The 141,564-nt window shown below is 39.3% G+C and overlaps 7 protein-coding genes and 1 long non-coding RNA gene across 16 annotated transcripts in view; 3 read left to right on the forward strand and 5 right to left on the reverse strand.

Moving 5' to 3' along the window:
* The window catches only part of LOC102227277 (tetraspanin-11-like), a 14,358-nt gene extending 12,758 nt beyond the window's left edge, over window positions 1–1,600 (reverse strand). For both annotated transcript variants that reach the window (XM_005805899.2, XM_023349723.1), the window contains exon 1: window positions 1,464–1,600. The gene's annotated coding sequence lies outside the window, so the exon portion shown is untranslated. The remainder of the gene's footprint in view (window positions 1–1,463) is intronic.
* Window positions 1,601–9,791: 8,191 nt separating this feature from the next.
* LOC102226671 (protein arginine N-methyltransferase 8-B) lies at window positions 9,792–25,333 on the forward strand. The gene is made up of 10 exons (XM_005805897.3): window positions 9,792–10,457; window positions 11,736–11,960; window positions 13,304–13,459; window positions 15,563–15,626; window positions 16,354–16,496; window positions 16,804–16,891; window positions 20,066–20,181; window positions 22,506–22,656; window positions 23,520–23,641; window positions 24,187–25,333. Exons 1-10 carry the CDS (start codon window positions 10,389–10,391, stop codon window positions 24,268–24,270), a joined length of 1,218 nt encoding a protein of 405 aa, XP_005805954.2. The 5' UTR covers window positions 9,792–10,388; the 3' UTR covers window positions 24,271–25,333.
* On the reverse strand, window positions 25,331–36,587 carry LOC102231598 (ras and EF-hand domain-containing protein-like). Of its 3 annotated transcripts, none has more exons than XM_023349803.1 (18): window positions 36,357–36,554; window positions 35,360–35,713; window positions 34,284–34,395; window positions 33,307–33,496; window positions 33,067–33,231; window positions 32,318–32,408; window positions 31,890–31,985; window positions 31,051–31,238; window positions 30,886–30,957; window positions 30,764–30,812; window positions 30,594–30,670; window positions 29,336–29,900; window positions 29,102–29,240; window positions 27,933–28,014; window positions 27,612–27,726; window positions 26,800–26,901; window positions 26,570–26,646; window positions 25,331–26,397 (listed from the first exon to the last, which is right to left on the reverse strand). In XM_023349803.1, exons 2-18 carry the CDS (start codon window positions 35,501–35,503, stop codon window positions 26,310–26,312), a joined length of 2,352 nt encoding a protein of 783 aa, XP_023205571.1. In that variant the 5' UTR covers window positions 35,504–35,713; window positions 36,357–36,554; the 3' UTR covers window positions 25,331–26,309. The 3 variants fall into 3 exon arrangements, 2 of the variants coding, with proteins under 2 accessions (XP_023205571.1, XP_023205570.1); XM_023349802.1 differs by having other exon boundaries at window positions 29,336–29,960; XR_002754227.1 differs by lacking the exons at window positions 25,331–26,397; window positions 26,570–26,646; window positions 26,800–26,901 and having other exon boundaries at window positions 27,634–27,726; window positions 29,106–29,240; window positions 29,336–29,960; window positions 36,357–36,587.
* Window positions 36,588–36,624: 37 nt separating this feature from the next.
* On the reverse strand, window positions 36,625–38,666 carry ccdc59 (coiled-coil domain containing 59). Its single transcript, XM_005805915.3, has 4 exons — window positions 38,500–38,666; window positions 37,710–38,040; window positions 37,256–37,364; window positions 36,625–37,174 (listed from the first exon to the last, which is right to left on the reverse strand). The coding sequence occupies exons 1-4, from the start codon at window positions 38,645–38,647 to the stop codon at window positions 37,010–37,012; spliced, it is 753 nt and encodes a 250-aa protein (XP_005805972.1). The 5' UTR covers window positions 38,648–38,666; the 3' UTR covers window positions 36,625–37,009.
* A 303-nt stretch (window positions 38,667–38,969) lies between these two features.
* mettl25 (methyltransferase like 25) lies at window positions 38,970–52,682 on the forward strand. Of its 5 annotated transcripts, none has more exons than XM_023349804.1 (12): window positions 38,970–39,271; window positions 39,949–40,122; window positions 40,249–40,352; window positions 40,482–41,036; window positions 41,289–41,436; window positions 45,443–45,540; window positions 46,487–46,516; window positions 47,028–47,101; window positions 48,556–48,649; window positions 49,005–49,079; window positions 49,657–49,728; window positions 51,991–52,682. In XM_023349804.1, exons 1-12 carry the CDS (start codon window positions 39,055–39,057, stop codon window positions 52,096–52,098), a joined length of 1,749 nt encoding a protein of 582 aa, XP_023205572.1. In that variant the 5' UTR covers window positions 38,970–39,054; the 3' UTR covers window positions 52,099–52,682. The 5 variants fall into 5 exon arrangements, 2 of the variants coding, with proteins under 2 accessions (XP_023205572.1, XP_014326835.1); XM_014471349.2 differs by having other exon boundaries at window positions 39,035–39,271; window positions 39,952–40,122; XR_002754230.1 differs by lacking the exon at window positions 48,556–48,649 and having other exon boundaries at window positions 39,035–39,271; window positions 51,991–52,006.
* Window positions 52,683–59,239: 6,557 nt separating this feature from the next.
* Window positions 59,240–112,224, forward strand: tmtc2 (transmembrane and tetratricopeptide repeat containing 2). Of its 2 annotated transcripts, none has more exons than XM_023350152.1 (12): window positions 59,240–59,644; window positions 83,170–83,785; window positions 94,751–95,579; window positions 96,145–96,259; window positions 96,883–96,968; window positions 97,844–98,028; window positions 98,171–98,249; window positions 99,311–99,432; window positions 101,328–101,409; window positions 104,203–104,317; window positions 107,733–107,796; window positions 110,873–112,224. In XM_023350152.1, exons 1-12 carry the CDS (start codon window positions 59,562–59,564, stop codon window positions 111,059–111,061), a joined length of 2,565 nt encoding a protein of 854 aa, XP_023205920.1. In that variant the 5' UTR covers window positions 59,240–59,561; the 3' UTR covers window positions 111,062–112,224. The 2 variants fall into 2 exon arrangements, with proteins under 2 accessions (XP_023205920.1, XP_023205921.1); XM_023350153.1 differs by lacking the exon at window positions 59,240–59,644 and adding an exon at window positions 75,159–75,290.
* Window positions 112,225–116,046: 3,822 nt separating this feature from the next.
* Window positions 116,047–117,626, reverse strand: LOC102228406 (poly [ADP-ribose] polymerase 11). The gene is made up of 6 exons (XM_023349765.1): window positions 117,581–117,626; window positions 117,424–117,493; window positions 117,254–117,335; window positions 116,938–117,071; window positions 116,690–116,841; window positions 116,047–116,318 (listed from the first exon to the last, which is right to left on the reverse strand). Exons 1-6 carry the CDS (start codon window positions 117,624–117,626, stop codon window positions 116,047–116,049), a joined length of 756 nt encoding a protein of 251 aa, XP_023205533.1.
* Window positions 117,627–134,744: 17,118 nt separating this feature from the next.
* On the reverse strand, window positions 134,745–136,998 carry LOC111611864. The gene is made up of 3 exons (XR_002754281.1): window positions 136,855–136,998; window positions 136,241–136,462; window positions 134,745–135,069 (listed from the first exon to the last, which is right to left on the reverse strand). It is a non-coding gene; the product is annotated as an uncharacterized LOC111611864 (long non-coding RNA).
* Window positions 136,999–141,564: the final 4,566 nt, after the last annotated feature.

Consider the following 141,564-nt stretch of genomic DNA (forward strand, 5'->3'; position numbering starts at 1 on the left):
ATTCACAGCACGGAACAAGCCGTATCCTTTTGAATGATTAATAGAGAAGAGTGTGTGGTCTTGTGTCTGTAAATAAAATGTCAGGGAGTGGAAAGCACTTAGATCCATTAAACTGATCTATAGTGTTTCCTTCAAATCGACAGCAGGGGGGGGGGGGGGGGGGGGGGAAAGAAAAGATAAGAAAAACATTGTAAGTTCAATAAGCCATCTAACAAATTCTAAAACAAGGTCTGGATCAGTCAATGGAAGCTTCAAAATAGAAGGTGTTCATACACTTATTTTTTCTTACTCATAATCTTTATTATATTGTGCTTCCACCACAAATTTCAATGCAGTTTAATGAAAAAACAAGAGTGCACCTTTGTGCATCCATGACATAAATCTAAAGAAATTACAATGGTTGTGGTAATAATGCAAGTGGAAATCTTCAAAAACCGATTATCTGACCCATAAGTATTTTTATACAAATACCTTTTACCAAGTTACAGTTAGGGGAATATAATTAGTAATACTAGATAAAAGGTTAGCATGGTGGCCCTTTGGCAAGGAAGGTCCTGGGTTTGAATCTCAGTCCGCCTGCATGGAGTTTGCATGTGTGGGTTTTCTCCAGGTGTTCAGGCTTCTATAGTCCAAAAGCATAACTGTTAGGTCAATTAGTTATTCCAAATTGTCATTAAGTATTAAGTATGAGTGCGTGTGTTTATGGTCGTTATGCATCTCTTTGTCATGTTATCTTCTGACCGATTTATTAACTTGAGTAACTTTTGTAGTCATTTAAAAAGTTACAATTTTGGTTACTTTTCAACAAAAAAAATTATATTGTATCGTTATTTCTCTTCAAAGTTACAAAATGCATTTGTTGTTTAAGAATTTCAATGTTTACCTTCATAACAAAGACATGTTGTTGTTTTTTTTACCTTTTACATTTTATTAGTTTGAATTTTTCTCATGATTATTTTTGTGCATTCTTGACCCTTTGTTTTAAGCACTTTGTGTTACATTTGACTTTATACAAAGTGCTCTATAAATCAAGTCAGACTGATTAAATAAAAAATTATCTAATAAGTTATAGTATCATATCCTAAACCTTTATTCTTTTTAAGCAAAAAGCTTTTATCACAAGGCCTCCCAGTCAGTGCTCTGTTCAAGTCTTCTGCATACAAACGCTTCGAACCTATTTTTCTACGAAAGAAAAAGCCTTGCCCCCTCACGTTTTAGAACTTTGACCACCCCTGTTGTGTCTATCGCCGTCATAAAAGGCGGAAACATTAAGAAAATATCCATTTTGTTTTACGGCACACGACAAACTTTCTTAGGCACTTCCTCGGACACGGGACATACGCAGTCGAGCATCCTGGAAAAAACACACCTGCGTTGGTGATACGCAGGATAAAGTTTAACAACATTACCACACACTGCTCGAAAAACAAACGTCACATTCTCACAACATGGACAATACTCACAGTTTTAGCGCTGGAAGAAGGGCTTCGGGTTCCTGCTGTTCCCTCCGGAGCTTAGAGGACACCGCTGCAGCGGTGGGCGTTTTGTCCGGTCAAGTTTGTTGCTTTCACGGTAATCCAATGTTTGCTGTAGTGGTGCGTTCGAGTGCAGCTCGAATTTTTAAATACTATATCCTTTAGACGGACGTGACAGCAGCGGAGCTGACGCACGTCCTACAAGGCAACTTTTTTTTTCTTTCAACAAAGAATTATGTATTTTTATTAAATGTATGTACTTGTTTTGAGAACCACATGCATGTTTAATGTTTTATTCTAAACAAACGTGCTCTAATTAAAGTTCAAGATATCAGATCCGTGATCCTAACTTCCTCTCATTCCACTCTTTGTTGCCATTTTTTAAAAACTGTCTCCAACATTCGTTGACATAAATCTGAATAAAACTAAATTTGGAGTAACATAACACTGACATACACATACATAGTTCTACTAATTGGAAGACTGGTCTGTAAATTGCATGCTGAGAATCTAATGCAGAATGTAGTCGGAGCCACCATGAGGAAGACAAAACTTGGGCTTTCACTGTTTACAGGATCACTCTGTTTTCACTGGGAGATGAAAAGAAATGAGTGAAACAAATCTAATCATATGAATGTGCGTCCTCTGTCCCCAGAGGATTGTTGTTAATCTGATTTATCCACTTGCAGTCCAGTTTTGACATGGGCATGGGGTCATTGGCGTGAAGGACCATCTAGTTTTGTCCAGGCTGTTGTTTTGAGGTAAATTTAAAGAATTTAAAGATACTATTTGTTTTCCATTTCTCCATCCACTTTCTGCAAAGCACCAGTTCTACCTGCAGTGAAACAGACTCTAAGCATGATGCTGTCACCACCTTGCTTGACAGTTGGAACAATGCCAATGTGCTTATTATACTTTACATAGGTGAAGCTACAAGTTAACTATTTTTTGGTGAGCTGGTGAACACAGACAGAAATTTCTTATACTTGTTTTCACCTTTATTGTGACTCAGATTTTTTAATACGGAGGTGTAACTGAAACACAGCCAGACTGGCAATACTGTGCGAAATATATTTTAAAATGAGAAGATAAGGCAGAGCTATATAAAGCAATATTTAAAGACATAAAAATGAAAAAATGCCTCTATACGAACACCCGGATGATCACTGATTATCTTTAACACAATAATCTTCGTTATAAGCAGACTTCCTCTTCTGCCGAAACAGACCCTATGGTAAGTATGTTTTTGCCTCATCTTCCCAGAGAGTAATTCAATATGTAAACTGTTACGAGTAAATGATGGCCAAAAGCATTTGTGGTACCTTAACTGGCGACAATCAGTCTGCCAAAACAACATTAGTTGGTAAGAATTGCAATCCATCAGGCTTAAATATTGTTTTCCCCTCAACAAAACCTCATTCAGGCACAGTGAGAAAACAGAAACACAAGATTATTAGGGTTCATTGCTTGGAATTTAGAGCATGTTGGTTTTCAGTCTCCATAAATGTGATACAATGTAGCAGAGGGAGTTTCCACTGACGCTAGCTCATTTCTATGAGCAGTCTGTTTCTGCAGGGGTTCGTTAATCACCTCCAGGGCTTTTCGTATCTTGCTGATTCTCTAATTCTCTCTCCCAAAAAGCAGGAGAGTTAGAGATAGGGCATGACTGAGCATGCATGTAAAGCACCAAGTGGTTGAGATCAAAGCAAACATAACATCCTTCAATTTGAGCAGGCAAAACTCTAAGACAAGAGAACATAGAACAGAAAATACAACGCACAAAATGAGGTTTAACTGTGGAATTTTTTTTTGTTTGTTGGCCTGACTACCTACAGTAGAAACTGCTGCTGTTAAATTCTTTTCTCTTCTTTGGGTTTACTTGCTTCTTGAAGCAGGATTTGTTTTTTAAAACTGTCCAGTTTGCTTAATGTTTTGCAGTGGCTGACCTCTTGTGGTCAAAATCTCCTGGAAGCAACAGAACATGTCAACCTGACCTAGTTAAAACCTGAGCCCCTTTATTTACAAGGGATTATCAAGGCAATTATTTACGCAACACGATCCCAAAGACAAGAAATCCTCAACTGGGAAAACTGACATCGTAAAGAGTTTCTACTGTGCATCCTCTTTGCTACTTTTAATTGACAGAAGAGGAAGAACCAATCCTGAATGAAAATCACGGAATTCCCCCGAGGCTGTTGAAAGTAAATTAGAAAAACCATCTCTGTGAAAGCTTAGAGCAATGTTTCCATCTCAAAGCTCAGCAAAACATACTAAGTACCAAAGAAAGATGTGAACTAAAAGCAATCTGTGTATGGGAATCCACTGTCAGCAGATGGAACAGAGAAACATGGCACTGCACCAGACAATTTCTCACAAGAAATGAGAGGTGAGATGAACTGATGCCAGATTTACCATCAGGATTCATAATTGTTCTTTTGGGAGATTGATTTTTAAGTGCTTCACAAGCAAAAATGTGCAAAATTTCTATCGTCCTCTGAGGACGAAGGGGTTGCTGTGACGTCCCACCTTCTTCTAAAACCTGTGAAGACAGTCATTTTATGTGAACATCTGTTTAGTGGGGTCCCATAAAATCTATCGCCAACACATGTGTGCTCGACCGCCTGAGATTAATTATGACAATATGATTCACTTTATCTTGTGGAAGAGAAAGTCAACATTTTTACTTCTTCAACTCGAACATCCAATCAAACATTCCCATCACTAATCAAGTTGCCATTTGCATCTGCTAATGGTAGTATGAAAAAAGAAAAAGAAGCACTGATGAGGTGACAACTCGTGCCAAGGTTGAATAAAGCCCCAAACAGAATCTGATTTTAGGGCGCACTTACAGCTAAGCCCATCCCAATTATACAGAAAAGGGAAACTCGTTAGGAAAAACGGCAACATCATATTTCCTCAAAGTATAAAACAGCATTGTCAATTTAACAGGCTTCGATTTGGAGGTTTATATAGTCCATTTTTTTTAATGCTAAGCTGATTTTTTTCAATGAACTGTCAAATGCAAGAGCTTGTTTGTAATTGATTTCCCATGCATCTCTCGGATAAGCTGTAAACAATAAATAACTGAACAAATTGTGTAAAGTAGTGGCTGGAGTATTGATTTTCTTAGATTTAATGGTAACCGAAGTATCTTAATAAATTTGATACATTTTTGGGAGCATGGGAAAGAGTTTGTTGCTTGCTTGGCTTTTCAAACTGATCAGACATTCAAGAAACATTTAGTAATTTAGGACTTCCGGTTTCCTCATCTCTATCTACATGCCAGGGGAAAGCTTTATCGAATTATGTAACTCTACCGAGACATTAACTGGGACCATGTTTTGGTCAGATGATATTATTTAACTTCTGAAGCAACAAACACTCTTCAGGTTAAAGATAAATAAGTGAAAAACCCTCACATGCCCAGCATTAAGTACAGTAGAGGATCTGTTATGCTGTGGGGAGATTTCCCTTCCAAAGGAAGGAAAGCTACTTACACTTAATGTCATTAGAAACTCATTGAAACATTCCTAGCACAAATCATTCAGCCCTTGCCAGAAAACTGAAAATAGTTCCAACTGGGTCTTTTAAAGACATATTGATCCAAAAATGCAAATCAATGCTTTATTAAATGATAGTATTATATTTTAAAGTTGTCTACACCAGTAAATACATTTAGTTAAATATGAAAATGTCTAAAAGATCCTCTTATCCAGTGGCCAGTTCCAACATCTTCTATTGTGCATGAGTGAGCTCACCATACTTACAGTTTTTGTTCTTAATGGTTTAAAATAAAGCCTGACAGATTATATGTACACTGCCTTTGTCATGTTAACAGCTTTATTAAGCTTGCAAACCAGTCAATAGTAGTGTGCCCACTGCTTTCACTCCTGTGTGCTCCTGCCTCCACACTGATTTGTGCGTGTTTGTGTGTGTGCTGTGAGTGTGAATGTAACGCGTGGGCTGATGTTCTTAAGCTTTGCTGGTAATGAGGCTCACCAATAAGTATGACTAAAACCTGGTTTGATATTGGGTCTTATTTTTCATTACCAGGATATGAGGCTATTTTTAAGACAACATTTCTTTTTTTTCCAAGTTGGGTTTCTAACAGAATCTTTGGATGTTATATTAAATGTGTGAGATGAACAGTGTGAATATAAAGACAAAAAACATGTCTCTAAATCACTCTTATAAGTGTACCTGACCACTTTAGAAAGTTTTTGTGATGTAAAGAAACAAACTACAAGAAATCCTTACAAAAATGTTTCAATTTCAGAGACGTATTGACCTGGTTATCTAGGTGTGTACATCCTAACACCTAAAACTTTGTTAAAGCACATTTTGATTTAGTTTCAACAGCGTCTCTGACAGCGGTCTATCAGTATCTTGTTTTAACTAAAATAATTGATCAAAATGTTATTTTCTTCACTGCACAAAAACCTGAGAGATTAATAGGGAGGTGTACGCTTTTGAACGCCTTCGTGCTTTCAACAAAGCCTTTATTAGACAAATGCGACTGATAAAAATGTAAAAACTTTCACAAGGTATAAATGGTGTGAGAAAAGTTTAATAAAAGTGCCTCACTGAACCTTGGTGTTTCATGGATGTCTTGGAGGGCCACACAATGCGCTTAATGAGGTGGAAAATTGAATTAGAATGATTCAGTCAGTCGAACATGAGGTCGATGGACGTTGTAAGAGAATATGCTCTGAGATGCAGCGATAGGAGGAATGTGACCTAAAACAGTAACAGTGTAAGGCGGAGGGGAAAAAAATAATTACAGTGAATCACAGTGCTTGAAACAAACTCAAAGCCTGCTGCACTTGAAGTCAAAATGTGTTTTGACGGTGTACATCTAAGTGTTGCTCCTGAAAGTTACCTAATGCAGCTCAACTGGAGGCAAAAAGTAGCACAAATATTTCAAATTTTAGCAGGAATGGGATTTTTTTTTTTTATGTATCAGAAAAATGCTTTCTTGCTTACAGATTAATAAATGCTTTGTGAGGCAGAGCAACGGTTGTTTATGCGGAGAACCATGTCATATTTCGTACTAAACAGCCTGAGGAGTGATTTTCTTTAATATTCCCTTTATTTTGTAGTCTAAACAACAACATAATGTTCCTTTAGGTGACATTCTTAGAACAGATTTTATAAAAGATATTAAATCACTGTCATTATATTTTCTGTAAACTACTTTTTTTCTTAGTCTGCATATGCAAAATCACAACTATGCCAACCCATTAAGTGCTGCAAAAAATATTTGCCCTTGTATATAAACAGGTTTATTAAAAGATGAACTAAAAGAATAATGACATAAAAAGGAAAGAAATGTCCTAAAAAGAGTCCAACTCCCTCGACATCGAGGTAGTGAGACCCATATCCTTACTGGCTTGTGACTGATATTGTGACTCCCCAGAAATAAAAGTTGAAACTTAGGACCAGTCCACCCTTCTTTTTGAATTTTTGCAATTGTATCGTAAAGCTCTGGCAGTTTGCCCTAAAATTGTTATATGAAACCATGGAAATTGACAATTCGCTCACATTGTTTCACAATATTCTATGTATTTTCAAAGGACCAACCTTTTGGAGTTTAGTAATAATTGCAAATTGTGAATATTTGTGTTTTTTATGCACTGATATGATATTTTCTTCATAGTTCTGTGGTACATAAGGTTTAAAAATAACAGTGAAATTAAGTCAACCACCTACCTTTCACACCTCCTCAAAAACAATGGTGCTACTGTCTTTGCATGAATTCCTATTATTCATACTCTTGGTCTGTGCATGATCATAACAAAGGGTAGAAGTTTGTGTTTTTGTTGGGTCAGTAGAGAAAAAAAAGAAAATCTCTGATAAAATCACATATTTCACACTGCCTGGAGAGCGTTAGAGAAGGCCTTGGTGGTAGCTGTTAGAACTAACCCAAACTGTCAGCACAAACAAAGCATTAATTACTAGAGCTAAAATAAAGGAGTTAGGGCATAACAGTGATTATCTAAAATTAGAGGGAGGGAAGAAAAACAGTCATTTTAGGTTGACTTCTTGGCTCGCAGGCACTCAAGATCTGAGATGAATTTAAAAACAAGCGGGGAAATAAATCAAGATAATTCTCACAAGGTGGAGGATAGTGGGAGAAAGAATAAGGCTGATCCATTTAAATGATAATGGAATTAAAAACACACTTTATATGTTACTGGTCAATATAGTGAGGAGGACAGAAACCTCGCAAATCTCAGCACCCAAAAGCGGCAACAGCCAGGTAGCTTCGGACAAGAGACATGTGACCGAACCGCCGTATCCAACATCGCGGCCACATCCCCCCAGCACAGGCCAAGCCAGGAGCCCGGTCATCCTGGAGCTGAAGCTACGGGCAGCAAAGGCTCCCAACAGTGAGGAGAAGGAGGAGGAAAAAAAATTTGGACTTGAGTTTGAGACTTTGACTTGAGACCCAGAAGTCGCACAAATGAAAGACCTCAGACAGAACACACTTGTACCAGTGTTGAGAGTTGAATCTGAGACTTGAGTCTGAGTAACAGTTCTTATCTCATGTAGTAAAGGACAAAGGTAGCCTGTAGCAGATTAAATAGTTAAATGATAACTGGTAATAAATATGAAAATATTGAAAGATAGTAACTTAATATTTATCTGGTAATTTAGGTCTTAGGATAAACAGTACATGATTGTACACCAACACAGAGTAAGAGGTGGACTAGATGCCATGGATTGGATGAGAAAATGTTTACTTCAGTCATTACAGACTTGATTCTGATTTGAGGCAAAAGATTTGTGACTTTTGCCCCAAAGACTTTGCACTTGTAAAAAATTAGACTTGGGAAGATCTCTGGGGAAACCCCCAAAGAGCCCTTAACCTGCTGGGCGCCCATCAGTTCAACTAGAAGTGACTGGAACTTAGAAGCACCAAGGGAGGAAGGCCATAACACCAACCTGTTTGATGAGATGACCCCTTGAGGGCAAAGAGGTCCTCACCAGAACCCAGCGCAGCTCCCCTGACCCACAGTTGGCACAATGCATCCTCAAGAGCAACAGATCACCAGTAATAAATCCATCACTCCATGAAGTGACCCAAGCCTTAACACAATCAACACCACACCATTGGGTTCCCCTGTGACACAGCTATGACTCTCAAGGTCATCTATGTCATCAGTCAGTACAAATCCAGCACAGAAACAGAATTGTGTGAAATGTTGAAATGCTGCTATGAATACATACATACATCTATTTATAAAGTGCATCAAAACTGGGGTTGCAATCAGGGCGTTGGAGACCCTGCTGGTTGCTATCAGCAGTCTACATAACCCCCCGCACCGGTTTGAGTCTGGTGTTTCTGTAACATCACTTTATATATAGTTTGTCACCTCTGGAAAAACATGTCAGTCAGTTTTGCTTAGCTAGTTGTGCTTTAAATTGTTATTTAATAAAGATAAAATCTTCGCTCCCCTAAATCAGCTTCCATGGACACACGCCTCTAGAGTGTTCACAATACACATAGGCAACTGTTCTTTTGAGGAAGAAACAACATATTCTTTTTTTAGTTCTGACTATATAGACACCAAGTCCTCCCACACTGAGTCCTCCCTCTTTCCTTCTTTATTTACATATTTTTAGGCTTATTTATCTAGTAAATACCTTTGCTTATATCCTTTATGGCTGAAACAAAACCTTTTAGTTGCCATCAACTTTAGGGTGGGGTCTGCAATCCTGAAAATAGGTTATTTAAGTGGTTATGTTTTGTACATTTGATGTAAATTTATAACACTGAACATTTTTCTTAGCAGGGTTTAAGTCTTTATTAGTAGGGTCAGTCTTCAATTCCAGCTAATCAGCTCGAGTCTTGTGCCTTTTGTGATGTTATCAACACAAATACACTAAAAGCAGAATTCTATTCTCCAGATTGACTAAAACTTAGTATTTTAAAATCCGAACGTCATAACTAAACTGTGATTTTATCGTCAGTACTATTTTTGTTGTGGGGAATAATCTCACTGGGTACTATCTTTAATCTATCTTCTAAAAAAGAAAGAAAGAAAGAAAGAAAGAAAGAAAGAAAGAAAGAAAGAAAGAAAGAAAGAAAGAAAGAAAGAAAGAAAGAAAGAAAGAAAGAAAGAAAGAAAGAAAGAAAGAAAGAAAGAAAGAAAGAAAGAAAGAAAGAAAGAAAGAAAGAAAGAAAGAAAGAAAGACTGAGCGAGCGACTCAGAGTCACAGAGACCTTTAGTTTTCAGAGTGCGTAGGAAGTCTGGCACCGTTTCTTGTTTTGGCATCTTTTTTTTTCTTTCTTTCTTGTCATATCGCACTTCAAAGCGGTTTGAGGTTCCCCAGACGGATAAATACACTTAAACAGGACTTCCCTCTGCGAAAAAAGATGGAAATAGCGCGACTTTCATTATAGGAGTTCCAGTTTCTTCGAGGTGCCGTATACATCGTTAGGAGAGCAGGAGACGTTGAAGGAGTTTTGTTTCTGGGACGTTGCTGGATTTTAGGTTGTGGGGTGACATTCTGCATCTTGTCTTCCAGCTCGCACGGAGCTATGATGATGATGATGATGATGATGATGAGTCTCCTGCTGGCATCAAACCTACAACCTTCCAGTCGCAACACGGTGTCTCCAGCCAATAGACACCGAGTCCTCCCACACTGAGTCCTCCCTCTAAAACAACCTGTTTTCACATTCACACTATGGATAAAAGAACATTTCACCACGCGTGAATTCATCGTATAACTTCATAACTTTTGTACCGATGACGACAGGTTAACCCTGTACGATTAGTGTCATGACTTTATTCATCTTTAAAAGCCCTCCGTTTATATGTTCCGAGGCTTTTCGTCCTTTTTGACAAGTCTTTACTAGGATTTAAGGCACTTAAAAGAGTTTAAGCCTAAATCTCGCCGGCTCTCATGGGACTGAGGCATTCGTCGCGGTGTTTGCTGCTACGGCGGAAGATGGCGGAGGCGGACAGCTCGGAGGTAGGGGACATTGTGGTGTCCTGTACCCGGTTTCTCTCAGATTGCTCTTTTTTTTGTATATATTCATGTAGTGACCAAATTTTCAGAACGATGTGCATTTTTAGTTTCGGCATTCAGCAACGTACGGCTACATCACTGGATCTGGGGTGATTTTTTTCAGTGTCCTGCAGATGTTGGCTGAGTCTGCAAGTCTATCCGTAGACTCGCGTAATAGCAACGGTAGTGAGCGATATAGTGTGTAGAGAATCTTTTGAGGCGACGATCCGGATGCATGTCCGCTGTCCGTGGTGCTGAAACGGTACCTGCGTCTTTTACCGGCTTGCCCTAGCAGTGTGCAGAATTAGATCGCAGCCATTGCACTTTCATACACGAGTTATTGCTAGAGGGGGGGAATCATATTTTAACATGCATTTTTAAAAGAGTGTTTAATGTGTACAAGACTGTCTACATGTAGCACAGGTGGAACAAAATAATAGTATATAAGGAGTCAAAACTGTGTACAACAAAATAATGCTAGAAAACTGATGTGGGCACATATACTTGTGCTAAAAATGAACATTTTTATCTCGGACTTCCCAGCTTGTATTCTGTTTCATTCATCCCTCATATCGACTTTTTTAAAATCTCCCCCTGCAGTATACAGTAGTACTAAATGTTTCCAGAAATAAACGAGACATATATTGTACATAACAGTAAAATAAAAAAAATAAAAAAAGGAAAATAATCATGAGTGAAAATAATGATAGGCAAACCCAAACACAACAACCTACAGCTAAGCAAGATTGTTATTTTAGTCTTTTGTCCTTTTTTGTCCCATTTCACTTTTGTCCTTGAGCTCTGTCTGGTGGGAAATCCCAATCCACAGCAGCTTTAGGATCTTCTACTATTCTGGCATCTTTTGCCACTTTCAGTACGTTTAGTCCATTTTCTGAGAGACTTCCATATGCTGAGCTTATCTTAGTATAATGCAATATGAAAACATATTTGTAAATATTTTAGTTAACGAGAATTGGTCAAATAATTAAATAAAACTAAAACGTCAGCTAAATTATTTGCCAGTGATCCAAGAGAAAAGCTCCAAGATAGCTGTCCACAGTAAGCCACCACTGCTACAGTTCATGGTGCTGAGTTTACTTCAGAGCCTTCATTATATCTATATATTTACAGAACCTCTCTGCTCACTCTCATGCTCCTGCAGCTGTCCACTTGATCTATCTGATATCTAAATTCTGATAGAAACCTAACCAAGCTCATTTCATTCTATTTCTTCACTCACAGCGGCAACAGCCTGTCAGGTCCCCGCTTTCCCAGTCTGCACAGCCCTCCCCTCTGCCGAAACCAGTGCCTACAACCCATCATGTGCCCTGCATTCCTCACACGCCTCATGTAGCAGCGCTCGCCACCTGTCCTGGACGAGGCAAGATTGCCAAGTTCATAAGCCCGGAGGAAATGACATCAAGGGACTACTACTTTGACTCCTATGCCCACTTTGGCATCCACGAGGTACGCAGACCAGGCCGACAGCAGGAAGCACGGTGTGATTAGAGTAGAAGAATGACACCAAATGCTTCCTGTTAAACTTTGCCAATGAGTTTCATCGCTTAGAATTGGACTCTGACAGCAGGATATGTAAAAAAAGAAAAAGAAAAAGGCTGTTATTTTAATACTTCTACTTCCACGAAAAAACGGGCTTTACTTCATGTCTTCCACAGAGTCTTGCAAAAAATTTGTTTGTAAACATAAATCAGGGCATAATTGCAAAGTGGAGGGAAAGTAAAACATATTTGCATCTTTTTCTTTTACAGATACAAATCTGAAAAGGGTGCAAAACTAACATTACCTTAAAACAATCACCCCTATCTGGAAGCAAGGTAGTGGCAGCGTCATCCTGTGGGACTGCAACAAATACTCCTGCAAGAGTATATATATTCTGTGTCTAGAAAGCAAACGACTGCATTTTGTCTGCAGAAAACTTTAGGTTTGGCAGTTACCAAATTACACTGGGAGTTCAAACTTAAATGACTGCTTTTATGATTTCTGTAAGCAGAAAATCAAACATCAACTGCCTGATTCTACCCATAAAAATGCACTTCATAATCTTATAATCCAAAACGTTATCTTAAATTCGACAGAAATCTACAACAATGCACTTGTCCATCTACCAACTACCGAGGTATATACATTAGCAGTGACATGATGAAGAAAATGGAGGGCTGTTGAAATATCTGTCTTGATGGAGCATGTCTCGGCTCACAAAAGAAAGGGCTTTTTCATTATTAACTAGCACGAAAGACCCCCAGAGGCTGCATAATAGTCCATTATCAGCACTCCATAAGTGAAAACTATCTCTGCCTGTCTATCTGCAGTGCACTACAGGGGAAGTAGCCTAACTAATGACCTTGATGTGTGAGGGAAATATGGTGAGAAAGTTTGGGGACGTATAGACCCCCACTTCCCTTATATTTTAAATTGTGTCCTTATTTAGCATATGGGTCAGCTTTTTCGTGTGCTTGCAGACAAAGAGTGTGTCCTGATTAAAGAGTTCAAAGCAAGATAGGAAAGAAAGTGGGATCTGTGAATGAGCTTAGGGAGATAGACATCAGGCAGTCCCCAAAGGCTTTGTGTTGTACTCCTGTCTATTTCAAGACGCCGTGACTGTCACCAAGGCTTCTGGCCTGGATTCTGTTTGTCTGTCTCCACACACAGAAGCAAATAATGTGCTTACATGCAAACTTGTGTCTGTATTTGTATGAATCAAGCTATTCCTTGACCGTGTCATTGGTTCGGTGTTGTACAGGCTGTTTGGGTCGCATATGTTATTGTTAATATTATTATCTCCATCACAGGAGATGCTGAAAGACGAGGTGCGGACGCTGACCTACCGCAACGCCATGTACCACAACAAGCATGTGTTCAAGGATAAGATCGTCCTGGATGTTGGCAGCGGCACAGGGATCCTCTCCATGTTTGCTGCCAACGCTGGCGCCAAACACGTGTACGGGGTGAGGCGAATAGATCCACCTACAGTCCACAAACAGATGCCGCAATCCAACACTTACTGGGTTTTTGGTAAATCCCAACAAGGAAGCACAAAACTCAAACAGCTTCTAAAACTGTTATTGGCCATGATTCAAAGATCAGTCGTCCACATCACTATATAGACCCCCATACTGTACTAAATTAGAAGTATACACAATATCGTATAAAAAACACAATATACTAGAATACTTTATACATTGTACAGTATCTGTTCAATTGCAGTTATTTAAATTAAGCTTTTCATTCAGATTTATCAATCAAATTTATTTGTATAGCACATGCCAGCAACAAGGCAGTTCAAAGTGCTGTATATCACAAAAACAGAAAAATACAAAGTTATAACACATTTAAATAGCATGTGACATCTTATATATATATATATATATATATATATATATATATATATATATATATATATATATATCTGTATATATAAATATAAAAGAACTGACACCCATTGAATGTTGACCACCAAAATTGATGATTTGCATAGTTCCTCGATGTGCACAGTTGGATTTTATGTGATGTACCAACACAATGTAGAGGTTAAATATTAAGGGGAAGGTAAATGACAAATTCTCATCTAAATCTAAAAACGAGAATGCGAGAAAAAGTGTGCCATGCATTTTGGAGTCGTCTTAGAATGATCTAGTGCAACAAACTGCCTTTAATTCTTCCGCAGTGAGCCATGCAGTACTCAATGTGATTTTCAAAGCTTGGTTTTTTAACTTAACCAAGTTTTAAACATTTCTACAACTTAATCGCTGACCTGTCTCCTGTGTTCCTGTGTTCCTCTGTCTCCTGTGAACAACGCTTTTAGTTCACAGAGTACCAACAGGTAGACGTTATTTAGTAATTATGTGACTTCTGGAGGAAATTGTTGGTGCTGAATTTGATTTTGGGTTATCAATAGTAAAAGGTCATGTGGAATCCCATTTAATTCTGTAATATGACAAAATGGAAAAAAGGCAGCAATATTTCTATGAGACACTTTAGACATATTTGCTAAAAATGCAAAAATGATTGGAAAACAAAAAACATCAGCTTTAGAGAAAATAAACTTAATATTGGAACATCAACGTAAGAGTTTGTTTTCCGATGAATTGCTTTGCCGTTTTGAGAGTGAATCTTTCCTAATACGAAGCACTGACTAAATGATCGCAGATGTTTATTATGAAGGGATTCTATCTGAGGCAGACGGTTAGGTACATTTTGTCAGACGCTGCAGGTTTGATTTATAAACTTCATTACACTTAATGACGGTCATGTCTTGTAGCAGACAGAATATTAGTTTTTAGATGGATTAGAGAAGTTTGATTAAATTCTCGCTTTCAGTATTACCGCAAGAGGTACATGTAAGCATCACTGTGCTGCTCTGACGTGAAGAAATGTGGCGTCCTTCCTGGTGTTTCTTTGGATGGATGCTGCCCAAATAAGAAGCAAGAACCATTCATATAAATGACAAAATATTAATGTAACTTAACTCACTTTAAAAAAAAAATCTATGGTGAATTGCTAAACTAAACAATTTTATTTTATTTTTTTCTCCAGATTGAAGTCAAAATTTTCTAGAAGTTTTAAGTTTCAGACACAATATGGTAAACAACAGTGAAGTTGAAGAAAATCTATAAATCCACTTCAATACATGTCTATTTTTTTTATACTAAAGAAGAAAATGGAGGAGTGCATTGCTTCTTTATATTGAGATCCCTTTAATCAGGCAACCCTAAATAAAATCCTCTGCAACTAGTTTGTCAGAAGTGATTTGACAGATAAAATTTGTCTCAATTGGTATGAAAACGCACAAGTTTCTTCGATTGTGTATCAATTCATACTTTATCAACCACTTCAAATTTGAATAAATAAACCGAAGTTTGTGGTTGCAATGTCGACAGAATGCGACAAATCTAGAGGGCTTCTGCAGAGAGCTCGGCGTCTCCCACTTGTGCATGACTGATTAAAATATATACCCACGCATTGTGTAGACACTTCAAGAAACATTTGACAGCTTCACGAACAGACTGTTATTTTATGCCCGGTGTGTGATCTCGCACTTGTTCCTGCAGATCGAATGCTCAAGCATATCTGAATATTCAGAGAAGATTATCAAGTCCAATCACCTACACAACGGTGAGTCAAAGGTGATTTTCCATTTTCCAGTGCTTAGATACCCATCTGTTTGGACTGTGGGACTGTGCAATGGCATTGGGGTTAGAAGGAGCGTGGAAAATCGTTTGCATATTTCCATCATTGCGGTCACGCTCCACAGTATTAGTCACCGTTCTTGATGGTTAACTGGCAGTTTGTCTCCGTTGTCAAATAATTATGGTCTTTGGCATCAATCTTGGCTCCCTCAGAGGGGTTTATTTCCATTGTTAGCCCACCCTGTGCAACGCAGATGGTGGACTGGCAGCAGAAAGTGCAGTTTTGCACCTGAAATATTCAGTTGTTACTGTTTAATTGTGACATGTCAACTATTTTGCTTGCGGGATAAGAATATTATTTTGAAAAATTCTGAGAAAAACAGTACAAACTCCTCTATTGCTCAGATTTGATAGCTATTTTATTACATAATAAAAATTGAAAAAAATCAAAGATAGATAGATCTATCTATCATATATATATATATATATATATATATATATATATATATATATATATATATATATATATACTGTATATATACATGGTTTTATAAATATGTAACGCAGGAATCACAGGCATGAGAAAACAAGACATTAAACTATTTTACCCCAGGCTACAAAATCAGCAAGAATCTCTCTTAATTTGCATTACGGGAATGAAGAAATTTGGAAGTAATTTGTCTCCTGCTGCCTTGTTTCTGTTCACGGTACAGTCATTACCATCTTCAAGGGCAAGGTGGAGGAGGTGGAGCTCCCCGTGGAGAAGGTGGACATCATCGTCTCCGAGTGGATGGGTTACTGTCTCTTCTACGAGTCTATGCTCAACACCGTCATTTTCGCCAGGGACAAGTGGCTGGTAAGACCGCAATCGTGGCGCTGCTTGACGCAAGGCTTTGCATGTTCGCCTGGCCGAATGGACAAATGAGGACGTTGACACATAAAGAGACAAGACGGTGATGAAGTAGAGGGCTTACTGTGTGGCGTGCATGCCCAGATGCTGAGGTTATGCGTGAGTGGTTTTGTTGCTGGCCTCGGTAACAGCTGGAGGCCTTTAAAGCCAGCACATGTGATCCTAGATTACATGCCAGGTGTGCGAACAATGAAAATGATGGATGACCTTTTGTGTTTCTTCTCTGGATACCTGAAGTCTGTCTTTTGTGCAGAAGCCCGGAGGCCTGATGTTCCCAGACCGAGCAGCTCTCTATGTGGTGGCCATTGAAGACAGGCAGTATAAGGATTTCAAGATTCATTGTAAGTAATAATTCAGGGTTTGCCACCATCTGATAGCTACATGATTAATTCTCCCCATTGCTTTGCGAATGAATGACTGTGATGGAGGTGAAGTCACTGTAAGAGGGAATTGTCTTTGCTTTAGGACTCTCAGACTCAATAAAGAAAAAAATATTGGTCTGTTGGGGCCCAACTCGAGCTTAATCTTTGTCAATATTACTTACATATTCTGTAATATCGTCTGACAATCAATCAAAACTAAACTTCTCCTATTTAAAGTCTGTTGAGACTACCAAAACAATTTCTGTTGGCTAAATACCAGAATACGATTTTACATGCAGTAAAATCATTTATTTAAATTCATAAGAGAGAAAAACAATGCATTGGGAACAGAACTGTGAACGTAGTTGAGGTCATCCTGTGGTCAAGTGTCACACTCATCTGTTCAAACAAATATGCAAAAATACAATTAAAGTCAGAATACCAGCAGCCTGAGAAAGTCACACAAAACCTTTGATATTTTCATGGAAATGACCATGATAAAAGCTGATTCATACTTGCATGTATGCAAGTTTTGACTTAGAAAAATATAATAATAATAATAATTTAAAAGATCAAATTTTTCTTTAGATCTTGGAAAAAAGCTGAAGCTTTGGCATTCGTAAAATTAAGGTCGAATATTTTATCCTTTTAAAAATATAAATACGCGTTCATGACAAAAGTGAAAACTTAAAAATAAACAAAATAGAAAACCATGTTAATTAGTATTTGAATCAGTTGAAGTGGTTTTCACTTGGTCTTTGTTGCATACATAACTTCTAATATTACATGGCATTCATGTTCTAATCCGCATTTAAAACATTTTCTGTCAAGTGTGAACAGGTCCCAAGGTGCGCAGTAATTAGCGAGGCTCAGTGTAACGAGTACATTTATATTTTAGTCATTGGTGGAGTGTTTCATAGTGAAACTATGAGAAAATATGATGTTGGCGCTCCAGGTTAACTCGTCCCTTTGCTAGTTACTACCTCCATTTTTTGTGTTGAAGTATCGCTCCTTCATACTATAGTTTTGCAGCCCTGTATCTTTTCTTCTGTTCATCTTTTCTTTCTTCTTTTTAATGACTCGGTCACAGAAATGGTCATATTTCATATTTACCTAGTAATTAAGGAACTACCTTTACTTACTTATATAGCAGTTTCCACAGATGAAAACAAAGTGCTTTACAGTAACCTTCATAAAAAACAGAGCACAGAATAAACAATCTAAAACAAAGTTTTAACTCAAAGGGTGAAGATTGTGAACACTGGAATCACCCACAAAGTACATTTTCTAAGTGTGTATTAAACTTGGACTTAAAACTGAGCAGATCTGATTTAAACTAGCTGCCAAATTCTGAACCGATTCTAAGTGGTGAAGGACGATTTTATTGAGTGATGAAAACAATGTGTTGCAGTAATCAATATGGGATCAAATTAAAGTTGACGAAGAATTTTCATATCTGCAGTTACTTCCCGATAAGAGAGAGCAAGGAGGCACCTTCACAACTCAAACTCAACTAGAACAAGAGTGGGGTTTTTTTTTGCTTTTTTCTTTCAGCGTGACTGGAATTAGGTCTTGTCTTTTTATGTAGCGAATAATTGTAAAGGTGTCTATTCAGAACATATCGCCTGAGGTTCTATGGAGCAAAACAAGGCCACAGTGAGGATTACAGAGGACAAAGTACTTTCACCTAGAAATGTAGGGTTTAAGTCCCATAAGAAGTGTCCTGTTTTTGGCGTCCACTATGCTACGGGTGTGTAGGAAGCTGTTAAGGATGTAGAAAAAAATATAGGACAGCCATGTTTCTCACATGAACATGTGATGAACCCATTTACACTAATAAAAAGCCAAAAAGTTATTTTTATCCATTTTGGTTTTGTTCAAAACATAAAACTGAGATTAGTTACACCCACAATTATGCAGATCAATAAATTTTTTGGGGGGAAAATTAGAATATTACAAAAGACCACTCAATAAAGGATTTTTAAAATAGAAATGTCCACATGCCATATAATGCATGCACACAGTACTTGGGCAGGGCTTCTTTTGTACGAGTTACTGCATCAATGCAGCATAGCATTGATGTTTCAGTCTGTATCTCTGCTGTGATATTAAGAAAAATCAAGTTGCTAAAACGTAGCCTTTAGCTCTACTACATAGTTGGCTCTAGTTTTTCTCGTCTTCCATTGCTACAACTTGTCAATTGCTAAGCACGGTTTGTTAAATCTGGTATTTGTACTTTCAGGTTATGTGAGCAGGAGTCAAGTCCTGCAGAGAAATTAAATCCAAATTTCCCTGATTCCCGGTCCCTTTTCATATTCTGAGAAACTGGGTGTTGAGGTTTCATTAATCGTAAACCATTAACGGAAGTAAACATTTAAAATATATCATTTCCACCGAATGAGTTGTATTTTGAATTACATTGTTGAAATGAACAAACAGATATTGATTGCATTTGCAAATTTATGCTACCTGGGGTCAGCTAAAAGAAGAAATCCTGTTGTAGATTAGTCCTCAGTTTCCCGCAGAGCCCCCACCTCTGAATGTGCTCAAATAGCTGCCGCAGTCAGAGGTCCGGGCTTAAACCTGTGGTCAAGATCAAAGCGCTAATTTTAAGAGGTGCCACGCAGTCTAGCATCAACACTGAATAACTCCTACCGCGTTTTCCATCCGCCGCACAGGTGGCCCACTTTTATTACATCTGAAAACATCAAAATCAAGGCGCATTCGTTTCACACAAATCCCAAAAGAATTGAGTCCATCTGAAAGCTTCAGATTTTTATTTTTAGTAGCTATGCGTTGGTGTTGCGTTCCTCAGCCACACGTTCTCAGCGTCTGGCCTCCTGACAAAATAAGGTGGAGTGGAGGGACACTAGGGGAGGGAAAGGTTGTTTGGTGTATTTTCAGTCCAAATTATAATAAAAACAAGGCTGCCAGACATACTGGAGGAGGCTGGAGCTTATTTTAATGATGTTTTTTTTTTTCCTTTCTTCACTCTGAGCTGATATAGACAGAAAAACTGATCTGGACTGAAGGCTTTGAGCAAGAACCAGTAGAACTAAGCAATACAAGCATGCATTGAACGTGCAAAAAAATAAATAAAGTGCAACCTGTGGAAATGTGTGTAAGAAATGTGTTTTTTTTTTCTCTGTGCAGGGTGGGAAAACGTATATGGGTTCGACATGAGCTGCATTCGCAACGTGGCCATCAAAGAACCTCTGGTGGATGTGGTTGATCCAAAGCAGGTGGTGACTAACGCCTGTCTCATAAAGGTAGGTATGTCCATGCAACGCTTCCGAGAAAGAGTTGTCGGGCATATTTTTTTGTCTTTTAAGTCAAATTCTGTCACACGTTGACAAAAGTATAAAAACAACAACTCACACACACAAAAAAAAACCCTATTATTCTGGCACACATCCAGGTGGTATCTTTTAATGTGCTCACATTCTGGAAATTCACCGACAGATATCACTTCCAGCATCTCTAAGCGCTTGCCGTCTGCTGAGACTATTTTCTAGTACATAATGGAGCTTTTCTGGCAAGTTGTAATAGACTGCAGGTCTGTTTCCTTCCTCCAGGATGCAACGCTGGCTTGTCTTTCATCTCCCAAATGAAGAGAAGATGAGAGCATTCAGAGAGATTGATCGTTTTTTTTGTTGCTGTTTGTCCACTATAGCTTCTATCAAAGCTTCCTCTTTTATTGCCTTCTTTCATCTGCTTTGCACCATCTTGTTTTTTTCTTCGTTTTGGATTATCCAGTGCTTTTGTTTTCTTAGCCTCTCTGTCTTGCTTCTCAGTTGCTCCTCCAACACTGTTTTGGTTTTTTACCTTTTTCAATCTCTGAATTAAACAGAGTTAGGCCTCATACAATCTCCCCATATATGATGATGAAACATCACATTCAGTGGTAGTCACTTGAATTAATGGAAGTCCCAATTTTTGGTTCAAAAAGGTGATGCACCTGCTAGATTTGAATCTTCATAGCCTATTAGTAAGATCTCATCTGACAATGATCTCTCCCTGTGACTTCTTACACTGCCTTGCAAAAGTAATTTCACTTTATAACCACACTATTATTTACAATTAAATAAAACTCAGGTTACAGATCAACCTGAGGTGAAAAGAAAATGGGAAATATTTTTCATTTTTATGTCAAAGTATCTTTTATTCTGATACTTCCAAAAAAAAATCTGAGGTAAGGAATTATTAGAAGTCTGTCAATTACGATTAGCATAAATCCAGCTGTTCTGTAAAGGCATCAGAGTTTTGTCAGAGAACAAACGGCATCATGCAGACCAAGAATCATCTCAGACGGCTCAGGGATAAAGTTTCAAAGAAGTCTAAAGTCGGATTAGGTCATAAAGCAGTATACTGAGCCTCAGACATCTCACAAAGTACCGTTCAATCTATCATTAGAACAGTGGGAACTTTGGAGGAGATGCACAGAGATCAGCGATTAGTTGTGCACCTCGCAAAGTTGACTTTTATTGAACAGTGGTTCAATGAAAGCAATTTAAGAAGGAAAATCTGAAGAAATACTCTTTATAGGATTAGGGTTACATTATTTTGCTAAACGTGGCTGGTGTTTTAATTGTAAAGGTTGTAGAGACATGATAAAAGTAGAGCTAAAAGGGGTTCCACAGAGTGTTGAGTCCAAGGATAGAGAGGGAGAAAAATACAGTATATGCTCCCACTTTCCAGATATTTCCTTGTCAACAATTTTGAAAACCACTTCTGCTTCACAATTATGCACCAGTTTGAGTTGGCCCACCACTTTTAAACCCAATTAAATAGTTGAAGTGTGCGGCTCAACATGACAAAAATGCAGAGAAGTTTAAGTGGTATGAATACTTTTGCAGAGCCCTGTACGTGTAAATTCAGAGCTCAGCCGCATATCTCCCCCATCTCCCACTATCCTAATTTGTGCTGTCAGTCATTCTTCACAGGCTTAAATTACAAAGTCACTCCCATGGCCTTTTTTTTTTCTCACCTCCCCCATTTTACTGCATAAGATATGGTCCGGGTATATTACTGGAGAGGACAAAGGTGTTAAATCACCATCTGTCATGCTGATGTAAAGCTGCTTGGGCGGAATGAACAGGTCTCAGTGTAAAAATCCTTCTGTGTACTTTCATGTAAACCACCTTCTGCGATGCAAAGGAGGGACGTAACTGCTCTTTCTCTATTTCGGGCCCGCTGAGATGTGCAGCATGTTGCAGAAAAGTCAAAGATGTCTCTGAGGCAACGCATCCACAAGGCAGGACTTGATATAACACATAGCCTCAGAAAACCTCCCTTCCAAGAGGACTCAAGGGAGGACGCCCACACAGCATGTGTAGTGTGAACATGCTTGATTATCCAGCCATGATTCAACCTGTGGGCTTTCACGCACACAAATTCGCACATGAACCAAAGATCGTGGTGAATATCGAAGCAGCTCTGGCATGTACATGCGCTGCATGTGTGAGGGAGGTGGCAAGCGCTGGTGTCTGTGTCCCACTGCTCCAGCATCAACCGAATCGGTCGAAAATGACGGGGACAGACGTCTCTGTGGCAGTTTTTAATACGGCAAATATGGTTTTTGTGTGTTTTCAAGGAGGTGGACATCTACACTGTGAAGCCAGAGGACCTGTCCTTCACCTCGGCTTTCTGTCTGCAGATCCAGCGCAACGATTACGTTCACGCTTTGGTCACTTATTTCAATATGGAGTTCACCAAATGTCACAAAAAGACAGGCTTCTCCACCGGTGAGACTGGAACAAACTCATTCTAATGTACATATTTTATGTTGCAAAATAAAAATAAATGTAACACGTCCTTAACATTTGGTGAATACATTTAATTGCCAAATATCAACTGAATTTTTTCTTTATTGAAAACTAAATATGAAGATACAAGGGCATTTAAGTATCATTAGCTAAATTACGCCAACAAGTTCCTCCACTTCACCAGACCTCCTGTAAAAATAACACAAAGGGAACTTACATCATCTTCCAAACACGTGTTGATTACAGAAACCCCTGGTTTTCAGTTTTATGCGTACTCCTACATGTACATGATGACGATGTCTTTAGTTTCAACAGAAATCATCTACCTGTTACTTTCACATTCCGAACCACCTTGCAGCAGTTTTGCTAATTGCTTCACCTTCTCTGCTCCTGGCCACACTCTGCTGAAGTTACACAAATCAAACTAGTGTTTGTTGCCAGTGGAATCACCACTCAACTCTACGTAAGCCGTTATGTAAGCCTATTTTAATACATTCACGTACCAGTTGCTTACATAATATCGTGTAGAGGAGGTTCTATGTTTGGCTGTGTCTGTTGGGGCTGAGGCAGAGCATCACTGAAGGACTTCTCTCCTCTCCACCTTTATATTTCTCCCACTGAGTGAGTGGATGTCAGCCAGTATGCTTAAAAAAAAAATCCCATGTATACAAGCCCAAGGCAGTTTAGAGCTCACCAGAACCGGTGTGCAATTTCTTCTTCCCTTAAGACAATATCCCCTCTCTGTCTTCCTTGCCTTCTTTCAATAAGTTAACCAGTCAAATTTCTTTCCCTATTTTCTTTTCTCATTTTTTCTCAGTTACATTTTTCCTTTTCTTCCTCAGCTCCAGATGCTCCCAGCACACACTGGAAGCAGACTGTGTTTTATTTAGAGGACTACTTAACTGTCAAGAAAGGAGAAGAGATCTTTGGCAGTATCACCGTTAGACCCAATGAAAAGAACGTGGTAAGACTCAAAAGTGCTGATATTATTGAGATTCTTATAGAATACAACAATAATTTACATACAATTATATAGAACTTATTATTTGTGGAGTACAAGAACTTGAAGTACTTGCTTATCACCTCTAGAGATTTAATATTTCTTAGCTCAGTCACATGGGATTAAAGGTCTAATCCAAACTATTTCGCTACAGATTCTCATTTGTATTTACGTCTGGACTTTGATTGGGCCCTTCTAAAGCTCTGACATTTCACAATGTGCAGACTTTAAAAAGGTTTTCTTTAAGCTTTACCCATCTTGTCCACTCTGAGCAGCTTTTTTTATCTCATGAAAGCACACTCACATTATGAGAATAGAAAAAAATATATATTCTACGCTAATGTATTCTTTCAATTAATGGCTTGTATAATTTCATGTTATGTTAATTGAAAAATGAATGAGTCTAGATGTCATTTAGCTCATTGTATTTTAGTAAAAGCTTCTATGCTTTTACTCATGTGTGGGAGTTTTGCTTTATCTTCAAGTAATTTTACTTTACACTTTTGCAGCGCGACCTGGAGTTCACCCTTGAGCTAGATTTTAAAGGACAACTATGTGAAGCTGCTATTTCTCACGACTATAAAATGCGCTAGCAGCGAGCAAAGGCAACGGCACAGATCCGCCTCGAGACCCCCCTGGACACAACTGGAGGACGAAGGCTGTCCAGGAAGAGGTCCAGCTGATCACGGTGGGAAGCAAATGGGTGTCTTACTGGATGGCTTCAAGTCTCCATCGAAGTGAAGCAATCAGAATGAGCATCACAGATGGCCCCGGTCAGAAGTTTACATACGGCCATTATGGATACAGATCATACGTTTGAATGATGTAAAATGTCTGGGTCTATGCAAGAAAAACAGCAAATGAAAGCTGGGCCTACTCTTTAGGATAAGAAAATTGTTTACATATGCAGACAAAATGATGCCACAAGCTTGTCGATGTTTACAATAGTGTCGTTTCTCTGCAACTTGTGATGACACATGTATCCAAATGCTGGATATGTATTTGAACCTGCATGTATAATTTTGACCCAGCGTGGATTACCGGTAAGCAAAATCCACGTTAAACTTGCGGACCAAATTTTTATTGTTTAAAAATGACAAAGATTTTGATGTAGCCATCACAACACAACCTGTACGAAGATCAGTTCACATAATTTTTTAAAAGCACCAAATGAAAATGACATTAATCCAAAAGATACGCATATGTAAACTTCTGACAGGAATCGTAAAAATAACTGCAACCCCATTGTTGAACGTAACACCATACAAAAACATGACTTTCTCCTCAGTCTTAAGAGGTTCTTTGATTTTTTTTTTTTATGAGACAAAAAGCTTTGGAATGATTATTTACTGTGTGCAAATTGGAAACGTCAAACGTGATTTTAGAATCCAACAGAATCTTACCACGTAAATCAGTCTCTAGGTTTACTGATCACATCTGTGGTTTCAAATAATAATAAAAGCAAGTAATTTAAACTCAAAGCAAATGTTTAAATTAAGATTAATGGATTGTAGCAATGACTGGGAAATTATGTACTTATTGGCCCATTATCCTCAAGTCAACATTACCACATATTTCGTTCATTAAAAACTAAACATGAGATGTTGCATTGTCAAAATAATAATGTCAAAATTAACGTAAGACTAAAACCGAAAAAATAAGTAAAATACAGAAATTTGTGCTTGGGTAGAAAATTTACCTTTTTTAAAAAGAATTATTTGTATTATTTCATAACCAAAGGTGTGATTTGTAAACTAGGAGACTGGATTTGCATGGGACTTCACAGGCAGACTCTGTTGTTGTGTTGTATAGAAAGTAAGGTGAGTCATCATTCCCTGTTTGCATTACGTGGTTTTTGGGTTTTGGACTGAGGGGTGGCGGGGGTGGGGAGCGGGCGTTGGGTATCAATTCCAGAGATATAGAAAATGTTGCTTCACATATTTCTTTTATTGACACCAATACAGAACAAAATGTGTTTAGGCTTCAGAAAAAAAGCAGGAAAAAGTCTAAGACAACAAAGAAACACTGATGCAATATGTCTTAGGTCGTTCTTTTGAAATTGGGAAGACCTACGAAAATTTAAAAAGACACAAAGTTGGATGTGATAGTGAATAAAATGTGAAATAACCGTGTGCGGTTTCTCTTTCTGTTTTCTCCCACTATTTTTTTTTCAGTAGACGACACATCAAAAGCAGAACATGCCTGGAGAACTTATCATTAATAAAGGTTTTCAGGGTGATTTTATTTTTAAATCACACATTTTACCAACTAATTAACAATTAAATACTTTCTAAATCCTAGACATTGCACTGTTGTGATTAACAAAAGCATTATTTACATGTTTTTCATCAAGGTAGACAACACTCTTGGAGCTTCAGTTTTTCACCAGTTTCTTCTTCAAGAAATACAGTTCTTCACACCTATACTTTTATGTTGTTTTTTTTTTCACTGAAATAAAAACAGTTTTTTGAAATAAACCCTTTTAAAGTGAGGTCTCTACAGCAGTTCAACATCTAATTTACTCTCACTTTTTTTTTTGCTTTTGTGCAACTGTCAGAAATGGATGTAGGACTCTGTAAATTGCTGCTGTCAGAAATTCAATCTGTCCTTGTTTTTGCAAGGATGGGTGTCTTCACTTGCAGCAGGCTTTCTTCTTAATGGGCTGAGCACTGAGGCTGACTGTTGTGTCTCTTACCGTGTCCTCCTGCTCCAATAAAATCCTAAAAACACAGAGAGGGAAGAGAGAATGAGTCAACAGTGCCAGCACCGTCAGTCATATCACCTCTGTTGAAAACTGGAACACACCATGCATTTTTGTTTTTTCCATTTTCACTCCAGCTTATCCTGAGCAACTGGATTTATAAATAAGGTGATTCAAAGTTACTATCTTACCTGGCCAGGTGAGTCAGGGACTCGGTCACATTTTTGCCGGTGTAGGCGCTGACCTCAAAGAAAATCACCTTGTTTTCCTAATGAAGACGGGGGAAAAAAGAAGTTAAATCATGTGACATGCGTCTCTTTTTTCACATAGAGATAAAAAGGAAATTTATTACACTGATTGTTTCGTTACAAGTAAGAAGAGGTTAGAACATGTATTATCCTGGAGGCACATGTAAACTTACAAAAGCCAGTTGCTCTGCATCTTTAGAAGGCACCTCCCTCTCTCTTGTCATGTCCATTTTGTTGCCCAGCAGGAGAATGGGTATCCCCTCACCTGCTGCTTCCTGGGAAAATAAAAGACAGGCTGCCACTGTGAAGAGCACTAAACTAGCTTAGCATTGTATTTCAGTGAGATGGATTAGATTTAGTCAAAGCTTGAGGTGGAAGCAGCAGTGTCCCAACCACTGGCCTGGAGGACCACCACCCCACTACGATTCCCGCCAGACCGAAGACCACAAGAATGTCCTATGTTTCCATCAGAATATCAACATATACATTTTTTATAGATTGGGTTATGAGGACACAAGAATAGCTTTGATGGTGCTCAGATCTTTGAAGTAAAAGATTAATGTGCAAGTTTGTGTTGTATGGTGAGAAACCCTAATTTAAAGGCTGGTCACTCCCATTTGGTTATGAATATCTCAAAATTTCCAAAATGACAGAGTTTTTGTTTGTTTCAAACCTATAGTGAATATAGTGAATGTACTTTCAATTTGGAGGGCTTTAAAGAACTTCAACATGTGAAGTCTTACATTTTTCTGTACATTTTTGAAGTCCTAAATTTATTTTAAATTCAATGAAGTCCAATGCTTTTGCAGGTTTTCCTGACTTATCATTCATGTTTAGGTCCCTAAACCGGTACTTGCTGTACTTACTCTGCCTTTGAATGGCAGAGTAAGTACAGTAAATCATATGTTCTAAACGTCAATGAGAAAGACCTGAAAGCAAATCGGAACAACCAGTTGCGTAAAGCTTTTGAGGTTAAATTTCCCACCTGGACATTCAGAAGCCAGGGTCTGACAGCTGTGAAGCTCTCCGCCACTGTGACATCATACATTAACACCACACCATCAGCCTTGCGAAAGAACTGCTTGGTCATGCTGCGGAACCTGCGTAAAGGTTGGAACAAATTAGGTAGAGTATAAAACATGCACTTGGCATTTACATCAAAAATCTACAAGCGTCCATGTGTCATGATCCTTTTCTTGGGATTGCAGTCGTTCATTAGTAGCATTAATAGTACATAAGTTAATTAGCTGATGATTTTAGCATCTGACAGATCTTAGAATACTTTTGCATCTCAAAATGAACTCACCTCTCCTGACCTGCAGTATCCCAAAGCTGCATTGCTATTTGCATATTGTCCAGTGTTAACGTCTTCACGCTGTAGTCAATGCCTAGTGAGAAAAAGGTTTAGTATGTAATCCATATTAATATATCACAGTGATGTACCAGTTACATAACAGAGTACACAGTGCTGGCCACATTTATTGGCACAGCTAGTAAAGACTGAAGAAGTAAAATATATTCACCCTCTTATTGCAGAAGCTTAATCTCAGACTGAAAATCTTCAGTAAAATACCATTTTTATTATACTCCAATTATTTTAGAGAAGGGAAAAATCATACTACGATAGTTTTTTTTTTACCACCTGGAAATTGTTTTGATTATCTTGCTGTATTTTTCATAGGTCAGAATTTAGTCTTACCTATAATGACATGATTTGTTTTGGATCACAGCATCACAGTAAAATAAAGTAGGAAATGTCTGCCTTTCTATGCACTTATCTTTTGTTTACCATTAGATCAATGTCTGATCTGATCAAAAAACAATCGTTTAGCATTTAGATGTGCTTATTTTAGAATTTCTGATCACCTATAAAAAGTATTTTAAAAAGGCTACAATTACCTCCATCTAAAGGACTGTTTGGGATACCAACAGCTGAGCCACCAGTGAGCTTTTTTAAAAACAAAATAAAAAAAGTAAATAAAACAATTTGAATGTGTACATGATTGACTGAATGTAGTGTAAATTGCTTCGGAGTCCTCAGACTTGAAAAAGCACTACACAAATGCAGGCCATATACAGCATGGAGTTATTTTGTGGTTTTTAACATGTCTACACAAGGGATGCTAAGAAACGTGGGCAGCATTGTACAGGTATATGCTTTGATTTACAAATCAAAGCATATATGCGGCCACTAGCATATATATACGGCCACTAGAGGACCTTCGAGTGACTTGTACCAGAGAAAAGAGAGGGAATGAGGATAATTGAGGGTGAGAGATGAAAGCATGCTTAAAAAATTCACAGGGAGTCACTTAATCTCTTGTACAATGTGAGTCGGGGCTCTAAGACAGGCAGTGTGACTTCATAAGCCCTTCCATGTGATACTTATTCACCCTCAGACCTTCTTTGTTAACATCTACAGACATTCAACCTCTTTTTGTTTCATGGTCGCAGCATTAATGTCTTTCTTCTCACCCACAGTAGCAGTTGTGGACGGGTGAAAACGGCCCTCACAAAAGGAGCGCAGTAAGGACGTCTTGCCTACACTGGAGTTGCCGACCAGGACAACTTTAAACAGACGATCCGGGGCAAACACAGCCCTTTCCTTTGCTTTCTGGGGATAATAAAATGTGTTGTATTTGTTTCGCAAACTAAAACAGCTGCAACTTGTAATGACTCATTTGAGAGAAACTGAAGTGGTAAACTCACTGGTTTGGCCTCCCTCCCAACAGGCTGGCATCTTGGAGACACTGGAGTTTTCTTCACTTGGGATTTTTTAGTGGAAGAAACTTCAGTAGAAACAGTGAAGTGTCTTGAGAGAGAAGTAGCACTGAGATCGGGACCCATGGCGGCACTAGTTTCAGCCTCGCTATGAGCTTCCTCTTCATAACCATCTTCTTCCTCGCTGAGCTGGTGCAGTAATGGTTGGGGTCCACCTTGAAGAAGGTGCGGCAGGTGGTCTTCCTCAATCGAAATGACTCTGCGAAGCGGCCAGTCGTCTGTTGGCTCACTGAGGACTTCCTCCTCCTCTCCACTCATCTTCCTCTCAGACTCCCCTCTGCTTGAGCTCTCTCTGGCTTTCACCATCACTTTCCTGTTAGTAGCGTTTTTAGCGGACGTCCTTCTGGGCTTTGGCTTCACATCTTGTTCTCTGGGTGGGCCTGGGCTGATGTTACCATTGGCTAAGGTTGAGATTTTCTTCGCAGCAGGTCGCTGCTGACGTGCAGTGGTGCAGGCAGTCATGGCGGTAGGAGCTGCGGGAGCGTCGTCTTCACTACAGGAGGAGGAAGCAACAAACACGATTTGGAAGGACCCTTCCACCAGAAGAGGGTCTCTTTAGGAACAGAGGAGAAACAGAGGATACACTGAGATGACTGGCACAGATATCTGCAGGCCAAAGCCCTAGAATGCTTCTGATCTGCATTCTGACTTATTATATTTTTTAAAATCTAAAGTGACAGGTTAATTTGTCCTTCAAATCAGTTTTCCTCTGTTTTCCTCACTGTGCAGATCCTCTCCAAACAATGCATAACCTCCCTATGTTTCATATCATAATCACAAACTTCAATCTTTTATTGTTTTGGTGACAGACCAACACAAATTAATGGATCATTTTGAAGGAGAAGAAAAGTTATATCTAGTGTTACACTTTTTAGAGCAAATAAGAATTACACTGGATTTCATTTAGGGGAGTCAGAGTAAAAGTGGCTGAATGAAACTGCTTGAAACATTTTTCACAATTGAAAAATGTGTCAAATGTACTTGGTCGTGGTTTCCCACATACAACCCCAGTAATGGACATTCAGGTTTGAACATGTAATGCAACAAAATGTGGAAATGTTTCACGTTTTGCAAGTTCTATATGATTCTTTCACATCACAAAATTCTGTATATTCTTGTTAGCATAGAAAACTATCCCAAAAGCGTAAGTTTTCTCACAGTAGTAATATGATGACAAATGGATTACCTTTTTGCTGGTTGACTTTCATCATCAAATAAGTCAGCAAGGCCCTCCATCTGCTTCTTTCTGAGTGAGGGTCGTGGCTTTTTTTTTTTTTTAAATAAACACAGCAGGTTACGTAAATTTATCTTCAATCAGTCTGGTTATGCAAATATATATTTTAAAGATGAACTTACAATAGCGCAGAATACGTCTCGCTCATCCTTTAAGTGTTTGTTCATCTCTCTGGAAGGAACATGGCATTTGTTCAAGTTGCTTTCATCTAGTTAAGTCTCATACATTTAATTTTTGGTCTCACCTGAGAAGGTCAAGCTGCTTCATGAGACACTGTTTCTCCCTCTGGAGGCCCTCGGTTATTCTGTACATCTCCCTTAAACAGGACGAACATCACCACAGATTTCTCAATAAAAAATAAAACCAACAACAAAAGATTAACCTTTAAGAATATAGAGCTTCTACCTACATCTCTTTCTCCTGATGCAGCCTGGCCGCCTGCTCCTGCAGCAGAGCCAGGTGCTCCTGAGCCAGAGAGAGCTCCAGGCTGGAGCTCTCCAGCGCTCTGGACAGTTCCTCGTTGGTCGTTTTCAGCTTGACATTCTCCACGTGGCTCTCCTGCCTCTCGCTATTCAGCTCATGGCACTGGAGCTCTAACTGCCAAAAAAAAAAAAAAGGTGTTTTTGTTTTTCCTAATTATCCAGACAAGTATCTGCAGCTAAGCATGGAGCATAGATATGGTTTTGTCTGGCAAAATGATACAAAAAAGCAGTTGCCTTTTGCTTTTAAATGCAGAAGTAATAACACTTAAATTGTTTTTATGAAAGACCAATTCTAGATTTGTAGCAACAAAAACATTGTTGTAATGAACTGTATCCCCAATAAAGTGAAAAAAGGCCATTTTGGTTCAGCAGGCTGCCTATAATTGAACCGGAACAAAGAAAGAGTCAAATCCTGAGTCAGTTATTAGCAAATATCCTATAGCATGGCAGAGTTTTTAGGACACAGCAGAAGAGAGCTCAAACAGCTTTCTGCAGCTAATGTTTTCCTATCAATTAAGAGCAAAATTCTTTGAATCAGTCCAATAACATCACAGTCCTGGCACCGGTCCGATCTGAAGGTGCCACAATTGGAACAAATGTGGAAAAACGGCCACAACTGCTTTCTAACAGGAGGCATTTTCCTTTTATTGTGGTGGCAGTGATGTTTATTAGAAAATAAGACACAGTCTCCGGTTCCCCAGGTGTTCAGTACTGTAACTAGGCATGCCTGAGATTAATGTGCAAGGAACAGTGTGCCTCAACGTACCCGTTTCTGTTTCTGGAAGAGCTGCTCCAGCTCTCGCTCTTTGGAAAACAGCTGGTGCTCCAGCTCCTGGCTGCGCACCTGAAGGCGCTCCGAGTCCTGCAGGTCAGATTAGAAATGCTTGAAGGTCACAAGTAGATAAAAGCTAAACATAAAGACCCAACCTCAAAGACATGCACCAATACAAAAAAAACAATTAGATTTTTATATCTATTCTCAAATTCAGGAAAATTATGATTTTGAAAATCTCTTAAAAGGATCACAAACAGTCTTCATATTAGGTGGAGATGCTTCTTTAAAAAAAAAAAAAAAATCAGAAAAAAGTTTAGAAAAACAAGGTATGCTGAACAGGAAATAATTTCTCAATTTTTTATGCTACCAACAGAGAAGCAGGTTTGACAGTTTATTTCTCTGTATTTGAGCTCCTGCACCTGCAGCACAAGTCGATCTTTTTCATTTTTGATCTGCGCCTCCATCTCTTCGTACAAGTGGCGGATCTCGTTGTCATGCGTCGCTGTCTTCCTGGAATGAAGAGATAACTATAGTCATTTTGATTACATCACAAAAAAAAAAACAAGACAGCTTAAAAAAAACAGACCATTCTCTAGAGACCATTCTCTCTTGAGGTTATGCTACTTCCCACTATAGGTATTAATAATTATGTCGACACACTTACAGACTGATTTGCAGAAATTTGCACCCCTTTGGGAAGAAAAAAAAAACAAGTCTCTGAACAGCTAATTAGCGAAGTGTAAAGGAGAAAAGCTGCAGTGTACCATCTGTTGCCATGAGAAATTCTATACACAGTTGATGCTGGCTCTGTTTGCAAAAACAACTGCAATTTTACATAATCCCCCTACTCACCCAGAGAACATTTTGTTCTGCTAACCAGAGGAGGGAAGGAGCGAATATAGTGATTTTTTTTTTTATTTTCATTACTCATTCAGGAATACCAATGCTGTCTTGCACTACCAACAGTCATAAATCCAAGTCTCTGCCTCGATTGTAGGTGAATTGACACAGATATAGAATTACTTGTAAACCCAAACTAATAATCAGTGGATTTTAAATGAGAGCGAAGTAAAAGAATATGGATTTATTTGTCCCATTAACCAAAAAAAAGTGTTTCTTTCCTTTCAATTTCCTTGAAAAAGTCTTGTTAAAAAATGCAGTCTCTTACCTCTGTAGAGCACTTTCCATCTCTTTCTTTTCCTGATGGGCCTCTTTGATTTGGTATGTTACCCTGGCCAGAAATTCCTCAAAGTTGGACAGAAGGTGAGGCTCGTCTCGTCTGAGCTGGGCCCAAAGGTTGCGCACCTCACCTGGACTGGGGAGCAGGGATTTGCTAAATGCATTTGGACATGATGGGCTTTGTTAATAAATGCAAAGCAGCAACAAGACAAAGGTGAGTAAAGCTTACTCCTCAAACACATTGCTGGCTCCAAGACTTTCTAGCAGCATGCAGAAGTGCCTCTCTTCTTCGTCCTCTACCCCCGACAGCCTGGCTTCCCACTGACTCTGGTAAAGAGCCTCCTTAGCCTTAAGGACGGGCCCTGGGGCCTGAGTTTGGTCATCTGTGACAGAGATTCTCCGACCGTGCAGGAACTGACCTGAAGTACACCCAAACAATTTCAAAGTTTGAATGGACCAGGATACATTCCAGTATGAGAGTGTGGGGGTGATCTATTTCTGAAACACATCATTCAGGCCTCTGCTGTTAAAGATCTGTGGATCGTTACAAACTTCTCTGGTGTAAAAGCTGATTTTAATTTAGTTTCAGAGTTTAACTGAATCAGGTTCACCACAGCTTATTTAAATTCCACTCTCCCCACACATTTCAGCGCTTTTACAACCTAATGGCTTTCAAACCATCAAATCTACCATGTGCTTTATTGGAGTTCACGCTTCTTAAACACATTCTGAACTCCAGACTGGAGGAACTCCTCTGAAACGCAGGTTGAATCCCTCCTTTCGGTGTGTACTGTTGTCAACAAACATCAGAGGTTTCGTCGGACTAACGTAAAAATATTTATTGTACGTTTTTCTTCAGCTTAACGTTCTGAAGAATTTCTTTACTTCATAACTATTTATGCCACAGTTAAACAGACAATCCAACATAACATTTTTGTGTCACTTTCACTTGCAGGCAGTGTGGTTTCTCCTTTGCTAAACTACACACTCCCTCTGTAAACAATTACACGCTTCAAAAGAAAAAAAAAATTAATGAATTTCTAAGCATATTTCCATAAAAACAACCGTAAGAGACACATTTTGTTGCTCAGTGTCAACTTGGCAATAAGGTTTATTCATCTCCTTCAGTTCTGGTAGGACTCTAACCTCTGAATGCTAAAGAGGATCTCTCTGAAGCAGAAAGTTTGTTGAAGGGAGGAAACGTACTGAATCTGGAGGAAAAGGCCTCCAGCGTGAGGTAACCAGCACGGTCCGTATCCAGGGAGTCAAACACGTCCTCGAGCTCCTCAGCAGATAGGGGCAGCTCTCTGTGGAGCCTCTGTTGGGAGAACAATGTAAACAGACGGGACTTTAAAATGCTGGAGGTAAGCTTTACCAGAAACTGTTCTTCCGGAAGATGTTGTCAAGTGATATTAGAAGCATTTAAATCTGTTCCCAGAGATTTTCAATGCTGATTTCCAGCTCAGCCACACTCGGCTCTTTAACAGCTATTATAGGTAATGTTCCTGTGTCTTCACTGAGGTGTGTGGTACTCTTCCAACACTTCTAGGGTTGTTGGTGGGACTGAGAGGGCAATGTGCCCCCCCAATCATTATAAATGGAAAAAAAGAATCCAGAACAGAGCCAGAAGGGGTGACACTGAGTGTTTTCTGCTCGTTATTCACCATTATTAATGCCAAAGAGGAGACTAAATTGTGTCGCCGATAAAAGCGTGAACGCGCCACCTATTGTTTTTCTCAGCAGAGCTTTAATGCATCCAGGTTGTTCAGATTTTTTTTTCATCCTTGAATAACAAAATTTCCAACGTTTTGTGTTCACACCCCTTAAACTTCTTCACATTGTCGTGTTGAAGCTACAAACTTCAGTGTATTGTATACTGAGATTTTATGTGACGGACACGCACAAAGTGGAAAATGGATAGGAAAAACATGTTACAAATGAAAACCTTAAGCGTGATTTCAATTAGCATTCATCCCCCCCTTTCTAAATAACCAATTGCTTTCAGAAGTTCCATAATCACTAAAAAGACTCAAGTTGGGTGCAATTTAAACTTGGCATTAGAAAGCCTATTCACAGGAGAAACACCAAACAAAAGTGTTAAAGGAATATGAATACTTACCCAGATATTGTCATTATAATTGATTTGCTAAGTAACTTCTGATAGACTTTATCTGTATATTTTTTAAAGATATTTAACTTCTTACATTCACCAGATTTAGTGAAAATACTTTCAATTTCCAGCGTAAGTCACAATAAAAAGTTAGGCTCAATCAGAAACACACCCTCATATCAGTGCGGGTGATGAAGCCTTTTCCCTCCACGTCGCAGGTCTGGAAGAATTCCTTGGTCTTATCCAGCAGGGCGATGTGACCCCACTCCGACCCTCTCCGTCCACAGCCGTTCACCCTGACTTCTTCCTCCTCCATGCCCGGCACTCTTCAACGGCACAATGTGTGGGAAACGGCATTCACCTCTGTGGTAGTCATTGGGAAAAAGAAAGAAAACTTCACTTCACTGGCTCTCTCTCAAACCCCCCCAAAGCTTTTACAGTCACCATGATCTTGGAGGTAAAACGCAGCACCAGAATGATGAGCCTGGAGACAAGCTGTGAATGTGTTCCAAACTAGAAAAGGATTCTGTATTAACAAAAAAAAAGAACAGAAGTTAGATTTTGTGCTTCATTTTTGCCTTACAATGTATTAAAGTGCTAAGACAGATTGATTTTTTTGTAAAGGAGTGGATAGATGTAGTTACATAACCATGCAGCTATATAGTACTTCCTTTTTTGTTCCTTCCGCGCAAGAAACGAGCAGCTCAGAGGTACATAAATGTGGTGTGAAGGATTGTATTTGTTCCCCACCATACAGAACACAGGACAGGATAATGCCTGTAAAACTGTGGTGCCGATTCCTCAACAGGTGTTGAACCTCTGCTTTCAAACAGCCATTTTGGTTTACAAAGTTGTTCACTTCAGGAAGGGAGTGTAGTCTCACTTATTCTAAACCATGTAAAGTTCATAAAATCAACATGAAGCGTCCACTTAGATTTATTTAAGAAAAACTTTGCTTTTTGGAGAGATGTTCAGCTGTACAGAAAACTGAAACAATGCAAAAACAACCCCCAAAAAATAAATAAATCGAGTCCCTGAACACGGATGATTTTCCTTAAATTACTTGAATTTAATGTTTCCAACTCTCAACATCATGGGCAGTTATTTATTCTCACACCTTCAAGATGGGACTCTGTCAAACTCCAAAAAAACAACAAAAAATGTCTTACCTTTCTTGACTTGTTAGTGCAGGAGTCTTTCTCTAATCTTCATATCAACAAAGCATTGAGCGTGTTCTGCATTTAGGAAGTCCTGTCTTGCAGAGGACTGCTCAACAAGTCATTCTGCAACCATGTGATGTCATGAGGAAGCAGCCCGAGGCTTTTCAGCCTGGGCTCACCCGCTGCATGCACATACATTAGCGAGGCGCAGGTTTAACTCTAGTTTCTGTAGGCTAAGAGCATTTAATCTGTTTGATGACAGCAAATTAAAACCACAATTCCTTGAATGTTTAATGATTTAACTCGCAGTGGAAAAGTAAAATCGCACACTAACAGTCAACTGAAGAGTTGATTGTTGGTGTGTTATTGGTCAAAAACAATGAGTTTTTTGTTAGTTTAAAGAACAAAAAAATGCTTTCTTTTTCTTTTATTTTATACAAGAAATAAACTTAAAAAAAAAAAAACAACATATCTCCAAACCACAATGCCATCTGGTGGTTTGACAGTCCTTCTGCACACAAATGTTGCAAAATAACCTGAAACATAAGATGTAGAGGTTTTCCTCAGTTACAGCTGAGAATCATTCCAGGCAAACAGAGTAAAATCACAGCCCTCCTTCAGGTTTTAAATGGTAGTCAGTTAAATCAGTTCAAGCAGAGGAGTCATTTATCAGTTCCTTGGATCTTCTGAAGTAAATATTCCATTTGAACGTTCAAGTTCGGCTGTCCTTTCTTAGTCTTCTGACTCAGGAGGCGGAAAGTCTCAACTTTTTTCTGCTTGTACCTCTGAATGGCTTCTTCTCTCTGCTGCTTGTTTTTCAGGTATGCCTGTTAAATAAGAAATCGAATGAAGGTCACAAAAGGTCAGCAAATTCCTCCAGCATTAAACAAGTAAGGCATATGCTTCACCTCTTTCTTTAGTCTCCGTTTTTCTTGAACGTTCTCAAATTCCTCCTTCGTCTTTTGGTAAGATGTCTTCCGTTGCATTTTCTTTCGCATGCGGTTGCTTATTGGAACACTAAAAAGAAATGTAAACATGATTAATTTCATGTTCAGAAATTCAGAAGCACCTATTCTTAATTAAAATAATTAACGTGATCTTTTTTTTCCATCACACTAATAAATACCACAAAGTACAAACAGAAAATCTTAAGTTTGTGCCAACCACACATAGCGTAAACCCAAATTAAATGAGAAACATTTCACATTTGTATAAATAAATGACGTCTCCTACATGCCAAAGAATATTTCTAATAAATATGACAAATACACTACATCCAAACTCCTTGAAAACACAGAAACATAAACTGCTGATTGTCTACCTCTGGTATGGGATTTGTGTTATGACGGACCAAACTGTCACCTTTCTTGCTCCGATGTTGTTGGCTCAGGGTTCCCAGAAGCAGAGTCCATCAGCTCAGATCCTCCAGCAAAGTCTGTGTCAGCAACAACGGCGTTATTTTCAGTTCCATCCTTCATCTGCCCTTTCATTCTTAGCTTGCTCCTGTTCACTCTGTTTTCCCAAGCCTGCTTCCTCAGTTGCTCAGCCTCCGCCAGGTACAGATGCTTGAGGTGTTCTGGGTACTCCTCCTTGTACACCACATCGGCCTTGGGGTTCTTCTTACGCTCCCTTCTCAGCAGTTTGTTGTACTCATGTCTGACTTTCTCCTTTTTCTTAAAAGCAAACCCTTGACCTGATGGGGGAAAAAAACATGATCAAGTTTTAACACTTATTCTGAATTTCTTTAGGTGTCAGAATAGTTTTAAAGTTTGGAAAAGAAATCAGGGGCATTCAAACACACATCTAAAAGCTACAGCATAAGCACTAGAGAGCCTGAGTTTGAAACTGGTCTATATAAATGAATATTCCAAGTGTTAAAATGGAACAGTAAACGTTCAAATTTAACAAAACTAACAATCTGTAGACGTGTAATCAGCTATATTCAAAAGAAATAAAAAATACATTCATGAATAAACACTGAAGTTTGTGGTTGGAACGTAACCAAGTATGGGGAATGAATTGCATACCAAGACATTGTCATTATACACCGTTTTATCTTATTCTACAAATGAGTCCAAATCTACATTACCCAATAACGGTTGGCTAATAAATTAAGTAATATAGAAAAAAGAACAAACTAGACACCACATACCTTCTTTAACGCTGCCTTCAAACATTTTGTTGTGTGGGATCCACTTCTTTTTCTTGTTTACCCCACCTGACGCTTTTCTTTCTTCCCTAAAATTGCCATCTTTAATTTGAGGTTTGTCGTTTTTTCTTTTCTGGTTCGTCGGCGCCATTTGAAAACTTAATTATCACGAAAAACCGAACGTTTATAAATCTTTCATGCTACTTTGGCTAGTTAATCTCAGGCCGCATGCTGTTTTCCTGTTTGCTAACGCTGCGTGGTGACGTAGTTCAGCCAGGCAGGAATAATCGATTACGGATAGATGACACTCTTCAGAATGACCACTGTTGTTAATTACGAGATAATTGGCGTTTAAATGTTAACAATGAAATATTTTCTACGTTGTACTGACCCATAAAATGTAAGCTTTTATATCAGGAAAATATTAAAACCAAAAGCATGAAGAAAGAGCCTCGAGTCATCGACTACTGTTTTTGACTACTAACGACTTGGTTTACGTCGTCATGAGAAGGAAACAGTGCACATGCTTTTGAGGTTCTCTTTAAATCGCTTTTCAAAATGAAATCTTCCTGTTGCAGCCTTACAGAAATTCAGCGGCGGATAGATGAAGTAAAGCGCTTCCTGTCGGGGACTCTCGCCATCGCTAATGCTCACACAGTCGAGTTTTACACGCACGACGTGTGGAAGCGGTTCATTGCCGTGACGCCACAAGAGGTCCTGGCAGCAGTCAGTTCCGGTAGCGACCAGCAGGGAGCGCCAGAACACAAAGAAAAGGGTAAATACAGACAAGACGTCAGAGAGAGAAACAGTGCATGCCTGGCAAAAGTGCCAATTCCCCTTGAACTTTTTCTCACATTGTTATGTTAAAACAAAACAAAAAATACAAAATAAATAAAACGTGTTTTATATAATAGCGCATAAATGTTACATTTTTTTTAATATACAAATAAAAACCTTGACATTTTCTTTCCACATATTTAGGTCTGAACATTTGGACTTCTGAACTCTTTACTTCTTCCACAGAAGCCGTATTTGAGTTTATAACTAACACCATTGATTTTGACACATTCTCTCACCTGGACTGTGAATCTCTTTAGCTCTTCCAGTTATCATGACCGACTCTTACTGCACAATAGGTCAGCTGGAAAGGAGCTGGAGACTCTCCATCGTTTTCACCAACAGATGATAAGCAGATAAATAAGCTTTCAGAGGACCTATTATGCATTAAGGTTTCATTATTTGGCAACATCAGGACATGTTTTATTATTATAAACAAAATTAAACAAAATCATTCATTCCTAATTGGCTGCAACCTTAATTGACATTATCATAGCTGCTCTAGCTGGGAATTATTGAAGGTAGATGCACTTTCAAATGGAATTCTCCAGTTTAAATAGACAATAAATAAATAAATATTAAAACTTAGTATCACTTTGTGTTTTTCCTTTTCAGCAGAGCATTCCAGGACCACATTTGGGTTTTGCATTCATTCAAACCGGCTGGTTGACATCCATGAGCTGCTAGAGGAGGCCAAGGCCCAATCCCTTCCTGGCCTTGGAGTGTGTGTGAGCAGGGATGAGCTGCTGCAGAGCCTGAGAGGCAGCAAGTTGGAGTGTGCAGAAACCGGTAGGGCTTTTTCCTAAGAATACAAAACCAGTAGACGATTGTCCACGAACGTTCAGCTCAGATGATGAAGGTTTTTGGGGGGGAGCTCAAGCAACATTTTTTAACCTGGATTTTTCTTTGTAACAGATAAACTGGAGCCAGATGAGTTTATGAACTCAAAGAAATCCCATGAAGTCCAGTGCATGTCTAAGGTGGTGGCTTGTTTGACCCAGCATTGTGGAGTCAAACAGGTAGAGTAATGCAAGTTTATTCATGTAATTATTTGAAATATAAAGTGAAATATACATGTTTTTATTGAAATTGGTTTTTGAATAATTGTAAAGAAAGGAAACATTATAAAAATACTTACTGAATTCTAGGTGATAGACGTGGGGTCAGGGAAGGGCTACCTGAGCTCCTTCCTGTCGCTGCAGTACGGCCTCCAGGTGTTCGGCATTGACTCCTCCAGCACTAACACGCATGGTGCTCAGGAGAGGAACAGGAAGCTCAAGAAGTTCTCACGAGCGTACCAGAAACGCTCAAAAGCAGCACAGACCCAAGCGGAGCCCCAATCCTCGCCTCAAACGGTGGAAAGGAAACCTGGGCTGAATCAGGACGGGGACGCTTTAGCGGGAAGTGGCTCTCAGCAGGATGTAGGGGTGTCAGTAGACGCTCCGGCTGCAGAAACTCAGTCGGAGCTCTGTCCAGAAGCAGGGGAGCTCTTTCTGAGCGCTCTGTCGGCAGATGTGATTCAGCATCCATCCCCCAGAGTTCCTCCAAGTCAGCTCAGTGTGGAGGAGAGGGAGAGGAGGAAGAGAGAGAACCTGGAGAAGAAAGCTCGGAGCAGAGGAGAGGGCGCCGACGGCGTGTTTTCACCGCTCACGTCTTATGTCACGTCAGAAACTGAGCTGCGGGATCTCATCACTGAGCTGGAGGTGAGACAAAAAAAAACATTCTGAGAATGCATTTATTGTGTGTAAGGTAGAGGAAACCATATGGGTTAGTAGCAAACTTGACTCCCACAGCAGCGTCTAAACTTTCACCTGCTGGAGTAGCGAGCGAGTCAGTGGTGTGACTGCCATTGTCATCGTCAATAAATTCTACCATCGATCTTCTCCCGTTCTCCTCCGCCTCATCCTCTGTTTTCTTCTTTTTTTTTGCCCTGCGTGTTTTCCACCAAACTCCAGGAAGCTGTCATGGTCGGCCTGCACACGTGTGGCGACTTGGCTGCGAGCACGCTGAGGATGTTTGTGGCGAAGCCGGAGCTGTCTGCCGTCTGCGGCGTGGGCTGCTGCTATCACCTGCTGTCTGAGGAGTTTAACCCGGACGGACAGGGTAACCACACACACACACACACACACACACACAAAAATCTGAAGGAATGCCTGGGGCCAACCAGTGCCTTGATACCCTAAATAAAGCAATAAAATGGGAATAAAACACAGAAGAAATGTTCAATTCAAATAGAACATGAAAATATGTTGTCAGTTTTACATTCACAATATATATATAAAATCAAATCACAGCCTTTCTTCAATAAAAAAAGATTGAATTTCAGGCAGTTCAAGGTCAAGTCATACTAAGCTCTTCTAGGTCGCACATGACAGCAACACTTTCAGTGTTGATGGTGTTACTGACTGTAGAAGACTCAAGTTTTGTAAGATTTAGTGTTAATCTGGTGCAACAAATGCAAGCTGGAGGAAGCACAGAGACGTGAGAGGCTGTAAGAAACACCGTCGTCAACTTTCATGTTGCTGCCAACATGAACATGAAGCTGCCAGAGATCAAGAGAGAGCAAGACTTTTATCAGATAACGGGAAGACAGAACAGAGCACAAGTTTTGCTTGTTTTAACCTTTTGAAGTATTAACTACTGCTTTGTGTCAATGAAGAACATGCTAAACATGTACATCTCAGGGGTAATGGTACATTCTCTCTAAGGAATACACACAGACAGCTATCCTAGCAATACTAACTGCACAAACTGCGCTGACGGCTAATGCATCATGTTAGTTTAAAATGCTAGCTTTTTGCTTTTTTAAAAAAATCTGCTAAATTCTTCTGAAAAGAAAGCCTAATTAGAACAGTTTTGTTTTTGTATCTGGACATTTTGTCACATTTCGTTGCGGCGTTTTGTTTTAGCTTTAGCTCATAGCTCCTGTACTCTCTGATATTATCACTCTGAACTATCGCCTTCCTTCATTTTACACAAACCACATAAACATTTCAGTGTGGCTTTTGTGGGAAACAAGTCAAATATTCCACTGAGAGGGAAGCGACTGAGCCAAGTTCCTAATCTACAGGTCATATTGAGCTCCAGGATTCAACGGTTAGAGTCGTTACAGCGCCGGCTGCTGAAAGTTCTGCATTTCAAAACCTTTGTACTTGGAGAGGAAACTGAGTCAAAGGAAACCATTCTATAGCTTCTGTGTGTGAAGGAATTCATTGTTACTCATCTTTTGCACTCTGAATTGAACTCGTCTCGCTGCCTCTTAATTTGGGAGCCTGATATCTGCCAGGTTTTGTATATTCCTTCAGTTTCTAGTTTATTCGGTGTGAAATTGTCTACATGTGTCTTCCTGCTGTTACAGCAGCCTCTCTTCTTGTTAAGAACTTGACTTTCCACACCAACATCATCAGAGCTCGTCTGAACATCAGAAACCTGAAAGTGATACCATCTCAGCCAATTAAAAACAATCCGTTCCACACTTTGCCACTTTTTTAACTGAGGCCTGCAGCCCACTCTTGCAGTGTGGGCTGCAGGCCAGCTCCCATGGTGGCCCACCCTTTCCTAAGAAGGATTTAGAAAGCTGAAACACTTCATCGCACAAGGTTATGTGTTTATTTAGGCTGCCGGTTTGGAATTTATGCAATTCCGTTAAATGACATTATCCATGGAGATTACCTCATTTGGGATCAGTATAGCATTTCACAAAAGCAACAACACCTGCTCTTACAGGATAACAGACATTTACCTTTTTTATTGCTTTTGCACCAATTAAACATAACATTATGAACATTCGGATTATTCTGTGTCGGTCTCACTTTATGCTTCCATAACAGCTCTGATTGAAGTTAGCAGCTGGTCCTTGTATTGGAAGCTGCCAGGTGGGAGCTCCGTGTTTCACACTTGTTAGTCCAGCAGAGGAGTCTGCAGCGTTTACAACCTAACGGGTCAATTTTACTCTCAGGCCAGTCAAATAAAACTCAGTTAAAGTCGCAAATGTCACACGTCTTTTTGAAAAAACAAAAAAGACAACTTATAATTTTAGATAAATATTTGCTATAGAAATGTTGTCCTTTTTAAAGAAGCACTGTTTTCTGTCTATTTTTCAGATTTAAAATAAAGATTAAAATAAAATTTAGTAAGAGGATGAATTTTTTTCTCTCTGGGATGGAAAATTATGTAAAAATAAAAATAAAAAATGCACAGATTCTAACGTAATGACCAATCGTTTTTATGTGGAATTCCAATGCAAATATTACAAAGAATAAACTCAGAAACTGGTTAAAAAAAACCAAACAAACAAAGAACAACTGCATTTGTTATATCTAATTTTAAAAATACTAGTTGGTTCTTTTTAATTTTTGGCCACAACTATTAAGAACCACTGTGCAAGGTCCAAAGAGCCACTTGTGGCCCCGGAGCCCCATGTTGCAGACCCCTGGAACAGTACATACCATAGATGGATGTTTGGATGTTTGCTCATAGATCCGATTAATTTGGTACCAAATCAATGTCTTAAACTTATACTTCTTCTCAAGCTATTCCTTAACGATTTTTGACATTATTCAAGAAGGGTTGGTAGTCTGTAGGCTAGTATAACCAGACATGTTGCTATGGTGATGGTCAAAACCTAAGAACTCTTACTTGCAGGAATAGATGTTTCCATTGTACTTGCAGCTATGAATAGTCCATAAAGGTATCCAAGGAATCAAAAATAGCAAAGGACATAGTGGTGTTATTATTTCCAGCAAGTCAGCTCTTAGACTTTCCTGGCTAATGGCTAACCAAGCACACCACATTCTGCGTGGTCTCAGTTTGTAAGCTGGTCTGCCTCTTAAGCAGTTGGTTTTGCCACTCCTCTACCACAACAAGCTGTCACAACAAGGTTTTTCTTATCTCCATGTAAACCAAACAAGAAAAAACATTTAAAAATCCTGCATTTGCAAACATGGAGCCAAAAATAAACGCTTGGTATCCGTTTTGCTCTACCTCTAACATTCAGACGGGTGGGGGAGAAGAGGGCTTCTCCTTTCCATTTGTTTCTAAGCTTCTGTGTCAGCAGGTCATACGCTGGGCAGAGGGGGAAGTTAACGTGGCTGCTAATGTGATTATGTGTCCGGAACAGTTTAACCTGACCGCAGCCGCACATGAAAGCAGTATGCTATTAGTACCTCCTTACACAGCATCCTTCTGCATGCACCGTTCCTCGCCCTCAGCCACTGACCCCTTTTAGAAATGACATGAGAAGGATGTCAGGCCATCAGATAGCAACACCCACTACCCTCCCATTTGAAATATGTATGTATGTGAAGGCTCTTGAAACGCCCTTGCTCCGAAATATGTGGTTCATAACGCTAAAAACTTCTACAACCTCACAAACATATACATTTTCACATATGAAGTTTTCCTCAAACTGTTTAAGTTTGGTTAGGCTCATGCATGTCATAATTGTGAATTTTGTGTGTTTTTAATGCAAATTTGAAATGTTTTCTCTTTTAGGTTATGCACCTCAGACTATGAATATATTTTTAAAGTTTAAAAGCAGAGCAGATTGAAAAAGTTTGCCATTTCTGCTGTAAAATCAATGCAAACAAATCATTTGGACCTCAAATGAAGTTAACTGTTTTTCCCTCCTGAATATTGATTCCTTTTAGAAAACACATTATGTAGAATTAAGTGGATTATAACCGAATTTCATCTTGGGACTGAAATGCATAAATATTTGTGTTTGTGGGATCACTGCTAAGATTACATTTCTGTATTCAGTGCAGTAAATAAATCACAACTTTGCTGTGATGAAAAATAAAAACCTGCCATTGTAAAATAATACAATTTAGTGTCTCGCAAAAGATTACATAGTTGAACTTTTGTACATTGTTGCGATTTACTGCAACAACAAATTGCAATAAAATACATTGTTGTTTTAGATTGCAATGCAAGTGAAAAGGACTATTGTTCCTCCTGTTCAGGATTGCTTGAGGTGACGCAAATATGCGCAGATGCAAGCTGCAATTTTGCCCTTTTTCTAACGAGGAATCACATTAGTGGAACAACATTTCAGAGCCCAAATGCTCAGTCAGCAAACTCGAGTTTATCTCCATCTCTTCCCTGCCAGAGAAACCGTTGCAGACTGCGTGTGGTTTCCCCCTGAGTCAGTACCTCCGCAATCAGTCCTGTTTCTGCGGCAGGAACGCCAGGATGTCAGCATGTTTGGTGAGTGCGATGACACAAAGAAATGTGTGTTGTCAGGCACGTCTTTGTTAGCAGAACCCTCAAGCTGACAGTGAAGAGCGGCGATGAGCCAAGACCGTTTTCATCACCCACAGATGAAGCTAATACTCTTTTAATTATTATGTTATGTGGCTGTTTATGGGCTGGTGAAAGTGGGGACTCAGTTCTTGTGGTCGGTGGGCAGGGGAAATGGGCAGCAGGGAGGACCTGAGTGAGTTTGACATAAGGCAAACTATTCTTATCTGACAGTTGGCATGGAGAGCTCTGGAAAAGCAAAGTTTGGTACAAAAGATCCATGCACAATGGCATCGAGAAGTTATCTTTTTTTAGCTTTATTTTACTTTTTTTTTTCTTATTTATTTAAGATTTTTCTTTTTAATTCCAGAAAAACAACTTTTTGTTTTTTTTTCTGAAAATGAATTCAATAAAATATCCGTTTTAATGTTGGCACATTTACGCATCCAGGTTATGGCAGCTATTTTTCTTTGTGTTTTCAAGAGATTTTATTGATTGCTCAGAACATAATAATAATCATCTACACAAGTTTTAAAATTATTTATCATGGCCTCATTTGTTTACACCACAAAAACTTGCGTACACCTTTGAGAGCCACAACATGTGTGGAGGAGTCAAAATGAGGATTTTAAAACCTAAAAAAACCTCTGACCAACTGTTAGTTTACATTGGTCAGAGGTTATGTGCTGAGGGTCTGGTGTACTGCATGGGTGGAGTGTTGAAGGAAAACTACGGCCAATTTAGCAGCTGTCCATGAGCCGTCATCAGCATATTAAGTTAGAGGTGGTCATAATGTTTCAGTTCAGCACTGCTTTGTTTTCCCCCTTGTGTCTACAAAAAATGTTTCCCCTACCAGAACACACTTCATTATAACAATCCTTTTTTTCCTCTTCTTCTTCCTACTACAAAACAGGCACTGGAGCGAGTCTCACTTGGCCAGGGTGTAAGTAAAGCATTCCTACTTATCATTCTCAATATGTTAAACTAAAAGTCATCGTCACACAAGAATGGAAACAACCGCTGCGGATCTATCATTACTTTTAACTAAACAAATCCATCAGCTCATTTCAAACCACAAACATGCACAATTAATAACCTCCCAAGCTGCTCTCCATCATTGCTGTAGATCTGCATGCATTTAAACAATCAGTCCATTAATGCTGCTGCTGTTGTTTTAAGTCACTGATTGACTTTGGTGTATTTATTCAAAAACATGGAGCTAAGAGGCTGCGGGCCAACTTCGACACATGATACCCGCTGCCATTAATATGGAATGTTTATAAATATTAATGCAATCACGGAAAGATTGATTATTACCGTTGGAGCAGAGGCACGAATCCAAAAGCAGGCTTGATTGCCTGCTGGTGTTGCATTAACTTTTGGGGAAGTGTCCGAAATATTGACTCACCGTTTGGAGCAACATCACAGTAAAGCGCTTTATCTTTTTGCTTCAGATTCAGATGGAGTCTTTGTTCTACCGAGCAGTGCTTCATGTTATTCTGAGGGACCACTACAGCTCCTATAAAAGGTAACACAGAGCAATTTAGGACATTTTGTGTGACCGGCGGTCACAGCAATAGTTAAAATTGTGAGCGGGACGCAGAACAGAGCAGGCATCGAGCTTTCAAAGCGGTCCAAAAGGCTTGCTTTTACTGCACTGAACCAAAACGGAAAACTTTTTGTTTCTGGTTTGTTTGAGTTCAAATGAACCGAGACTTGCAAACAAAAGCCACATGTAGTCAGTTATGGAGCGCGCCATGAATTATACCAGACCGTGGAGTTGAAAATAACCCTGTTGAAACAAAGATTAGCTTGGAAGTGTTGACAGTCGTCTGTTACGTTCTTAAAATTATAAACAGCTGCAATGAGATAGAAATGCGAGAAATTACAGGCTGTTTAGCTTTGATCAAAATGCTCTTCATGTCACTAATCTTAGGTGTTAGCCAGTTATGATTTCCTTCATTTTTGCAGTACCATAACACACTTATCATTCCAACCATCAAACCTTTGAAGAATTTTATCAGTATAAACAAGTTGAGCTAACAGTAATAGAGTCCAGTGCCTTTAAACGTGAGCGTTAATTTTACTTCTTCATCTTGATGGTAGGTCCAGCACAATCAATCAATCAATCAAATTTTATTTTTATAGCACATTTCAGCAGCAAGGCATTTCAAAGTGCTTTACATCATGTCAGACACAGAAACACAAAGCAACATAGAATCAACAATCAAAACACGACATTAAGTCAAGTTCCATCAATAAATTTGTAATTGATTATGTTTCAAATACAATCCTAATACAAGTACAGTCATTCAATAAGCACATACAGAACTTAGTAAAAAGAAGTTGAACAGATCAGGTGTTCCAAGCCTCGTGCTCAGTACTAAGAGCTGTAAATGTGTACAGATATGGCATTTTGCCACAAAGATATGTGTTATCTTTGGATAACACATATCCAAAGAAATGTTTGCTTTGGATATGTGTTAACCAATTACAGATTATAGGGTTAGGTCTTAATTTCAACACATACAGTTCAAATTAAAGCCAATTATTGAAGCATATCACAACGTTTCCAAAAAAAAAAAATAAATCAGGTGTATTTATGCCTTTTAAAAGTTCACATTTTCAGTTGGTGTGAAAATACGTCTTCCCACTGCAAGATTTCATCCGGGAACAATTGAGGGAAATGCAGCTGACCTCAGTTCAGTCCTTATCAAATGTTTATGCTGCAGACAAGATCAAATATTCCTAAAAGACACTGAGCCCTTCCTGCCCTCTGAACCTCAGTTTAACGACAGCCATTAGCATCGAATATCCATTACTTCCCCCCGCTAGACATAAGCTATTCATCATTGTTAAGCCCTTTGGTAGGGCTTGATTTCCAAAGTGTGATTTAAAGCGAAACTGGGGACACATTGAAGGAGTGACAGGTTTGTTTGTCCGAGCGTGCCAGAACTGAGAAATAGTGTGTTTGCTCCACAGCGAGAAGCGGGTCGGAAATGTTTATTCCAAAGCAAAATCATTTGTGGACTACGTTCGGCGAGCTCTGCACCGATTGGAGCTGGATGACTCAAAGGTCAGACGCACAATTACTACATTCATCTTACAACGCTTTCCCGAAACAAACTCCTGGAAACATAGCAAACATCCATTTCACATTTCCACCACCAGGTTGAGATTTATAACTGTATATAGGAGCCGAAGTATTATTTCAGCAAGCTGTAAAGATGCTGTCATGGTTCGCAAGGCTGGCAAGCCAAAATCTGGTTTGCCCCAGAATAGCATGACGTATTTTTATCTGTTTCTCACAAGTCCTAAAAATTGTAAACAATTTACGAGCCTCACTCACTGTCTTCTCTCAAAAAAACAATTTTTAAAATTCTTTTAGCTACATATTCCACGCCCTCATTGTTTGACTTCTTCCTCTGCAGCTTTGTGACAGTGACATTCAGAGCTACCACGACACGTACAAAGCACGGATGGACGAGATGCACGCCTTTAACATGGTAAGCAGACGACACCCAGGGTTTCTACGGAGATTCGTATTTTACGATTGGGGTAAAAAAGGCTGAGAGTTTGGAAATGTGATACTGTGAAATGCATAGAGCTCGGACGTGAAAATGTCTAAGAAGCCTGCAACCATTCACAGCTCGTATGGCATCTAGGGGTTTATTTTTGTCGTAAACGCTGTACCATTTCCACCACAAAAATTCAGGGAATTTGGTGTAAAGTATTTTAATTCCTGCAAATTGTAAATAAATTATAGATCTGTGGGGAATTGCGTGACTAAAATTGAACTGAGGAGGAAAACCAGCCCTGGTTTTGTTTTCCCCGAGGCTGCTAATTATGGTGTCAGCCACAATACAAATTTACTTTCCGGACATAAAGCACTATTGTTTTTTTGTTTTTTGGGGGGTGATTGCACGCTAGCAATGGGATGGGAACAAGTCACAGAGCTGTTTTATGTTAAATGTCAGAACAAGACATGAGCTAAAGGGAGTGACTCACAGGAACATTTAAACTACTTCAAAAAAGCTCCTTTCACTAACCGTAGCTTCACTCCACACGTCTTCCTTTCTGCAGCTGAAGGTGGCCCTTGCTCCATGCATCGAGGGTCTGATTCTGCTGGATCGTCTCTGCTACCTGAAAGAACAGGTAATGTGTCCGTCTCTTTTAGGTTGTGTAAAACAGCAGTTGTTTCAAATATCTGGCCGCGAGTCTTTTTTATTACAACGAATGAATTTTCATTGACTCTTATTGGCAGAATTACTAAACAATATAAGAGGTTTTAGTACAAACCACCGGCCTAAGGTCAACACAAAGCCTCTGATTCAGATTTCATGGTTCCACCAATTTCAGCATGTTGTCCAAGTTTTGAATCAGCAAAGCAACCCAAGACTTACACCAGCACCAACCCTTTGTTCTCCAGGTCAGACAGTTGTCAGGCTTGGGTGTGACTAGTTAAATTAAACTCCATGTTCTAAGAAATGTAGATAAGTTTCACTTAATTCTTGAAATAACAAGGGAGAAAGTCCAGATAGTTTTTTTACTCATAAGAAACAAATGATTTCAAAAACGCATTTCATAGCTACTCAATATGTTTCTCTGGTATTAAAAAAAATTCATTGCAATCCCTGGAAAAGCCATGTAAAAACCCTGACAAATAATAATGAGACAACCTGAAGTGATATTTCACATTAATTTGAATGTATTTGTAGTGGAAAAAAATACCATTATTTGATTTTTTTTTTTACTGTATTAATTTATACAAAATAAGTCTTACTGAAGCATTTAAAATGCTTACTGTTTTTAGTCTGATTGCCTAGAGATATTTAATTTGCTTTTCATGACTTCCCGTTTTACTTGACATAAAACGTCCTTTTCTCTTAGCCACTGGAACTGCACAAGTAAGATTTTTTTTTTAAAATGGCTGCTGGAAAGTACGCAACTGCTTTTTAGGGATCTTCGGATATAAATAAAAAAGAACAAAACAATCGAAAAAATTAGATGAAAATAGAGCAACAAACGCAGCTGATTTGATCACCCAAGCAGTGCTCCAGCTCTGATTTCCTTTCATTACGTTTCAGCTGGACTCATCATTTGTGATTGGCTCTTACAGCTCGTTGATTGGGATTTTGAAATACGCCTCCCCAATGATTAAAGCGAACATGCAGAGATGTCAGCCGAAATCAGGACCACTCACATTAATATAGGTGTCAGCCAAATTGAACGCAGCCTGCAGTTTCGCAGTCTTCTGTTTCCTAGGCCAAACACAACAAGCTAATCTTTGCTCAGAGTCATCGTGAGGCGATACGAAGTCTCCGAAAAGCTTTGAAGTGGTGATTACATGCGGTTAATGTGTCAGATGGACCTCCTCATTAGGGTCATGTAATCAAACTACGTAACATCAACATCACCGGTCTGGGCTGAAGGCTGTCCCTCGAGGATGAAAACGATGATGATAGAAGCACAGTAATGTAATCCATGTGGTGATGAGTTCAGAATCACGCGAAGCCAAACTTATGCAACCCAACACTGACAGATTGAGGTATTTAGTAAATTTTCTGTTGCATTAGTTATAGACACGACAAATGCAAGCAGTGTTCTTCCACACAAACAGGAGTTCACTCTAAACCAATTTTTGGAATGTCCTCTAAGATAAACACCACACAGAACAGAAATTATAGTGCTTTGCCAAAGGTTTATTTTACGTGATTTTTCTTTTTTTTTTTAAAAAAAAAAAGAGTCTGCAAGTGGGAAATATGTAGGGTGAAAAATGTTTTGTTTTGTTCTTTTTCTAAAAAAAACAAAACACCAACAAACATCTAAAAAGTGTTCCATGCATTTGCAATGTGTGTGTTTGTTGGAGAATATTAGTCAGGAAAAAGGTTTGTCTCAGTATTCAGTTCATCTTTTCAAAAAGGCTGAACTGACACAAAGGTACCAAAATGTGGCCATTCACCTAAAACTATTAACCTCATGGTAACTCTGGAGGAGCTGGAGAGGCACAGAGCTCAGGAGGGAAAACCTGTCAGCATGAATGTTTATCCTGCACAAATCTGGCCTTTGGCAATTTTCTACAAACCACCGATGGGGCACAACAAGCAAGTGGACAAAGGTGTTCTGTTGGAATGAGACCAGTTTTTTTGGCAAATCTCAGTGCGTTGGAAAGCTAACACTGAACCACCCTGATCATCCAGCCCTAACGGTCTGCACCTCCAGTCCTCGAGAGCCGATGTTCTGGAATGTTTGGATGCATTCCTGCTCTTACACTTGAATCAAAAAACTGAAGTACCTCCTTGGCAAGTTTATCAAAGTCCTGGTCAAGAACTATGCGTGTGATGCTTCATGACCAGGACTCGTGGTTTATACTTTAGCCAGGCATTGTATGAAATGTGTGTTTCTTTTGTCCTGTAGGAGGGTGTGTCCTTCTCTGCATTGGTTCAGCTGTTCGACCCCCTGCTGTCTCCTAGATGCTACGCCGTCGTCGGACTTAAAAGTCATTCTACGAAACTAAAAAGCTGAGACACTTATGCATATCCACATGGAGATGATACACTTAGATTATATTTATATATGATTGTCTATAATTGTCTTGAAAACGACTATTGTAGTGCATCATTACCTCCTAGTTTAATTAGATACATTGATTTAAATCAATATGCATTTCAACCCTCAAGTTTGTATTTTGCCTCCGATGGGCCACATACATGAAACATTTGCAGTTTTCTATTACTTTGAAATACTTGGAAGATCTGTGAAGCCTGTGTGATTTGAATTATGTATTTTGCAGCCTTTTGTCACTGGACTCTTAAGAAAACTTGTTTTAAAGGACCCTTCAGGGAATTGGGGGTATTTGGGGATTTGAGTGAACTTTGGGCACATCTGGAAAACCCATTTCTAGTTAAGGTTGAGAAATAAGTTGAGGCTGAATGCAACTTATTCACTTCTTTCCTATTGGTTTTATAATGTGCACGACTTGTACATCTTTAAACCATCAGAATCATTTTGTTGAGATTGTATGTGGTATGCTAACTCAAATTAGCACACCATAGTGAAGTAAAAGGACAATATTTCATGTTTTTTATACTAATAAAAATAATGAAAATGTAATAATTTATATGTTGTATTTCATACTAATTATTTAGGGGACTCCACTTGTGTAGCTTAATTTCAACATAAATACAGCTGTGCTGTGGAGGACTCCGATGTTTGCCAAGGGAATAAAGCAAACATGTGAAAGAAAGACTTTTAATCAGACGAGACCAAAATGATATACATAAACATTCCCTCAGTAAAATATTGTGGCGGCAGCATTATGCTTTGGGCATTCTTTTCTGCCAAGGGAAAACTGAAGCAGATCAAATTTGTTTGGAAGATGTATAGAGCCAACTAAAGGGTAGATGTGAAAAGAAACCTTCCCAGAGGCTAACGGCTCAAAACTTTTAAAATAAACTGACTAGAGTTGCATAGTTTTAGTAACGGAAAAGTGAATTTTAAACAATAAAATAATTTAATTGGCATAAATTTTATGTGCTCTGTTTCAGTATTCACCATTGAATCATTAATGATTAAAGCAGATGTTTCAAAACCCTTTTTTTTTAACGCAGAAAGCATTAATTCTTACAAAAATAAGAAAAAGCAAAGATCCTGAACTAATTAAGCCTGAAACTGTTAGATCTGCTAGATTCAGAGCATATTGATATTAACCATTTCTTCCTGTCGCACATCTTCTCCTGCGCCCTCCGTCTGTCGCTGTGGCTACAGCAACCGGCACATCTGCAGCCCATTCACAGGGTTCGTGTAGCTGTGGCGGTGAGACTACACACGTCCCACAGCCTTCTTTTATTTTTATCCCAGTTAAGACGGATCGTGGAGCTCTGGGATGTGTCCAGGCCGAGTTCGGGAGCTCCGACAGCCTGCCGCAGTGGACAGACGAAAATGAAAGCAAGTCACAGATGTGAGCGTGGCTTGTGTTTTTTCATTTTGGGTGGGGGGGTCCACCATCGCTTGGGGTTTTGTTTTCGCTGACCGAGTCACATCCTGTCAAACCTGCCTTGATGGTCACACGCATGTTTGTGCAACACTCATCCAGCCTCTTTCAAGTATCCACGCAGGGGGAAAAAAAAACGCCACACACGAATCTGCTGCCAGTTTACAATGGGAGGGTAGGTAAACTCCAATTTCCTGGCTTTGCATTTAACAGATGGCAGGAAAAGGTTCTCAGGATGTGGTGAACGCTTTGAGACACAAATAGTCCGAATGAAGAAGGCCGTATCACCTACAAGGACTTTTCCCTGCCAGGTAGGAATTGGAGGAAGCGGAAGGGAAGTGAAGGGAAGGGAGTCCGTCTTACGTATTGGCTTTGATGAGACTTTCTCACAGAGCAGCTTGAATCCAGGCCTCTGTAATCCTCTCTGATTTGCAAATTCATCTCCAGAAATCCCTAAAGCCCAGGGCTTCATACGTAAAGCTTTATCTGATTTTGTTAGAGTGTAATTAGAGTTTGGAATTGGAAGGAAAATAATGGGATTTATCATCTCAACACTGCCAAAAAAACAAACAAAACAAAAAAAAAAACGTGGAAAAAGTTGTAGAAGAAGGATACAGGATGCTTTGTATGAATATTTGAAGAGCCATCCCCTTTGAAATATATTTCCTCTCAACTCAGATTCCTTCCAGGAAGCTTGTTTGTCATGATATCCTCTTTTATGTGTGACTTTTTTTTTTAGGGAAAGGTGTGATAGCAGGCTGCAATCAGAAAGAATGGGGGCACCATCTGCCTGTTCCTTCACCAGCACATTGTCTTCGCTGCTTGATCAGATGTCTGCAGTCCCAATCAGCTTGTGGCAGATTTAAATAACCGTTACCTGTCATATTTATCTGACAGACTACTCTAAATGTTTGGGGGTTTTCCACTCTTTCCACAATTTTGATTTGCCATGCCACAAATGCCAGTGTCATTTATTTGGGGATTTAGGTCATGAACCAAAACAAAGTCGATTGAATTTCCATTTCTTCACCTAAATATTATAAATGGCATGCACACAGAGTTAGCTCAAATGACAAAATACCTTTATTCCCGCTTGCTGCAGTTGGAGCTGAAGGTGTTTGGAGTTTGCCTCTTGTCCGTTTGTCCTTACTTCTAAAATTCAGTTGGATTTGTGAACACAAATGTTAATATTTTTTAAACAAATTCTCATTTGCCTTAAGGTCTGGTCTGGTCTTTGATTAGGCCATTGTAGCACATGTATACAGTATGCGTTGGTCCAAACAATTTCATAGTACCTCTGGCTGCATATTGAACCTCCACCCCACTCCTCTTCCAGAACCGTTCGCCTTGTATTCAACTACATCCAACTTTTCATCAAACCTGACAAGCTTCCCTGGTCCTGCACAAAATTTAAATGAAATTACTTCTCACCACATCTCTATAAACACCAGATCTGTGGAGTGCAAGATAAATAGTTGTTGTGTTTCAGCTACTTTACTGATCGATGCTCCCCCTTGTTCAGCCAGCAGAACGGACATCTGCTTAGGCTGAATACAAAACGCAACCTTGCAAGTTTTTCCCTTTTCTGTCTGTTCTTCCCGACCTGAAGAAATAAGTCATATTAGATCAATCTAAAATGTCTTGTGATAGAAAACAGACATGACTGGAAAGCAAATTCGAGCAACATATTTGAAACTCAGCTTGTGAATTCATCTGTAAAAAAAAAAGGTTTTCTGTTTTGACAGCCACAACCTGTTTGCATTTGTCTACTGGCTGTGACACACTGAAGCTAAAGTGTAAAATGAACTTTGATGAAGGCTGAAACGTCAATTGTTGAAACTGAGATCAAATCATCGGAATACAGAGCACTAAAAAAATGCAATTATACTTAAAAATGTATACAGGTATTTCTATCATGTTCTTCAAGCTTTGGGGAATTTAGGTTTTCCCCTAAGCTTTCTCCATAAGGATTGGTATCACATTATTTTCCGTTCTAATTAAAAAAAGAACTTTCAAAGCCTGTTTGCGGCATTTTTCTTTGCTTTCATGAACAAAACAAATTACCCTTCTCAAAAACACCACGGCTTTCAACAGTAGCCCATGTTAATTAGCCTCATCTACCAAAGTTACCTCCTAACCCAAACATTCATCATGTTCCATCCAGTTCAGGATGAAGTTTACTTTCTTTGTCTTCCTGGGCAGAATTAGGAAGTGGCAGCCGCGTTGGGGTGGATTTTTATTCGGAAGCAGATTGTAAGTGGCTGCTGCTCTGCTGCTGATATTAATGGCATCTATTTTTGTGAGACCAGAGCGAAGCCCGGTCCCTCCAACCCTGATCGTCTGTTTCCTGTGTGATGTTTATCTACTGGGGTGGAGATGCCGCCGTTCCGGAGTGAAAAGCATCGTGGAAACAACCGCCGCTCACTCTGAACGACTCACGTTGTGAAGATTATCACTACTGAGAGCATCAGAGGGATCAGACATGTGGTGAAGAACATACAGACAGAAGAAATTGGATCTTTAATTTAAGTTTGCCATAAAATCTGCATTTATTCAGATATGTGTTTGATGTTCATTTGTTGATAAGGTATTATTTCTGATAGTCTATTTGGGTTTTATGTATTTTCCCTCCATTTAACATATGGTCCAGATTTTGAGACTTAGAAATTTTGGTCATCCTTACATCTTTGTAGCTATTGCCCTTACATTTGTAATGGTTTTGTCAGATTGTTATTATCCTCCCTCACTTTCCAGGCATTTGTAATTATTTTACTTCATTTTGTCAGTTTGATCTTGTTTGGGGTAATGAGGAGTGTTTTTGGCCTACATACAAATGTGTGTCTGGAAGTTAAATTTTTGTCCCAAAAGAATAAGTTAGTTGAAATTGAGAGTAAAGCGATAACACAATATGCTTAAAATGTTAGATTTTCCATTTTCCTTAGTCATTTTTATGCAACATATGTGTATGATTTCTACATAGAATGACACTGATGATGTAAGAGATATTCTTTTAGGGTGTTTTTTGTATTTTTGTAATTTGCAAACTGCATGCATTTGTTCTTTTCTGTTACTTTGCGTGAAACATGTAATTTCCCATTGAGGTAAATAATTTAAACCTAAAGACAAACTTTAAATTGTTCTTTAATTTAAAAATCTACATAAATTTAATATAGCTGGTCTATAAACAAGCTATTTGGTTTTGGGAAGCCATGTTGCTTTGTCGCCTTGAATACATTTTTGTTTAGTTGGATCAACGGCAGAAATTGCTCTCCGTGCAGAAAAAGGTCGTAAATCTAAGTATAAAACATTAAAGTTTTTGGTGGTCACCTGACAAAAAGTAACACTAAAAAGGTATAAATAATTTTCAAAGAACTGCATCCAAATGCCTGTTAGATTGTTTAAGAAAACTGAGATTTCATTGTGTTTTAAGTCTAATTTAAAACTTGATCCTTTCTTTGTTGTTTACTTAACTTTATTTTGTGGATGAATTGATCAGGTTGACTACATTATCTTGTGAGTTGTCTTGTGCGTTGTGTGTGTGTTTTTTTGTTGTTGTTGTTTTTTATGCTATATAGATTTGTTAGCATACATTTTATGCTAACAAATTTCCCTCAGAGTGACAATAAAAGTCAGAACTGAAATAAACTGGTCTATCTCTGTTCTGAATCACAGTTTGATTGTTTTGGTTCCTCTGTACCGTTTCAGCTGTTTGGGTTCTTGCCTGACTGGCCCGTTGTGTAATCTGTCCAGGACCATGAGAGGTGATGACAAGCAGACTCTTTCATATCTTACACTATTTCAAGCACAAAACTTAACAGAACAGCTGTTAATAGGTAAAGCATGCACATTCATGTCGAAGATGTCACACGCAGACATAAGAAAAGAGATTGGACTCAAGTCAAATATGTCACAAAGTCTGTTTTATTTAGTTTTTTTTTTTCAGAAATTAGTTGCTAGATCACATTGATGTCATAATGACATAATGTAATGCTGCCTGGTTAGGAAAGAGGCATTTTACAAAAATAAATGCATCAGTATCTTGATTTCTTCAGTATTTTTTCATCACTTATGCAGTTTGCTGCTGTATGGAAGACTAAAATGACTAAAAGTAAACATGTTTGCTTGTCTTTTAGGTTCTTTGTCTAGAAAGCCAACAACAATGTAACCTATGAGGTCTTCTTACCTCAGAACACAGAGATAAATTCAAATAAAGTCACCTATGCATCTAACAATCAGGTCCAAAAGCACTGCAACCGTTTGTCCTGAAAAGCCCAACAGAATCCACGAGGTTGAGGTCACGCTGTATTCTGAATCAGGTCACTCTTACAAACGACTCTAGCCTCCCCTCATGATGCTCTGTCACCATCTCGGTAATTCTGAGCCAACACCTGTGTGCGCCACACATCCGTCATCAACCATCTGTTTCTGTTTCTCCAAAGCTCTGCGGTGCATTTACACCCGCCGGAGCTCCAACTGTGGGACAGGTTTCCGTCCGGCTGGTAGCCAGCGGGACCAGATTGCACATTTCCAAGCTGATGCCCATATACATGCAAGCCATAGGCTGAAAGGCGAGGGTTCATTCATCATGTCCAGGATCCCCTGTGTTTAGCCTCTACACAGAGACGATGGGGTAGGTTAAGGGAAAATCAATCAATATTTTTAATTCGTTATAAGCGATAATTGTGAAGTGAGGTCTTCTCTGGCCCCTCAGCATTTAATTTAAATTGATTATGAAGCAGACAAGTGCATACAGCTTTTTGCTAGTCAATGTAAAGTAACTATAGGGATTCATGGAAGTCTATATATACACAATTCACCAGGAATAATTCTGTTGGGTTTGTTATCTTGTGAATTCACCTTTTCTAAAAGTCACAACTGAATATGCATGAATTGGGGAAATCATTGCTATTTATCATAGGAATTGAACACAACAAGGACATAACTGAAATACTGAGGATTGCTGACAGGATGCAGGTGATTGGTTGCTAAATTGAGAGAAGGCAAACAGATAGACTGAGGTAGAATATGAACCACTAACGCTAAGATGGACCATTAACAGAGACTCAAAGAAGGGCAGAAAACACCACTGATCTACAGAATACAACCGATATTCCAAAGCAAGACATTTGGAACAATAATAAGAATATGGCATTCCTAAATCTGGGTCTAAATAAACAAGAAAATAATCAAAATGCAATCGAACGCGCACAGGTAGATGAGACCGGTACTTGGAGGTCTAGTTCTACAAAGTGTGACCTATGGGGTTCCGTCCATAGCGGTCTGCCACGTAAAATTAATATAAAATACATTGGAGTTGGAGGTTGTAGTAACATTGTGAAATGCTTCAATGGATGCTTTTGTAATGAAACTGTATGAGATAGCTTATTTTCAAATATGTTCACAATGAATCACAGATTACTTATTCATGTGGCATGAATGTTCTAACATTAAAAGCTCAGCTGTATATTGTTGAAGTTGGAACTAATTCAACACTTTAAATAATAAATATAGATAGGTATCATTTTAAACCTGTTCCCCTTCCCCTCCTCTCTTCACATTTGCCCCACAGCCTCCTCCTGCTTTTGTCTACGGTGTCGTACCGTAAAACGGTACTTCCAAGAACAATCTCAGTGCGCATGCTCAGTCTTAGCTGAAAAACCACATGCGTCTTCCTTCTCCAGCCTCTGCTCCAGCGCCAGAGCAGCGAGAGAGGGAGAGAGATGCGCTCATTGACGACACGGCAGCAACGAAATGCGCACAGCTCCGCTCCCGGTCCGGGGATAGCAGAGCCCTGACCCCTGCTCTCCCTATCGCGATGGGTTAGAGGGGAAATGGCAAACTTTGACACACTTTGCTTGACACCGGGGAATCATGCCCGGAGATCCGTGCTGCCGAGCGGCTCAGCTCAGAGCACAATAACAGAGAAGTGAGAGAGAAGGAGAGAGAGCCGATTCTATTTTCTGACTGTTTCTATTCCGTTTTTGGGCTTTGAGAGATGATCACGGAGCTGGTGTGCACCGCCGTGGCTGTGGGTCTCTATCTGAACACGCTGGACGCAGATTTCTGCTACGATGACAGGTAGGGTTCGCCCACGGAGCGCAGCAGCATCATCGCCCGATCCTTTTTTTTTTTTTTTCTTCCCGTCAGCCGCTTTGCGTTTGGAGGGGACGACTGGTTTGCCCTCACCTTTGCTGCTCACATGTCTTTCTGTGAACACGTATAAATCATTGCTTTTTTGTTGTTATTGTTGTTGACTTTAGAGAGAATGGTTGATTGATCTCTGGATTATGAAAAGAGGGGGAAAAAACCTAACTGGAATGTGTTGTATTGCATTTTAAGATAATACAATAATATATGATTTTTCTTTGTTTGAAGGTAAAATTGAAGTGTAAATGCGGCAAGAAATTAGCCATGTTTTTTAATAAATACGTTTTAACACATTATAGCTATGGAAGCCCACATTAACATTTTTGCTGCAAAAAGTTGTGATCTGCATGCAGCCTACTGCACAATCAGTGATGCTCTTTGTGTTGAAGCTGCTCAAACATGCCTGCTTCAACAATGCCCTGCACTCTGGGGAATAAAGCTAATTTAAATCAGAGTAGGGAGTTTTGCACACAGCTGCAAGAAAGATGTCCACATTTTCTTTTCCTTTTTTTTGTGGAGGTCCAATCAGAATGAAAAGTTGCTAACATGATGAGCAGGGCCCTCTGCTATATTAATCATCCAGTTTAAGAGCCTTACTGAGAAAGTTATTTTTTTTTCTCCAAAGCAAAGCAGATTTTGACAGCTCAAATGTTAAGGCATGACTGAAAATACGTCAAGGTTAAAGAGGTTCTGCGTACTGCCCTAAAATTTAAGCAGTCAGTGTAATTCATTGCTGATCTCTTCTGTTAATGGGTGTTCTCTTATTCAAATGACAACTTTATCATAAACATGTCATATCGCCTGGATATACGGATGTTAGGCCTAACAATACTGAGCGGTAAATTGACCAACACTGATAGTCTCTGCCATGGCACCTGTTAGTTTGTGGGCTGTATTAAAGTTGGGGCCAATAGCATTGGTTTCAATGATCTCTCCGGAACTAAGAGTTAAGTAGAAAGTGAATATTTCATCGTCCAATTTGATATGTTATAAGCATGCTGCATGGCTAAATATCAGTTAGGGTGCGCATTCAGCTCACGATGTTATGCATAACTGCAGTATCGTCTTATGTATATGATTACACAAAGTCTTTGAAGTAAAACAGAAGAAATATCTGAAAATAGTTATAGAAGACATCATGGATAGGGCATGCAAAGCTTTGTAGCACAGATTACCAAAGTTGGAGTGGTAAGGAGTCATCAAGTCTGGGGTCTTGAGATGCCCTTTAGAAATCAAGTAATTAACCAAATTTGCTCCAATACAAATAATATTTATGCTTTTATGGTATTCTGATGAAAAACTAATAAAAAAATAATGATTAATGTTGTCAGTCTTCTTCAGTGATGTCCTGTGGTTGGGAAGCTATCAGTCTTTCACAATATCCCTTTCAAAGAACCATTTGGGAAGGTATTTTTCTTGCTGACCTGGAAGGCAGATTACTCTTCTGATCATAATTTTCCCTCTATTATAAAATGTGAAATTACTAATATCCAAGGTATGCGATACATAATGTCTCTTGTTGTATGAGTAGTGAAAATGATGCCCCTATTCTTGTGCTCTTCAGTCACAGGGAGCTCTCTGGCCAGCATCTTGAGACACCCTTTAAAGGTCAAACTGCTCCACACTCTGCTGCTGAAAACTGTCTGTGACCCCACTGTAAGTTTGTGGAGTGCAAGGAGGAAGAAAGAGGGATGATGGTGTAGTCGATGATTCCGTACACTGTCTTTAGTTACTTCACACCTCATCATTAATTCCAGTAAAAACGCCCAAAGGTTATTCATCCATCAGCATCATCCACCCAACTCTATGTCTGTCAGAGACACAGTTGGTGACATATTACCTGGGGCGTCCCTCCGCCCACTTTAGACTACGCTCTCGTTATACCCTCTCAGGGAAAGTTCAGAATCCGCCAACACTGAGTATCTATCAAAGTCAGCATTGTAATTTGCACTCTAAGGGACAGACATGGGTGTTTTGGTTCAGCACTCTCAGACGGAGGAGGCTGAATACCAATCAGAGGTCTGACCTTCTGCGGTCGTTTATCAAGTGTTGTCCTCTCATGGGGTCAAGACTTCTATGCTCCCCGTATTTTCTCTCGGGAATCTTAGGAGAGTTATGAGCAAAAGGTTAAGGCAAGAGACAGATTGAAATGGAAGAGAGTCCAACTAATCATCCTGTTCAAGAGCCGTCCAAACGGACTTACTCGATTGTAGATATCTTTCTTTTTTTTCCCCACATCAGTCCCTTGCAGGAAGCTCATATGATCTTATCCGCACTTTAACTGATATAGTCAAATCCTTTTTACAAGGCACATCCCTCTGGACAAGATGGTAAAGAAGATAAGTCTTTATCCAGGCGGTTGGAGCTGCGGGAATGTTCTGGCTGGTTTCTGCTTATTCAATCATGTCAAGTGTTTTTCCTTGGCATTGCGGTGGGCTTGGCCAAAAGCTGCCTTGGCCAGCCATAATCCCAATGAAAAGCCTTTGCGTGTGAAATGACTAAGTTTTACTGAAGCTAAGGGAGGACTTGAGCCAGGCTGTTTTTGATCTGTGGGAAGAAATGAAGACATGGTCTGCTGGTTTACTGATAAGCTTTTCTTGAGTTCAGCCCAAGCAATAGGCAGCTGTGTTTTGCTCATTGTTGACTTGTGGTTTATTTAAAATATTTGATCTGTGATGTTAAAATCTTCATAATGTACAGAATATCAGTGCTATTTAAGACACACAACACTACTGCTTTTATGAAATACATATTTCGACTAATATGGCTCTGCTTAGAAAACCAAAGCATTACTAACAAGACTCAACATAAAGGAAAAGGAAGAACAAGAGAAAGAAAGAAAGAGAAGATAGCGCTGTAAAATGAAATGGATCCTGTAAATGGCTCTTCGCATTCAAAGCTGTGTCTCCAGAAACATCTGTGACCTCGGTAACATCGGAGTCCACAGTCGCTGCCTGCCACAGACATACATTATGGCTCCCCAGGGGGCTCAATAAACGTATCTTAAATCTCAGTCTCAGAGGAGCAAAACTGTTTTAACTGTTAGATCAAAGAAGGTTGATTAAATTAAATATGCCACACACAAACGACACAGTACTTAGAGATGAGCGACTTTATACAAGGGCCCAAATGAAGATAGAGGATAACACAGATTGTGGGTTCCAGCCATCTGTTCTTTCTCCAATGTGGCGTTTGAGGTCAATCAAGATGTAATCAAAAAAAGAGACCTTTCATTGCTATTCAAACCATAGTTCATTCACTTGGCACACTAATGGATTGTGTTTATATGTCTTAATTGTGCACACATTGCTAAGACCTCTGGAAGATTTACAAATTTCAACATCATTGCTGTGTGTTCTACCAAAAAACACAGACGAATATCCAAGAAAAGCCTGCTTCTCTTGCCTCCCTCTTTTGTCCTTAGTGCAACCTTCATTTCACCTCTCAGATAAATCTATACTGAATATATGGTTATATGCTCAGTAATGAGATGTTCACAAGTTTATTGTTGTTCCAAGCCCAAGTCAAGTCTCTAATAAGTCTCTAAAAGGAATGTTTCTTTTATGGGTTGCATGCCATCAAGCCTGCTTATTACGCCTCATTGCTATTGGTTATAAATTATGGGTCGCAGGTTTCCAAAACACTTTTTCTGACAAAATTCCATAGTTTTCTAAAAAGAAACATTTCAGAGTTCTCAATCCTTTTTAATGACTTCAAATATATTTTTCAAAAGTTCATTATGAACTCAGGGCTCAAACGTCCACACTGGTCAGGTTTGAAAATGAAACCAAAGCAAGTAGATTGATGAGACTAGGGGTCCAAATAGAAATTACTGATTAATCTACGGATGGAGGAATGAAGGGATGATGCAACTTTTAGACAATAGGTAGTGAAAGCTTTTTGTTTCAACATTTGCCATCTGTTTTTGGCCTGGTTGGGAGCACTTGATGAATAACCTATGTTTACTGGCTGCAAAACCAGTAAACATAGAAATGTTTGTGGTCAAAGTTCAAATAAGTACAGTGGTACTACGCAAAGCTCATTGAGTGATTTATCATTGAGTACAGAGTACATCCATTGCCACATCTTTTCTCAATGTCCCTTTTGGCTTTTTTAAGGTTTATCCAGAGTTTTACAATAAGAGACAGCTGATTAATATTATTAAAACACTCGATGCTATTATGCTGATACTCTAACAAATGCTCAGATGTCACCTTAGAAACGCACCCCGGTCCATAATAGGCAGCCACTCACTGTGATCAGCTTCAGCCTTACCTATAAATGCCGCCTGGAATCTCATTGCCTCCAGTGGAACAATTACCTAAACCAGCAGTTGTGTCCCAGTTGCGCTGAGGCTATTTAAGTAAGCTATTTGTTAGAAGCAGATAAATATTGAGAGATAAAGTAAGTTAATAAACAGGGTGAGCACAATTGCTTTGACAGAATTATGTGAGCTGTAAAACTAAGGTGAGACAGCATGTCAAGAGGACTTTTCTCCCTTACCTCTTTAAGATCGCCCGATGAGAGAACTTAAGTGAACTGTACGGGGTGGTGATGAGAAAACTATTTATGAATTACAATTTAAGGATGGTTTTGGAGCGAGAGTCTTAAGCAGATTTACATACATAAAGGATTGTGTGTCCACAAAAAGAAAGAGGAAGACCTCATAAAAAACCGTCTTTCGGGAGTAGTAAAAGGCTTTCTGGTAGAGTGTCGCCATCTTTTGTACTGTTTCACTGTATTTAAACATAGACATGTGGTTTTAATTCATGGCTATAAAAAAATTTGCTATTGCTGTCTTGTGTTTGTAATAGAAGTCTCTTTAGATTTGGGGTGGAGGGCTTAGACCATCACTGAAACAATAGAAATGCGGGAACAAAGAATCTCGCCTTGATTACAAGCAGATTCAACCAACACAAGCTTTGTGTTCAATTCCTCTGATAATGTGGCTTTGGGACTTGCTTTCATCCTTTAAAAAGAAGGGTTTAAGACCCACGTACATCTATTGGGAGTATTAGAATTCCTTTACATAGCGTCTCAGCTCAGTATGTTAGGAAAGAATAACAGTGTCGTCGAGAACAAGAGCAAACACATCTTTATCTGCTGCCGGGGCTTTATATTATAAAAGCAGGCAAAATGTCCTTTGGCAAAAATACGTCTTGCGAGACTTGTTCGTGTTAAATAGGAAGTAATGAGGCATGTTCAAGGAGGTTATTTTACTCAATGTTTTTGGAACATTGTCATAATTTAAAGTTCCCTTTGCAATGTATGCCAACTTCAATATGTAACTTTAGAACATTGAAGACATTTTTCTTTCCTGCAGTTGGAGATCCTTTATTTAAAAAAAAACAACAGTTTTAAAATGTGTTGAAAGATTTAAGATAGATTACATGAGGATGGGTTGATGATTGCTGATTCAGCCAAATATTTCTTTCTACCTTTTTGCTGTGAGATTGTAAAAAAGCAGTCGCTTTACTGTTACTAAATATTTAAAAAAATAAAATAAAATAATAATTTGGAGTTGACATTTTATATTGTCTTTAGAATTTCACATTTACAATCAGCTTCACTAACTTTTAACAGGAATCTGTGTGTCCATTTTAAGACCTTTCAAGTATTTTTCCAATCAACAATGTTTTTTTTGTTGTTGCTTTTTTTAAATCCAAAAAGTTGGGATTATCAATTTGATGTCCTTTGCTACACCTCATTCTTGTTGCTGAGGGTAAATGCAAAAAGTTTTCCTTGACCAAGTAATGAAAAACAAGTGTGCCCAAAAAGGAAGTAGATTGTATGAAAAAGTACAAGAGACCTGATAAAGTTTTGGATAAATTTGGAAAAATCACAGTGCTTTGATACAACTTGTCTAAAAAAAAAAAATGTTGGTATAAAAAACATGAAAGCTAAAAATTTTTGTGGCCTTTTAATAAATTCAACTTGTTGATTTTTGGCCACCTTGCAACAAAAAGATAGATTTCCAAACTGCTACCAACATGTTCAAATCCAGGATGGTTTCTTAAACTCCAAAGACTAAAACAGCTTATCTTTGCTGTAAACTACCTTCCTGGTATCTGCCAATCGTCAACTGTCACTTTTGCCCCTTCACCAGTTTGACAAAATATCACTGAGGCAAGTACAAATTAACATCCTGTGATAGTTGAACATTTTTTAAATGTAAAAAAATGGTCTACAACTAAAAGAATAAAGGGGTGAAGAGGTGAAATGACCCGCCTCCACTAAAGTAATGTAAATGAACTACTGAAAAAGGTTTAAAAACAAAACAAAACAAAAAAAATATATATATATAGATTAGCTTCCTATATCCAAGTCTTTCCTTTTTAAAAACCTCAATGATATTGAAAATTTGTTCTATCAATAAGTTCCACACAAAAAATGTCAACTCGGTAGCAATCAGGTGTGGTGCATTTACTGACCAGAAAAAGCTAGAATTTTGACGTTTTATGATGGCTGATCACTGGGTAAAGCGATCATAAAAAGCAGTAGATTTTCCATTGTATCTTTTACGAAGAAGTAACATGGAATGTGGCGTCTTGACTTTTTGACAACTTGAGTGTCTAAATTTGGAGCATCTCCAGGACTTTCAGACATGATCTTTTTCAAATAAATTGTTTTATAAGATGTAACAGGATCTTAAAAAATAAATAGTTGCTGTTTCCACTAGTTTTTAATCCGTTGATATTGGTCAAAGTGTTCTCCTACTTAGACAGAAAGATTGTTGTTTTTTTTTTATTTTTAGGTTGCCACTCCTTGACCTCTTGGATCTTGGTGACACATGAAGATAGTTAAGCGTGTTGCTCACCCCTGGCTGGCCCTAGTGCTCTGCCGGCCGCAGTCGCCCTGCTCAGCTGCCAAAACACAGCCACCAAACCTCAGTCTCATGACCCCCGTTGTATACAAACCATATGTGTATTCCTAAACATTGGCATCCACAGACGGCAGTACTTACACAATTTTCCAGCTGTCTGCGACATGCACATTCCACGGGCTTACATATATCACGTCGTTTTTTCGGGTGGATGAAACTTTCCAAACTCCAGATAAAGTGCTGTCATTTCAGTCGGACTAAATTTCAAATCTGGCCAACTTGTTTGTCATGCTCTTTTGTAACTGAGAGCTTTAATTGTGTAAAGGGGATTAAAGTACAGTTTCCACCACAGTGCACTAAAAGTAGCATTGCAAGCAAAGATGCTTTTTGTGGCATTGGATTACACTTAGCATCTGGCATTCACTTTCTCTTTATAAACTGTATGGGTGGACCTGAGGCAGCTTATAGCAGTTGTGGCGTAATAGAAAACCAAACCCAAGCTGAGGATCAGACAAGTCGTGAGAAGTTACCCCTTTTTGATCTTTTGTAATCAATAACCGTAGAGTATCACTTTTCAGTTACTGCAGTGTTTTTTTTCCCCCTCCTCTTTAGTCGAGAACAGCTGCCACAACATAAACTCAAGCATGTCACACTTGACAAAGCATTCATGTTTCACCGCACAGCATCAGTTGTGAGTGAGAGAAGTGAGTTCTGACAATCAGCAGCCAGACTGTGAGAATGTGAACGCGATCGGTTCTTGGATGTGGAAGTGTTTTTTTTCATATGTGCTGACCGCCGACAGCCTTTTCCCCCTGGTGAGGCTGTCAGTGGTTGGCAGTTTAAACCATCAGGTGGATGGATCATTCTCGGCCTTCAATATTGCGGTCGACCTGATAAATGAGTTGTGCGGGATTGTTTTTTTGGGGGGGGATTTGGTGGAACGTTTTAGTAGGGCGGTGCGATTACTGCATGAGAACGTTTGACGGGAGTCATACTGGGGTGTCTTTAAATCAGTCATAAGAGTGAAGCGTTTGCAGAATGATGAAATGATTGAGAGTACTGCATTTTTTCACATTTGGCACATTGCACCCACAAAATTCTATGTATTTTAATGAGATTTCATATGATTAACTGACAAAAAGTAGTGCATATTTGTGAAGATGATAGTGTTCATTCTTAAACGCTCTCTATTGAACAATTGAGGCCCTTAAAGAACAGTTGTACTAATATTGAAACAAATTACACAGATAAACTATTTAGTAGAAAGGTGACCTCTGAACTTTTTTCACTGCATTTTAATCAGGTGTATCAGAGAAAAAGTGTCTGAAAACAAATGCACTCCACACTTTTTAGATTTTTTTGTAAAATATGTCAACATAATGCACAATAATTTTCCTTCCACTTATACTATTTAATCTGTACAAAATATACTGAGGTGTTTGGTCATGATTTGACAAAACGCTAAAAAGCTCATGGGGTGTAAAAACTTTTTATGAAGTGCATCAACACTGTATGTACTGAACATGGAGGGCAACATACACTTTTTGAGGTGCAGAAAGAATTTGAGACCATTCTATTACAATTTTTTCCTCAACTGATACAGAAAACAAAAACAATACTTCAACTCTGCATATTTTTGGAGAAATGCTCAGATTACATCATGTAGTTTTCATTAAACGTTGACGCTATTCCGATTTCTCTGAAGGGCTATTTCACACAAATCTGGCACGAGGAGAGACTGGTGGAGTTTAAGGTATCATGAGAATGTGTTTTTGGACCAAATATCGATGTTTCGTCTTGGACCTTCGACTGATCCCCAACAGGAAAATTGTTGAAACCATACTTCATACTACAGCAGTAAAGCACAGAGATGTGAAGAACGACACACACACACTCCACTTACAAAGGCCTCAGCCAAGATTTAAATCTGCCTTACTTGGAGGTATCAGTGCTAACCACTGCATTCATCACCGTCTTGAAAATAAGGCTTATCATTATACCCTATTAGAAGATTTGAAAAATAAGACTTACAGTTACATGCTTTGGCTGCTTTGAGTGTTGGCACAAACATGGCCCGCACATAAAGTTTGAGACAAATATTTTGAGCCGTTATTATTAGCCGAAGAGGGAACTTTTCCCCGCAATGCCTCACACATTTAACAAGAGATGTGAGCATTTTGCTCATGAGAGCACAGAGAAATATTTTCAAAACACACCTATCATTTTCTGAGTTCAAATCTTAATGCCTTTCAAGATGCACTGAAACTCTCGTTCCTCTCAGCGTGGGATTCTAATTTTTAAGTGCCAAGAGGCTCACAAAAACCTACAGAGATTCATTAGGTTGGCAACTTTGGCTGCAAACCCTACCTGAGTTCCTCTGAAGCTCTTTTAGTCTTCATACGTGGCTAACTCCGGCTTGTAAAATATTCTAATATGCATAAAGAATTCTGGGTCAAAACTGAGCCAGCTGGAGAGTGCCTAGTGCGTGTGGTTTGGGGAAACCAGTTTGTGATTCACACCTCATAAAAACGCTGGAGGTGGAGAAGGAAAGATATGGTGTGAGGCTGGAGGGATTTAAGTCTCTGGGGAGATCAAATGACAGCCCTGCTTTTTTCTTCACCTCAAAGGTACAGGTGTAATATTGGGTCCTTAGATGAAGTGGCAGGGGAGTGATTGCTCTGGCGCTCTACAGTCAGAGTTTAGTTGTCTTTGTCAAATACCCACTTGCTTGCAGGATTTAAAAAGGTCAGAGGTTGTATATATCTCAAAACATTTCTATCATCTATTGGGAGCTTTGAATTTGATTCCAATTAGGGTTGGAGACTGTTGTGCAGGAGAAATTAATTACCCCACGTAACATTTCCACTTTTGCATTAAAGGTTGTGGTTGTTGCTGGACAAAATGTAAAAAAAAAAAAACATGTTTTATCTATATAACTACATGAAAGGCATGGCTTGGTCATGTGTTCTGATTTGCTACACGGCAAAAACAAAATTTTACCAAGTAAATTTGGTCTGGATTCTAGTGCAAATATCTTAATACACTTGAAATAAAACAACTTAAATGTAACTTTTTAGTAAGATATAGAGGCTTGTTTTAAGTAAATAATGTTTTACTATTGGTGAAAAAGTACTTGTTCCATTGGCAGGTAAATTAACTTATAACATGGGGAAAATGTCTTGTTACAAGTGAATTAATCTGCCAATGGAACAAATATATTTTCATCAATAATAAGGAATTATTTACTTAAAACAAGTCTCTTTATATTGCTGAAAAGTTACTTGTAGGTCAGTTTTGTCTTATTTTAAGTGCTCTAGAAACTAGACCAAAATTCCTTGGTAAAAACTTGTCTTTTTGCAGTGTAAGATCAGTTTGTTCGTTCACTTTCTCCCAGCACTACTATTGGCGCCCTGTGTTAAAAAAAAAAGGCACTTACTGTTGAAGTCACTCAATCATTCTCTCCTGTGAGCTGAAGGAAAATAGGAAGAAGCTACGCTGCTGTAGATTCCCATCTCTGCTGTATAGATTAGCTAATTTAGAGGTCACCGCAGAGTGTGACCGAACCGGCTGATCCACAACACTGTGTGCATTTCATCAAACTATAGTGATTTGCAGACGTTTCCCCCCCAAGGCTGGCTCATTACTGCGAGACCAAAGCCCATCAATCCATTACTGAGGTGGCTGCCGATGCCAATTTAGCATCATTAGTACAAAAAACAAACCGCATCTGCATTACAGACAGAAAAGATGGAAAATCAGACGTCTCTCTTTCTCTCTCTCATATTTGTCTGAGATGAGATCAAAATGTTGAAGTGATCTCTCCAGCAGGTTTGCTGGTGTGCAAGATCATGCAGATGCTTCTAGAAATTCATTTGGAGTTGGTGACAGTCGGTAAATGAGTGTCAGTTAGATCCAAACACTTTAACATCAGTGGTTTCAAGTTGAGTAACTTGGTTAACATAATTTGTCAGTCACATCCGTTGTTTTGCAATGTTTTCTAAAATAATAAATCGATCTTTCTTGCTTTTGTAACAGATTTTCCAAAGCCTCGACATACCATCTGAGATGGTCCTATTGGGCTTGGAGAGTATTTCTACCTTTTGCATGTTTAAAGAAACAGCAACGTGGAAAGATACAAGTTGACCAGTTTCAAGCTGCCATTGCATTGTTTGTTAATTTGAATAAAAACAAAAAAAATAAATTTTTTGTGTGGGCACAGACAAGCAGAAATGAAACAAAGTTTAAGTATCAGCTGCTGTCACACATTTAAAATATCTCAGTACTTTGTGAAACACCTCAAGTTACAAGCATCCCTTGTGTGTTGGGGTGAAGAGTGTAAAATTTACAGGGTGAAAATTCAATGCCCCGTATGCAGTCTGCTTCCAAATGGTTAAATGATTATTACCTGAATTACATCCAATGATGTCAGCCACTCTAAACATGCTCCTTCAAGATTTTCTGGTAGAGAGCAGAGTTTATGATCCCATAAAACAAGTTATATGCAAGTGATTTGTTCATAGTCTTACATTCATTGAGCTTTGGACTGGCTATTGACATTCAACTAAGCTTCACAAAAAAAAAAAAAGATTAATCGCAATTAATTGATATCTTAACAAAGAGACACACATTTTTGTTCTCTTATTTGCTTTTCCACCAAAGTCATTTGAAAGCAGCATTTGCATGCAACATCTCCAACAGTCCGCTAAGTCATGGAGTTTTAACTTAAACTAAAACCAGACATCAGACTTCAGATTCTGTTGAAAACTGTGCTCCTATCACCAATTCACTGGCAAACAAAACAATAAAAAAAAAAGGATGTGGAACTCAATTCTCCATACAGATGTCAAGATGTTGCTCCATTACATCATGTCTGTGTATTCTCCCAGTCCATCGCAAAGAGGGGGGTTTATAGTACTTTATGGGCCATTTTACGGTTTTATACTGACGTCCCCTGATGCACTTGAACTAGTCTCTGTATTTTCGAATTCCTGCTGATAGTTTAATCACTATTCCACTGAATAGCTTTCTATTTTTATTCCACTGGTTGTTAGCAGTTTATAGCTTATAATAAATTAAGTCTGTAGTCAGGTTCATAATAAAGTTTGCTCTTTAGATTGTTCTAGAACTGAAGGATGTTGATACACTTCCAAACGGTGGTCACCGTTCTCTTTCTGTCTAAATGTTAAGGGTCAATTGGACAGGGGTTGGGCAGATTCCATTAGTCTCAATGTTAAAGTTTCATGAAAGCAAATGGTTGTGTTGTAACAAGCCGTGTTCAACAGATCACAGATCAAAATCTGAAAAGATCCCAGATAATTGGCGCTGGGGTTTGAAAAGAAGACAGATTTGGTTTGAGTTACCCTCCACGGCAGCCCTCTTTAGCTGCCGCTTCTTTGCGGCTAATGCTGGAATGTGACAACTGGTCACGGCAAAGAAAAGAGGGCCCATTCTGGATTGGATACAGTTCCTTTTAGGACGTTAACGTGGCTTTCTCAGGCATTACAAATGTCGCATATGAATCCGACCGCTGAAAGCTGACAAAACACAGAAAAGCATCGACACCCAAGACTGTGACATTCAGGGTGCAGATTTAGATTCTCTACATTCCCAAAATAGCTTCATTTTTTAAATTTAGCAGCACCGTCCGAGTTGTTTCAGGTAGAACAAGCGATGCAGTTCTTGGTTTGTTTGGACAGTACAAAAGTTTCAAGATTCTTTCTTCAGCAGAAAACAGACTCCTGAATCGACATTGGGTTTGCCTCTACCAAACTACAGACAGCATGATTTATGACTACTGTAGCTAACTGCAGCCAAAGCAAGAATTGTGAAGGGAACACTGCAGTTCAGTATGTCACATTCCTTATGAAAAAGATTTTCTTTTTCCTTCGGCAAAGAAAAAAGATCTCAGCTGGATGTTGTCATGATCTGCCATGCTTTTGACTATCTTTAGCAAAGGAGGTACGTGACACTCTAGAGACTCTTTGGTTGATGCATAGGTGTGAAAAGGTGTTGCATATTTTCAAATGTAAAAATATGATGTGCACCAAATTAAACTGCTACGCTGAGAAAATGTGAGCTGGAAATGTGTCTGCAGCGTTTAGGGCTCCTACTTTGATTCTCGCGTGTGAGGACGGAGGGTAGTGGTGGGTTCACCGTGATGAGTTTGGGGACCTGGGGGAGCCCGTCTTTATAGGTCACTGTGCCAGCACCCACAGCTTTTTGGAAGTAGGCCAGTGGAAGCAGAAGGTGGAATTAATTAAAGGAGGGAAGAAGGGCGGGATTGTACCTGGAGCTTGAGGACATGACAGGTTGGATTGTGGTGAAATAGCAATGCCACTGAGAAAGTGCAATGCTTTTCATTGCTACTGCATGAATATTCAAATTATCCAAGCTTAATTTCTGTGTGTTACGTGATATATTTAGGCATTTTTAAATATATAGCAACATCCTCAAATCTGTATGTATAACTTTTACATCTACTTTCTTTTTTTTCTTCTTTTTTTAGAAATACCTTTGGTTAAATAGCATTAAAGTTTGACATTTAAAAAAATGGTCACAATGTAGATTATTTTTGCGTATTACGGTGAAAACAAGCCATAAATTCAATGATGCAACACTGAATGAATTCCATCAGAAGCAACACGTTTTTATCAGAACCTGGCTGCCATTTTAAATATACTCTCTATACACAGCCACAATTCATTAATTTTGTCCCTGTCAATTTTTAATCATGCGTCCCATTTATCACTGTGTCTGCAGGCGACTCGGGGAGGCCACCATAATTACACATCTACAGTCAGACACCGTAATTAACTGTCAAGCCCGCGCTGGATGGAAAATTGAGAACTGATTGGTCTCTCATTTGTCTTTGGCGCAACATGCTGAAGGAGTGGGTGGATGGAGGGTGTAGAAGTCTGTCTCAGTTCACTGATAAAGCTGGGAAAGACAAAAATTGTGTAAGAAAAAACAAAAGCAACTGCTTTTTGTCGAATTGTTAACATGAATTTTTAATTTAACCGTAAAATGTATCGGTTCTCAACTTTTAAATGTGACTGTGCTTACTTACTTTACCTTTGTTATATTCAACTTCTTTATAGAAGGTGAGCAATATTCTCAGCTCGCCTTAAGTGATTGTATAAACAATAAATTATCAGGACATTTCATTCTCTTAAAATGCACACCAAGTCCTTTTAGTCCACCGCCTGAGGTTCAGCAACCATTTGCTTTATTAGTAATTGATTTATAAGGCTGGAGATTCATCAACGCCTTTTATTGACAACATCACTCAGGAAATGCTGTGGTGGGTCAAGCTTCCTGTTTTAACTTGGATGGCATTGTTGTCAGAATGCCTTAAAATTTGTGTGCTCAATTAAGTGGAAGCAATCAATCAGTTGCACAAATGGAAATTATTCCGCTGATAAGTAGAAGTGATGGTCGGATTCTCGTTAATTTAGTATGCACTCCCACTACCACTAAAATGCAGCGTCTTCAAAGGAAATGATCAAGATATTGAGTTGAGTTGACAAAGGGTAACAGGAAATATAAATCCTTCCTGATATGGTTGCTTGGTAGAAAGCATGCATCAAGAGGGACTTAACCTGAAAGCCTTTTAATAAAACCCCATAGTAACCCGTCTGTTGCCATGGTACCAGAATCTGCTCTCACACAAATTAATTAATGGAGTTAGGATATTTTATTTAACCATCACTAAATGTAAAAATTACCATCACAAACGGAGCTTGTTGCAGAATTATGCCATTTCTAAATTATTAATAAAGTCACATTTATCTTGTTTGGACTGGACACCTATTCAGGCTTTACTCAGAGTAACTCAATATGCATAGTAAAGTTCTAACTGATTCATCCTTTTCTCCTGTGCAATTATTGGTAATAAATAGAATATTGTTTAGTATTTTGCACATTCATACTTCTAGCTCTTCTGGGTGACAGCAGTGGTTCGATACCCTTTGATGCTGTGGTGAATGATATGAGAAATCCACTATGAAAGCTTATTTTTCAGTACTGAAGCAGGAGAATTTATTCAGGGTGATAATACAAGAGTATTACTCTGATTAATTGACTGGGACTACAAAGTCAGAGTCAAGGTTATTTATTTCCCTTATTCGCATTATTAATTTTTAGATTCTGATCCAATTATTGTTTTTTTTTATCCCGTGCTCTTTTATGGGCCACATATCATTGCTTTCTCCTCTGTGTAAGTCTCGGTACCTGTTTGTTTGAACGCCAGGCTCTGGTCTAGTAATTTTGTTAATCAAATTCGCTCTGCTGCTCTTTTATGATCCGTCGTTTTGTATGGCTGTACTACTGAGGGCTTTTTCTTCATTCTAGTGTAAAATAGCTGCTCCCATGATTGCTCCATGTTTGAAATTCACCAGATCAACACAGAGAAATGTGCCAGAGGTCAGGAATGTTGTATTCATACGTCTCAAACCATGCTGGAGGACTCGCACTCTTAGCCGTTAGCTGTTTACTTCTTTTGTCAATCAGGAAATGGCTTCATGAAAAAGCAGGTCTGCCATCTAACAAAAGAGATGCACAGGACTTCCTGACATTTAGCTCAGACTGTTTCTCCTTCTTTGAAGGTGAGAGCCCCCGGAATGAAATGTGCACGCCCAAAGACTCCGACTCAGACAAATCAGGGACGTGGAGGAGGCTTTATCTCCATCAGCTGTGAGCTGACCTGATGGGCCTGATGGTGATGAAGCTGGAGCAGCTGGTCTTCAGTGATGAGGAGTAACTATTACAAAGTCTGTTAGTTTGATTGCAGCAACTATATACTGGAGTGAAGAGGATAATGTCTGTAATTATTCTAAATTGTTGATTAGAATTACAATTGTAAGCTACTTTGTGATTATTTACCATTAAAAACTAATATTTTTTTTTTTGGCTTAATGATCAAAATGTGAAAAGGTGGGAACAGTTTAGCAAGGCATTGTAAGTGTCATTTAAAAGAAACATACAACTTACATTGTTAAAATCTAGAAATACAAAAAAAGATCCCCATATTTCTAGTTTAGGATTCCAGACTCTTAAAAGTCTGGAAAATTTGGGAATTTTCAGACAGCCTGAAACTATGCAAGAGTTCTGTATTAGCTGCATCTGTTTTAAGTTTTAGAAAACATGTCCTTCAGCCTTTCATTCCATCTTCGCCTCTTTTGTTTTTGTTCAACGAGTGGAACCTACTGAAGCTGCACAATGAGCAACTTTTTATCAAGAAAACACATAAATCTTTGAAATTTTGCAAAAGAAAACTATAAAAGGGTAACCATGGTTTACAGCAGTAAATATGAAATAATTTTTGCCCCATGTCTCATTCAGATGCTACAATACTAGATCATATATAAAAGCATAACAAAATCTTTCCAGCTTTTTCCCCATCTTATCATATCATAAGTCCCCAGCAATGTAGAAAATCTGTCCAACAGCAGTTTATCCTCATGCACACATTTCATACGATGGAAAGAGTTATTCTGTCTGAGCAAGGCATAAAATCTGCCAAGCTAATGCTCAACTTCATCCTACACACCACAAGAAAGGAGAGGGTAGACAAAGCTCTGCGTAAATCTTTCACAAGCAGGCAGCTGGCAGCGAGACAGTTTTGTGAATGCGTTCGAGACATTTAAGCATTTTCCTTCTCCCTCCACATCCCACGCCGCCTTTGCGTGGGACCAAGTGTGGGAAAGTAGCGGTGCCACTTCTGGTTGGGGTATTGTTTCTGTCAGGGGTGTGTGTTGGTAACGTGTGATGTTTGAACACGCCCTTAATGATCACTTCCTGCTGCCAATATACAAACCAAACAGATACAAAAGAGCTGATTCGAAAGAAAATATGTTGTTTTTTTTTCCTGAAAGTTTATTGTGCGTGGGTTACAATTGCTTCACGGGGCAAAGAAACGGGCTTTGAGTGGGCAAGAAAGCTTCGTTGTGAACGAGAGAATGGTGAGAACTAGAAATCATAACACTTCTGGTTCTGGTGTCAACCACTGAACATCTCACATCTCTATGTTGGCTGTCATTGCGCCGCGGCTGCACTCTGGCAGGAACATAACCGCTGATAATCAGCCAGGGAATGAATCAGTTTGACCCAGCTGGGTAATGGCTTCATGCATAATTGTTCACCACTAAACTGTGATGGATGGAAGATACTCTTGGGTGAGAGCTGGTACCTCAGCAGGAGCAGGAGTGATCACTGAGCTGAAATTCATAGGCTTTTTTTTTTTCCCATCATTCCTATGTGTGGTTTTATTAGAGAATGACATCCACCTTGGTGTTTTTTTTTCACCCCTGACAGCCCTTCATGTTTGAAAAATTAGGAACAGTGTGATCACTCTCTCATCCATTCGGCTCCCCATCCCCTGTTACGCTGATCTTGTCTGACAGATCTGGAAGCTGTATCCAGATAATCATGAAATCATTAATCCATATTCATCCAATGAAAAAGAAGTTAGGAATCTACAAAGAACTTGATTTCGAAAGCAACTTGTTGTGCTTTAAATGAACAAAATGCACTAACCTTCCAGGGAAACCAATCGCAAGAAATCCAGTGGTACTGAAAAATATCCTCAGAGACTTATATACACTATATTCCTGCTCTTTCTTTTGTCTCTTTGCACAGCGTTCTTTTCACTTCACTGTTGTGGCTTTTAATCACTCATAGGTAATCAGGAGCCAACTTGAGATTGCTACAGCATAATAACTTGAAGTAAAAATATTAGCGTTTCATAAGTGTAAGAAAAGATTTGTTGTACTGTGTGTCTCCTGTGGGTGGATGTATGGATGGATGATGATGGATGGATGGGATTCTAAAGACGTGGCGCACCGACATAGACAACAGATTACAATTTTAACAAAGCTGAATCTCACTCTTCTGACAAAACAGGTCTCATCCGTATAAAATGTTCCATAAACCTATAAGTGCAAAAGAATTGCCAAGAATACTTATTTATTTTGATGGAACCCGAGCTTCTGACTGTAATATGTTGTAAATATTCTGAAAACCATTTCACAGTTTAAAATTCAGGCCTTCATTAATTCTTCCCTCCATCTATCTGGATATAGGTTTTGTGTAGCTGCATACAGTTACTGTATATACTGTATGTTTCTGCAAAAAGCATAAGTAGTGAGTCTTTCCAATGGTGCACCAGTATAATACCGACACTGTCTGAACTGAGCCGCCTGCTGCTGCGTTATGGCCATGCCTTTAATTGGAGCTCAGTTTGCTCATTAAGGAAATTGAAGTTAAATAGAGCTTGGGCAAATGGGGCCTGGTGCAAAAGGCTTTGGAGCGAGACAGTTCTGATTTGGATCGCGACAATGAAAGAGAAAAGAAAGAAATGAACATTAAGGCACGATTTAGGTAAATAAATGACATTTTTAAATAAGGCAGACATGTCGGACTTAGGAGAAAAAATATGAGGAAGAGGGTGAATGTGGGACGTTATAGAGGATAATTGATGAGAAGTGAAAAGGAAGAGAGCTGATGATTGTCCAGGAGACAATGTTCTGGCCGGTGTCCGTTAACAGTGCAGTTTTAGGATGATGAACTAATCCATCTCATTGTTGCCTTCAAGAAGCAGGAGGAGGCACTCTGCTACAAAACACTGTCATGTAGTCCGTCCTGATTATGTGAAGTGATGGAAGTCTATTACAGGACCAGAGATTATGTTTATATTTTCCCTTCAAAGAAGTTTATGAAGTTTATGACAACGGGGACGAGATAGGTTGCTGTTGGGTTTTGTAAAGTGTGTTTTAGCACTGACCTCTGAAGTCTTTAAATTCTGTGGGACCTTTTATGTGAAAATGCCGCTTGGGATGTTGAAATCCGGAAGAGTGAGGAGTAGAAGATGGAACAGGACTATGAAGAAAAAAAACCAGCTCTGTGTTAATATACAGAATTATACAGAAGGTAAAGGACAACAGAGGCAAAGTCCTAAAAAGCAACGAACTGGTTCTTTTACTCTATAAAAAGAGATTCAGTTAATATAATAAAGATGTTTTCATATCAGAAAAAATAAAACAGATTATCACTCTTTGGATCTGCTGATGTTGAGATTATTTTATTAAACTATTATTGTTCCTTTAAATGCAGTTTTTGCTTGGAAATACAACATGATTCGCGTGTAAGAAGTTCCAATTTAAGCAAAACTATTGTAGAAACTGCCTTCAGGTTTAAACATGTCCTTTTAAACTGGCTCTACTTTTGTAAATTTTAGGGATTAAAAAAAGAACTGCATGAAAAGTACATTTTTTTTCGCATTCAGTTTAAAAAGCCATCTTACGCTCACTGAAATCCATTTAAAAAAAAAAAAAAGCCAGCTATGTGGAGGCAGCCCTTGGCACATGAACACGTAAATCACTGGTTGTGAGATCACTGCCTGGGAGCCAGTGGAGTGCCTCATTTGCATTCTGAAAAGACAAATACCCAAACACTTTAGACAGATTGGTTATTTTCCTGCTTGCAGCAGAGGACTGGTGAATAGCAACTGTATCAGAAATGGACCTAGAAAAATCTGCAAATATCCCCTGTCTGTCTTTTTAAATCTAAAGAAAAAAAAGGTGGAGAATTTTACCTCCCCTACCTAAAAGAAAAAAAGAAAGAAGTCTGAAAAGACCAAACACGTCCTGTACTTTAGGGATTGTGAATGGACTCCCCTTCAGCCCGCCTGCCCCACATACGGCGGCTGAATACAAAAGACCCCCTTCTGTAAGAGCAATCACTACAGGAGGCCTCTTTATCTGCCCCGCTGCAGCGACGTGCCACAATGAAGCCATCAGTGGACGCTGTGTCGTCGCACACTCACGCATGCGCGCACGCCAGTGCGTACAAAGGACGAATGCGTTGCATGTAACCATTTATTGCTTTAGTCTTTACAGGCACATGCACGAACCCGTTCCAAAAGCCTCTCAGCTAATGAGTTCTTTTCATCCTCCAGTGCCGGGCAGAAGCAGGGAGGGAGACGAGAGCTCGGTGCCGATTTGAATATTTAAATTATTTACTGGCACCCAACAGAAGGGAAAGCAGCGTGACGGGTGAATCCCGGGTGTGTTTTGGTTCGAAAGTGTGCGACGTTATTGCCTGAAAGGTCCAGGGTGGGCTGGATGTTTTGGTTTTATTAGGAGACGCCAAAAACGTCAAAGTGTCGTCCAAAAAAAAAAGAAAAAAAACTAATAAAACTTTCACTGTCCTCGTATGGCGTGTCCTTCCACTCTCACAGCGTTTTTTGTAAAATATTTTTTAATATATAAATAATAGCTCACCGAGGGAAAGGAAGAGACTTTGTAAACTGTATGATGTAATGCTGTCAGTTCCCTGGAATATCAGCGGCAGAACAGTTCCTCAGCAACAATCCTGGGAAGTAGGGCTCACGTGATTCCTGAGCTGTAGGCGAGCAGAGAAAAAAAGAAAGAAAAAAAAAAACATTCCAAGAATTAATTAAGCAATTATTTCTTTGGCACAGACTCTTCTCTAGCTGGTGTGGATCTTTATGTTATTTTTATTTTTTTCTCACTTTCACATTAGTGTTCCATTTGTCTGACTTTACTGGCTGTCAGAGCTCAGTATTGCCCTGTCCGATTTCTTTTCAGCACGCGACTCTTATTTACAGTCTCCAGACAAAGGAAGTTTCTGACTGGCCTCGTTTTCTGGGCTGCTTTTCCATCTAGGGCAGGGGTCTCAAACTCCAGGCCTCGAGGGCCGCAGTCCTGCAGTTTTTAGATGTGCCACAGGTACAAAACACTGGAATGAAATGACTTAATTAGCTCCTTCTTGTGTAGATCAGTTTTCCAGAGCCTTAATGACCTAATTATTCTGTTCAGGTGTGGTGCAGAAGAGGCACATCTAAAAGTTGCAGGAGTGCAGCCCTCGAGGACTGGAGTTTGAGACCCCTGATCTGGGGTGTGACAGACAAAGAAACCATCCTAAATGATAATCAAACCCTGGGGGCAGTTTGATTGGTCAGTAAAACAAAATGTGTTGCCTGGTTAAAAAAAAAAAGAAAAAAAGAAGATGACAAAAGAAAATCGACAATCGGGTTGCATTGTGTTGTTGCAAATTGTTCCTAATTGTACCTTATCTCCTCTTCCTGCTGCTTCTAATTGGCTTATCGGCAGTCACACCAAGAGCTCTGGTGCTCCTTTCACTGTTGTCCTACAAGTTAGTGTATTTTATCCCTCTAATGGTGTCTTGTATTAAACTCCTAGAATTTGAAAACTGCTTTATTGCTCTGCAAAACCATTCCTGCTCCCTGAACTTCTGTTTTTAAATAGTTTGTCGCATTATGTTTAAGTAGATTATCTGACACCAAAAGGGAGTATTTCTTCATTTTTGGGCCAAAAGTGGGCCATTTATACAAAAAAAAAAAACTTAACCTCATTGTGAAGCAGAGTGGTGGCAGCATTATTCTTCTGGGTGGAAAGGAAAGCTTATTAGTGTTGATGGATGGAAGTAAATACTGATAAAAGCAAGACAACATGTAACCTCTAAGTCCAGGCCTAAATCAGGTTGAAAATCTATTTGACAACTTTAAATTTGCTGTTCACAGATGTTATTCATCCAGTCTGATTGTGTTTAAAGTTATAGCAAAGAGGATCGGGCACCAGTTTTAGTTGCTAGATGCGCAAAGTGACATGTAGCTTTGCACACCTAGCGAAGACGAGGGGATGAATATAAATACAACTGCTTTCAGATATTTCTGTATACGCATTGTGTTGCTTGCATTGTAGAGTGATGAATTACTTCATTCATCTGTAAACCCCAATAAAATACACAGAGTTTCGTGGTTGTAATTTGAGCCAAGGACTGTGGGCACTTTTGCAAGGCTCCGTGCCGTATACATCCCCAGGGCAGCAGGGATTGATCGGTTCACAAGGTTTAAACAGAAAAGCTGGTTTGTACTACAAACCCGACCCCGTTGACTTCAGCCCGAAAAGAATGAATCGCCATTTTTAGGCTGGAAACGAGCCTCGGACTGAGGTGGAGGACTTTGACAGGCGGTTAGGTCTGGCAGCAGTGAGAAGTTCCTCCAGTCCCGAGGTGCTCAGAGTACAGTCATTGGTCCCCCACATCAAAAATGAGACAGCTGGGGAAGTTTGAGCTTTTGGTAATGGTGCATTCCAAAGGCTCTAAAACAGGAGGTGTCTGGCAAGTCCCAATGGGAGGAGGCATTGTGGCACACCCAGGACTCCAGGGAAAGATAAAGAGCCAGAAGCTTGGGAATGTTTTGGAGTCTCACAGAAAGAGCCTGAGTGCATGAACGGACAAAGTTACCAAAAAAAAAAAATCCCATCTTAAATGTTGAGACTCAATTATTGTTAAGTTATAAAAACCTCAATTTGGGTTCATTTAATTTTACGAGTCACTCTGCATTTTGTTCTCAGTTTTTAGGAAGCATTAGCCACTTCTTAAACAGTCTGAAATAAACTTTATTTGAATAGATTATTTTACTTTCAGTTACCTTAGCCAGCTCAATCAAGTGCAGTACGCAACTATAAACTGACTGTCCAAGACAAACAAACGTAGTTCTGCACAGGATTCACTAAAACAGCTCGGAGCCTTCCCATTCATCACTGTTCACCCCCCACAACCCCTGGTGAGCCTCATTTGTCGTACGCTGCGAGTGTACACAAATGTTCGGTAATGATCCGTTAATTATGAGGATCCCCCAAAGCCTGTGGGTGTGAAACCACCTGTCCGTGTTCATGCTGGAACCAGTGACATGTGGACACGCTGTGGGAGCGCATTCTTTGACTAATTGCTAAATTTTGCAGCTGGTTTAAGACATGTAGCTTCCTAATTTCTCTTAGCCGCTATGATGATCAGAAAGATGAAGCAAAAAAATGATGAACAAAAACTTACAAAAAGAAAACCCCCACAGGGAACGCAGAGCAGAGCAAAACCTCAGGAACCAGGCAGGAGAGAACCAGCAGGAGGAAGAGCAAGGAGTGAGAGCAGGAGGTGTGTTTAAATACCACAAGGCTGATTAGATAACGGGCTGCAGGTGTGAGAAGAGAGAGAGAGAAAAAAAATACACAGAAAGCACACAAACAGGGGGACTAGGAAAATGAATATAACATTAACAAATAATAACTAGACATGAGGAACACAGTTAAACTAGAGTAACTAAGAAAGGACTGTACTAAAGTAAAACAGAAACGAGGCTGATCTAATCCAACAATGAAACTACGGCAATCAAAGAACAGTAATCAAAACTAGAATCAAACCCAAAACAATCCATGACCTGACATCTTCTACATTAAACCTACTGATTGCTATTTTGATTACTCAAGAAAACATAATTCAGCACAAATGTTGAACAGAGATTTTAGTATCGGTTTTAGGGTTTCCACTGCACAGAATGTTATACCTTTGTCCATATTTGTTGCAACTGCAAATATTTCTAATTAATCACATTTGTCTTTCCTCCAAGAAAGTGAAAGAACCAATATTTTTAGCCGCCTGACCAGTGGTGCTGGCATCTCATGATGTAAACTTTACGCAGATTGGAGTGGGTTATATATATATATATATATACTGTATATATATATATATACATATATATATAAATATATAAAACATTTCAGACTCATTTAATGTTCTTTTTCTTTTGCTTCCTCAGTCGAGCCATCAAGACGAACCAGGATCTTCTGCCAGAGACGCCGTGGACCAACATCCTGTATGATGATTTCTGGGGGACACTGCTCACCCACAGCGGCAGCCACAAGTCATTCCGCCCGCTCTGCACCCTCTCATTCCGCCTCAACTACACCCTGCACGGCCTGCGACCTTGGGGTTACCACTTGCTGAACATCGTGCTGCATGGCCTGGTCACGGCCATGGTCACGGCCCTCAGTCACTCGCTGCTCGGCAGGGGCTTGTGGAGCCTCCTCGCCGGCCTCCTGTTTGCCTCTCACCCGGCGCACACCGAAGCGGTCGCCGGCGTGGTCGGCAGGGCGGACGTCGGTGCCGCTTTGTTTTTCCTGCTGTCTCTCCTCTGCTATGTGAGACACTGCGGATTACGGGGTGACAAATGGAGGGCTTTTCAGAGGAGGACATGTGGCGGCAGCTCTGCTACCAGATGCTGGGGCTGGATGCTGGGCAGCCTGTGGTGTGCAGCTGCCAGCATGTTGTGGAAGGAGCAGGGTGTGACTGTGCTGGCTGTGTCGGCCGTGTACGACCTCTTTGTGTTTCAGAAGCTGCGCGTTCGCCAGGCACTGCTGCTTCTGTTAGGGAAGGTAAATGAACTCTGGCTGCTTTTGTTTGTGCGGTAATTGAATTGTGTGTTTGTGAAATTGAGAAGGGGTAATTAGGAAAGCCATTAACTGGTGCTGACCCACAGCTGGTGCTTAAACATCAAGCTTTTCCTTAACGACTAGAAGTTCATAAACCCTTCTGGGTTCTTCTTGTGGTTTTTTTGATGTTTCAGTTATCCTGGCTTCTCTAGGTCATACATGAGGCTTCTGCTTTCAGTAAAAAGCAAGTTGCCATCAAAATTTTAATGCAAACTATGGATTTGGCTCTATTTCACATGATGATTGCATTAAAATCAGTACTTACCAATGCATTGCAACCAAACTTGGTCCTTATCCCGGTAACCCCTCACGTATAGACTCTTTTTCTACGTTACCAAAGGACAAATCAAACAAACCATCTTTCACCAATTTGCTAAACCCACTAGCCTCTAAAAATTTACTTTCACATCTTCTTTTTTCCTGAAACCCCATTCATTTTCCTCACATAGTTAATGAAAGCAAAGCTTTCTACAACCCCTGGCAAAAAGTATGGACTCACCAGTCTTGGATGAGCACTCATTCAGACATTTCATGCTGTAAAACAAACTCAGATCAAAAACATGATACAATATTAAGGTCGTTCCAAAGTGCAACTTGTTGGCCTTCAGGAACACTCAAAGAAATGAAGAGAAAACATTGTGGAAGTCAGTGAATGATACTTTAATTGACCAAACACAGGGAAATAAATATGGAATCACTCAATTCTGAGGAAAAAAGTATGGAATCATGAAAAACGCATAAACAAAAGACCATTCAAAATACATCACTAGTATTTAGTTGCACCACCTTTGGCTTTTATAACAGCTTTCAGTCTGTGAGGCATGGACTTGATGAGTGACAAACAGTATTCTGCATCAATTTGGTGCCAACTCTCTTTGATAGCAGTTGCCAGATCAGCTTTGCTGGTTGGACCCTTCTTGTGGACCATTTTTTTCAATCTCCACCACAGGTTTTCAATTGGGTTGAGATCTGGACTATTTGCAGGCCATGACATCGACTGAATGTGTCTTTCTTCAAGGAATGCCTTCACTGTTTTTGCCCGATGGCACGATGCATTGTCATCTTGGAAAATTATTTCATCATCACCAAACATCTGTTCAATTGAAGGGATGAGAAAACTGTCCAAAATGTCAATGTAAACTTGTGCATTGATAGAAGAATTAACCACAGTCATCTCCCCAGTGCCTTTGCCTGACATGCAGCCCCATATCATCAAGGACTGTGGAAATTTGGTTGTTTTCTTCAGGCAGGCCTCTTCATAAATCTCACTGGAACGGCACCAAACAAAAGTTCCAGCATCATCACCTTGTCCAATGCAGATTCTTGACTCATCACTGAAGACAACTTTCATCCAGTCATCCACAGTCCATGATTGCCTCTCCTTAGCCCATTGGAGTCTCGTTCTTTTATGTTTAGGTGTCAATGCTGGTTTTCGTTTAGCTTTCCTGTATTGAAATCCCATCTCCTTTAGGCGATTTCTTACGGTTCGGTCACATACATTGACTCCAACTTCCTCCCATTTATGCTTCATCTGTTTAGTTGTACTTTTTCGGTTTTCAAGACAAATGGCCTTAAGTTGTTTGTCTTGACGCTTTGATGTCTTTCTTGGTCTACCAGTACGCTTGGCTTTAACAACCATTCCATGCTGTTTGTATTTGGTCCATATCTTGGATACAGCTGACTGTGAACAGCCCACATCTTTAGCAACCATGCGTGAAGGGTTACCTTCCTCAAGAAGTTTCACAATCCTCTCTTTTGTTTCAAGGGACATTTCTCTTGTTGGAGCCATGGTTCTCACCACTCCACTTCGTCCAGCAGCCCTCCAAGGTGTCATGACTGCAGGTGTTTTGAACTGCACACTAACGGGCACATCTAATCTGGGGCAGGTGTCCATTTAGGGAAAGGAAATAGACTGGGTGTGTCCTTTTTTTTCTACCTCCAATTTGAGTGATTCCACACTTTTTTCCTCAGAATTGAGTGATTCCATATTTATTTCCCTGTGCTTGGTCAATAAAAGTATCATTCACTGACTCCCACAATAGTTTCTCTTCATTTCTTTGAGTGTCCCTGAAAGCCAACAAGTTGCACTTTGGAACGACCTTAATATTGTATCATGTTTTTGATCTGAGTTTGTTTTACAGCATGAAATGTCTGAATGAGTGCTCATCCAAGACTGGTGAGTCCATACTTTTTGCCAGGGGTTGTATGTTCTCAAGGTGCTGCCAGCAACCTCATTTTGCTGCTTGAAAACAAACATTTAGGCTCAGAAACATAAATTTGTATCTAAGCCTTAGACTGTGTACGCTTTTGTGGAAAGAGGAAGAGGAAGACATCTTCTTGGATTGAGACGTTTTCTCATATTAAGGTGACAAAAGAATTACAGAGACAAACAACACCACATGCCTCTCAGGTGCTTTATTTGGCTCATTTGTCGGATAAAGCCTTCCAAAAATACACAGTCGCTGCCCACGTGCTTCTGCTGCAGGAGCACCCTGCAGAGATTCATTCCCCTCCCTTCAAAACTCAAGGAATTTGAGGAGGACATCCTTGACAGTGACTCATCTGATAAGAGAAATGTGTGATTGAGTATAAAACCTTCACATGCAGCCACTCCTCATTTGATTAGGGAAAAAGTCTATGTTGCCAACGGGCATGGCCCTCATAAAACGAATACAAAGCATGATAAAAAGTCCCCATGGGTTTACAGCGCAAGGGCAGTCTGGCTATGGGAAAGCAAGACAATCCTGTTTTAGCGTTTTCCTCTTTTGGATAAATCTATAACTAACCTCTATTTTCCAGGGATCATTTCGCCTCAATGAGACTCCACTGTACCTTGGCAGTACTGATAACTCCTATAGAGATCCAAAGGATCAAAATGTTGTTTCAGTGTATTTTCATTTTCATTTTCAAATGACTCAACGCCCTCCCCCCCGTACTCACACACACACGCACACACACACATGCTGCACCATCGCTACTCAAACACAACACCTGTCTTTTGAATCGTACTGAGTCACAGTGCTGCAAAACTACTTATGAGTAATGATGCATCCAAAGGAAAATGTAAAATAAAAATATCACAAATTGGATCATAAAGTATGACGGAGGCTCAGAAGTCCATCTTTTGTAATACATTTTCCTTTTAGGGTCCAGTAAGGAGGATGCTCTGACACTTTGTGACTGGTTAAACACCAACTGGGTAAGGTTGCAGGAAAAAAAAAAAAAAAACTAGAGAAGTGAGGAAAACAGTTGAAGACATGTGGGTAGCTTCACTACATGTACTACAAGATACAGTTCTGACAAGGAAAATGTATCATCTTTAGATGCACGTTTTTCAGTTTCCATCCAAGTTATGGACTTTGTGTAAAAGTTCTGCCAATCTGTTGCGTTAAACCTTAAAACAGGTTTGAACATTTTTTGATGCAACACCTGTCCTTCAAATCATTCTGAGCCACAGCTGTGGTGGAACGCATGACCAGCAGAGGAAAATTTAAAACATTAAAACATAGCAAATTCAAGATGGAGAATATAGCGCCATTGTCTGGCCTGATTTGCAGATTTCAACAGACTAACTGCCATCTACATAACCTTGTAGAAAAAAATGACAAAGTGAAAGCTGGTATAAAAAAATAAAGAGGAAATCTTGTTTCCATATTTCTTGGAAGAAATGTCATAAACCACCTACCACTGATAGTTTATATGTAAATCTGTTTAATCAGGTTTGTGGTTTTTAAATGTGCTACTGTATATGGAAAAAATCGACAGTTGCATTTGTACTACTACCAAGGAAGGTTTTATAATATTTCCATTCTATGTGGACATATTAGACATCTAAAAATAGATGTTTATTTCACAATTGCCAACTTAAGTTGTATAAACAACTTAAGAACACGGAGCAACAAAGGCTCAATCCAACAAAGCATGTAGGCTTAACAAAAGGGCAAAACTGGTCTGGATGAATCCATTTGGAGAAATCTAGTTTACTCTCAAGTTGAAAAACCTGTTTAAATGAACCTGGTTTTATGTCCCTGATATAAAACCAAGCAAATAAAACAAAGTCACGGCAACTAAAAAAACACACCCAGAGCAATCAGGTAGGTCATGATGTGATAGATCTTAACTTTAGAGCTCAGTCTTGGTTCCCTGCTTGAACTGCATCCTGTGTGAGCTCCTCCCTGTCCAGATCTTCCTCATTTGAAAGATAGATCTATATTTAACCAATATTCAACTAGAGAGTTTGAAATAGAGATGTTTGAATGCAGGATAGATTCTTTAAACACAGCAGGTTTCTCACTTCCTATCGAATAAGATAATTAACTTGTTTGGTTGCAATGTAGTTAAACCTTATTTTTGTAGTTTTGTCAAACATGCATACCACCTATACAGCTGTGCCACCCTGGGTGGTGAGCCACATCACCCATATCAAAATATGATAGCTCTTTTTAGAAAAATTTTATCTATTCTCGTATATTTTAAGAACCAGTACAACTGGAAATAACCTCATCGTTTGGCCAGACACGCTTCTATAGCTGTGAGCTGCATCCTTGTGCCAACCCCCTGGTGTATCCGACACCACTGTGGGCACATCTGGCTCATTTATCACTCTGGCGGTGCCCTCCTCAACTGCCCGAGTCCCAGTTATCTTGGCAGGGAGCTCATTTCGTGCTGAGGCCAGCCATGGAGCAATGGTTTCCTTGATTATGAGCCAGATGTCTGGGAAAGCATGGGAAAACAAAAGGAAGAGGGGTATGGAGAGACAGACTTAGCAGAAGAGAAGGAAACTATGGACTCATTTCCTTTTTCCTTATCTTTTCTTTGTCTCACAGTCGGTGCCCCTTATAGCGCTTTGGGAATAGGTTGTTTGCTTTCACCTGTTTCCTATCCTGCCAGCCGAATGCAAGTCAAGAGAAACAGCAAACGTGCATGAAAACTTCCAGCATTTTATCATTTTTAATGCAATCAGGAGAATAAACAACCCAAGACATGACATCCTGGTGGAGAAACACAAAAAGAAGCGCAAATCATCTGCAGTGCAGGGAGAACAGATGTGCTACCTACGAAAACGTCGGTTCTCGCTCTGTTTACTCTCTAAACAGACAGATTAGATTTCAAATAAGACAAGATAAAATGGGAAGAGAAAGTTAGAAAGTGACGGATGGCGACGAATAAAGGTGAGATGTTATCACCGCGGTCTGTTGAGAAAACAAAACGTGCCCTGTTTGCGGGCGTAATGAGAACATAACGTCTGGGTTTTTCTTTCTTTCTTTTTTTTTTTGGCAGCTTTGGTTTCTCAGTATAGCACAAAAACAGACTGATGAATGATGCTCCAGACATTAAGCAGGGCTTTTGGTTCATTGGTGTTAAGAAAAACCATGACGTCTCTGCCAAGTCTGGAGTATTAAACTTTGGCACGTGTGACATGTATTTCATTTTAAAATCTGTGTCTAAATGCTGAGCTTGAATTTGAATTAATCCCTATTCTAAAAAAAAACCAACAAAAAAAACAAAAAAACACGTGTATGATTATAGCTTCACAAATGAAGTAATGTGTTTAACACTCATAATCCACCCTTTTTCAGACTTTCGCTGCAGCAATCTTCCCAACAAAGTTGGACGTCTTGATGTTTTAGAAGGCAATGGAGGAACTTGACATTGTCTTTGCCAGCTTAATTTAAGCATCAGAGACTCTTCCTTTCTCATTTGTCTCAATGAGCGTTGCAGACACACAGATTAAGTTCAGCGTAACCAGCTGACGGCTTGATGGATGTCGGGCCAATTATCCTGCAGCAGAAGCATTCAGCTGTGAAATGATGTTCTCAGCTGCAAGTTCTGCTGCATAGTCCTTATTTAGCGAGCGTTTGTGAAGGCAAGGAAAACACAGTATGTGTTCTCTACGGAGCAGGGAGTGTTTCAAGTCTGAATCAATTAATGCTTGCACTGTGCAATGTCACATAATTCTTGGTGCAGTTGAAACTATACCTTGTTGGGGCCACAACAGAGTAAAGTTAACTTTTTTCTATGTTAGAACTTAAGCTTTAAATGGGTGTTATTGGAATGGTTTGCGATTAAAACCAAGACAAAGTAGTGCCTAATTGTGAGGTGGAACACAAAATGAAATATTTTTGATTATTTTGACAAATAAAAATTCCAAACAGTGTGGTGTGCATTTATCCTCAGCTCCACATGCTCTAATAGTCCTCAGTAAAAACCTGTGAGAATTGATCTGCTGCTTTGAAAAGTCGCCAAACCAGTTCTTTTACAGAACCAACTAAAAACTGGATGGAGCACCAGCACTGTTTTGGGGGAAAATCCTTTAAGAGGTCCCACTAACTAAACTAAAATCAGTTCTATTACTAGAGTTTTAGTAAACTACAATAGACCCAAATCCTTTGAGTTTACATGAAAGAGACAATCACCACAAATCAAAATAATTAACATTTTTGTTACATTAAACCCAACAGTTCCAAAGAAGCACATTTTGAAGTCTTACACGATCCTATCAACATCTGGTCTGAGACCACATTCAGGCTAACCCCGCATGGTGTTCGAAATATAATTCCCAGAAATCAACTTCTTTACAAAACCAAGACAGAAAAAAGATTGTTTTATGTTTTCATTTGTAATGTCTTTAATGTATCTATCTACATTTTTGTCCTGGGTTGCAACCAACATGCACAACTCTGCTCAATGCACAAACGCATTTTTCTGCATGTGGCACCATAAAATAAAATAAAAATCAGCAAGCACAAATTTCTTTACTTTTATAGTCATGTTTGCTTCACTCTGCACCTCTATAACTATGCTCCAAAATTATGTTGAGCATCAGTTAAAACTGTGACCCAATCCCTGCCATCAGCAACACATCTTTCATTAGGATAACTACAATATACTCTGTACACTTCTTTCCATTTCAGCAGCAACCGCACCTTTGTTTGATGACTTGGAAGACTCCTGCCAAGTCAGCACAATGCAGGACACATCAGACTGGTGCAACCCTCATGGTGTCTTTCATCATAACTAAACGTATCACTGGCAAGGCCCCAAATGTCTGTGCATGCAGGAACTATCTTGGAAGCACCGAAAACATTTTTCACGTGCAAGTCACTTGCTCTCTGCTTTAAGGTTTCTTATTAAACAAAGAACAAGTTCCTCATTTTAAACTTTATGAATAAGGAGTTTGAAAGAGCACTCTGTGATTTTTTCTTCAAGGGGTTATGAGCGGTTTATATTGGACGTGCCTCGAACAAGAAAACAGAAAGATTGCCTCCCCGCTGCATTGCGTCAGTCTGCAGCCATTTCAGATGGTGTTTGTATGAAGTCAGACGTGGCGTGCTGTTTCCTCTGACAAGTTTTAAACCTTCCCCAGAGTACGGTGTCAACAGGCAGACCACACACTTCTGGGATCAATAAAGTGAGAGAATAATGACTAGCAGAGTTCGGAGATAAAAGTGGAGCCCCACTCTGTTGGTTTCTAAAAACTGAGAGCAAAATGGATCAGGCAAATAAAAGAAAGATTGTTGAGAGGATAATAATTTTTATGGGAAATACAGCAAAATGAATTAAATAAATTGTGAGATGCGAAGCAGTTTTATGGGCTTGAACATGTTAATTGATCCAATATGGAGCCTGGAAAGTAAATCCCTAGTCAAACCTAAAAATAAAAACATTTTCCAAACATAATTGCTCCTCATTTTAACCGTTCTTTCTGTACTTTCTGACATAAACCAGGAGAACAAAAACTATTGGAAAGCTAAACAACTTCAAAACAAGAGGATAAAACTAAAAGACTGCTCTGTGTATTATAAATAAAAAAAGAATTAAAAAACAAAACCTAATTCAAAAGACAATATTGGTTTAGGTACGATTAAATAAAACAAAACAAAATGGAACCCACAGCACAATTGAACCCAAAGAACATGACATTTCATCTATAGATTCTACAGAGATGCAACGTTACTCAGAACTTTAAGACTAATGGTTCCAATTGTTAACAGAAATCTATTTTTGCTTTATTGGCCTGTCTACACTGAGTTAATTAGAAAGCTTGATTAAAGTTAGCTGTAAATATCCTCTCTGTTTTTGCTGAGTTTGTTGGGTCGCAATCCGTGTGAAAGTCAATTAAAGAGCAATTTAGAAATTGACAAGGCAGCAAGACGTTGCACGGACTTCATTGGACTAAATACCACAAATGAATCTCCTGCTGGAATTGGCTTATCTTCCAGTACAAAGCAAAATTGGATTCCTCAGTTTCCACCATTGACTAAGAATTTGGGCTCATCCATCAATAAATGCATCCACCTTTTTGTGCAGAAGAGACTCTTTCATCCTGCTGTTGTACAATACAGTGTCAATGTAAATATCCAATGTCTTTCCATTGTCATTTTCATGTTCAGAATGTTGAACTTCCAGAAACAGACGTTATGTCTGTTTACAAATGATTTTCCAGAATTGGTATGCAATCCTTTGCTACTTCTCGTCATTCATAGACAAACGTTTCCAACAGTAAACTTGTCGGAGGGGAAAAACAGTTAAACAGACACCAGTAGGTCAAGTAAGTCTGCTTGACCTCCTATGGTTTCTGTCACCATACACATTTAAGCTTGCTTAAGCATGCGGACTGGAAAACAGCGTAATACCTCTTTACTCCTAGGCTAGGAATGAGGGATGAGTAAGATGAAAGGGTTAAGGATGATGGACAAGATGAGAAGGGGGTACATATGAAATCTGAGAAGCATGAGCTGGGTGGAGATGAATGAGGTATAGATTAGATGATAGGACCGGGCATTGGGCATGATGAGAGATGAGAAGGCTCTTAAATGAGTGATGACGAAGATGATTTGAGGGCAAAAGGGTTAAGATGAGAGAACAGTAGGAAGAATGAGGATCGAACGGGATAAATGGGGTGAGACGAATTAAGAACGATTGATAAGGATGAATGAGATGAGAAGAGGTTGGTTTAAAGGATGAGGTAAGTAGAAAAGATTGAGGGAGAATGGAATAAATAGAATAAGCAGCATGAAAAGGCCTATGGATGACGGATTGATGAGGTGGGGGAATGAGGGTTGAGGTGAACCGTGGATAATAAGAATACGGTTTAGAAGAAATTAGAAATGAACAAGATGAGTGTGATTAGAATTGACTATCATCAGAGGAGTGGGAATCAAAGAAGAGAAATGGCCCAAGTAGAAAACTGCCCTGAATGAATTAACCAGCTGAGTGGTCAAGATATGGTCCTAATTCTGACCCACAGCTGAGAATAGGACAGACGTACTTAATAAAAATGTTTCCTATCTAGGTTGTGGTTAAAAAAACCCCAAAAAACATTAACATCACTTAGCAATATATGAGACTTCATTTGAGTACACATACTCGCAGCACCAGTTCCCTGAAGATAGGTTCAAGCAGAGTTTACAGTACATTCATGCTTGGAAATAAAAGAAATAGGCTATAAAAGTAGGAAGCTAGCAGCACGGCTGTAATCACCATCTTTTATAATATCTTTTATTTTAGCCCCCTTGGTGGGATGGATCATGAATAGGAATTACCTTTGCAACAGGAGTTCTCCAGGTTTTCCCATCTCATTTGTTTTTGCTTGAATTAAAAATAACTTCTTTTTTTCCATCATTAGAAAAATTTATTTGCGTAATAATTAATCCTTGGACTGAAACGATGTATCGCAACAGGAGACCTTGGGATTTTAAAATGTCACAATATTTCATATAAGGATGAATCAATTTAGTTGCAGTAAGCATAACATTAAGAACTGAAGAAACTCCACCGCCGCTTTCAGATTATTGGTGTAGCAACATGACGAAGCAGGCAGATAATACATGAATAATTTAAACACTATAGGAAAACATTATTTACACCTGGATTGTAGAAACAGATACCTAGTTTATTATGGAGCCCTTCATGAGTTCTGTATTTGATTTTGAATGTGGTTTAAGCAATTACGATCCATTCTCATTTTTCATTATCAACAGAAAGTTGACTTATGTAAATTGGAAACTAATATCTAAAACTTTTTAGGTACAAAATGTTTAGGTAGTGATTAATTCCTGGGTTGTGACGTGGTAGTATGTCAGCAGTATGAGATGTAAACTCCACCTGCAAAAAATAAGCTCATTACACGTCACAGTTAGCAGTAATGCTGGCAGGCAACACTAATAAGGCTTTGGGGGGGGGAGATCCTCCCGTGCATGCAGTTTCGAGCACAACTAGGTCAGACTAGTAAATTACTAATATGTGGAAAATTATGAAACTGTTTTGACACTTTTCTCCTTTCTGTTTTGAGTACTTTGGGATTTTCCCCCTCGTTATGCGTAGTGAAACCTCGCTGACTGTAAGGAATTTATTGGCAAGGCCAATCTAAAATGCAATAATCTTTTCCTGCACCGAGTGCAACCATACTCAATTTAAAAATGATTATTCCATTAAACAGCAGCTCATGTTGCTCCTTACCAAAGTGCTAATCACTGCAGTGCACGGCTGTCCAAGAGCGTCTTTCAACAGTTTGGGTTTGTCGCCATTCCCATGTCAACAGGGCGGTATTTTCTCTGACAACAATAACGTCAGAGTATCCCATTGTTACAAAAAACAGCATGTTATTTTCCCATGAGGGTGGTTAGAGGGAGGAAGCAAACAAAAACATTTCATTAGGTCTTATACTTTATACTTTTTTTTTTACTATAGCAGTGGATTGAGGAACTAAGAGTTCTCTAGAGTTGCACAAAGAAATGGATTTCTACTGGATATTACCTTGCTTATACATTTATAAGCATATGATAACGTGATTCATGCCTCTTTTTCAAGTTTTGACCTAAACCAAGAGTGTATATAAATATATGTGTGGGTGTATTTCCTTTCCCATATTTATTTAGTTGTTTTGCTTTTTCGTTTCTCTTTCAGAAAAAGAACCTAAGTGTTTTGCTGAGTCTCTGCATGCTGGCCTGCTGGGGAGTCATTTTGCTGTCAGTCCGCCTCTACTGGATGGGAAACAAGCCTCCAAACTTTTCCAACTCAGACAACCCAGCAGCTGACTCTCCACATTTTCTCACTCGAACTCTAACATTCCTCCACTTGCCTGCTGCCAATGCCTGGCTCCTGCTCTGCCCGGACAAACTCAGTTTTGACTGGTCCATGGATGCCGTGCCCTTGGTCAGGTCCTTGGCCGACTGGAGGAACCTTCACACTGCTGCCTTTTACTGCGGGTTGATCCTCCTGGCTTTGTTCGGCTTCCGCGGTGCCACAGTCGCAGCGAAGGAGACCAACGGGAAATCCCATCTAACAAATGGAAAATCGGTCACAAATGGGAATGGTTACCATGCCCCTGACACAAACCAAAACAGGGATCTGCCAAAACCCACTCTCAATGGGTCTGCTGTACCTCACCGCTGTTACTCCCACACATCCCTGCCCCCCACAGAAAGCTTAGTTGTGTTTTCATTGGGAATCCTGGCATTGCCTTTCATCCCGGCCACCAACTTATTCTTTTATGTGGGTTTTGTGATTGCAGAGAGGGTACTTTACATCCCCAGCATAGGCTACTGCATACTAGTTGCGACAGGTGCACGAACGTTGTATGTTAGACTGAGGACAAGAGCCTGCAAGGCTGCAATGTTGTGTCTTTGCATCGGACTCGTGCTACTGAATGGGCTCAAAACAGTTCAAAGGAACAAAGACTGGAGCAACGAAGAAAATCTTTACAAGTCTGGGATCCATGTGAACCCTGCAAAAGGTGAGAAGGTCTTCAGTTATCAGGATATCTGCTAGCCCTGTATGTGTGAGGTACCTTGCAAAAATGTCTATTTTCTTTGAACATTTTCACATTCTGCAATTACAAATCTACTTGTATTTTATTGAGACTTCACTATAAAGACTAGCACAAAGTTGTGCATAATTTGGAAGCAAAAATATGTCCACCCAATGGACCGACCTTCTTCACCTTGTGGATGGTGATGTGCAGAGTTAGCTCTGTAGCATGTACGCTAAAATGTCACACAGTAGTCTCATCTGAGCAGAACCCTTTCTACTGCATGTTCGCTTTGACCCAATATGGCTTATAGCAGAAATTTGTGTATGTTTTCCTTTCAATTCAACTACTACTACTTTGTGTTGATCTATCATATAAAATCCATTGAAATTACATGAATGACAAGGCATGGAGTGTTTTACAGGATATGAGAAGCATTGCAAGACAGTGCAAATGAGTCCAATCTAAAGTTGGAGAATTTTCAGCAAAGACCAAGAATTTGTTTTCCCATTTTGTGAGTGTTGATTGACATACAGTATGTCTCCTGTAGCCTGGGGAAACCTGGGAAACGTACTGAAGAACCAGGGCAAGATGGCGGAGGCGGAGAAGGCATACCGAAATGCTCTTCACTACAGAGGGAACATGGCTGACATGCTGTATAACCTGTGAGTGTTCACACAATGTCACACCTCCTCTCTTAGCAGAGTCTTGACACAAATAAGCTCTGATTCTGTGAGGAAGTGGCAGCATCAGACCAAGACCTGCAGAATAAAAGAAAGGCAGAAATAACTTAGAGGCTGCAAACTAAAATAGATCCAGTGCAGCAGTAATAGAGCTGGCGAGACACACAGCAAGAGTGTGACAGACAGGAAATAACTTTTGTGTGTCCCTCGAGGCTCTTTGTACCTTCTGCTCCTGATTTGATCAGTCGTGTTTGCAGAGCCTGTGGGAGAACACGAAACAATTTCTAATCCAGCAGGGGTCAAAGGTGCCGAACCACCCGACGGATCAACATTGTTCTGCTCCCGTCTCTCTTCTCCTCTAAAGTTGTGGGCATCAATAAGCTGCCAATTCAACAAAAAGCAAATGTGTCATGTCATTCTAAGAGACAGAGAAGCTGTTTGTGTGTGATAGATGTTAGGATATATTGTACTGTTATGGTCTTTGAGAATATTTTGCTTCCAAAATTTCACTTATCTTTTTTTAGAAACTGTCAATTAAATTGGAGAAAACCTGTGGAACAGTTTGTAGTGATGTAAAGTTTTCATACTTTTCTGTTTTCCATCAGGGGTTTGCTGCTGCAGGAGAACGAACGTTTCTCTGAGGCGCTGCAGTATTACAAGCTCGCTATTGGGAGTCGACCAACTTTGGCATGTAAGCCGAGTCTCATTTTGCTGCTGCCATGATATTGTAAAAACATACAAGAAAAGGGCGATCATTGATAAATTGCCTCCCTCCCCTTTGGTTTGGATTTGTCAGGATTGATTACATGCCAGCCAATATTCTCTTATGAAATGCCATAATTCTCCAGTTTTAAAGTTGAATCGGTCGCTTTGTGGCCACGACGTGATTTAAAAGCCCTCATTCAGCTTGACGGAGAAGTGATAACATTCAATCTCACACCCGAGTGCTCACATGTGAGATGATCGTTTGTCTTTAACTTTACCAAGGGCGACATTAAATAAAAAGAGAAATTTCCCTTCAGCACATTCAGTGTGATGAATTACCTTTGAATCTTTGTGAGCTTTATCTCTTCCAGGTGAATGCATTTCTATTCCCCACTTTTCCTGTATTTATTTAATCAGCTTTTTGATCTCTTCCTTTCCTCTCTGTCACTATATTATTGCTGATACTCCATGATACTTCACTTTCTGATTGATTCTGATTTTTAAAAATGATTTATTGTGCTTTGTTACACTTGTTTTTATAATTTGTATAACTTAAATAGAAGGCTGTGTTTGAGAAAAGCACCATCTAAATAACACGTACTTCCTATTTTTGTTGCTCCTCCTCACCATTTACTTGAGTCCAATTTCTTTTATTTTTTTTTTTTAGGAATGCCGGGATGTAGTTTATGTTTTTTTGGTAAAAAATTCAGGAAAAACATGCTTTCTTTACTTTTTCCTAACAACGGATAAGGTGGTTCATTTCAAAGAACGTTCTGGTGGTTTGTTTCAGAAATCATTTTCCTTTTAATTTTGTGCGTCTATTTAACTTAACCCTTGTGGTCTCTTGATATTTACTCGCAGCGGCTTACTTGAACACAGGAATAATCCTCATGAACCAGGGAAACCTGGAGGAGGCCAAGCGCACCTTCCTCACTTGCGCTGACATTCCAGATGAAAACTTGAAGGATCCTCACGCCCACAAGAGCTCAGTCACCAGCTGCCTGTATAACCTGGGGAAGCTGCTTCATGAGCACGGCCAGCAGGAGGTTAGTCTTGTTGACGAGTTTATATCCAATAGCACCGAAAAGACTAGAAGCAAAACTGCTAAAATAAAACTGTTACATAAATCATTTTGCTTCATGTGAAACGAAGTCTCAGCTTTTAAATTGCCTCCCCTTTGTGCTGCAGGAGGCTCTGTATATTTATAAAGAAGCAGTGCAGAAAATGCCAAAACAGTTTGCACCACACAGCCTTTTCAACATGATGGGTGAGTTACAGCCGGATCCCTTTAAATGTGGAGTCTTTGTTTGCAGTCCAGTGTGTTAAGAGTTGAAATTGCACATTAACCACAACAGGGATTACTGCTTTTAAATGAGAACTCACTGTGATGCAAGTGCAAGTGCTCCAGTTTATGTGTGCTATAGAATTAAAACATACAGTAAAACAAATCGACTGGGCTCAATGCCGATTAAATATATGCGAACGCACTTTTGTTTCTTCCTTTAGAAGATGATTTAGGAAGACCTGTGTTAAACCTCGCTTCCCCTTCTGTGTTATTCTAACACTAATTACATTACTCAAAGCTCATCCTGATGACATAGTTGAGATTTCATGGGAATTAAATTCCTGGGACAGAGTAGAGAAGGATTAAGGAGTATGTTTAGTCAGGTGGTTTGAAGGTTTTAGGGAGCGGCAGTATTTGTATTAGTACAACGATGGCTAACGGATACTTTTTCAAAACTTGATGTCATTTAACTGGTTTGTTGTTACAGGCACCAGCTGCGTATCTTTCTTGGGATCCATCCCTACTGCCGATTCTTTGGATTTGTGTACAAAAATGTTAATGCTAGAAATTCTGGAGTATTATTCTTAAACGGGGTAGTTTTATGGTAAGGATAAAAAATATATGTATAAAACATAGTTCATCTATAGCATTAATGACTTACCATTGGGTTGTCTCAACCAAAACTTCCTGCCCATGATACAGATTGGGGGAACTGAGATTTCCCGACAACCAATCCCAGTTTGGTATTTCATTTAAGTCAACGCCGTCGAAAATAAAACAAGATGATCCATACAGGGATTCATTAAAGTCACAGAAGTCACTCTTAGGCATTTGTCTTGACAAATTGTACCGATTGGTTATTCAACAGTTACTATGGTGTAACTAAGCATATTGAGTGAATATGTAAGACGCCCAAAAGACACTTCCATCTTCTAAAAGTAACTTTTTAATCTTTTATTTTTTTTAAACTTCTATAACTAATATTTATGTTAATATTACACTTAAAATTCTAACTGTATGCTCTGGTGTGTGATGTGTTTCAGGAGAGGCCTATATGCGGCTGAACAGGCTGGAGGAGGCCGGTTACTGGTACAGAGAGTCCCTCAAAGCCAAGCCTGACCACATCCCTGCCCACCTCACCTACGGCAAACTATTGTCAATCATTGTATGTCCCTTTGCAGACACACAAACGTACACCGGCAGTACAGATGTACTAAACATTATGATCATTCCAATGGTTAATAAGACCGAGGGTCTGTTACTCTAACAAACTGCTTTGTTAGAACTGTATAATTGTACGTTGAAATTTCTTTGGGAGTTAAAAGAGTTCAGATAAGGAATTTTTATTTGTAACTGAATATGTTCCTGGTGTTATTTCTGCAACAATGTTTGTTAAGAGATATCCCAGACAAAATAGCAAAAACTTGGAGTGGTAATGTTATGCTGTGCAGAAAAAAGATCTCATTTCCTCAGCTTCCAGCTTCTCTGCCATGCTGTGACAACAAAAGCAGACGTGACAACAGATGTGTTCACAGCTGAGCTGGGTTTAGATTGGGGGAAATGAACTGTTTGCCCTTTGCCACCCCCCCATCCCCACCCCCTCGAAGATGCATGACCTCCTTCCTTCCTCAGCCCTAGGTGCAGAGTTGAAGACACGGCAAACCCCTGAGGCTGCGCACAGACTGTTGCGTACTTGCAGCTGTAATCTTTCAGGCCTCGATCCCACAGCTCCGTTGTTAGCTGAAATCTGAGGATAATGAAAACTTGTACTTACACATGTGTCGCCTCGAGTGGCCAGACATCTGCTTGGCTTTCTGGGACTCTGGGCGACAGAATCAAGGAAAATCCTAACGCACATCGACGTTCTCCGCTACGCAGAATGAAAAACAAGAGGATGGATGAATCTTCAATAAAACAAAAGATGTCAGGCTTATAATGGAATTACTCCATTTCCTTATTAAATCACTTCAGTTTTGGCTGTAAACTCTCCGTCAATCAATGACACTGTTAGCATTGGGAAAGTTCCACCTGAACTTTTGCGCTCCTGGATAGGATTTCCAAGAGTACAACTTTGTTTTCTCATTTTTATCCCTAGCAAGCATCAGCAGAGACTGTAACACCCAGAATGGTTTTTGCTGAGGTCAGGATGTCTAATGTCACACTCGAGTTCTGATATTTTGGGGTCCATGTAAGATGAGCAGTTTTTTTAAAAATGTGGTCAGCCAGCATTAAGCTAATGAAAGATATAAATGCTGAAGTTATTGAGACGCCCTACTTAATCATTGAATACAGATGCTCCAAGCTCTTCCTTGTCCACAAGTAGATAAAATAAACATCCATTTATAAACAAATGGTTTATAAAATAAGCGGTAAGCAGACAAATACATTTGTCTGCTTACTGCTTACTTTACAAATGCATTTGTTAACCTAATGAATTTATCACCAAATTCCCAGAGATTGTCATTAAAAAAGCTTATTTTCTCCTTTCACATGAGCCAGAAACATTTCATAAAATATCCCAAAGGACAACCTTTGGTTTTCATAGACAGTTGGGAAGAGAAATTTAGAGCAAGCAGCCAAAGGAAATGTGAAATAGGCTATCCACAGCGAATATTCCTCCTCATTCATTTAGACCATGTTCAGACACGGGAGGAAGCTAATGAGGCAATGTTAATATGGACGGCCCTCTCATTTCCTATTGAATGGCAACCCCACTGGCAATATGGAAGCAATCAGTGCTGAAGCATGAAGCAGAAGTGCTGCAGAGGAAGCTTTTTTTCTCTCAGTTTCAATGCTACTCCACACTTGTAAACACAGATTTTGTTTTAAAACAGTTGCTGAAAATGCACAATTAGAACTAAATTACATAATAATTAATGGTTTCGTTAGAATCCTGATAATTTATGCTCCCCCCCTCACCAGGAAATCAGAATAATTATACAAAATATACACAAATATGAAATGTAATACGTGTTTTGCTCTATCCTCCTCCTAATTATACCAAAATGGAAACATCTAAGCTTTATTACACGCCGTAACTTGTCTGCAATTCTCTTTCAGGGGGAGAAAAATGAAGCAGAGAAATACTACATGAGAGCAATTCAGCTCGATCCAACTAAAGGAAACTGTTACATGCACTATGGTAAGAAGCAGAAAACATTTATTAATAGACACAGTGAACCTCTTTTCACTTTGAAAAGGTGTTTCAGATGTTTCAGGTGTTTCATATCTGTCGCTCATCACATTTCCAAAAATATCTTTGCAGTTTTCTCAGTAGTTGACAGCACATTGCTTTTAATGTGATGAACAAACCTAAAGTCAGGAGATTTCTATATGTTAAAGGCTATTGTTTTAAAATATATTAAAGGTATTACACTTTTTTTTCCAGAAGATTTAACATTTTGTTCCGGTATTTGTTAGACTGACCCTAACAGTTACAAATGTCATGATTTTCTCGGGGCCTTGGCTTTACCTGACCACTGATGATTTCACTCTGCCTGTAAGTCCCTCCAATGGAACTGATAGTCTAGAAGTTTCCAATTTGTTAAAGGCTTTTTTGTTGTGATCTACACTTGACCAACAATGAATGAAGGGAGGACTTGTTTGGATTTCCACTCTTTAAATGTACTCTCTGAGATGAGTTTAGTGGTAAAGTCATGTCACATCTTGGCTGCAAATTGACAGGCCCTTCTTTGATTTGAACATGTAAGCTTATAAAAGCAAACTGAATTAAAATGGGGATTAAAAGATTGACATTTTTTCCTCTTTTGAAGAGGAAGTTGGATTAAAATCTAACAGGAGTAGGGGGATTCCGTACCCCATTCTCCTATGGGCCAGGGCCTGTTATTGATTGAACTCAAGGTTTATCTGCAGCCCCTTTACAGCTAACAACACAAAGTACTCTAAGTTGATGCTCGCAGCTATTAAAGTGTGAGCCGTTTGAAGTTTCGCAGACAGCGCGGACTCATGTTGAGATACAGAGTTTACTGTACGCTACAGACAGAAAAACATGGCACGGTGTTGCCCTTCCGCTTCTGTTTCATTCCAGACTAGAGAAACAGCCTCCTTTTGGTGCTCCACGTTAATATCTCTAGGATATTCAGAGGAAATGAAAACCGTCCTCATACTGAAGGCCCCGTTGTGCAATGCCCTCTTTCTCCCCTTCCTTATCTCTCTCCGTCCCTCCTGCTTCTTTCCCTCATCTGATATCTTTTCGTTTAGCTTGGTCGGCAGCAGGAGGTCTGTTGCTGTCTTTGGAGCGAGCCGTTTCCTGCTCCGACGCCCTCACGCTCTTTGCTCTCTGTTGTTGTTGTTTTTTCCACCATTATCTTGTAGTCTCTTGCTAAAGGTGCTGTTTTTTTGTGGGCTGTTCATTTCTTTATCTGCAATCTGTCTGCTGCAGTTATTGTTGATTTGCTGGATGAGCCTCAAGTATGAGTTTGTAAGGGAGTGACGATATCAGTCCACAGAGTCCCTCAAAAGATAAATATGCGGTCATGCCCGTGGGAGTGCACTCGAATGCTGCAGACGAAAAGCTCCTCTTTCCGGTCACTGTGCCCTGCAACACATTAAATAACCCTCTACACGACCCAGTGTGGGCCGCTTTCGTTCAAATCCACTCACAAGGCAAAGCAAGAAACCTCATCTGAGCCTCCGCACATCCCTGTCCTCTTTTATTTGGCAACATCTGTCGTCGGGCTCCGCTGATACTTTACGGGCACTTTGTGAAAGCCTCACCAGGTGGCGAGACTCCCCCAGGAGAGCGCATGAATTACCTCCATCTCGTCTTTATTCTGGAACAACAGCAAACAAAGCAATCACAGCCCCACGTTTTCAGTCGTGTCTCTCGTTTTTCTCTTCCTGTCCTTCAAAGTTGCCAATCATCTGGGGTCCGTCTCCAAAAGCCCCCCTCACCCCCGTCTTTTTGGTTTACTTTGACAAGTAACTCCCATCACACCAAAGCAGCATGGTATGAAATGAGAATTGAAAGCCTCCCCCCGAAGAAAAGTAATTCAAAGAAAAAATCCCACGCGCTTCAGGAAAAGGTTCTTTTTGCTCGCTAGCTGAAAGAAGCTTTAAACCTCTTATAACTGTTGAGCTTATATTAGTGCATGTTATGCCCTTAATGACAAAGCTATATTGTTTTTGGAGGAAATTAGCAGTGGTGTGAACAAAAGCTGCTCATACTGTATTCAGCATAATAGCTCTCTTCTTTGTTTTTCCTAATTCTTTGTCATTTTTAACAAAATTTATCAAACATTTTGACTCAATTACTATACTTATTTGTCTGAATTTGGGGAATGTTTTTAACTGTCTTCTCCTATTTTTTTGTCAGGAAGATTGCAAAAATGTACTGATATGGTAAAAGTTGTCTATAAAAATGTCTGTCTAAGTAGATTTGGTTAGGAAAATGTGATGCCTAGCAACTTTTCAGAATAGAGATTTTTTTAGAATTATGACATGAACCTAATGATTGCAAAAACGGAGAAAAAGCCTCTTAAAATGCATATTTTTGAACAGCACTGCAGCTGAAACCATAACTGATTTAATGAGCCATTTGCAGTTTCACTGTACCGGCCGTGTGTACTTAGACTTGCAAGGCTTAATCTTTGAGACAAGCATATGCTACTGGCAGGATCAACCAGGTAGACCCCCCGAAAAATCTTTCCTGAAGTGCAGCTGAAATGCACTTGACAAACAGATAAAGGCATATCAAGGATTCAGTGTAATTAAATGATAGCTGTTAGGTTTAGGGTAGCATATTGGAGACAGCTTTAAAAACTAAACTATCACCTAGGAACCACGATCTTAGTTATGGGTTTTACTCATATTCTTCGATTATTTATTCTATATTTTGAAGTCTGCCCTCTGTTCTGTTGACACCATGCTGATTAAGGGTGAATAGAAACAAAAGAAATAATTTGTGCACCTCCAGGTCAGTTCCTGTTGGAGCAGTCTCGCCCTAAAGAAGCGGCGGAGATGGCTGAGAGAGCTGCCGAGCTGGACATGGATGAATTCGACGTGGTCTTCAACGCTGCTCACATGCTCAGGTCGGCTGCCGCCGCTCGTAAACATTCAAACAACTGGGGGGCTTCCCCACCTTCCATGAATGGCAACATGTTTCCAGAAATGTCTTGGAATTCCATATCTGTCGCCAACTCTTTCAGCATTTATGGTTTCATTCCAACGCTGTGTTTTTATGGTGTCATTTCAAAATGAAAGTCATACGATAAACATAGGCTGTAAAGATCTATGCAGTTTCAGTCCGTCTTAATGAGGTTTTACCCCGGGGCTTATAAAGAGAGCCGCTGGAGAATTTTCCTTCATAAGTCTGGCAAGCGCATCCGCAGGCAACTTATAAATCCTAAAGAGTGTCAAAAGGGACTTCACACAACCTCCCTCTCCCAGCATCTCCGTAGCTGGATGGAATATTGGAATGATGAGCCTTAATTCTTTTCTGCTCGACATATCTGCTGAAGTCATTACTGCCTGCCGGCATCCCGGCGCAGAGGATTTGTAACAATTCGACATTCTCAGAGCTTGGCTGTGGTTTGCCGCTGAAAGCACGGGAGTATATCTAGATGACAGATTAGCCTGCCGTGTTCCGACTGACTGGTTCTTTCAGCCGCGAGGCTTCATGACATCAATCCAAAGTGATTAGGGCTTAATGATGTGACAAACACCTGTTAGCGCTAACGCGCGTTGTGGAGATGAGCCGCAAGTCTTGGCTTGTGCAGATTTTTATCCAAAGTCGTTAACAAAACTGGAACACCCAACGAAAGCCGATATGTCTTAATAACATATTTGAACTAAAATGAGAAATTCAAGCAATACGAATGAACAATGAAAGCAGTAGAAACGAGTTTAGGTGTTCTCTAAAATGCAAAAAAAGTACTGAGGGATAAAGAAAAACACCCCACATTTATTCCTTGTTATAACTGCTAAAAAGAAGCACAGTGGCACACGACTAAAAGATCACTAGTTAGCGTTTTAATGAGTTTTGTCTAGTTAAAAACGTAACTTGTTTCAGTGTGCTGCCAAAGGTTTTATGACACATTATTGTAAGATCGAAGGAGCTATCTGAGATCTTCAAAAAGAAGATTGCAGCGTTGTTAGGTTGTCGGAAAACAGCGTAACTTGAAATCGGTCATTTCTGAAAGAAGTCTCCAAAAACCCTAAAACATCAAAGGGACTCCAGCAGAATCTGGCTATATGATGTGAAAGTTTATTTCTGCACAGTCAGAGAGAGACTTTTAAGGGAAATGTGCAAGAAGGAAAACTTAAGTCCAAAGACTGAAATTTTCCCAGAGAGAAGACCAGAGCTTCTGGAATAATGTTCTTTGTACAGATTTGTCTAAAACTACCCTTTTTTTAGACCAGTACAGAGGACATGTGTCATAAACCAACATCATGGGAAAAGAAACTCATAACTGTGGAGCATGGAGGTGAACATGTCATGGTTTGAGGTTTCTTTGCGGAAAGAACTGGCTGAAAACTTGGAAACAGAAAGTGGTAAGCTAAGGAAAAGCCCAGACCTTGATCTTTCTGAGGATGATTTGAAATGTGTCAAGCATGAAAAAACATTTTATAATTGAAAGCAAAGACTGGGGTAAAATGTTCATCTGACTCATATCTTTGCTAAACCAGGTGACGATAACTGTTAGAGTTTCATTGGATATATAGTATATATATATAAACATTTGTTGTCCATGTGCAAAAGAAAATCATTTTCTTTTCCAGAGATATAAATTAGATTGCACACTAATATGGAACATTTCCTAGAGTGAAAATTATTTCGGATGGCTACATTTACTTCAGCCTTCCTGAGTCTATGTGCTCTTTTAAGGTTCTAGCATTCCCCAAAACAAAACAGAGGGACGAGGCAAAAACGCTGAGAGTTTGAACCCAAGCGAACTCAAGAAGCTGAAGCCATATTTTGCTTATGTCGCAGCTTTGTGAATATAAATTGCATTGCCAGGAAGGATTTAAATTTTTTTTTTTTACTTTATTAGTTTTGGCGAAGCAAACTCTTTGTGTGTTCTTTGAGTGTTTTTCTACGTATGGAACGCATGAACTGTTGCAGACTAATGTATCCGGCTGTGACATGTGAGGGAGGACTCACTGATGTTTCAAGGCTTTTTGGCTCCAGTCGCCTCTTTACATCCGTGGGATCAGAGTGAATGCTGACCAACTCCAGTGTTATTAACAAGTGTTGCAACACAAAATGCTTAATGCTTTATTTCATCATAATCTACCTTACTGAAGTCCATGAATGCAATCTTCTGATCACTTTATGGAAGCTAAAACTATTTAACTGCTTCATAACATATCAGTTCTATGTGAAGGTCAATATTTAGAGAATTACACATTTTATTTAGCAGTTTCTGTCTATCCACACGCTCATATTCAGATTTTTTTGTGGCCTTTGGAAGTCCACTAAGTGATTAAGTTTATAAAAGCAGAGTGACTGGCAAGGGACACCCTGTACAGGCTTTGTATTGATAAATATTGAGCTTATAAATGTTATTCAAATAACTAAATCTTCTCTTTTATTAATTAACCTACTTTATTGATACGTTTTTAATAATTAACAAATTTTGCTAAGTCTTTTGCCATTTTTTGCGGGTGGAGGTGTCCCAAGGAGCATGTTTATGTGTCACAAACATGTTCTCGTAATAAGCTGTATGCAGTCTGCAGTGTGTAATTCAATGCATGAAGCAACTTGGCTGAAGCTAAGAACTGAGTTATCTATAAAGATTCAGCAGTTGCTGTACGTGCAAAGAAAAGGTAATGAATACGTGAGTGATTTTCCCCTGCTGGAAAGGTTTATGTACCCAAAAATATTAAGCAAGGTCTGGATACTTGGCACCTCAATTTGATCAACTTTAGGGCATAAAGAGAGGAGGAAGAGAATCCCAGTTTCTGCCTGATGATCCAAGTGCAAACGCTGAAAAGGTTCGCAGTGTACCAGAGGAGAAATATATATGCTCCAGAAAACACCCTGTATCATATCTCAGATGTATTCGTTCTGCTTCTTAGATATATAAAATCGATATAGCATCTCATGCAACTCAGAGTTGTTGGGATGAACGACGCTAAACACAGGGCGGATTTTGGAAAAAAAAGACTTGAGCTTGAGGCTTTAACACAGTTGCAGAGCTACAGAATAATTTAGATGAAAGCATAGTCATTTGTCAGGATGGCTCAGACCTAAATTCAGCAGTGATTATCTGTAGATGTGCAAAAAGTAGTGCAAAGGGATCACACAGCAAAATATGCTGCTACAATGATTGAAGGAAAGTATCATTTTCCTTCCACTTTTCAAGTAAGCAGTACTTTTGTTGTTGTTGTAAAAATAGGCAATACTGTGTTGTTTGCGTGACAAGTAATGCATGAATCCTACAAAATAACATAAGGCCGGGGTTACGGGTATTTTTGAAAATCTGTGTTCTTCTTCCTCCTCAGACAGGCCAATCTAAATGAAGCAGCAGAGCGGCAGTATAAACGTGCAGCCAGCCTCAGACCAGATGTAAGTACCCGGGCCTGTTTGCACTTATTATGGAACTGCTGCGCACACGTCTGCTCTGTAAATTCAATTTACAACACCGTGCACTTTTTCCTCTGCCCCCTCCCCAGCCCTCATCTTTCTGACATCGTGGTACTGTTGCTCCAATAAACCTGAGCAGAAAGTAGAAACGGCTTATTTCTGCGAGATGTCGTCTGAATGTGCTTCAGCAATCACGACAACAGAACGCGCGAGAGAAATGAGTTTAGCGGTTATTGCCGTCCGACGTCGAAGTAAACACTCAATCATGTCAAACAGGCGGAGGAGCATTCGGGGGTGATATCACGTCTCTTGATGTCCGCACACATGGCTAAGGAAGTTTGGAGATATTACATCCTGTTTCTGTCTTGTGTACATCAGTCACTTCAAAGACGGAGGGTGTGTGGAGGTGCGCTGGAGGAGAATTAATTTAAAATCGGGGGAACAAGGCCTGGAGGGGGGAAAGTTTCTCTCTGCGATTTGTTATGGTCGTCTGGTTTGCGATTATGGGCTCTGTAACTTATGCACCGTTACAGTGAAAAAAAGCTTTGACCTTCATGTCTCCACTGCATTAACCAGTTTTATATAGCTGCACTCTTTGAAGCTGTCTCTTCAAACCTTCCTTGTGTGTCGTTTCCCTCCAACCAATCCTCTCAGATTAGTATAAGTGCACCAGATGCCCCTTAAATGATATTTTCCATTATTTCAGCCTGTTAAAAACTTAAATGTGTCATGTTTTTTTTAAGTAATCTCATCGTGTAAGTAAATTTAGCCCTACTTAGGGTTCACACATCTGCATTTTCCCAAATAAAATCAAATTCAGATTTTTTTTTTTCCTCTGTTAAAAACAAGTGGTCTGAAACCTATTGGAATGCAGCCTGAAATCCCTCATGGACACTCTGAGACACACAGAGGGCTTCTCTCGTCATTTGTCAGGATGAGGTGGGGGGGTTTGTCTCTGACATTTTTCCCTGCACACATACTGCCTGGTGAGCGACAGACTCTCAAATATCAGCTTAATCCAATAGTTTTCAGGTCATGAAAGATTCAGCAGTTGCTGTACGTGCAAAGAAAAGGTAATGAATACGTGAGTAATTTTTCCCTACTGGAAAGGTTTATGTACCCAAAAATATTAAGCAAGGTCTGGATACTTGGCTTATGTTTTGGTCTTTGGCGACTACAGTATATTCATTTAATATATTCAGGGTGGGTGATTACATAATATGCCCCTCCACTTTGTAACATCAGCATGATGCTACCTCTACTATTCTTGACAATGGGGACAGCGTGTCCAAGTTTCAGCCTCATAACTGTTGCTTTGAGGTCAAGTTGAACAATTCGGACATAATCCTTTTTCTATGTTAGTCTGTCTATTTTATGTAATACACTAGTAACACTGTGCAAACACAGTCCTGATGATACCACCACTATGTTTGGCATTTTGGTCTTAAAAAGCCTCATCTTGACTCCTCTATACATTGTGTCACTTGACTATAAAACTTTTGTCCAGAAGATATCTGACTTGTTCAAGTTTTGCAAATATCAATCAGGCATTGCAGGTGTTGATTTTAGATCAGGAGCTTCATTTCTGTTCTGCACTCTTGTGAATCTGTGGCAATGTAAAATTGGCTTCTCTGATTGGCAAACACTAAGCTTCTGGAAAGGCTCTCCAAAAGCCTCAACCCTCCCTCCGGTTGAAAATGTGCAGAAATGACGGATCTGTGCCAAGAAGACAAACAATTATAATCAGAACTTAACACCATTTGGCTTACTGGTTTATTCTTGTAGGGCTAGTTTATGTAATTTCTGTCTGTAATTTCCATAATGACCTGCAGTGGTGGTTGGCAAAGTACTTCACTAAATGGAAACTCCCCTTAAAAATCTGTAAAGCATCATGTAATGTCCAGTGTAAAACACTTAAGGACTTAAATTCTGCAAAATAAGAAAATCTGGCTTCTTTGAAGCTCTATTTAAAGAAAACAAGGGAAACGCTAACGTCTGTGAAGTTCTGTATATATGTAATATTTCAATACAAGTTCTCCTCTGGATGTCCCACAGAACAGGCTTCTGCTGTTTACAAAGGTGGAGGAATCCACATTTATCTGAATAAGTGCAGTTTGTCTCACCTGTGTAAACGAGTGCTGCGAGGAACATTAAACAGAACAAAGTTCAGAAGAGCTCTCACGCTTAACTCATGCGAGTTGAGGAAAAACCAACGGTTACTAGCTTGTTTGCTACAGTCGGGTGTGAAAAACAAGATTTTGAGATCAGTCGGGGGAAAGTGGAATGTTAACCGGTGACACGCAATCTTTGAGAAGAGACCAACTGTTGTGCTTGAGGAGGAAAATGTGTGAACTAGTTGCCAGATTTCGACCCATGCATCATGCTGGGAGTGTGTAGGGGCCCGGGAGCAAAGCCAGATCTGTGCAGTAGGAGATTTGCGTGTATTTGTCAGCTACATTTGTTAAGGACATTGTAGATTCTCAGTGTTCATTCACTGTTTAAAACCCCAGGGATTTATTCTGCAACCTAAAATATATGGTTCTTGGATGAACTGTAGCTCATATATAAATACTGAGCTCTAGCTTATGCAGAGACTTCTAGCTACCTCTCTGTTTGGTGCAATACTTTGATGTTCAGCCACTCCTGTTACTGTGGCCAACACTGTACATCTTGAATTATTTTACTCTTAAGTAAATTTCATCGCTGCTAACTTATTACAAACAAAAGCGTGTTTTCTTCAAAACAATAAAACTCAAAGTTTTCTTTTGTGAAATCTCTTAAAGCTGTTGATGTGAGCCCCCCCAAAAAAATGCTGCCACATGTAAGGAATTTGTCTCCTACAAAAAATCTGGCCAGGTTCCTAAAACATGCATCTCTGATAAATAGCTGTGTCAAGCGTAGAGTTAAGAAGGTCAGGTTTAAAATTGTTTGCCCAAATAAGGGTATCAAGTTTGGCAATCCTCAAACGCAACACCTCACATCACTCATCATTTCTAAGGCACTAACTTTGTCTCTTGTGATGATCCATCCCTCCTTTTCCCTCCCCCTCCTCCTCCAGTATCCAGCTGCTCTGATGAACCTTGGCGCCATCCTTCACCTGAACGGGAAGCTTCCCGAGGCGGAGGCCAACTACCTACGAGCCCTTCAACTCAAACCTGACGACGCCATTACTCAGTCCAACCTGCGCAAGCTATGGAACATCATGGAGCGACAGGGGCTCAAAACGAAGCAGAGAGGGGAGCCCTAAACTGAGAAGACTGCTGTCTCGTTTCGTTGCGGTGCTCGAAACATGGAGCGGGACGGACACAAAACGCTCAGTCGAGTTCGGGGATGGTCAAAGTTGGTGTGATTGAGGTTTGATGGCAAACTTCTGCATTACACCGCAGTGTTCATTTGGTGGCTCAGACTACTAAAACTAAATCTAATGGTTCTTTTACCATAAATGTGATACAGCTCTTGTTAAAGGAGACAAAAATGGAGAGATGCACTGAGAAATTGGCTAGGGACTAGCTCCGACCAGTGGTGTCAAAAACTCACAAATGCTTTCTTTTCTTCAAGCAGTAAACAAGTAGGCACTAACAGCAGCACAATTCAGGTTGGAATCTGTTGTGGGAATTAGGGAGGCATCAGAAGAAGCTCAAAATTGGCAGGAAGCTGCATCAACGGGAAGAGAGAGACCTCGGCAGATACCAGGTGGACTGGGGTATAAACATGGACGGCCTCTTTGAAATCTCAGAGTTATGGCAAAAATCGACATTCTCCAGGACAGTGGTTCTCAATCTTTTTCTCGCAAGTACCACCTCAGTACATCATTGACATTTTTAAAACAGTAACACAACAAGACTTGGACTTTTGTAGTTTGTCAGATTTTGTCTTCTTTATATCAAAATGGAAAAACAGAAGGAAAAGCAGTGAGTGTTTGGTTGATAAGTCCAAGTTTTTTACACTTGCTATGAAATCCAACATGGCTGCCATGAGTTTAGACGATTGGTAATAAACAGTTTATTTGCATTTCTGAAAGTATCTAACGATCACATTAGGAATTGCCCACGTTCTACTGTATAGCCTCTGTTAGGGAATATGTTTCTTTAGAATTAAAGTTAATGAAATGCTAAGATTTACATATCTGTCAGTTCATATTTCTTATAGTAGTTAGCTTATCACTGAACACTGCAGTTAGAGTTGATATCTTTCTCTAATCCATGTTCCAGAGTGAAAAATAAATAAGTAAAGAATAAAGCACTAAAATAACCAAACTATTGTAAACTATACCAACATCAATATCTGACATAAGACAAAATGTATTTGCACCAAAGAATTTTGCTTTCTATGTCCTTTTAACATTTTTTACACAAATATAAACTATAGAGGGGCTTTTTTATATTTTATCCAAATTTTACACAAATAAAATTTGATTTGATTTAGATTTTTTTTTAGTTTGCAATGCGCATAGTTTGATGCTTTGTAAAATATAATCAATGTTTTAAATCAAACAACAAAAGCTATACTTCACATTTTGACACAAACAAATAAGGTAAATATAAAATAAATGAATCACATATTATATTTTATTTTTTATTCGGTCTTGTTCTGGAGGAGGGGTTCAGAAAATTACAGAAAAGTTTGAGAACCGCTTGTTCAAGAGATTACACATGGAGACCGCGCTTTACAGCTAACAAGGCTAGCTGCAATAATCGTGCTCATACCTAACACAAAACACTAAGGACATCCAAATATTAACTGTCTGATCATATAGTAAATTATATATAAATTAAGACTGACCACTTAGGAATGGAAGACTAGAAAAATGTTTTTATAAGCCATGAGATCAGTAAAGAATTTTGTTAGAGATCAACAACAAAACTGAAACCACAAAAAAATTAATAAATAAAATGCAAACTGCAGCATTTCCATAAATACTGAGTTGACTGTAACTTTACTGTTGTGTGTAACAGTAACTTAAATGAGGGGCTTACTGAAATTGTTTTAGCTGAAGCAATTTTGAAATGTGTCGCCATCAAGTGGTGTTTTATGTCACTATCTGCTTTGACACAAAGGGAAACCTACATTTTACTTGGCCATCATGGAAAAAAAACCTATTTAATCATCTAAAGGGAGCAAAGCAGGAATGTAGCATCTTGCTTCAGGCTTTGTTGTTTTTAGCACAAAGCTAACCAGCATTTTGTTGGTTAAATTGCATGATGTTTGCCATTCTCATTTGTTGTTTTTTTTTTTGTTGTTTTTTTTAAACGTGAGAAGAATTTCTTTTTTTTAAAAAAACAAAACAAAAAAAACCTAATGGTCCTGGAAGAAAACAAGGCATAAAAAGAATTCAGCGAGATATTTTGGTACAACCTTCTTAATACAAAGATTCCCAAAAAAAAAAAAAAAAACACAATAGAAATCCAATCCAGTTGAAAACGTGAAGATTCGTAAATTTTGAACATTTCAGGCAGAAAAACAAAAACGTCTCAGTGGTGCCAAAGCCTGTAATGAGTTCTCAAGCCTTCGGTGCCAAGCCAGATCTGTAAACACTCGTATTTTGTTTGTTGTGTCAGACGGTGTTTCATACTATGTGATCAAATGAATTTTAATTTATTAATATGTGTTATAAATGCCAACTTTGTGCCATATCATCTCACCCGTTTTCTTTCCTCCAATCAGACTGTAGAAGGCGACATGACAGTTTTCTTTATCTTTAGTGTTTTTTGTTTTTCCTCTGTGCTCAGGGATATCAGGTTGTGATTCCTGTGACAGAGCTGAAGATCTGTGACACAGAGAGAGCTTCTTCATGTGTTAGGTGTTCTTTGTTGATCGTGGATGTTTATTTAATTATAGAACACGTCTAGCTGAAACCGTCTGGTGTTTTGTAAGAAGTACAATGAAGACTTTTCCATAATAAAAGTAAAAGATTTTTCGAGTGAGTGTTTCTTTCTGGAACTTAGATGACCAGTTGAGGAGTAAAAGCGCGAGACACGATCGAACAGCTTTTCACGTCTTGATTCACAGAAAACAGCTTGAAAAATATTTCTGTTCACATTTTATTCTGTAGCCCTTTCTTTAAAACAGTGTCTGTCATCCAAAGTGAAAACATACATGTATGTGGTAACATATTAAGTTAAAATCCTGAATAAAATATACCCAGACTAGATCAATAAAAAAACACAAAATCCAGTCTTCAGCTGGAGTTCACTCTCTCTATCCGCACACAAAAACATTACAGCAGTAGTATCTGTTAAGTCTGTTTTTTACTGCTTTTTTAAATTCTTCTAGTTGCAATATCTAAACAAAGCAACAATTAGCAACATAAACTAAAATTAGATGTTTGGTTGCAAGGTGTTAAAATCTCAGTTTGCTATGAAGTATGGCAAAAAGAAATATATAGCGGTGTTTTATTCTACAGGTGTACATATACAGATTAAGCCAATTAAACCTCTAACGTGTGTATAGAAACACATTGATCCATTGGCTGAACAGCTTCTGAGAAAGCAAAGGAGGGAAAAGCTGATGAAAACATGCCTGAGATCTTTAAAATCTCAGTCCAGTTTAATTCCCCTACAAACAACAGAGCATAATGACTGACAATCAGTCAGTGACACACACACACACACACACACACACACACATCCCGATGAGCTAATTAGAGATGGATACGGAGCCATTATCAGCATGTTGATACCATCCAATCCAACAGACATCAAAGTGTTTGTAGATAAAAAGGCAGCCTTGGAAAACACCAAGCGGTAAATATTTAAGAAGAGATCAAACATCACTCAGTTAATAGCTTGGAAGAAACTCAGAAATGGTTTCGAAGTTTCAAACTTCTCTCCCCCCCCTCATCTTTTCCAAGTTAGCCCAAAATGTTTGGGTATTTAATCAAAATGTAAAAAACCGAGGATGAAGTATGAGGTTTTCATTTGCAGATAGAAAGCTCTTACATGAATAGCATAAAATTAATTTAAAGTAATGTTCGAGGTGATTGCATTCTAGCTCAGAAATAATAATAGTAGTAATGCGATGGTTTAGAATTGAACAATACACAAAAAACAGAATAGCAAGAAACACAAAGAAAAAATTGGATTGTGATTTTGTTTTAATTCATGTGGCATATGATAAGAATAAATAAATAAAGTCTCATACATAGTTTCTCAGATATTTGCTTATAAAAGTGAATGAGATTGCTGATTTGGTGACATACGTTTATGCACAGCTCCTTCTTGATACAACAGCGCACTCTGCTGGCAGTTTTTATGAAGTCCATCTAATTTGATATATTTTACATCTCTTTTTTTACATTAAATTCTGCGGTATCAATCAAAAAAAAAACGAATTTACATCAAACTCTATTTTCGAAATATTTAATCATTTTAGCTAGCAGGGTGGTAACATTAAGAGTCTTTTTAAAAATATTATTTCAGATTGCAATTCCCTTTTCCCCTCAGGGTTTCAATTACCATAATATTTCTAGTCAAACACACATTTATGCTGAAAAATCTCTCTCTGTATATGAAGATTGATTTTTACAGAATATCCTTTTATTCTTCAGAGTAATTGCCGTTATAAACTAATGTGCGGAAGTTTAAGCTTTAATGTTTTCTGCTGCTTGGCTCTCATTCCCTCCTTTTGAGCGTTTATTGGCAATAAAGCCACTATTGGCTTTATTGGCTTTTCTACTGTCAGCAGTAGAAAAGCAAAAGGCAAGCAGATGTTTACCTTTGTTAATAATTTGCATTAAAAGACTGTACAGCATGTTGGAGCTTAAGATTTTTTTTGTGGAATTGTCAAAAGCTGTACGGGGAAATCTGCAAGAACGTCTGCAAAATCCTTCTATTTAGGATTTTGGTAGAGGCCAGGACCTACCTAATACTTCAGAAAAAAAGATTGATAATAATTTATGTTAATGACTTATAATATAAATATGCATCTGCATGTTTCTTCCACTCATGCAGTCAAGAAGCAGGAGGCCTTAATGGACCAAAAGAGGTTAAAACAGGAATGAAGAAGCGTTGGTGTGGTTCTGCAACAGAGTTTTCTTTTGAATACTTAAATCTTCATTTTGTGATTGTAACATTTTGTAAAATCATAAACTTCTAAAGTAAATACAAAAAAAAAAAAAAATATATATATATATATAATAAATTAGTTATAAAACAAACAGTCTCCACTGTAAATTATTAAATCTGGGCTTCTAATGAAATGTGTGGAGCTTTTCCTGTAAAAACTCTTAACAGACTAAAGTTCATACTCAATAAGATATTCCGGATATATCTGATTTGGATCAAATGTGATGAATATCATCGGATCGTCGAGATCATCCACACAGCTGTCGTGAAAATTTTCAAGGCTTCCATGATCTGGTTTAGAGAAATAAAACTCTCCAAGTTTCGATTTCCCAACCATCACCCGAGCAAGAAAGATCACTTTAGTGAGTTTACCGTTTGTTGGAGCTCTCCTGATGCTACTGTATGTGTTTGCATAGAATGCACACGTGGTAAAATATATCCCTGCAGAGAGAAAAAGAAAAAGAAATGATTTGATCAGCTTAAAAAGAAGCTTTGTGACATTACACACACGCTTTTTACTGAATTCTATTCACTTTAGTAACTACATTTATGCCTATGACATTTTACCTAACAATTCTATTCCTAATCCTAAACTTAACCAAAACTTAATTCACATCATACCATAAAATCTATTGAGTACAGCATAGTAGAAGTGCAAAAAAGTGAGGTTGAGGTCCTCACGTTCTGCAAATGGCCCCGCTTTGATGGTAAAAAGGGTGAAAGTGGTTCTCTAAATGCAATATATACAAGTATACTCCCACGCACAACCCCCCACACACACATTAATAAGGTTTCTATACTGATTTCATTACCTTTGCCATAAAGTTTCCCATGTTGTCCAGCCAACCATAAATCAAAGTTATTTGTGCAAATGCTGGCAATATTTTCACTGTCAGTGCCGTGGAAAAGCCATCTCTCTTGAATGCTGTTGGTACCCTGAAGCCTCATTAGTTGTTTCGTTTTTCTAAAAGTAAAAAATAAATAAAAACTTTCCTTTGTTTGTTTTCAAGCTGGAGGAAAGAAAAAATATAATGCACTTACATTTAAAAGCCTTTCTTACCTGCAATACATTTCCCAGAGGTCCAAGTTTTGTATCCTTGTTATTGATACTATGGTCTTATTCAGGAGTCCATTATGTGTGATATAATGAGCCACATCCTGATACTCTGGGGTGCGTTTATCCAGTGGGATCAACTATGCAACACAAAAGACGTTGAGGTTTAAGGCGTGAGCAGTATAAAGGGTTAAAAATGCATAAATATCATTAATATACTTAATTAAATTAGAGTAAAATTTCTGCATGTCAAAAAATGTAGCCTTGGGAGCTACACCAGCCCATGTGTATGTCACCTATAATGTGACTTAGAAGTTTTTACCCGGTAAGGACCTGTAGCATCCAAATGTTCCCAGGAAACAGGTGGAGAACAGAAACAGGAACACCTGTGGGAGGAGCAAAGTCTGAACTATAGCCATGGTTTCGCTTTCATTTAGTGTAAAATCAAACTGAAATGACAGTGCTGTAGTCAAATGGATCCCAATATCTCACCTATTCTCAAGATTAAAGTTGCGTTGGATTCTTCTTTGTTTCCCTGTGGTGAGGTCCGTCTGTAACATCACTGCATGGAAAAAAAACCCCACACATTTTCTCTAATTTTCAGTAGCAGCAAAGTAGCAGCTGAGATTAAATGGGTGTTCACACAGACCTGAAAAATCTATTTTGCTCACATAGCTGCCGGCATCTACAACCATAAAGGATTTGTCGTTCAAATAAAATTTCTATATATCCTCGCTCCTTACACGATTACTGGGATCATTCTGAAGAACAAAAAGAAGACACTGCTATATTGATCAAACAATAACTCTTAAAAAACTAGATAAAAGTTTACCTCAAATCTGTGCCACCTCCCACAATCTGCCTACCAATGCCATGGAGTGTCAGATGTGTCCATATTTTCTTCTTCATTTAGAGCCCACATTGTGCTTACCAACTAAAGCTGAATAAAAAAGATAACTTGCTCTATCTGTCAGTGGTAGAGCAATAGTCACTCATATGACTATTTAATTTGGCTTTTGAGGTTTTTGCCTCCTGAGCTAAACCACTCTCACTGAGGTAGGCTGGCTGTCCTACACCCAGTTAACTGTGTCAAGAGTTTCTACTCAGTTTGGAAACGTCTGGAATTCAATTTAAGTTTAGTCGAGGTCTAGATAAATAGAACAAGAAATTATGTACATTTCTGGGCATTATTTATTTTCCCACCTTTAAAAACTTCACCCTTTTCTGATTTGGTCTCATGGCGGTTAAATTAACATGTGCAGGGAGGGTCCTAGACAACAACAAAAAAACATGGCTATTTTCTACTTCATTTAGAGCCAACATTGACAAACTAAAGCTGAATAAATAAATGAACCCCCAGTATCTCTCTCTTTGTATTTATGGCTCCTGAACTAAATTACTCCCTTTAAGTTAGGTTAGGGTGAATCATAAAAATAATGAATAAAAGTGCACTGAGGAACTTGAGGAACCCCACACACGTTTCCATGTTTGCCTTTAGCATTTACCATCAGGGCTGTGGTATGTCTGACAACCTCTCCAGCAACAGCTGACATACCAGGAAACAATTTCAAAACCTGAGATAAAGCCACTCACTGCACATCTTTTTCATTTTATCAACAAGGACAGCAACGTGATCATCACTTCAGAACAGGCTCAAGGATTTCTGACTAGGAAGAAACACTCTGCTTATCAGGAACAAAAACAAACTGATACATCGACTGAAGACAGAGCGACTGGTTCCCTTCCTCCTTCTCCCCTCCCTGTCTGCTCACCCACTCATTCACAGGATTCACAAGATACACATGAAGAAATGTCGTCTGGACCGGAGTTTCTTAAATTTACAGATGGAATGAATCAACAGGTTGTACTTGGGACATCACTCCTTAGCGCTCACGTAGCAGACCTCACTTCATTTAAGCCACCTGACTCTAACTTCCCAGAGGATCCATCACTCTGCGTTTCTGAGGTCTGAGGCCGGGGTCCAGACTTTATCTTTACACCCTTCTTGCTCCAGAATGTGTCTGGCCCCCCGGCAATGCAGAACAGGACATTACCTGTCCGGATAACTACAAGAAAATTTACAAGAAACAGAAACATAAAATACAGCTGCTTTAATTCAAACATCAGACTGTTCCCCTGCCTAAAGGAACCTCAGACTGAAGAACTCTTGGCCTCCAAGTCACTTAAACTCGCTCTTTTAAATACCAGATCTCTGTGCTAAAGCTCTATTAATTAATGATTTCATCACTGAGCATAATATCGATGTTATGTTTCTGACAGAAACATGGTTGAATGATAATAATGAATCGATCGTACTAATTGAATCTGCGCCTCCTAACTACAATTTCTTCAGTGAGAATAGAAAACACAAAAAAGGAGGAGGCGTGGCTTCAATATTTAAGAATACCATAAATTGTAGTAAAATCTCTTTGGGTTATTTCACCTCTTTTGAGTATCTTGGAATTGAGGTTAAAGGCCACAAATGAACTTTGACTGTAACTCTATACAAAACTCCAACTTTTGTGGAAAATGTCTTAACTGACTTGAATGAGCTTCTATCTCTTATATGTATTGATTATGATTGTTTAATAATTGTTGGTGATTTCAACATTCATGTTGACAACCCCCAAGACAAAGGGGCAAAAAAGCTCGCTAATATTTTAGAGACTTTTGGTCTAACACAACATGTCAAACAAGCAACACACACTCAAGGACACACACTGGACCTGGTTATCAGTAAGGGTGTGAATATTTCCAATGTCTCTGTAACTGATGTCGCCTGTCGGATCACTTCCTGTTATCTTTGAAAGTTCTTTATCTTTTAACCCACTTGGACAAACAGCAACCATCACAAAACGTTCTCTCACTGAAAACACAGCAGAAACTTTTAATCAAATATACTCTTCTTCCTCACCCTTAAGCTGTAATGATGTAGATAAGTTGGTGAATGATTTTCAGTCTAAAGTCTCAGATATTATTGATTCCATTGCCCCAATTAAAATGAAGGTTGTGTCTGGTAAAAAGAAATCTCCATGGAGAAATACACAAACAGTTAGATCTGCAAGACAACTCTGCCGTAGGGCAGAACGAAAATGGCGTAAAACTCAACTCCACGTTCACTGTGACATCTATAAAGAAAGACTACGTAACTATCACTCAACACTATAACATGCAAGAGAGGCTTTCTTTGCAGATGTCATAAACAAAAACATTAATAATGCTCGAGCTTTATTTGCAACAGTTGACAGAATCACAAACCCTCCTGTGATATTACCGCCTGAATTCCAATGTATTGCCGCCTGCAACCAGTTTTCCAGCTTCTTTTCAGAGAAAATTCAAAAAATCAGAGCATTAATCTGTACATCCACTATAAAGTCAGTACCAATGCTGTGCCCAAACAAAACAAATATAGGAAAAATGACCCAATTTCAACTACTTAATTATAAAACCTTAGAGGAAATTATAAGTCAACTAAGCTCCAGTTCCTGCTCTCTGGATGTTTTACCCTCACATTTCTTTAAGAAAGTCCTGCCTGTTATTGCTGCTGATCTGATCCAAATAGTAAACTCATCGCTCTCATCAGGCGTTTTCCCCCAGGCTTTGAAAACAGCAGTAATCAAACCACTTATAAAAAAGAACAATCTGGACAAATCACTAATGCAGAATTACAGGCCGACCTCTGACCTCCCATTCATCAGCAAAGTTATTGAAAAAGCTGTTTAAACAATTAACTAGCTTCCTAATGATAACCAACCTCTTTGACTCCTTCCAGTCTGGTTTTCGTGCTCACCACAGCACAGAGACCGCCCTCGTAAAAGTGTTCAATGACATCCATATAAATACGGACTGTGGCAGAACCACAGTGCTGGTTCTGTTGGACCTCAGTGCAGCTTTTGACACTGTTGACCATGACATATTACTGAATCGACTGGAGAGTTGGGTCGGACTCTCCTGTCCAGTGTTTAACTGGTTTGAATCCTACATAAAGAACAGGGATTTCTTTGTTTCAATTGAAAACTTTTCATCAAAGAGGTCAAAGGTCACATGTGGGGTACCCCAAGGTTCAATCCTAGGGCCCCTTTTATTCAATATTTATATGCTCCCACTAGCTCAGGTTATAACAGGAAATAATATTAGCTACCATAACTATGCAGATGACACACAGCTCTACATTACGATGTCACCAGGTGACCTTTGACCCCATCCAATCACTGAACAGATGCTTAGAACAGATAAATGTGTGGATGTGCCAAAACTTTCTCCAGCTGAACAGAAGCAAAACTGAAGTTATTATTTTTGGACCTAAAGAGGAACAATCTAGAGTTATAGATCTAGAGTTATAGATCTAGAGTCAATGCACAGCTTCAGTTATTACAACTAAAAACCAACAACCAGGCCCAAAACCTGGGTAGTGATGGACTCTGACCTGAACCTCCAGAGTCACATAAAGACAGTCACAAAGTCGGCCTTCTATCACCTGAAGAACATTTCCAGGATTAAAGGACTAATGTCTCAGCCAGATCTAGAGAAACTCATCCATGCGTTCATCTTCAGTCGTATTGATTATTGCAACAGCGTCTTCACAGGTCTGTCCAACAAATCAATTAAACAGCTGCAACTGATCCAGAATGCTGCTGCTCGCGTTCTCACTAAAACCAGGAAGATAGAGCACATAACACCAGTTTTAAAGTCCCTCCACTGGCTCCCTGTAGCTCAAAGAATAGACTTTAAAATACTGTTAGTTTATAAATCACTGAACGGCTTAGAACCACAATACATTAAAGATATGCTTTTATTGTATCAACCTTCCAGACCTCTCAGGTCTTCCGGTTCTGGCCTGCTCTGCATCCCCAGAACCAGAACCAAACGAGGAGAAGCAGCTTTCAGCATCTATGCACCACAAATTTGGAACAAACTTCCAGAAAACTGTAAAACAGCTGAAACACTGACTTCTTTTAAATCTCAACTAAAAACCCACCTGTTTAGAATTGTATTTGAAATGTAATCAATTACAAATTTACTGATGGAACTTGACTTAATGCTGTGTTTTGATTATTTATTCTATATTGCATTGTGTTTCTGTGTTTGTAATGAGCATATTGGCCACCCTCAATGGGCCACATTGACCCAAGTGCAGTCCTCCAGACTGCAACTTTTAGATGTGTCCCTGCTAAAACATACCCCAGACAAAAAGTTGACTTCCCTCATTAGCAGCAATTCAGTTCTGTAGAGGCCTATGAATGAGTTTATGATCCAGTTGTGTTAGAGAAAGAACACATCTAAAGTTGCAGAGTGATAGGTCTGGAAAACTAGACTTCGGCAACCCTAGCATAAACGTATGAAAATACAATGTTAAAAATAAATTAAACACCTCATATTCTTAAATAACTGATTTTATGTATTCAAGTTTTAAATATTACATCTGAGTTTGTATGGATGTAAAATTACTGCTCAGTTAAAAAATTACAGTATTTTTAAACTGCTCAGCTAAACTTCGCTCTTTAGCTTGTTAGCTTGTCGATGTTTCAGTTTTATTCGCTGGGAAAATTAATCTTTGTCTGCTTTAAAGATAAGCAGACAAATAATAAAAAAACAAGTTTTGATATTAACTCTCAACTTCATTCACAAAACTTTTTCGTTATTTATTACACAACGAACATGTATGTCACATAAGAACAAAACAATGAGGTGATGTTGCCTGTCCTTGAACACAAAGCTGATCCTCTTCACCCTGTCACCAACTCACACACATCCTCATTGTGTTGTGTTCTGTAAATAAACACAAAACAAGCAAAACCAATAAACTATATTTATATTCCAGTATACTGAGTTTTGGTTTTACATTCATTCTATTTAAATTTAGTTTGTTCGTGCTTACCAATGTTTTCTGGCCGGATGTCTGGCACCGTTTTCCCCTGGTCAGTCCGTCCATGTCTGGTTTTAGTTCTATTCTGTGGCAATCCACAAAATGGCGTGTAGGTTTTCGTCAGTAATGCGCGATCTGGTCTTGGTCTTGTTTAAATTCATTTTTGAAAACATCTGTTCGCTCAGATAGGTGCTTCCAAACATGGACAAAACGCGAGCTGCATGGAGTCGAAGCTGTGGCATCAAATCAGGGGGCAGGAGACGGTAAAAGTCCTCGATTGAAACATCGCGGGACTTCGCTCTTTAGCTCGTTAGCTTGCCGATGTTTCAGTTTTATTCGCTGGTAAAATTAATAATCAGCTTGAGGTGACTCTGCTGCACTCTAGTGGCGAGAAGCCGTAATGTTGGTTGGTAAGAATCGGAAGGCATTATGGGATATGTAGTTTGTAGTCAATTCGTGCTCAAAACCTATTTTAAGTCAATCAATGGGGCTGTAAAACGGTGGTAGGGGGGAGAGGGCCACATAAAATGACGTAGCGGGCCACATGTGGCCCACGGGCCTTGAGTTTGACACATGTGCTCTAAAGTATGACTGTTCAGGGGACAAAGATTTGACTGGTTTCTCTGATGCTGACTGGGCTGGAGATCAAGACAACCGCCGTTCAACAACAGGCAACATATTTCTACTCACCGGAGGAGCAGTGAGCTGGCTAAGCAAAAAACAAGCAACGGTTGCACTTTCAACAGCAGAAGCTGAGTATGTTGCTCTTAGTCAAGCAGCTCAAGAAGGAACCTGGCTGAGAAGATTACTGAGTGATCTTGGAATGGTCACAAAGCCTACAGTGATTCTGGAGGATAACCAAGGAGCCATGGCAATAGCAAAGAATCCGGTGGACCATTCAAGAACCAAGCACATAGATATTCGTTACCATTACATTCGTGAATGTGTGCAGAATGGAGAAGTCAAGTTAGAATATTGTCCAACCGATGACATGAAGGCAGATATCTTGAAAAAGCCTCTTGCAAGACAGAAGTTTGAGTATTTTAGAAAAAAGATTGGACTTTTTCCAATGTAAATCTGTGATAGAATGTCTTGCTTTGTAGTTTTCATTATAAAGTTGACTATTTTTTGTTGAGTATAGCAAGACAAAAAGTAAACTATAAACAGAAAATGACTAATACGTTAGTCTTGCAAGTTGAGTTAAAATTTATTTCAGCACTATCTTGTGTCTTAATACCATTGTAAAGAATTAAGTGTGAGTGTTGAAATATGAAGCAGTATTTGTTCAATGATTAATGGAGAGGCTGTTATGCTGCCATCTGCTGTGTCTTCTGAGTACTGCAGTTGTATTGTACTGTTCTGAGAAAGACAATAAATGAACGCACGTTGAAACGCCTGTTCTCTTGACGTCTGAATATAGATATTTATGTTTTAGGGACACTTTTTAAGCCTAAAGGTGATTGAACAGCGACCAATCAGATCTGGTCTGATCACTAGTCGTACGCCTACGGTTAGCTAAGGTAAATAGATAGTTAGTAACTAGTTAGGTAGCAGATTAAACGCAACAAAATATCCACTCTTCTGATTGGCCAGTTGGCTATGAAAGCAGATTTTAGGAAAAAAACCACGTTAAAGCCTAAATCCAGTTAAACTGGCCAATCATTTGTTCTGTAAATGAGGGATAGTTAAGAAAGCCACAAACCCAGGGTCACTCACTCAACCTAAGTGGAGGGAGAGACCCAGGGTCACTCACTCAACCTAAGTGGAGGGAGAGACCCAGGGTCACTCACTCAACCTAAGTAGAGGGAGAGACCCAGGGTCACTCACTCAACCTAAGTAGAGCGAGAGAGCCAGGGTCACTCACTCAACCTAAGTAGAGGGAGAGACCCAGGGTCACTCACACAACCTAAGTAGAGGGAGAGACCCAGGGTCAATCACTCAACCACAAGATTCATGTACAAGTACCACTAAGCGGATTTTGCTTACAAAATTATGATAAAAGGTCATGAGCTGGACTCGAACACAGGATTCATGTGTCCAAAGCACAGACATTATCCATTGTGCCAACCAAGCAACTGAAAACTGATCGATTCAAACTTGTATAAGTATCAATAAAGCAGATTTTGTTTACAAAATTATGATAACAGGTCACAAGCTGGACTCGAACACAAGATTCATGTCTCCAAAGCACAAACACTATCCATTGTGCCAACCACGCAACTGAAAACTGAACGATTCAAACTTGTACAAGTACCACTAAGCAGACTTTGCTTACAGAATTATGATAACAGGTCACAAGTTGGACTCGAACACAGGATTCATGTGTCCAAAGCACAGACACTATCCATTGTGCCAACCAAGAAACTGAAAACTGATTGATTCAAACTTGTACAAGTATCCACTAAGCAGATTTTGCTTACAAAATTATTATAACAAGTGACAAGCTGGACTCGAACACAGGATTCATGTGTCCAAAGCACAGACACTATCCATTGTGCCAACCAAGAAACTGAAAACTGATTGATTCAAACTTGTACAAGTATCCACTAAGCAGATTTTGCTTACAAAATTATTATAACAAGTGACAAGCTGGACTCGAACACAGGATTCATGTGTCCAAAGCACAGACACTATCCATTGTGCCAACCAAGAAACTGAAAACTGAACGATTCAAACTTGTACAAGTATCCACTAAGCAGATTTTGCTTACAAAATTATTATAACAAGTGACAAGCTGGACTCGAACACAGGATTCATGTGTCCAAAGCACAGACACTATCCATTGCGCCAACCAAGCAACTAAAAACTGTTTGATTCAAACTTGTACAAGTATCCACTAAGCAGACTTTGCTTCCAAAATGATGATAACAGGTCACAAGCTGGACTCGAACACGGGATTCGGGTGTCCAAAGCACAGACACTATCGGTTGCGCCAGCACATGTACAAATACCACAACATAGGCTTTTCATGTTAAATTTTAAAACCTTGCCATGAGCAAGACTTGAACCCAGTCTTACAGTATCCAAAGCGCAGAATCAAACCACTGTGCTAAACAAGCACCCAACAATCCTGGTGCTCGAACTTCTACAAATATCACAACATTGGCTTTTCATGTTAAATGTTAAAACCTTGCCATGAGCAAGACTTGAACCCAGTCTCAAAGTATTCAATGCGCAGACTCAAACCATTGTGATAAGCAAGCACCTAACGTATACAACTGGGTTCAAGTTTTGCTCATGGCATGGTTTTCTTATGACGAAGCTGTCATGTAGGCTATTTGTAGACATTTGAACACCATGCTGGTCAGTGGATTGTTTGGCACAATGGTTTGAGTCTGTGCTTTGGGCACAAGAAGACTGGATTCAAATCTTGCTCATGGCAAGGTTTTAAAATTTAACATGAAAAGCCTATGTTGTGGTATTTGTAGAAGTTCGAGCACCAGGATTGTTGGGTGCTTGGTTAGCACAGTGGTTTGAGTTTGCGCTTTGGATACTATGAGACTGGGTTCAAGTCTTGCTCATGGCAAGGTTTTAACATTTAACATGAAAAGCCTATGTTGTGGTATTTGTAGAAGTTCGAGCAACAGGATTGTTGGGTGCTTGTTTGGCACAGTGGTTTGAGTCTGCGCTTTGGATACTATGAGACTGGGTTCAAGTCCTGGTTGTGGATCAATATGCACAAACTCAATCCATTGTACCAAACAAGCCGCATGGCGATGTTTTAAAATTTAACATGAAAAGCCAATGTTGTGGAATTTGTAGAAGTTAGAGCACCAGGATTGTTAGGTGCTTGTTTGGCACACTGGTTTGAGTCTGCGCTTTGGATGCTAAGAGACTGGGTTCAAGTCCTGGTTGTGGATCAATATACTCAAAGCACAAACTCAATCCATTGTACCAACCAAGCCACAGGCAAGGTAGGCACTTGCAGGAGAGGGTAGGAGGGCAGAGTAGGAGAGGAAGGCAGGGGAGGAGGGCAGAGTAGGAGAGAGGCAGGAGAGGAAGGCAGGAGAGGAAGGAGAGGAGGGCAGAGTAGGAGGAGTCCAGGAGAGGAGGGCAGAGTAGGAGAGAGGCAGGAGAGGAGGGCAGAGTAGGAGAGGGCAGGAGAGGAAGGCAGGGCAGGAGAGGAAGGCAGAGTAGGAGAGAGGCAGGGGAGGGAGACAGGACAGAGTAGGAGGGAGGCAGAGTAGGAGAGAGGCAGGGGAGGAAGGCAGAGTAGGAGAAGGCAGGGCAGAAGAGGAGGGAGAGCAAGGCAGGGCAGAAGAGAAGGAGAGGACAGGGGAGGAAGGAGAGGAAGGCAGAGTAGGAGGAGGGTAGGAGAGAAGGGCAGAGTAGGAGAGAGGAGGGCAGAGTAGGAGGGAGGCAGGAGAGAAGGGCAGAGTAGGAGAGAGGAGGGCAGAGTAGGAGGGAGGCAGGAGAGAAGGGCAGAGTAGGAGAGAGGAGGGCAGAGTAGGAGGGAGGCAGGGGAGGAGGCAAGGGCAGAGTAGGAGGGAGCCCAGGGTCACTCACCCGACTCTGGGTGGAGGGAGAGACCCCCCAGGGTCACTCACTCAAGCTAGGCAGAGAGAGGGAGCCAAGGGTCACTCACCCAAGCTAGGCAGAGAGAGGGAGCCCAGGGTCACTCACCCACTCTAAGTGGAGGGAGAGACCACCCAGGGTGTTTAGATGCTAAAAGGGGAACCAAAATATTCTCTCTCTCACCCTACTTGTACAAGTATCCACTAAGCAGACTTTGCTTACAAAATTATGATAACAGGTCACAAGCTGGACTCGAACACACGATTCAGGTGTCCAAAGCACAGACACTATCCGTTGCGCCAGCCAGGCAACCGAAAACCGACCCAATCAAACTTGTACAAGTATCCACTAAGCAGACTTTGCTTACAAAATGATGATAACAGGTCACAAGCTGGACTCGAACACACGATTCAGGTGTCCAAAGCACAGACACTATCCATTGTGCCAACCAAGCAACTGACAACTGTTAGATTCGAACTTGTACAAGTATCCACTAAGCAGACTTTGCTTACAAAATGATGATAACAGGTCACAAGCTGGACTCGAACACACGATTCAGGTGTCCAAAGCACAGACACTATCCATTGTGCCAACCAAGCAACTGACAACTGTTAGATTCGAACTTGTACAAGTATCCACTAAGCAGACTTTGCTTACAAAATGATGATAACAGGTCACAAGCTGGACTCGAACACACGGTTACAGGTGTCCAAAGCACAGACACTATCCGTTGCGCCAGCCAGGCAACTGAAAACAGACCCATTCAAACTTGTACAAGTATCCACTAAGCAGACTTTGCTTACAAAATGATGATAACAGGTCACAAGCTGGACTCGAACACACGGTTACAGGTGTCCAAAGCACAGACACTATCCGTTGCGCCAGCCAGGCAACTGAAAACCGACCCATTCAAACTTGTACAAGTATCCACTAAGCAGACTTTGCTTACAAAATGATGATAACAGGTCACAAGCTGGACTCGAACACACGGTTACAGGTGTCCAAAGCACAGACACTATCCGTTGCGCCAGCCAGGCAACTGAAAACCGACCTATTCAAACTTGTACAAGTTTCCACTAAGCAGACTTTGCTTACAAAATGATGATAACAGGTCACAAGCTGGACTCGAACACAAGGTTACAGGTGTCCAAAGCACAGACACTATCCGTTGCGCCAGCCAGGCAACTGAAAACCGACCCATTCAAACTTGTACAAGTATCCACTAAGCAGACTTTGCTTACAAAATGATGATAACAGAGAGACCCCAGGGTCACTCACTCAAGCTAGACAGAGAGAGAGAGGGTCCCCTCGCTCACCTCTAAGCAGAGGGAGAGACCCCAGGGTCACTCACTCAAGCTAGACAGAGAGAGAGAGGGTCCCCTCGCTCACCTCTAAGCAGAGGGAGAGACCCCAGGGTCACTCACTCAAGCTAGACAGAGAGAGAGAGGGTCCCCTCGCTCACCTCTAAGCAGAGGGAGAGACCCCAGGGTCACTCACTCAAGCTAGACAGAGAGAGAGAGGGTCCCCTCGCTCACCTCTAAGCAGAGGGAGAGACCCCAGGGTCACTCACTCAAGCTAGAGAGAGAGAGGGTCCCCTCGCTCACCTCTAAGCAGAGGGAGAGACCCCAGGGTCACTCACTCAAGCTAGACAGAGTCTCTCTCTCTCTCTCTCTCTCACTCTCTCTCACTCTCACTCTCTCCAGGCGCGAGCCTTGAACCCGGGGTAACTGGGCCACATGCACACTCTCAAACCATTGTGCCACCAGAGCGCCCAACAAATGAGTCGCTCAAACGTATACAAATACTACAGCATTTTCACATAAGATCTAAAAGCCATGACCATTTTGCTTACAAAATTATGACAACAGGTCACGAGCTGGACTCGAACACAGGATTCAGGTGTCCAAAGCGCAGACGCTATCCATTGTGCCGACCGAGCGACTGAAAACTGATCGATTCGAACTTGTACAAGTACCGCTGAGCCCGTTGTGCTTACAAAATAATGTTAACAGGTCACAAGCTGGACTCGAACCCATGGTGCATGTGTCCAAGGCACAGACGCTATCCGTTGTGCCAACCGAGCGACTGACAACTGATCGATTCGAACTTGCACAAGTACCGCTGAGCCCGTTTGGCTTACAAAATAATGATAACAGGTCACGAGCTGGACTCGTACACAGAATTCATGTGTCCAAAGCACAGACGCTATCCGTTGTGCCAACGGAGCAATTGACAACTAATGCATTCAATCTTCTACAAATACCACCACGTAGGTTTGGCTGAAAAAAAAGTCTGATACCGAGTAATAGGCTGGACTCGAACCCAGGATGCATGTGTCCAAATGCAGACGCTATCCGTTGTGCCGACCGAGCGACTGAAAATTGATCGATTCGAACTTCTACAAATACCACCACGTAGGTTTGGCTGGAAAAAAAAGTCTGATACCGAGTAATAGGCTGGACTCGAAGCCAGGATGCATGTGTCCAAAGTGCAGACGCTATCCGTTGTGCCGACCGAGCGACTGAAAATTGATCGATTCGAACTTCTACAAATACCACCGCGTAGGTTTGGCTGGAAAAAAAAGTCTGATACCGAGTAATAAGCTGGACTCGAACCCATGGTGCATGTGTCCAAGGCGCAGACGCTATCCGTTGTGCCAACCGAGCGACTGACAACTGATCGATTCGAACTTGCACAAGTACCGCTGAGCCCGTTTGGCTTACAAAATAATGATAACAGGTCACGAGCTGGACTCGTACACAGAATTCATGTGTCCAAGGCGCAGACGCTATCCGTTGTGCCGACCGAGCGACTGAAAACTGATCGATTCGAACTTGTACAAGTACCGCTAGGCCCGTTTTGCTTACAAAATAATGATAACGGGTCACGAGCTGGACTCGTGAGACATTTGATGTCTCTCTGAAAGAGTCAAACATTAAAGTTCTCTAAAGTATTAAACACTGACCTGAACTTAATCCCCTGTACTTCTGTCACATCCTCTCTTTCCAGCTGTTTAGTGGCAGATCGATACGTTTCTGGAGTCCGCTCTGGTCCGATGATGGCTGGATTTTCACTCTGAAATTCAGACCGAGTAATCAGACAATATCTGCAGAAGTACTGAGATGTACTGACATTTTCCGTAAAACCCCCGATGCGGCGAGAGCCCGGGTTGTCTCCGGCGATGCAATACGGTGCTCCTTTCGCGACTGATTCGTCTGCCATAGTTATCCCATTCTCCTCTAGTATTTACAAGTCAGTCAACAGTTCTGAAAAAACTCTGGAATGGCCAAATTCCTTGAAATCCTTCTCTCTGCACAACAAGACCGACCGCATATGATCGGTCTTTGATCGGACATGGGGTGGCATATTGAGTAGAGAAAAGTAAACGGCAAAGATCTTGTGCTTTTTTTCTTTTGCAGATCCCAAAGAACCAGAGAACCAGCTTGAGAGATTTTTGGTTTTCTTGAAAAAAATACATTGGACGTAAACACCTTACCGTCGTCACGGTCGGAGAGAACATCGGCTTTTGAAACGCCGTGAGCCATCGTTAGACCCTGCCAATATTTGGAATCTAACGTACCTTTTAACTAGGCCTGTCGCGATAAACGATAAATCAATTAATCCTACGATAAATTAAAACTATCCACGTCATTTCAATTATCGGCATTATCGTCTCTTCCGGCCTCCGAATGAAAAAAGGCTCAACTCCGGTGCTCTCCGCTGACCCTCCTTTCTCATTTCCTCAGTGTAAAGCCCAGCGCACACGACACGATCTTAGAGCTGTCGGCCGATTGTCGGCCCATTTTCAAAACCTGAGAGACCAAACATTAGCCGACAGAAATCCTAGGTTTAACGGTTCGATCGGTTCGGTCCTGCCGTGTGGTGTCCAACAATGGGCACAAAATAATGGCTACAAGTCCAGTGAACTAATTTTAAAACCAGGCATTAATCAATGCTTTACTACAATCTACCTGCAATGCATGTTGCTAGTGTCAGCGTAAAGTCCTGCCTGAATGAAAATCATTAACGAAGAACAGCTGAAAAGTTACCGGGTTTATCAACTGCGGTAGCAATTTCGCTCCAGCTCCTCCTCTTGTCATTTCTACATTCTTTGCGTGTTGAATAAACATTAATGTTGTTTCCACGTATCATCTCCGATGTCCGCTGGACTTCGTGTTGCGCCGTATCAGCTGTTTGGGATTCCCCGACGTAATTTCCCCTCAGAAAGCACGAGGAGAATCCGCGCTTTCTGATTGGCTGCCTGTCACATTCAACAGGGTGCGTTAAGATCCCAGTCGGGGAAAACCCCTGATTTGGATCGGAGCGGCAACGACGATCTACCGTAACACACCACACAATCTTAGAAAGACCAACGTTTCAAGATTGTTGTATGGGGAAAAATAGGAGCAAAAAATAGCACTTGCAGCACTCTGAGTATCTTCATTACTTGTTTCACAAATCACATTTTCCAAATAATTTTTATCTTTCCTGGAGATGTGAGAGGTAAAGGAAGATTTTACACGAAACACAGAGGTGCACCCTTTCACAGGGCAAGTTACTTGGCGCCCCTCTACTATAAGCTCCTTCAAGTGAACAACCAAAGCTTTTATCCCTTCACACTGCCATTTACAAAGTGGAACTGTGTATTTTAATTTCGTTAAACTTGTGCCCAGAGCAACTCTTGGCATGCTATTATGACGACAATAGAAGTGAACACACTTGAACATACGCCTCGGTTCGTTGCGATGCAGTTTGCGATGGAGAACAAAGGCTTTAACAGATTTAACTGTTTCTGCACACAGGTTGCATGAATACATCTTAAATATATTACTTCGATGGATAGCTTACAGCGATGGCGATACAAAACGGATGTAAGCAATAGCTTTGTGGAGAGGCTAACTTTCCACAACTTCTTTTTCTCCTCGTTTCCCCTGAAATGTCTTTTCAACCAACCGAATGCAACTCAAACTATTTGTTTTCTGAAATTTTCCGCAATATTTCCTTACCTGAGAACGAGAGCCGATCCGACGGAGAAGGTTGGATGATGAAGTCTCTGCACAATCTGAGCGGAATAGCTGGACAAAAACGCGAACCACCGAGTGCGACGGGTCCTCAAATCCACCGCTTCCAAACTTCCGCCAGAACTCCACTTCGCCTGTCCGCGCGGACCAGGTGCAGGGGCCCCATTAATTAAGACTGACTACAGGCTGCCTGCCAGGGCTACGGGCAGGAAACTTGACTTACATGACTTTTGTTAAACCGAATAAATTATATTACAATATAGACTACAAATATCTCTAAAACATTTTCTGTGACTGAGTACAGATTATTTTAATTTATTTGTTAATGAAAGAAAATCCAATATTGGCAACAAGATCATTTACAGTACAGAACATTTCGTGGAAAGATATTTAATTTCCATAATTCCATTCAAAAAGTCAAACTTTAGTAGATTCCAGATTCAGGACCCACAACTTAAGACGATTGCAAGTATTTGTTTATTTTTACATAATTTGGGCTGTCAGGAGAATTAAATGCAAAGGTTACAGCGCTACTACAATTTCTTTTTTCATTTCCACAACAGTATGCATATTGACAGTTTTGACCTGTATACTTTAGATTAATTATACATGTAAAAATTACGATATACACTGCTAGAAAAATTATAGTATATTTTTGTAATTGCCACAGCAGTATGCATATTGAACAGTTTCGAACTGTATACTTTATAATTATTGAATGCAAAAACTACGGTATACATTGCTAGAAAAATTACGGTATGTTTCTGTAATTGTCACAACAGTATGCATTCTTAACAGCTACTAACTGTATTATTTAAGAAAGATGAGTGCAAAAACTACAGTATGTACTACTAGAAAAATTACAGCATATTACTGTTAAAAGTATTACAAGATTTTTTTTAACAGCAGGGCAATGTAAATTTTCTGAAGGAAAACAGTAAAAATTAAATTTTTTCCTAATTATCTTATTTACGGTAATTACTTGTTCAAGAAACAGTCTAAAACTGATTTCCAATTTACAGTTTTAAATTTTCATCGTTTACTTTATTTAACTGTAAAATTTACGGATATTTTTTATAGTGTTTGGGACTTTAAACCCAACGAACAATCTCTCTTTTGATTGGTTAGCTTGATTGCGTCTTAATATAGATATTTATGTTTTAGGGACACTTTTTAAGCCTAAAGGTGATTGAACAGCATCCAATCAGATCTGATCTGATCACTAGTCGTACGGCTACGGTTAGCTAAGGTAAATAGATAGATAGTAACTAGCTAGGTAGCAGATTAAACGCAACAAAATATCCACTCTTCTGATTGGCCAGTTTGGCTATAAATGCAGATTTGAGAAAAACACCATGTTAAAGCCTAAATCCAGTTAAACTGGCCAAGCATTTGTTCTGTAAAGGAGGGATAGTTAAGAAAGACACAAAACCATCTCTCTTGTGATTGATTAGTTTAATTGCGCCAAAATCTGGACTTTTTATCCTTAAATGTTTCAATTATTTTGATTTGAGAAAACAGTTTAAAGTTTAAATTTGTCAAAATAGCCCTATTAATCATTTATGTGATTTCATGACAAAATTTGAAACTTTAAACAAAAATCATTGCCTCCTTTCAAATTTATTCAGTTAGAACATATTGTGCACTGTGAGATAAAAAATATCTTAACACAACATAACAACATAAAGCACATTCCCCAAAAGGACAACACTTACAAAGGTTCCCCAGTTGCTCAAGACATTTGGTTCAATTAAATTATTTCTGTGAAATTCTTATATTTATGGAGCAAATGAGTCTGCAGGGCATTTTCCTGGAAAAACGTGATGTTATAAATTTAAATGGCACGTGACATTAGTGAGATGTGTGGTTTATGAACAGTTGCTGATCATTTTATTTTAATTTGCTTCTTTAAGAAAAAAAAACAAAAAATAGAGCATCAGCTATACAGAATGCTGCAGGAATTATCCATTTTATTTTTACAAACTGTTGTAAAAATATTTCGTCTGAGTGAGACCTCCTCCACGACGGAGTACTACGGCCATACTAAGAACAAATAAACAAAATAAAATTACAAGAATAAAAGTCGAAATAATGAAAATAAAGTCGTATTTTGAGAATAGTCGTAATACTTCAAGAATAAATTCATAATACAAGAATGGTCATGTTTCAAAGATAAAGTCAAACAAATACGAGAATAATCATATTTTGAGGATAAAGTTATATTATCAGAAAAGTCAAAATAATATGAGAAATAAGTTATGTTTTGAAAATGAAGTCATAATAATTCAACAAAAAGTTTAACTATTATGAAAATAAAGTCGTGATATGAATATTCTCATTATTTCAACTTTATTCTCTGACAAGTTTATTCTTGTCAATTTTTTTTATTATTATTTTCAATATGTCGCCCTAATTTGCTGGACTCCTTGAAGCAAAGTCTGCACAAACTGAAATATTAAACTCTCCTTACAGCTTTAAGCTTAAATTAAAATGTGGGTGAAGACAGATTTTAAGGCTGGTTCAATAAAGTACCGGGCTCTCTGTTGCCGGGGTTACGGGGCGCAGCTGGCCGCGGTGCATGCGCTCGTTGAAGCGCAGCTGGCTGCCGTCCTGCAGCTTGCGCACGGCTATCCGGGCGATGCTGTGGGAGTCGTCCAGGCCGCAGTGAGGCCGGCCTTCGTATTTCATGCCGAGCTTTTCCAACATGGTGCTCAGCTTCGTCTGCGTGCGTGGGACCTGGAGGAAACGAGGGGTGCGAGTTTAAAAGCCGTGGCAAACATCAGAAAATGTTGAAAGAAGAAATTCAATCGAGCAAAAGTCATCTCTAAGTGATTAAGCTTAGGTTTAGCTGAGTGAGATTGCTTAAAAACAAGATCACAAATTTCTTGTTCTTGCTTGTTTCTTTTCTAATTAAGAAATGACCAGAAAAACGTCTTTTTTTAAAAATCCCGAGTTGTACAATGAAACATCAGGGCCAGGCTACAAACCCGTCGGAAAACCCGTTCACCGCGACCGAACTGTCCGAAAAGTGACTTACCATACTTTGACGTCGAAAATGTCAAAAAAATGACATACCATACTTTGACGTAGAAAATGTCCAAAAAACGTCATACTACACTATGATGTCGAAAACGTCATACTACACTATGATGTCGAAAACGTCATACTACACTATGATGTCGAAAACGTCATACTACACTATGATGTCGAAAACGTCATACTACACTATGATGTCGAAAACGTCATACTACACTATGATGTCGAAAACGTCAAAAAAATGACAGTATACTTTGACGTCGAAAACGTCAAAAAAATGACAGTATACTTTGACGTCGAAAACGTCAAAAAAATGACAGTATACTTTGACGTCAAACGTCAAAAAAATGACAGTATACTTTGACGTCAAACGTCAAAAAAATGACATACCATACTATGACGTGGAAAATGTCAAAAAAACGTCATACTACACTATGATGTCGAAAACGTCATACTACACTATGATGTTGAAAACGTCATAAAAATGACAGTATACTATGACGTCGAAAACGTCTGAAAAATGACATACCATACTTTGACGTCGAAAATGTCAAAAGAATTACATACCATACTATGACGTCGAAAATGTCAAAAAAATGACATACCATACTTTGACGTCGAAAATGTCAAAAAAATGACATACCATACTTTGACGTCGAAAATGTCAAAAAAATGACATACCATACTTTGACGTCGAAAATGTCAAAAAAATGACATACCATACTTTGATGTCAAAAATGTCAAAAAAATGACATACCATACTTTGACGTCAAAAATGTCAAAAAAATGACATACCATACTTTGACGTCAAAAATGTCAAAAAAATGACATACCATACTATGACGTCGAAAATGTCAAAAAAATGACTTACTATACTTTAATGAAGACTGAAGCTGGTTCAGTTGTGGATAAACAATCACTCCAGGGTGATCAGCTGTTCGGGTTAGAACAGCTGATATATATGTTCAGGTGAGTTAGTGAAAGAAGAGAATGTCCAAGTCCAGAATTGAGCTTTACTTGGGTTTTAATTAGCTCTGGAGGTTCAGCTATACATATAAGGGCACAGGTGTGTGTGTGGCGTGTGTGTGGTTTCCTATAAAGATAAACAAATACAAATTATGAGAATTTGTCTGTAAACCCTTTCACAAATAAACCTAATTTCCACAAATGAATAAATGTGTTAATGTCTGACTATGAGAATGTAAATAATAATTATACATACATAGTAATAATAAACCCTGCAAATAATAGTGTCACACGGTAAACATACAAGAGAAATAACGCATTTCAATTGCACATGGTAACACAAATAACAGCTGCAACTAATTAACCGAGCTTAATAGCTTAATGCTAAACGGCTAACTTTTAGCTCTCAACAATACAAGTAAAATACACCAAACGACTATAATACTCAACGGGACAAAGCACAACTACAGCTTTTAGACATTGACGAAACCGAACTAAATCAACAACAGTATTACTTACATTCAATGGACGCACACAATAGAAAGAAGTTATGAACGAAGTCAGCCTTGAGAACCGCAACACTCTACTCAAAACAAGCTGTAACAAATATGAACATGAAGCCACCCAGTGGCTGAAATAAAATACTGCACCTAAAATACTTTGATGAAGAAATCTAAACTAGAGGGCTGAAAACAAATAATTAACAGTCTTTTGTACATATACTATGATGTAGAAAATGTCAGAAAAGTGACTTACCATACTTTGACATCGAAAATGTCAAAAAAATGACATACCATACTATGACGTCGAAAATGTCCAAAAAATGACATACCATACTATGTCGAAAATGTCCGAAAAGTGACATACCATACTTTGACGTCAAAAATGTCAAAAAAAATGACATACCATATTATGATGTCGAAAATGTCCAAAAAAGGACACATGTAACAGTTAAGGGCTAGGCATCTAACTGCGGCTACATAAGCAGCATTGGAAGAGTGGCCTTTTATGGAGCCTGAGGTGTGAAAAAACAGGAGGCAGTGCTTTTAGTTTTGGTGAATATATATTAAGTGATTTGAATAAAAAAAACATACAATTACAATAACACAATGAGACACATGAGAATTGACTCAGAATAAATTGATTTCCAAATCATAAAGTCAATAGTCCATTCCTAGCTCGCCACCTTTCGATCCAGATGAGGATCTAATCCGACAGGTGGAGAAAAAAAAATCCCGACCTAAAAGGTCAGAAAACCCATTAAGTGTTTTATCAGAAACAATTATGTACAAATATAATACAAAGGAAATAATTTTTAAATTTAAACGTCTAGTTTATGCATACTATGCATTTGCATACTATGCATTTGCATTTGCATTCTAATTAATGCAAATGCAATAATTAGATTCCTAATAATTAAACAAACATTTCAATCAGGTTAAATTAACCATAATTTAAATAAAACAAAACAAAACTATCACATTTCAACTAATCAATTTAAAGTTAAAGTGCTAAAGTTAAAGTGCACTTCCAAAATATCAATCAAGAAAAATAAAATAAATTAATTGTCAAATACTCAAGCAAGTGAGGGAAGGAAAATAAATAAATATACTGTGCAATATCAACTTAAGTGTAGCTACATTCTGTTCTGATCAATTTTATTTTAAACTTCAGTACCTCAGCATCAATGTAAAGGTGTCAGAATACGCACAAAATTCAGCAACAAGTTACCTTTTAGAAGAGAGTGGGGCGTACTTAGCCACAATCAGCACTGACAGAATCCTGGTGACGGTCCAGGTAAACAATGCCAGTGATTCTAATAAAATAACGCTCCAATGAGCAATCGAGCAGAAGTACCACATGAAAAAGTAATACTGTTAACAAATAACAAACTCACCCAGCAATCAAATTAATAGGTTCAAAGATTTTTGGAGAAATACCTGAGGAAGACGCCAACAGCAAGCCACAATCAGTGGAACAGGTGAGGATCTTTTACTGCGCACTGGAGGCGTGGCTTAGCAGAGTTCGGGCAACACAGGAAGTGGGCCCGCAAAAATAAAAGTCCTTTACTAATTGCGGGTTACACACAGTATACTATGACGTCGAAAATGTCCAAAAAATGACATACCATACTATGACGTCGAAAATGTCCAAAAAAAAAATGACATACTATACTATGACGTCAAAAATGTCCAAAAAATAACATACCATACTTTGACGTCGAAAATGTTAAAAAATGACATACCATACTATGACGTCGAAAATGTAAAAAAAAATGACATACTATACTATGATGTCGAAAATGTCCGAAAAGAGACTTACCATACTTTGACGTCGAAAATGTCAAAAAAATGACATACCATACTATGACGTCGAAAATGTCAAAAAAATGACATAGTATACTAATATGTCAAAAATGTCCAAAAAATGACATACCATACTTTGACGTCAAAAATGTCAAAAAAATGACAAAACCAAACAGACAGTGAAGACCAAGGTTGTCACCAGTAACTTGGACAATAGTTCCACGTACTGGCTCATCATACAGGGGAACAGTAATTCCATGCCTCTCCAGGATTTTAACATCCTCCACAATCGGATCAAGTATCTTAGAGAAGCCATAAGTTTTAATGTCATGCACATGAAACAGAGAGACTAAGTGAATATTGTCTAGAGCAGAATTGTATTTGGAGAAAAATTTTGCAGTGTGAAATATATAGCTCCCAATTTATGTATTCCCCTTTTTGATCCTTGTCGTGGAAAAAAACTATTTCCAAGCGCTGTTCAGGTGAAATCACTTAATCAGGTTTATTCATATATTGTGCACAATACAGAGAACTTGTAGGACAATCAGTAACGAAGCAGGTCTGGATGAAAAACTCTGCCAGGCAGAGACAACACATGAGTTTTATACAAAGGGATAAGGGATCCTAAGCATGGGAAACAGACTGGTTCCCATGCAGCTTTGAAAAACAACGTCCAACCTTGAACATGTAACCAAAATAATTTAACTTGGTGGGAATATACTGGAACTTAGAATAAACATATAGCAATACAACTAGCAGGTGTGACCTTACTTTAATTTTTCCACTACATTTCCCCCCTTTTGATTATAAGTAAATATGTAATATTTAATATTAATCATACGTCGAATTTATTCCATCCCACTGATTATATAAAAGGAAATTTCTACAATTTTTATGGTGACAAGTAAAGATTATCCCAGACATTTTAAGACATTACATATCCATTTAGTCATTGAAACATTATTCTGTACGATGAAACAAAAACATATACGCAAGATACGAAAAACCTACCGGCAGTCATCCATTCATCCCTGTAACCATATGATTGTGTTTGGTAGGAAAAGTTATCCTGCAACCCCTCCTTCCCAGGGAGGCAGTCCTCTATATGTTTTGTCATCTTTAAGAAAACTTCAAAAAGAGAAATTTGAAATAATGTATTTGGAAATAAACACCAGAGGAATACCAACCCATTTTCTAAGTAATATTTCTAATTGCTTTAATAAGTAATTATTTTAATCCCAAATTCTTCTCTGCAAATAAAATTGCTCTGGACGTTGTCCTCCTAGGTGTCAGAAGTTGTTGAACTGGATACTTGGTAGAGTGAATTTTTGCTACTCACTCTGTTGTTTCAGATTTAGAGTTGTGATCTAGATAGGTATTACAGACAGGTAGTCCTTCACAGTGTGGATTTAGGTTGCTCCTTCCTTCCTGGACTTTAGCAGGTGCGTTGGTCATGAGTTACACCTGCAATAGCCTCTGGAACGGCCTCTGCTAGCGGTTGGAGTTCCAGTCCTTCCTCTGGAAATCCCTCATCAAGACCCGTCAGCTGGTCTGATGGCTGCAGCAGCACTTTGGCAGGAAATGGCAGGAAGGTTTTCACTGTCTGTGAGGCTTGACATACTATATAGTCATACTAAACTATGACAAAATTTTTCATGTTTTCTACATCATACTATACTATGACAAATCTTTTTGCTTTCGATGTCATACTAAACTGACATTTTTTCATGTTTTCGACATCATACTAAACTATGGCTAAATTTTTCATATTTTTGACATCATTCTGAACTATCGCTGAATTTTTCATGTTTTCGACGTCATACTATACTATGACAAAATTTTTTGTGTTTTTTGTGCCTGTAAGTTTATACTGGATGTCATAGTGTTAAAAGTAACATATCAGTAAATAAGGATATGATTGAAGAGTTAAACTCATTTAGTTAAATAACAGTTCTTTTTCTGCTAGTTTTAGAGCCAAGAAAAACCTAAGCTCAGAAAGTGCATAAAATCATCAACATCCTTAAGGATGGTACATCATAAAGAATGATTAGGCAACATGCTATGATGTCGAAAAAGACTTAAAAATGACATATATACTATGACGTCAAAAATAAGGCCAAATGACACATACTTTATACTATGTATTAAGCCATAGTATGTAAATGTTTCAAACAGCATACTTACCTGCAACTCCATAATCCTAGTAAGTTGTTTTACCATCCTCCAGGTTTGCCAGCGTACTTCACGTTTAGAACCTCTGGAAGAGGTCCAGGGTCCGATTCCCAGTCAAAGTCTTTCTGCATGGAGTTTGCTAGTTCTCCATACATATTGTTCTTATGTTCCTCAGTGCAAGCACTGCTATTTGTCACAGACTGTGATGGCCAAATCCATGGCCACACTCTGTCGGTAACTCTTTTTTATGCAGAGTTTATTTTTTCATACAAACACAACACTTTAGTTTCAATAAAAACATTTATTAGTTGATTTGAATGCATTTGTTCGATTTGTTAGCGCGCACATTTAGTTAACATATGTATTTATATCAACTTAAAATGAATTTTGTTTGCTTAAGATTAATTCTGTTTGTTTTCCCACCGGTACTTACCTGCCTTGGAGTTACCAGACAAAGGATGGGGGCCAGGGCTCAGCAGGCTTACATGCTGATTGGACTGAACCACTAGTTCCTGCTGGCAGGGGGAATTTGTAGTTTCTTTCTTTAGATAAGTTTTGTATTTAAGTAAATATTAGTATTTAAAGTTTAATATTTTTGATTTTCAGTTTTGGGTCTTTAGTTTAGCCAAACTTAGCTGTACTGTTATTTGTTTTGTGTTATTTGTAATTGTATTCTGTTTACTTACCCCTATTGTGTCTTAATTGGTCTGATCAGCCAGTATATAAACCCTGTGTGTCATTTCTTTGTTAG

This window comes from Xiphophorus maculatus, chromosome 17 (assembly GCF_002775205.1).
Source record: "Xiphophorus maculatus strain JP 163 A chromosome 17, X_maculatus-5.0-male, whole genome shotgun sequence".
NCBI classification, from domain to species: Eukaryota; Metazoa; Chordata; class Actinopteri; order Cyprinodontiformes; family Poeciliidae; genus Xiphophorus; species Xiphophorus maculatus.

What these genes read in the sequence shown, in the direction of transcription:
- LOC102228406 (XM_023349765.1), bottom strand. Translation starts at nt 117,626, where the DNA reads ATGGTTGTAGATGCCGGCAGCTATGTGAGCAAAATAGATTTTTCAG. An exon ending in GAGCAAAATAGATTTTTCAG is followed by an intron (nt 117,494 to 117,580) that starts GTCTGTGTGAAC and finishes TTTTCCATGCAG; the next exon opens with TGATGTTACAGACGGACCTC. An exon ending in CTCTGGGAAATGTATTGCAG is followed by an intron (nt 116,842 to 116,937) that starts GTAAGAAAGGCT and finishes TTTTACTTTTAG; the next exon opens with AAAAACGAAACAACTAATGA.
- tmtc2 (XM_023350152.1), top strand. Translation starts at nt 59,562, where the DNA reads ATGATCACGGAGCTGGTGTGCACCGCCGTGGCTGTGGGTCTCTATCTG. An exon ending in TGCTGCTTCTGTTAGGGAAG is followed by an intron (nt 83,786 to 94,750) that starts GTAAATGAACTC and finishes TTTCTCTTTCAG; the next exon opens with AAAAAGAACCTAAGTGTTTT. An exon ending in GCAAACTATTGTCAATCATT is followed by an intron (nt 99,433 to 101,327) that starts GTATGTCCCTTT and finishes ATTCTCTTTCAG; the next exon opens with GGGGAGAAAAATGAAGCAGA.
- LOC102231598 (XM_023349802.1), bottom strand. Translation starts at nt 35,503, where the DNA reads ATGGAGGAGGAAGAAGTCAGGGTGAACGGCTGTGGACGGAGAGGGTCG. An exon ending in GATACTGCAGGTCAGGAGAG is followed by an intron (nt 27,727 to 27,932) that starts GTGAGTTCATTT and finishes ACCTTTACGCAG; the next exon opens with GTTCCGCAGCATGACCAAGC. An exon ending in TCCCTGACTCACCTGGCCAG is followed by an intron (nt 26,398 to 26,569) that starts GTAAGATAGTAA and finishes CTGTGTTTTTAG; the next exon opens with GATTTTATTGGAGCAGGAGG.
- LOC102226671 (XM_005805897.3), top strand. Translation starts at nt 10,389, where the DNA reads ATGGGACTGAGGCATTCGTCGCGGTGTTTGCTGCTACGGCGGAAGATG. An exon ending in CCCACTTTGGCATCCACGAG is followed by an intron (nt 11,961 to 13,303) that starts GTACGCAGACCA and finishes TCTCCATCACAG; the next exon opens with GAGATGCTGAAAGACGAGGT. An exon ending in CTAACGCCTGTCTCATAAAG is followed by an intron (nt 20,182 to 22,505) that starts GTAGGTATGTCC and finishes TGTGTTTTCAAG; the next exon opens with GAGGTGGACATCTACACTGT.
- mettl25 (XM_023349804.1), top strand. Translation starts at nt 39,055, where the DNA reads ATGAAATCTTCCTGTTGCAGCCTTACAGAAATTCAGCGGCGGATAGAT. An exon ending in TGGAGCTGGATGACTCAAAG is followed by an intron (nt 48,650 to 49,004) that starts GTCAGACGCACA and finishes CTTCCTCTGCAG; the next exon opens with CTTTGTGACAGTGACATTCA. An exon ending in TCTGCTACCTGAAAGAACAG is followed by an intron (nt 49,729 to 51,990) that starts GTAATGTGTCCG and finishes TTTGTCCTGTAG; the next exon opens with GAGGGTGTGTCCTTCTCTGC.
- ccdc59 (XM_005805915.3), bottom strand. Translation starts at nt 38,647, where the DNA reads ATGGCGCCGACGAACCAGAAAAGAAAAAACGACAAACCTCAAATTAAA. An exon ending in TGAAGGCAGCGTTAAAGAAG is followed by an intron (nt 38,041 to 38,499) that starts GTATGTGGTGTC and finishes TTCCCCCATCAG; the next exon opens with GTCAAGGGTTTGCTTTTAAG. An exon ending in AACGGAGACTAAAGAAAGAG is followed by an intron (nt 37,175 to 37,255) that starts GTGAAGCATATG and finishes CTTATTTAACAG; the next exon opens with GCATACCTGAAAAACAAGCA.